At 35.8% G+C, this 142,531-nt stretch overlaps 15 protein-coding genes, 1 long non-coding RNA gene and 3 pseudogenes across 20 annotated transcripts in view; 9 read left to right on the top strand and 10 right to left on the bottom strand.

Annotated features, from left to right (window-relative positions):
- Positions 1-8,187: 8,187 nt before the first annotated feature.
- On the bottom strand, positions 8,188-12,081 carry LOC137740011 (persulfide dioxygenase ETHE1 homolog, mitochondrial-like). The gene is made up of 9 exons (XM_068479794.1): positions 11,589-12,081; positions 11,346-11,474; positions 11,025-11,132; positions 9,907-10,041; positions 9,665-9,706; positions 9,499-9,558; positions 9,361-9,414; positions 8,826-8,850; positions 8,188-8,719 (listed from the first exon to the last, which is right to left on the bottom strand). Exons 1-9 carry the CDS (start codon positions 11,865-11,867, stop codon positions 8,613-8,615), a joined length of 939 nt encoding a protein of 312 aa, XP_068335895.1. The 5' UTR covers positions 11,868-12,081; the 3' UTR covers positions 8,188-8,612.
- Positions 12,082-12,542: 461 nt separating this feature from the next.
- Positions 12,543-14,539, top strand: LOC137740503 (rRNA (cytosine-C(5))-methyltransferase NOP2C-like). The gene is made up of 6 exons (XM_068480356.1): positions 12,543-12,819; positions 12,937-13,195; positions 13,290-13,437; positions 13,548-13,685; positions 14,071-14,133; positions 14,415-14,539. Exons 1-6 carry the CDS (start codon positions 12,632-12,634, stop codon positions 14,537-14,539), a joined length of 921 nt encoding a protein of 306 aa, XP_068336457.1. The 5' UTR covers positions 12,543-12,631.
- LOC137740971 (rRNA (cytosine-C(5))-methyltransferase NOP2C-like) lies at positions 14,502-16,961 on the top strand. 2 transcript variants are annotated; one of them, XM_068480775.1, is made up of 6 exons: positions 14,502-14,566; positions 15,145-15,357; positions 15,548-15,648; positions 16,161-16,267; positions 16,376-16,437; positions 16,521-16,961. In XM_068480775.1, the coding sequence occupies exons 1-4, from the start codon at positions 14,540-14,542 to the stop codon at positions 16,216-16,218; spliced, it is 399 nt and encodes a 132-aa protein (XP_068336876.1). In that variant the 5' UTR covers positions 14,502-14,539; the 3' UTR covers positions 16,219-16,267; positions 16,376-16,437; positions 16,521-16,961. The 2 variants fall into 2 exon arrangements, with proteins under 2 accessions (XP_068336876.1, XP_068336877.1); XM_068480776.1 differs by lacking the exon at positions 16,521-16,961 and having other exon boundaries at positions 15,548-15,626; positions 16,376-16,387.
- A 12,310-nt stretch (positions 16,962-29,271) lies between these two features.
- Positions 29,272-29,777, top strand: LOC137739002 (stigma-specific STIG1-like protein 1). Its single transcript, XM_068478476.1, has one exon. The coding sequence runs from the start codon at positions 29,272-29,274 to the stop codon at positions 29,734-29,736; it is 465 nt and encodes a 154-aa protein (XP_068334577.1). The 3' UTR covers positions 29,737-29,777.
- A 2,749-nt stretch (positions 29,778-32,526) lies between these two features.
- Positions 32,527-35,039, top strand: LOC137739919 (GDSL esterase/lipase At2g42990-like). Its single transcript, XM_068479666.1, has 3 exons — positions 32,527-33,039; positions 33,232-33,721; positions 34,772-35,039. The coding sequence occupies exons 1-3, from the start codon at positions 32,674-32,676 to the stop codon at positions 34,963-34,965; spliced, it is 1,050 nt and encodes a 349-aa protein (XP_068335767.1). The 5' UTR covers positions 32,527-32,673; the 3' UTR covers positions 34,966-35,039.
- A 9,556-nt stretch (positions 35,040-44,595) lies between these two features.
- Positions 44,596-45,122, top strand: LOC137740502 (uncharacterized). Its single transcript, XM_068480355.1, has 2 exons — positions 44,596-44,850; positions 44,895-45,122. The coding sequence occupies exons 1-2, from the start codon at positions 44,596-44,598 to the stop codon at positions 45,120-45,122; spliced, it is 483 nt and encodes a 160-aa protein (XP_068336456.1).
- A 595-nt stretch (positions 45,123-45,717) lies between these two features.
- On the bottom strand, positions 45,718-52,390 carry LOC137739997 (anaphase-promoting complex subunit 5-like). The gene is made up of 20 exons (XM_068479777.1): positions 52,037-52,390; positions 51,790-51,949; positions 51,580-51,701; positions 50,957-51,206; positions 50,411-50,585; positions 50,239-50,317; positions 50,058-50,143; positions 49,510-49,639; positions 49,384-49,416; positions 48,939-49,187; positions 48,709-48,786; positions 48,335-48,594; positions 47,764-47,823; positions 47,598-47,665; positions 47,329-47,434; positions 47,094-47,235; positions 46,895-46,993; positions 46,476-46,740; positions 46,262-46,329; positions 45,718-46,172 (listed from the first exon to the last, which is right to left on the bottom strand). The coding sequence occupies exons 1-20, from the start codon at positions 52,205-52,207 to the stop codon at positions 46,011-46,013; spliced, it is 2,763 nt and encodes a 920-aa protein (XP_068335878.1). The 5' UTR covers positions 52,208-52,390; the 3' UTR covers positions 45,718-46,010.
- Positions 52,391-53,114: 724 nt separating this feature from the next.
- LOC137739496 (uncharacterized) lies at positions 53,115-56,944 on the top strand (annotated as a pseudogene).
- Positions 56,945-67,133: 10,189 nt separating this feature from the next.
- Positions 67,134-70,739, bottom strand: LOC137741151 (transcription factor JUNGBRUNNEN 1-like). Its single transcript, XM_068480954.1, has 3 exons — positions 70,461-70,739; positions 69,106-69,419; positions 67,134-67,718 (listed from the first exon to the last, which is right to left on the bottom strand). Exons 1-3 carry the CDS (start codon positions 70,660-70,662, stop codon positions 67,305-67,307), a joined length of 930 nt encoding a protein of 309 aa, XP_068337055.1. The 5' UTR covers positions 70,663-70,739; the 3' UTR covers positions 67,134-67,304.
- A 4,443-nt stretch (positions 70,740-75,182) lies between these two features.
- On the bottom strand, positions 75,183-84,487 carry LOC137740501 (glutathione S-transferase F9-like; annotated as a pseudogene).
- LOC137740903 (uncharacterized) lies at positions 81,161-83,222 on the bottom strand. Of its 2 annotated transcripts, none has more exons than XR_011069187.1 (3): positions 83,046-83,222; positions 82,622-82,935; positions 81,161-81,645 (listed from the first exon to the last, which is right to left on the bottom strand). It is a non-coding gene; the product is annotated as an uncharacterized lncRNA (long non-coding RNA). The 2 variants fall into 2 exon arrangements; XR_011069186.1 differs by having other exon boundaries at positions 81,287-81,374; positions 83,008-83,222.
- Positions 84,488-85,641: 1,154 nt separating the features above from the next.
- Positions 85,642-91,369, bottom strand: LOC137739759 (glutathione S-transferase F9-like). Of its 2 annotated transcripts, none has more exons than XM_068479458.1 (4): positions 91,123-91,369; positions 87,081-87,351; positions 86,925-86,973; positions 85,642-86,328 (listed from the first exon to the last, which is right to left on the bottom strand). In XM_068479458.1, exons 2-4 carry the CDS (start codon positions 87,222-87,224, stop codon positions 85,844-85,846), a joined length of 678 nt encoding a protein of 225 aa, XP_068335559.1. In that variant the 5' UTR covers positions 87,225-87,351; positions 91,123-91,369; the 3' UTR covers positions 85,642-85,843. The 2 variants fall into 2 exon arrangements, with proteins under 2 accessions (XP_068335559.1, XP_068335558.1); XM_068479457.1 differs by lacking the exon at positions 91,123-91,369 and adding an exon at positions 89,602-89,616.
- Positions 91,370-92,345: 976 nt separating this feature from the next.
- On the bottom strand, positions 92,346-93,723 carry LOC137741158 (glutathione S-transferase F9-like; annotated as a pseudogene).
- Positions 93,724-97,087: 3,364 nt separating this feature from the next.
- Positions 97,088-100,656, bottom strand: LOC137741131 (protein JASON-like). The gene is made up of 7 exons (XM_068480935.1): positions 100,356-100,656; positions 99,676-99,724; positions 99,488-99,567; positions 98,739-98,989; positions 97,717-98,488; positions 97,554-97,636; positions 97,088-97,453 (listed from the first exon to the last, which is right to left on the bottom strand). The coding sequence occupies exons 1-7, from the start codon at positions 100,533-100,535 to the stop codon at positions 97,345-97,347; spliced, it is 1,524 nt and encodes a 507-aa protein (XP_068337036.1). The 5' UTR covers positions 100,536-100,656; the 3' UTR covers positions 97,088-97,344.
- A 5,209-nt stretch (positions 100,657-105,865) lies between these two features.
- Positions 105,866-106,417, top strand: LOC137740500 (uncharacterized). The gene has a single exon (XM_068480353.1). It carries the CDS (start codon positions 105,866-105,868, stop codon positions 106,415-106,417), a length of 552 nt encoding a protein of 183 aa, XP_068336454.1.
- A 595-nt stretch (positions 106,418-107,012) lies between these two features.
- LOC137740499 (uncharacterized) lies at positions 107,013-107,669 on the bottom strand. The gene is made up of 2 exons (XM_068480352.1): positions 107,345-107,669; positions 107,013-107,239 (listed from the first exon to the last, which is right to left on the bottom strand). Exons 1-2 carry the CDS (start codon positions 107,667-107,669, stop codon positions 107,013-107,015), a joined length of 552 nt encoding a protein of 183 aa, XP_068336453.1.
- A 10,886-nt stretch (positions 107,670-118,555) lies between these two features.
- Positions 118,556-121,942, top strand: LOC137739656 (phytoene synthase 2, chloroplastic-like). Its single transcript, XM_068479307.1, has 5 exons — positions 118,556-119,052; positions 119,765-119,815; positions 120,080-120,252; positions 120,356-120,591; positions 120,824-121,942. The coding sequence occupies exons 1-5, from the start codon at positions 118,692-118,694 to the stop codon at positions 121,194-121,196; spliced, it is 1,194 nt and encodes a 397-aa protein (XP_068335408.1). The 5' UTR covers positions 118,556-118,691; the 3' UTR covers positions 121,197-121,942.
- Positions 121,943-131,845: 9,903 nt separating this feature from the next.
- On the top strand, positions 131,846-135,868 carry LOC137738759 (protein PHR1-LIKE 3-like). The gene is made up of 5 exons (XM_068478234.1): positions 131,846-132,203; positions 132,341-132,417; positions 135,064-135,158; positions 135,300-135,405; positions 135,549-135,868. The coding sequence occupies exons 1-5, from the start codon at positions 132,038-132,040 to the stop codon at positions 135,777-135,779; spliced, it is 675 nt and encodes a 224-aa protein (XP_068334335.1). The 5' UTR covers positions 131,846-132,037; the 3' UTR covers positions 135,780-135,868.
- Positions 135,869-141,986: 6,118 nt separating this feature from the next.
- The window catches only part of LOC137740308 (uncharacterized), a 3,026-nt gene continuing 2,481 nt past the window's right edge, over positions 141,987-142,531 (bottom strand). Inside the window, exon 9 of one of the 2 annotated variants that reach the window (XR_011069160.1) lies at positions 141,987-142,531. This exon is cut by the window's right edge and continues 36 nt beyond it. The gene's annotated coding sequence lies outside the window, so the exon portion shown is untranslated. The other variant, XM_068480170.1, reaches the window with a different exon arrangement.

Below are 142,531 nucleotides of genomic sequence, written 5' to 3'. Positions count from 1 at the left end.
ATGACCAAACTCATAAAACTCGCACAAATGAGAAACCGGACAACTTATATTAAGTTTCTGAAGTTATTACAAACACAAGATGGCTTGAATAAACGACAAAATAAAAAATCGCACAACTTTATTCAGCAGGATCCTCTCATGGATGTCTCGGTTGTCAACTCCCAACAAAGCAAATCGGATGGTTGCCAACTTCCAACACAGCAAATCGGAAACTTTGATTCCATAATGCACAGCTCAAGCCGATAGAGTCTAGCACATTACAAGGCTTGCATAAACATAACTCATGACTCGAAGGCCTTAAACGCTTGTTGGATCAAAAATCGAAAAGTTGTCTGTCGGGAATACAAGAAATCAAGACAAACCAACCCGACGAGGAATATTAATAGAATGTCAATATGTTTGATATAAATCTTAATCCTACTTAAGCTTTCATATGTATGAAAAAATGATAAGCTTTCGTGAATATTAATTCTTCTTGGTTGATGACTCAACAGAACAATTTGTTGTTATCAAGTGATGTTTTTCGGCCAACTAAATTCTAAGAACTAACTCGATCTATCCGTAATCTTGAATCTGAATCCTCTTTATGAGGATTATGAGGATCCGTGAATCATATATGTTCATCGTGCGGTCAGAAATTATTTTTAAATATTTTTATTTAAAATTAAATACAAACAGTACCCGACAAAAACTGATCACATGATATACAATAAACAGACACGATCTACGGATCTCCAGAATTCTCCGGAGAGGATTTTGTTGGTGTAATCTTTTATGTTAACAAACGTAGTTTCTCTATAAATGATACAATAAACAAAAACAATCATCAAGTCAAGGCACTTTCGATGGTGGAGAACTATTCCTATAATTATCAGATATGCGAAGTCAAAGCTTCTTTTCTTTTACTTCCTTTTTTTTTTATCATATGCACTCGTTTAATTTTTTAAAAGAATTAAAAAAATTACAAAGAAGATTCTCTTCAGATCTATAAAGCATTCATGTCAAAGTTAATCTTAGGCATAACTTTCTTAGGAAAATTACACAACCAGATACAAGCATGATTGTATTTATGACCTAATTAAATTAGTTAAGTCATTTGTTGTCATATTGGTTTCAATTATGTTGGAATCGTATATCGGGAAGTCGTTTTGAAAGAAGTCTATATCTTGAATTCGAGTCATCATTTATCATAGTATTTAGGATCCAAGTTGCTGATTTAACGCTAAACCTACCATTAGCATTTAAGCCCCAACACAAGTAGTCATCCTTATCATAAAAAGGCAACGGTATACTACAGATCTTACAAATAACATCCTCATCCACATACTCACTTAGCAAATCTCTACTCCAATTCCCATCGATAATGAAATGATGAACCTTTGGGTCTAAATCAATCTGACTTACCTGGTCCTCCGGAATAAGGTTCTTTAATGGGAAATGAAAAACTCAATTTTGGGTCTAAAACGAAATGTCCTTGCCATTTCCCACAATCCATCGTGCACCTTTTTCAATAACAGGCCTAGCAGTTAGAATGCCTTTCCAGGCTACCGAGTAATGTTGCCTCACTTTTGCATCCATAAAATTTTCTTTACGAAGATACTTTTGTTTAACTAATTGAACCCACCAATTCTAATCATCAGTCAGGACCTTCCATCCAAGTTTAGCTAGACAAGCATTGTTAAAGCAATTACTCTTTCTAGTACCCAGGCCCCAATTACCTTTTGGCTGACAAACTTTGTCCCAAGCAACAGGATTCATCCTACCTTATTTTCCCCAAAGAAAGTTCCTGTTTTCTTTATCCAACATCCTGGTGAACTTCTCAGGACATTTGAAACAAGACATCATATGATTGGGTAAACCACAAAGATTAGCCTTAATTAAAGAAATTCTTCCCGCTCTCGAGAGTGTGTTGGCTTTCCAACCTACTAATTTGTTCTTAATTTTTAACTCAACATCCTTTTTATTTATTGAATCTCTCCAGCATATAATGTTATTTATGCCCAGATACTTACCAATAGTTGCTTAGTGTTGAATTTGGATAATATTAGCAATCTCCACACGAACACTATTAATGGTATTCCCTAAGAAATAGAGAGAAGACTTATGGAAATTTATCTTTTGTCCAGAGGTAGAGGCAAACATGTTCAAAGTATTTAAGATATTTCTAGCAGCTCCTTTAGATGCTTTGGCAAAAATAAGGCAATCATCTGCAAACATTAAATTAGAGACCTTAAAACCCAATGGAGAAGTTAAAAGCCCGACACTAGTTTTAGGAGTTAAAGCCAACTTATTAAAGTGTTTAATTAACGGCTCGATGCAAAGAATAAAAATGTACGGCGATAGGGGATCTCCTTGTCTAACTCCCCTAGAGGGTCTGAAATAACCATGAGCTTTACCATTAATCATGATTGACATAGATGTAGACGAAATACATTCCATAATTAGATTTATCTAGGGGGTATTCATCCCAAAGTTTGTTAAAACCATCTGAATATAATCCCAACTCAACATATCATAAGCCTTCTCCAAGTCTAGCTTGACTATCATAGCTCCCGTACTCCCTTTTTTCGTTTAAAGGAAGACAAAATCTCATGAGCAATAAGAATATTATCATGTATAGATCTCTTTACAGCAAAAGCTCACTGATTATTCGAAATACACTTTTCTAGAATAGGTTTAAGCATGTTCACCTTCACTTTAGAAATAATTTTATATGACATATTGCATAAACTAATAGGTCTAAAATGAGCCACTATTTCAGGATTGTTCACCTTGGGAATAAGAGCAATATTTGTATGATTAATTAAACTTAAGCTTGACCCATTTAAAAAGAAATCTTTCACAAGATTAATGACTGAAGGCCCGACGATATACCAACATTTTTGGTAGAAGATCGCATGAAAACTGTTCGGACCAAGAGCCTTTAAAGCTCCAATACCATTGACAGCCTCAAAAATTTCATCATCACAAATTGTGCTAAGCAAAGCCAAGTTTTGGCTTTCAGTTATGCAGGCCGCAATAATGCCAGTAAATGTAAACAGTGCATCATTATTTGGGGTAGACTGGGCAGTAAAACGCAGTTTGAAGTCCTGCACAAAAACCTACTCCATGCCCTCCCCTTTCATCCACCAAAAGCCCCCAGAGTCCTTGATTTTAAGAATCTCATTCCTTCTACGTGTAATATTAGTTACTGTTTGAATTTTTTTTGTGTTTTTATCTCCTAATTGAAGCCAGTTAACTCTCGCTTTTCGAGCCCACAGGAGTTCCTCATTATTGAGAGTACTATTCAGTTCATTTCGAATCCTTAATTCTTCATTTAACAATTGAACATTATTTGGGTCATCCATGCTTTGCGATTGAACATTATTCATTTCCTCAAAAAGCTCTCTTACTCTAACATGCACATTACCGAACACCTCCTTGTTCCATCCTCTGATCAAATATCTCAAGGCACCAAGGCACCAAGGCACCAAGGCACCCCCTGAGTTTATCGTTGGGGTTACCTTCCAACTCCGAGCTCCACGCTTTCTTAACAATGTTAGAAAAATTAGGGTGATTAAGCCACATAGCCATAAACTTGAATTCACTCTTGCCACTCATGCCAAAACTATTATTAGGGCAACAGTCTAAAAGTATAGGACTATGATCCAAACCAAAAATTGAAAAATTATGAAGGTTGGCATTCGGGAATAAGTTTAACCAAGTTGTATTAATCACTACTCTATCTAGTCTTTCAAAAATTAAGGTATTATCCTTATGCCCATTAGACCTTGTGAAAGGATTATTGCAAACTTTAAACTGAAAGTGATTATATAAAATTTCAGATAGTGTAATGACCAAAACATTAGCTTTGAGTCGCTGAGTGCATGTTTCCGATCGGCAAAAGAAATAGAGGATTCGAACTCTAACATTAGGTACATGGGTGAATGCTCATTGAAAACTGAAGATACAACACCCAGTTTGAAGTTAATTAGTTTTCAACTAAGGTACTAGGAATGACCTAAAATGACTTATATAATTGTTCGACTCTTTTTTTTTTGAGTAATTTTCAAGTTCAATTACGACAACGACATGATATCATATAGTTAGCTAGAAATACTAAATCGAATGATTTTCATTATTTTCACCCATACGGTGAAGTTTTAAGGTTTAAGATTCCTTGGGCAGTAAAAAAAAAGGCTGCTACATCACATTTAATTACAATATTTGTGGGAAAAGAAAACTTAATTTGGGTTTTACTGTCTTTAATTTTATGAAAATTGTCATGATGATAAAAGAAAATTCAAGCAAGCTAAGGTATAGCAAAAGGCACCAAATCGGACTGCCACATTTAATTTCGTCACGATGGACCAAATACATACGATATTCTTGACGTAATTAAATATGGGAATGTCTGCCATTAATCTACATGGAATGTTCAACGAGACCCTACGTACCCATGAATGGAACGCACGCCTACAAATATAAACACATAAAGTCCACAAACAAAAGGAAACGAGGGTGGCGGTGGAAATTTGAAGTAGACATGCATGAAGTTGCAGCCATTATTTTATTATATTTATTAATTTTGATATTTATAAAAAAATTGCGTGAGAGCAGGTTTTGTGTTGCATTTGGACCACTGGATTTTGAAATATTATTATTGATTAAGAAGAAAAAAACAATATTATCTAAATAACATATTAGTTAATTTTTTTTGTCAATTAAAAAAAGGTGAAAAAATATTTAATTTTATTATACAAAATAACATCATGAGCAATAATATCATTTTCCAATAATAAAATATTATTTTTTCTTCTTTCCTCACTCACATGTCAACATAACATATTTATAATTTTAAAAAATAAAAATAAAAATATCTCTCCAGTCTCCACCCGTACATTTTATCTCTTCCTCATCAATTCCTCTCTTTTTTCACGTTTCTCTCCAACTTTTCTCTCCACATATGTTCTAAATAAAATAATAATAAAACTACTACAAAATGTGTGGCCTTAGGCTAGTAAATGTTTAAACTAAGGCTTTGAAATTGGTGTGCTATTGTGCTCTCCAAGTTTTGAATGTATAATCGAAATTTATTTTTTATCAAAAAAAAAAAAGAAAAAATGAAATTTATTTTAGTCAAAAAGTCTTAAGTATTTATTCAAATAAGATGTTTTGCTTTTAGTTTCTTAGGTCGGTGCGTTTGGAAGAAAGAAAATGAATAAAGTATTACCAAATAAAAGACTTTGAATACGCAAAACAACTTACATAATACAAGTTTACTGTCATCACAAAGTTTTAGTTTATTATTAAATTCTAATGTTATGTGACTATGTAGCGTCGGCATATATATCTTACTCTTTAATAGAGATAGGATCATGTAATGGTTGAAAACCTTTCTTTTTTCCCATTAAATAAATAAAATGTCAAGGGAGGAAAAGACTAGCTTGTAGCTACCGCACGTTGAATTTTCATTCTTATTTGATGAACAATACAGTAAAAGCAAGCTGTTAATTAATTAGTAAGAAGAGAGATTGCAGTTCGAGTATTCAGGTCTTATAAGGTTAACTACACTTTTCATCCTTGTAGAATATTTTATCCCTGCATTATTTAACATCCTTATTATTAATTATAATTTCAATAACTTCTCCATCACAGATGTATATTTTATTACTTCTGTGTCATTACGTGATCAGATTAAGAATAAGAAAGATACAAGCAAAAATAGCACTTGTAACATGAAAGTTTTATTAGGGTAATGCTATCTATACACTTCTTTTACCTCTCACATATAATTTATTAATTTTTTCATTCGATTCAACAACCATAAATTAAGAAGGGCGTGTGAAAAGTAAAATAGAGTGTGTGGATAATACCACCCAAGTTTTACTCCAAGAAAATAGTTTTTATCTCCAAAACAAGGCTTTTATTTTTCCTTCCTTGCTTGTTAAGGTATAAAAGTTGAAGTTGTGCATTATGTTCGCAATGCCATTGGATCCTAGCCGAATCCCTTCCCTAGGGATCCTAGGGATCAACGCACTTGGACCATTGATAAAAAATCATGCGGTCACAATTTATTTCTTTTTTATATTTTTCATGCAAAACGAGGTTGCTTTACTTTTAAAAATATGAAAAATATTTAATTGTGACCGCACGATTTTTGATCAACAGTACACATGCGTTGATCCTTAGAATCCCCAAAAAGGAGATCCGACGAGGATCCAAATCCATTTTTATTCCCCTAGGAATAGAGCTAACCTTAATACAAGGACAAGCGTTTGTGGACCGAAGAGTTTTGGTTTGACACACAAAGGTAGGCGGTGTTGTGGCAGTCCCAACACGCAATCACGTTTTAGGTTTTCCTCAAGTGCGAGTTTAACGATAACCAAAGTTCAAGAGCCACTAATAACAACTAGTGCTTGTTTCTTGGAGCAAGTAATTTAAACATCTTGAAGGTTGGGAAATTTGATGAAATTTTCCACCTCGAAATATGTCATCTAGCATTTGGATGCGAATGCATGCCACCACACTCATTCTTCTCGTTAAGTGAAGAGATATGAAAAATGTTAAAAAAGGAATTCTCTCAAAAGTGAAACTTTTTATGAATCTTCTATCATCTTATATTTTTAGCACAACGTAATATTGACATTAGAATTGAGGTTAAACTGATTAGCAAAGAGTCCACAAAGTCCACAAAGAGTTCCAATTTTAAAAGAGTCCCCTTATCATTTCTCTAATTTTTATTATTCGAAACACAAGTTGGTACGCTATTATCATAATATAAGTGAAAAAAAATATAAAATCAGCATTGTTTTAGTTGTATTATAATACAATGCACCAATTTGCATTCCGAGTACACTGAAAAATTTCTCCTTCAATTGTCATGTGAAAATCTACCTCACCAACCTTTCCGAATTGCTTGACTTGGACTTTTATAATTTCATTATTCCTCCTCCTCTTTTCCTTGGAGATTAGTTTGCTTAGACTGCAGTCTGCAGTCTGCAGTATTCTTGTTCTTTGTTAATTCCCATCATTTTCTCCCCTTTTGAAAATGTTAAGTTACGTAATTGGGTTAAGTCTTTCAATCCCTCAAGAACATGTCCTAGTTAGACTTGCATCTCAGTCATTAGACCATATATCTTCAACTGAAGTCCTCTAACGTGATCTAAATTAGGTCAAAGTGATCTCTTTGACAAACCACGTGGTTAGTGATTACTCTACTCCTAATGTAAAAGACTTAATTTGCACAAATTTTCAAATTCTCAAAAATTGTAAGATATATGAATTGTGAATCCCAGAATTCCAAAATGCCATTTATTTTGAAATTAAGTTCTGAAAATTTTAATATTCCGAATAATTCCAAAAATGAAAAGAAAATGTGATTTTGAATTTTTTTGGGTTGAAATTAGAAACCCAATTTCCGATCTGATTCATTAAAAAAATCATCCATAACATCCAATTTAAAGCGTGTACGACTAAAACAGAAGTTGAAAATAACTAAAACATTTACAATGGTAGAAATGATCTCTTCGGTAAAGCTGAAAGAGAGACTTGCAAGTTGACTAGTGGTTAACTATTTGCTCCCCTGATTAGGTTTGGATAAGGAATTTTACGCCCTAAAGAGATTGAGACCTTCCAAAAAGTTGGGCGGTTCTTCTGAGTACCATCCTTAGAGAGGTCAGGAGTTCGATCATCCGCTTGTAAAAAAACCTCTTGGGGAGAGCTTTCTGTAAAAACAGCTACTCGCTTGAATTGGTGGCCCACTACTACCATTTTTTTTTTACCAAAAATAAAAAACTTGAGATTGACCAATTTATCAAGAAATAAACCAAAATGTTAAATAGTGAGGATTATGAATGCCTTCCGTGAACATTACAAAGGCGTGCGGAAAAGATTTGCAAATGACACATTCCAAGTAGGAATTTACACATTGCTCTCACACACCCTTATAGTTTGTAATGCTGATGCGGGCATTCCTAATCCCCCCTATCTAATATTTAGTTGTCGATTCTTGGTCTCAATCCTTGAATCTTGAATCCCTTATCCAAACACAGCCTAAATGAAAGCATGGATTCAATAGTTCAAACGATGCCCAAAATGGATAATGTAATTGAGGTAGATAAAAGATGTTACAAGACAAATTATGGATAGATTTTCTCTGTTTTCTGAGGTGTCAAATATTCAATTTCTGAACAAATGAGAAGGAAATTTAGATTTCAAAACTGCCGAGAGGGGCAGCGAGAACTTCTACAACAACTAAGATGTTATGCTGAGCAGCAGAAGATGTTGCATGCCAAATAGTAAATAAGAGGTTTTATGTAGTCAATCCAATACAACAGCCGCAGGTAGCTGGCTCTTTCATTCATCCAGACATTCTTCTCTCTCGTTCCGTTTTCTTATTCTTTTTCGGCACAACAAAAGAACTCACACAAGTATCTCTTGAAACGAACATGAGAGGTATCGCAGGATATAGAGCTGCCTTTCGGCACTATCAGTATATGCATTCAAAGTCTAGTGCAGTTAATTGTAGTAGTAGATACATCATGTAAAGTGGAAACCAATCGAGTGATGTGGTAACGCCAGCTCCCTTTAGATGTTCTTGTCTGAAGTACAAATCATAGCAGCAACTGTACCTATTTTGCCACAGACTCGGCAGGCCTTTCAGACAAATCTTGCAATCCACAAACCATATTTGCAGGTACAGCTATGTCAATCATTTTTGGATATGAGAGTTTTAGATCTGTCAAAAAACATCAATTTGTCTTAATTCAAACCTAAAACGGTTGGATATGTCATAAAACAATGAAATGGCACTTTATAAGTTTAGATGCGATAAGTTTACTTACTTTCCATGATACTTTTAAATCCCTCCTGCAGAAAAGAATTCAAAAATCAAATTAGTTAGATATAGACAAAAAGTGTCAAACATACCCGTATCATCGATGAAAGATAAAAAGTGAATTCATGCTGCGGTCATGGTCAAATGCATGATAAATTCTCTACAGTGGGTACTACTTTATTTAGCTAATAATCTCCAGACGACTGCAGAATCTATATCTCATTGCTTTCCCTTAAACTTCAGCAGAATTCTTTTACAACATCCGAGAAATATTAGTGTTAACCATTCGTAGTAAAATTAAGTGATTGCTTTTAGGCAGAAGCTCCTTCACATTAATATCTGCCCTTGTCAGTACACATCTAGGTTAAATGTTAGTCGAACCAGAATATGCAGACATAAAACATTGACGATTAGATTTATTTGGGTAAAAGGAAGTTATTATCTGCTTGTCAACCAGATAGCAGTAGTTACATCTTTCTGAAGAAAATAAAATTTAGTAAATGCAAGGGGTTTGGCAATTTTGACGAAAAACAATTATATACCTCATCTTTTGTGAGCCGAGGATTATAAAGCATCTCCTCCCCCACAGTACTAACCTGCATGTCAAGCAAACAAGTGGCATAAGTAGCTGCGTAGATTCAACTTGGTATGGCAGAAATAGACAGTAAATAGTTCCTTACAGTGAATCCCTTGTAATCATGAGCAGGATAGATAAATGTATCCTTTGGCAATGTGAAAATCTGGATATGTAAGCACAGAAGTATTTAGTGGTTTCTCTGTAGGATCAAACTCATTTATTTCCCATGGTATTGAAAGTCAAAGTATAATATCTCGTCATGTGCTTGCCTGTGAATGAACTGAGTTGTAGAGTTGATGTGAACTGCCACCCTGCAAGCAGATTAGAGAAATCAAAACAATGAACTACAACCGCCCTTCACAGTTCCATTTACGAAACAACCCAACTTCAACTACCAAGATGCTGCCAGTTTTTTGTTTCTCCCTTTCATTTTCCTTTTAGTTGATAAAGGGCATCATAAATTGTCACAGAGAAGTGACATCATAAAGAGTTTGAAAAGTTTAATCTGTACCTGAAAATCGGTCCTCCCACATCCACGTATGAGTAGTGCATCCCCAGTGAAAGCCATCCTCGGTTGGGGTTGATCAGGCCCATCTCCTGTAACATAGGTAAGACAACCTAATGTATGCCCAGGAGTAGCTCGAACCTGAAACAAAAATAAACATATAAATATACATGTCCAAAGGACACACACACCAAACACAAAATTAAACTTCCTAATTCCAAATCAGACAATACCAGACAAATTTTGTTTCAGCAGGTTGTTTCTACGTGTTGATCTGTTTCGTCATTACACCAAATTTGCACGCAGCAGACCACAACATATAAACATAAGATACATATCCACACACACATCACTACTAGGCTACTAACACATGCACACGCACACGCACAGATACACAGCCACACACACACACCCACCCAACACAGATTCACACGTAAAAATGACTTCAATCAGTATATAGCAGACATTTTTTTATTTTTTTTATTTTTTTACAGTAGGTTATTTCTTTTGGTCATTTTTTACATTTCACCATAGAGGGATGCAGTAGCTCACAACCTATACCAGTACATATAAGCCGAGTACAAAACTGAACTTTTAACATTTGTGAAATACCACCCTACCATACTGCATTGTTTCTCTATTTTATCAGCTACAGGCAATTAATTTGATAAAGCTGATCTCGGTTTTCAAGCCGCTACCAGGTTTGGGTTAAACACTCCAATTTAATCAACCAAGTTTTTACCTTCACGTAGCACATTATCATTCAGTCTGCTTAGTAAGTGTTCATCATTCTACTGTGAGTTGTTAGTTGTGACAAAAGTTCATCTCATCAAACTCTAGCGAAAAAGGACTGCACAAGATGGCATAGGTACTCTTATGCAATGATCACTGGGAAGCATATACCACATGTATAATTATTTACGGGGCTCGCCTAACAAGCATTACAACAACTCTCCACCTTAAATAATTCTCCAGCTCTCATTAATCTAAAAAGAGGGGAATATAATGGTAAGCTTGTTTATACATTTACTCCTCCAGAAACCATCAGAACCTTCCGATTTGCATGTTACATTGTGCAAGAAACTTAAAACATAAATGAAAATAAACCCAAGTGTTTGGCATACCTCCAAAAACAGATCTCCAAAATATATTTTATCGCCGGCTTCAATCAAAAGGTCCGCTTTTGATTTGCTCGCCTTGGAAATGACAGATTTCACACCAGGAAGCTTAGTCTGCCACAACAAAATACATGCACATCAACCAAAAGCAACAAAAAATGCCAGAGATTGGTAAATTGCCATTGAATTCCATCAAAGAACACAACTTTTACATAAACAGCATCATTCGAAAGGAATTCTTCATTTCATCATTCATGAATAACACAAATGCAGTAACACTAACAAAATAATTAAAAAAAATCGTGAAAAGAGCTCGAAAGTTGGAACCTTGATGAGGCCGGTGCCAGTCACGTGATCAGCATGAACATGAGTGTTCATGGCGTAGATCAACTTCAACCCCAGTTCTTTGACAAGGGAGATATCCCTATCCACCGTCTTGTCCACCGGGTCAATCAGCTGCAAATTCAACCAAATTAAAGACCCAAAATTTGCATCATCATCATCATCCTAATCACAATTAAGACCAAAATTACTACTTTACTAATTAAAATTTAATACAAAAGGGCTGACCAGAGCAGGTTTGTCCGGGTGAGAGACATCGGCGAGCAAGTAAGTGTAGGTGGAGGACTCCTTCTCGAAGAGCTGCCGGAAGAGGAGGTTGGAAGAAGAACCAGACGACGCCGTATAAGCCATGGTTCGGGAACGGGAAACGAGCTTGGTACGGATTACAGGAGGAGGAGGGAGGGATTTGGGAGAAATGGGATTGAACAAAAGGGAAGACGAGGAGGAGGAGGAGGAGGAGGAGGAGTGAGGGAGAGCGACGAATCTGAGGACGCCGATTCGAAGCATTTGTCTTGAATCGTAGTGGGTGTCAGGGAGTGGTGGACGCAGCGATGAAATCGATTGAGCGATTTGGTGGTTGTGTCTTGTGTGTGCGTGTTTTAAGGGGTATTGATTAGATAAGATCAGCGAGGACGGTAATTGGTTTGCGCGCCAATTCCGAGGAGGGGAAGTGAAAGCGATGGCTTAACCGAGTTGAGTTGTGTTTTGTGTCCTACTCACTAATAGTGGCCAAAGCATTCCACTTAATCATTGAATCACCGAATAATTGCGTCACCTACTTATGTTGGACGCTATTTTATGGAATGTTCTTAAAATGTTAGGCGCTAATTGGTGATGGGTAGAGATCTAGCATTTAAGCGTTTAGGCAGAGCTTAAACGATTTTTTTTTTAATTTTAATTAAATTTAAAAAGTTGTTATTAGCATTAAAAAAAATCTCATTTTTTTCACATTTTCACAAGTATTTTTCCCTTTAAATATGAAAGTTTAGAATGCAAATCGAGAATTTTGAAGTGTACGCAACAATTCCTGATTATTTGTATTAAAAGATTGCAACTTTGTGCCTACATTATCACACCTTACAACCTTCCTTTTGTGGGGCGTCAAACAGGCCAACATTACCCCAAGCCCAAAATCTCGCTTACAGAAAAGGTTTATCCCCGGCCCAGTTTCCCACCAAAAACCCCAAAAGCCCGATTGCCGGAACCCCCGAGCTTCTGCAACTCAAACAAAAATGGTGGTGGTGGTGCTGCTGCTGCTTCCGCCTCCTTGAATGAAGAAGAAAGCTAGCAACTTGCTCAGAACCATCACCACCTTCAACCCCAAGCACCGCAAAATCATGGACGATTTACCAGAGCGCTACTCTTACAACCCAACTCTCCGCTGGAACGCCGACCTCGAAAGTTACTTCTCCAACGCCTACGGACCCCACCATTTCTCCCGCATCTCCGATGCACTAACGTACCCCTCTCTCTCCCTCCCTCCCTCCCTCTATGTCTCTCTCTCTCTCTTCAATTTCAATGATGCATTTCATTTTTCTCATGATTTCTGTTGTTTTTGTTTGTTGGGTTTGATCAGGCGGCCGTCTTGCTACTCCTGCATACGCGTGAACACGCTGAAGTCGACGCCGGATGCGGCCATTGAGAAGCTGAGGACGGTTCTGAAAGAAAAAGGAGCTGACATTTCCAAGTGTGAAGTGGGAGGGATGGACTATGTTCTGTTTGTGAAGGGTTCGGGCCCGCAGGCCATTGATTATAGCTGTGCTGCAGATGGGAAGCCTCCGAAAGAGGTTCTTGTGAGCCGGAAATGTGCCGAGGCAGTTCTTCGAGGTGCCCAGGTTAGCATTTTTCAAATTTCTTTCGAGAAATTATTTGCTTTGGTTACTCAGTGGTGGATGAAGGAGGTTGTTTTGGGGGGTTTTTGACACGTAGGTGTATGTTCCTGGTGTACTGGGTTGCACTGCTCATGTCGAGAAAGGGGATATTGTGGCGGTTTCAGTTGCGGTTCAGCAGCCCGGTGCTGATGGTGGATGTGTCGTTGGGATCACCCGAGGGACTGTGCCGCAAGGTTCAGAGACAGGTGAGTAGTGTATTTGTTCATTGTGTGGGATTGAAGACTGGATCACAAAGATTGTGACTTTGTTTAAACGACTGTAGGTTGATAGATGATTCTTTTAAATGATGTTTTAGATCCTTATCATCTTGAACGAGGTGGGCTGTATATCGGCAAAGGAAGAGCAACGCTGTCAAGGGCCGGGATTTTCTGTGTTATGGAAGGGCTTGCTGTGGATATGAGTGTCAGAGTTTTTAATCTTCCTTCTTTACATGGTATGGTTCATATAAGAGTAGAATCCTAGTTCTCTGCTAATGTATATCACGCCACCTGAAGCTGTTGCATTTCTCCTCTAGTATATCAAGTTTTTCAATGAGCTTCAATTCATGCTTTTTTCTCCATTCATTGTTGCATATAATATAATATTACTTTGAAAATTTAGTGTAGATTTTTACTTTATAGAGTGGAAGATTCTCTTTAGTAGCTGACATGGGTCGTTAATGAGGGAACTTTGATTTTCTTTTATCTGATGTCTATCTTTTTGTTTGTTACCTAATTGATGAGTAGTTGCTTGTTCTTTCATGGTTTTGGTTCTATTGTAATAGTTATTTAATTTATTTTGCATTCTGCTATAACTCCATCTTTTGTCTTGGTTTCTAGATGTGCTTGAGGAGGAAATATTTCTTCAAAATCTGCCAAGCATTATTGTTGCTCATGCACTAGGTACCCATTACCGTGATCAATCTCCATATGTTGTTGTTTCCTCTTTTAGGATTGTGTCTCATTCTGTCAAAACCACAATAACTACATTAGCTTTTCAGTTTCTGCAAAGTAGTATCTGTATCATGGTTTTTCTTTATTTGTATTATTCATATGATCTTATTATAATTGTGATGGATGCTTCCTTCCATAGGAATCAGCTAGCTGTTACTTACTGCGATCATCTTAGAGCATTTAATGAACTTTTTAATAGGTGATTTTCTTATTACTCTTGTGTTTCTTAGATCCTCAAAAAGGTGAACGCATATTAGACTTGTGTGCTGCACCAGGAGGGAAAACAACTGCAATTGCACTTCTTATGAAGGATTTCAAGAATTGGAGAATCTTGAATCGGTTACTTAAAGGTTGAATGCTGAGAAGGATTTCAAGAAAAGTGGTAGGTAATCTTCCTCATGTGTGTACATGAGAACAATTTTCATGGATCTGCCCTGTCTTCTGTTTCTGATAGTTGGGAACAAGAACTTGTTGGAATCAGTATGATAGTTCATAATGCTTTTAATTTGTGAACAAGGTCATAAACTATACTTGCAATATTTTTGACCTTATGAATTCTAACTTAATGTTGTGTTTTGGAAGTTCAAACTATATTTTTAAAATTGAAATAGATTCCATATCCCTGGGCTTGTACTTAAGGTTGAGTTATAGTTTTCATTTTGTTGGAATATATAAGACCTCTGATGTCTCGATTTGTGGGTTGGGATTGTGAATCCTACATAGCCTCCCCCCCACCCCCTACCCTGCCCCCTCCTTTCAGGAGTTTCTCTCTCTGAAAACCACCTTTAGGCTTTAGCTTGTGGAATAATGTGAAAAAAATTCTTTAGAACTTGTCTTCTACATGTAGTTTTCTTTTCCACACTGATGCTACGGTTCTAGCCTGTTCAATTTTTATTATGTGAATGGCAAATGCTTTTTTCCAATATTAGAGTTGAAATTCTAATCAACTAAATGTTTTAGTTAGCAATGAAAAGGCGAATGAGACAACTTACATTAGCAAAAGCTGCTATCAGGAAGGAAATCCGAAGAAAACGGAATGGCCCAGGAAGAAATCAGAGCGTGGGTGGTAGGGTTGAGAAGTCAAAAGGCTTTGCTCCCAAAAGCTTTGATCAAGTTCTTCTGGATGCACCCTGTTCTGCCCTTGGTTTAAGACGTCAACTATTTGCTGGAGAGGTACCATAATCTGATAAAAAAATTACGTGTTTTCAGTATTTTTTTTCTTTTTCTTTTTGTTTATTGGTTGTTCTTATTACTTTTAATGCCTTCTTGTCTTGTTAATGTCTTATGTGTGGATGTATCTACAAGGTATTTCGGTTCAAGTAAGGTATCTTAAGTGTTTGATAAAGTTAGTTGCTTATTCCAGGAAACAATTGAATCCATGAGAAAGCATGCGACATACCAAAGAAGAATGCTTGATCAGGCTGTTCAGCTAGTTTGCCCAGGTGGAGTTCTCGTGTATTCAACGTTAGTAAATATGCCTCCTCTTGTTCATAGTGTTAGTGAGCATTAATTGATAAGAATTCCAGTATGAAAGGTTTCTTGACTTTGATCATAAGTTACATCATTGGTTCATTTTTGGAAGAAGAAAATATGGTTAAATCATTGGTGCTATCTTTTTAAACTGTATATCCGTGTTCATCTCCTTCACTTTTCTTTATTTTTCTGGTCTTATCTTTTTCTCGTTTGTGGATTTTACATGATTTGAAACAAAATCTCTCCAGGGTAGTCACAAAGTTTTCTTGACAATTTGAGTCTTTGATTGTATATGCAGCTTCAGTCAAGTTGGTCATTTACGAAAGATTGTTTTTGTTTTTTTTTTTAAGTTTTCAATCTAACCTTCCGTAAATAATTCAGCCAGCAATATGTCAATGGCATATAGTTTGCATTTTAGTGCGCATGGAAGAAACTAATCTTTATTCTTGCACTGGCATCGCCCTACCATTGAACTGAACTTTCTATATTGTTCTCTTCTCCAGATGCACCATAAATCCTGGAGAGAATGAAGCTGTGGTTCGATATGCTTTGGATACATAAAAATTCCTCTCCTTGGCACCACAGATTTGGTTCGAATAGTTTATTGGAGGTCTATGCAATTTAGTTTTTTGAATTTCTCAAATTTTCCATAACAATGAGGAAGGAAAAACATCACAGCCTCCTAATCTTTTCATTTTCTGTTTACTTTGAACTTCAGCACCCAAGAATTGGAGGACCTGGTCTTGTTGGTCGTTTTGAATTTCCCGATGGATATACAGAGTAAGTTCCTATCTAAGCCCTATGTAATTGTTTACACTCATTAACAAACCTTAAATAACCAGTTGATCTGCTTGGCCTCACAGGGAGTGGCTGAGACCCGGGGAGGAAGAACTCTTTCAGAGGTTTGATCCATCGTCCTCGCTTGATACAATAGGGTTTTTCATAGCCAAGTTCTCTATTGGATCAAATGAGGCTGACTTACAAAACTCTGCATCTTGACAATATCAGAAGTTCCGCATTTGCATACCACAAATAGTCTTAAAACGAATTCAGAGTTCACCTTGCATACAAATACCGCTAGTAGGCTAACTCAAATTCAGAATTCACCTGATGGATTTGTTTCCAGCCAGAATATTCAAGCGGGGGTCGTGATTAATAACTTATTTCATACACTAGAGAAGAAGACCGATGAATCACAACTATACCTTCTATACGTTTTTGTATTAGGGAAGCAGTTCTTGTTGTACATTGTAATCTTCTGTTAAATAAACTTGATTTGTGTGAAAATCTTGCTCATATTTCCATTTGGTTATCTTTCAAATCCAAGTTGGTGTTAGTTATGTACCGAATTTGCTGTTAAGAGTAAGTCCCTTTGTTTTCAAGTGTGGTCCTAGTGCCGTAAGGTGCAAGGCACAGCCCTTGGAACTTAGCTTAAGTATGCACCTCAAGCTATCATGAGAATAATGTTTTGTGCCCACAGATTGTGGTGGTTTTTTTTCTTTTATTCAATTTTTTTTGCCTAACTCTTAGGTTAAAAAACCTCCAACCATTTGATTGACTTATTTGACTAATCCACTTAATACTGTTAGGGTTTAGTTTATCATTTACAATATGTATACATTAGACAAATCTAGTTACAACTACATGCCCCTGTGCTTTAAATGTTCGTTTTTCACCACATGACGAGGTTTCACATAAATATTGACGAAAATTTACATCTCAGTATCATTGATGGTTGCCACTTAGTACTATAGTCTAGTAATATTTCTCTTCACTTGTAAGTAAGAGGTCTTAAGTTCGATACTCGCTAAAAGTGAATTTGAATCACATTATTGCTAGCCCATTGTGAGGCTTAGCCCACTTCCCCACCCCTTTAGTGTATAAAATATCGTTTGTTAATATACTTTAGAAAATAACCCGGGAATGCATATATAAGAGACAAGTAAACATCATAAAATACCACATATATCATAAGTCGGGGATGCAATGGGCATGTAATGACGAATAAACAAAATTTTAACGAGGATGAAAAACCACAGTTTTCAGAACTGAAAATAAAAAACTAAAGTAATAAATTGAAAACCACTTTATTGAATATTTAAAGTTTGAATTTGAGGTTTAAGACTGCCCATAAAGCATAACTTGATTGCTAATTTCTTCACGAGAATGCATTCCTCATTGAATTTGAGTAAATAAGACGTGCTCCTTCACCACATCAAATGTATTCTTGCACACAAAATCCATACGTATCTACTGACTCCATTTGGGTTGGTACTGTGTTCGGTTTCTAAACTGGTGTAGTCGAAACTAACAGCTATGTAATCTTCATTAGATGGATTCCCTGAATTTATACTCATAATTCGATATGATAACCAAAATTAACTTCATTAAGTTTTGAATTTTGGTGCTTGCAAGTTTACGAATCAGATGATAGCATGACAAATAAGCATAAATATCATCCCAGAAAGATCGAATCGATTCTAAAAATCTTACCAACAAAATTGAAACAAATTCTACGTGACATGACATCTAGTTGCATCAAAAGTAACCTTACGTGTCAATTATCAATGGCATCCAGACGAATTTAAACAAGTAAGAACCCATTAAGCGCTATGAAAAATCATTGGAACATCACACAAACCCTAATAGCATGGCATCTACAAATGGGAATTCATGGTATCGATGACAAGAAGCTAAAACCCAAGTTAAGTATGATATCTATTCTAATTTACATCAAATCAACTTAATTAAAGCCTAATGATGATCAAGCATCTGAATAAAAATCAAACACATTACGAATAACAAAAAATACTCAATACAAGTGAAAAACTTGATAATAACAATGCCTTGAAGTATTCATCATTAAGCAATATTGTAGCTCTAGAAAGAAGGAAAAAAAAAAAAAGAATAAACTCTAAAGTAGCCCTTAGCCTAGCCTTCTTTTCCAATATGATGTGTTTGATGGTTAAATAATCCAATAAGGAGCAATAATCTCCTTGTATAACTGACACACTACGGTTGAAAAGGCCAAGTAAATGACCACTAATACCCTAACTGACTTTTAAGTCCTTATTAAAGAAAAGAAAAGTAAACAGAAATGATAAAATCTATTAATTATCTCATAAAATCAGTTGACAATATGAACGGTTTGACGTTCAAAAGTTGTAGTGTCATCTTCCTATTGAAATGCATATGCCTGAGCATAATTAATCAGGGCTTAGCATAACTAATTAGAATTTTGCACCATTAAAATTACTCTATAGACACTCGAAAAGCTCTTTTTTCACTTTTTTTTTTCTTTTCTTTTTTCGGCATAGTTCCGTTACTGAGTACCTAGAAATTATTATGAGGTAATGGATTTGTAAGGAATTTTTATTATTCTCATTCTTGTGTCACTAACAATCAAGGATTTGAAAGAAAAAGTATGATTCTCATTCACGCATTTACCAGCTAACAACCAAAGAATAGAAAAGAAAAAAAAAAATGCTGATGAGTAACTCATGCCTGAAAAGTGAAGGTATGAGACCATGGGGGAGGGGTTGTCCATCCCTATACAGAATCCTTCATATCTCTATTCTTTTATATTTCCATTCTTTTTTATGAAAGTAAACATACCCTAAAGGGATGGAAAAAAAAAAATACCCTAAATGGAAACAATACACTGGGTCTATACTTAATTATTCGTTTTAAAGATGGCAGTAAGTTAATATTCTAATAACTGGTGACATGCATGCATATATAGCCAGGAATGGCATACATGGGCGGTTAATTTGGTCCATAAATCAATTCTTTTACATTTCTAGCTAATTATCCCCCCTACATATTCATATATACTTGTATATAATTATTCAATTATCTTCCCACAAGCAATTGTAAGTTATTTCCTTGTAGGAGCCTCCAAAACCACTGTGCTGCAATTGTGCATAATCTCCAATACTAGAACCAAAATCAACCATCCACACCATGTCATCATCTCTGAACCAAGCTCCCATTTCATATAATAGGTCAGTCTCCACCATATCTATATCTTCCCACTTTGAGTCAGGGAAGCAGATTTCAATTCCATCATGCTCCAATGAAACCTGCCCACCATCTGTCGTCATATTATTGGCCTCATCGGCACCCACTGATGACTGCACTACAAACCCTAGTTTCTCGTTATTCTCCTCCTCCTCCTCCTCCTCCTCCTCAAGCAAATCCCGGAGAAGGGCCCCATCAACTTCTGTGACTTCAAAATCTTCGAACTCATCTGTCCCAAGAACAAACTGCATGCTTTCTGAAATATTATCGGAGGCCATATATATGTATAATATAAAAACGGAGCTGAAAAGGTGCACAAAGTGAAGAACAATAAAAAAAAGCAAGAGCAGATGAGCTTTAAAAACTTGGTGCAACTTAGAATACAATATAATTGATATATATAGTGATACGGGTAGGCTCCCAGTCGGCACATAGTTTTGCCATATCACAGGGCATAGATCTTTGGTATATCATGGGCCATGATCTTGAAAATAACATGTACCTAATATTGCTAGAATTGGTGCAAACACATATGAGGACCTATAAAGGCTAAAGGCTGAAAAAGGCTAAATAATAACTAGGGTTTTGAAAAAAATTCTACAAGACGACATATGGCTCCTAATTGGACATATAGATTGCACAAGAAACCGTATCTTTAGATGAAAACCAATCGTGTAAGCCTAAAAGGAGAATAAAGCTACAACTTTATTGGTGTTATTGGTGTGGAACCCATGCACTTTTACCAAATTCAGATTAAGCAAAGAGTTTGCTTTTTTGGTCTCACTGAAATCTTTGCTCATTTGCAGATGGAAAAGCGCATTTGGACAGAAGGGGGCCGGGAGGGGATAAGCAGCATGTTCAATGCAGTGTACGTATATCGGTCGTTTTCTATGTGTTTAGTGCATGTGAATTTTGCACATGTTTACACAGTGTTTTTAGGTCTCCTTTTGGTTACATTTTAGGCTTTTGATTAATTATCACAAAAGTGCTTGTACCTGCTGCCTGTTAGTCCATTTGTATAATCTTTCAATTTATTTGTAGGAAAAATTAGTATCTGATCTCTAGTTACTAATGTTCATTGACTGAAATTTTATTAGTTTTCAAATTTTAATTGAAGTCCCTAGCATTAATGTGATAATGAATTTATATGTTTATTACATTTTTTTTAAATAAAAAATTAATAATTGATTTAGGGTTTTAATACTCATTAAAGTCCTAATTATTTTTCAATTCAAACATTTCAAAGAAATAAATAAATTAATATAAGTTTGTACCCCTTAGTTTTTTATAAAAAGATTCTCAATTTTTTAATCTTAAATGTACCCATTCATATAATTTTCAAATTTTTTAATCTTAAATGTACCAATTCTAAAATAGACCAATTTGTTATATGTAAAATGTACCATTTTTAAAATATAAAATGTACAAATTTTTTATATAAAATGTACCCAATTTTTTAATATAAAATCAATTAAAATTTTTTTAATCCATTTTTAAACTTATATGCGTACATTCTGTTTTCGTTGATTTGAGAATGTATCTGTGTGACAACCCGTTCCAAATTTTACGTTTTTATTTTATTTTAAAAGCGTGAATTTACGAAATTGCCCTAGAGGCAAGGACTTTGACTTCCGTTGACCATCGTCTAGAGAGACGTATGATTTATTCTTTTAACATATTCTCGTAATACTTGTGGATGTGAACGCATAGGCGAAAGCCGTTTGCGAGTCCGGATTATAACGATACAGTTACGGACGTTCGAAATTGGTTATTTAAGGTGAAGCCCAATCAGAAATGGGGAAAGAGAAAGAAGAAAAAAAAAAAAAAAAAAAAAAAGAAGTTTTCCCGTGGGTTTTTCTAACCCGCGACCACACATCTTCCAAGGCCGATTCCAGCCAACTCCGGTGGAGTTTTTCGATGCCACCACCACCATCTTGAAGCTCTCATTCCCCTCTACAAAACCCACCCAAGAATCACCTTGATTGACCATGGTATGAGGCGGTTTGAGGCCACGAAAGTTGACGAAAATCAATGGTGCTCCGGCCACCCTTTTCGATTTTCCGGCAAATCGGCAAAGCAATGGCCGATTCCACCACTTGGGCTTTGTAGCCCATCATCCCAGGAGCAAAACCCAACCAACCTTGACCCCGTTGGACCACCGTAGACGACGAATCGACGTCGGGAAGTTTTAGGCATCCGCCGGCTTCGTGGGCAAAATTGACCATCTTCCGTCCACTTTTGGACTTCGTGGCAGGTATGAAAGTTGCTCCACTCACTGAGATCTTCATTTCTGTGAAGTTTGAGAATTTTTGGAAATAGTTGAATTTTCCGGCGAGTCGGGGCGGCCGACCGCCACCCGCGGCGGCGCGTGCGGCGGCGCGTGGCCAGTGGGCCGCCAATGCTATTTTTAGGCTATGTCAAATGTCTTGAATTCAGTTTTGTCATTTGAATGACGTAGGTTGATAGTTGGAACCTAAATTCGTTACGATACGTTACTTGATAGAAATGTGAATCGATGATCCGACCGTTGGATCGTCACCAAAATGGGATATATTATAATACGTAATATTTTAAAATTATAGGAATTTACAGATCGGGAATCCGACTTACGGATCTTCCTGAATTGGATTTGTAAGTTAGTAAAATAAATGTCCATGGCCACTTGTTTTAGGCAATTGGCGGAGATCTGACCGTTGGATCATAATGAAATTTTAGTATGTTATTCTTGAAACATATTGTGGATCGTTGGGAGTTGCGGATTGGAAATCTGATATGCGGATCTTCCGGGTTAAGTTATACAGGGTTGTAAACCCTACCGACGATCTTTGATCGACGGTTGACTTGTGGTCAATGTGTATCAAAACTATTTTAGAATGTCATTGAGGTTGTGTTTATGTGAATTACGTACTCTTCGGATAAGATTTCTGAGATGTGATTTGATAATTGGTCACAGGGACCGATCATTCAAGACGCCTCGATGTGTGCGCTAGAGAATCATAGCGTGGACTCCAAGTAAGTGGATCTTTTCCTTTTTATCGTACATATTATTGAGAGTTCTATCGACACTTTTAAATTGATTAGGTATATTACTTTCATATATAATTATTGTGAATGCTTGAAGTACGATATGAACTACGAATGGCTTGATCCCTATTTAGGGTACGTAGGCAGTCTAACGAGACGTTAGATGCAGCCATAAAATATTTGAGACAAAAGCCTTGCTTGGGAAATTGAGTAAGGCGAAGGAAATTGGTAAAGGCAAGTTTTAGTTTTATGAATTAGTTAGCTAAATTAGTGTTAATTGGGTCGTCATGGATAATTATCCCTGAAAATAAGTAGTTTGGGAGTAAGGCGTTATTGATTGTACACTTCTCACTGTATTGTTTATAATTGAACATGCTACGACATGGTTGAGTATTAGATTGCATCATAGTATATCAATATGTATATTACTTGGGAATGCTTTCAAGTGCAAAGGTGAACTCAGGACACCCAGGTAAGTTCAGGTGAGTTTATGGTGCTAGTTGAATCGATTGCGTTATAGCACGACTACAGTTATGTGTTAGGCAACTTCGATATTGTCGTACTGGTTGCCATGAGTTGCACATGTTATATTGAGATGCATTGAGAGCTCATAAACCTGCACCCCGGTGTTAGTGCTCCCGCCCGTGGCCAGGGCACAGTCCTTCACGTGATGTTCACCTCCCGCACCTTATGCTCACCTTGGATTCAAGGTAGGTGCACAGTCCTGTCGTACAGACCACTTTAGGTGGTTCCGACTCGTAGGTGACCCGCGATTATTCACCCAGTCTTCACGTGATCGTAGCACTTGAGCTTAATTATTTACACCCAGTCCTGTCGTACAGACCACTTTAGGTGGTTCCGACTCGTGTGCAGGTATACTTATTGAGCTATATGCTAGCCAGGATTGATGAGATATGGATAAGTCGTACAGGTCACTATAGGTGACTCCGACTTATATGCTAGCCAGGATTGATGAGATATGGATAAGTCGTACAGGTCACTATAGGTGACTCCGACTTATATGCTAGCCAGGATTGATGAGATCTGGATAAGTCGTACAGGTCACTATAGGTGACTCCGACTTATATGCTAGCCAGGATTGATGAGATCTGGATAAGTCGTACAGGTCACTATAGGTGACTCCGACTTATATGCTAGTCAGGATTGATGAGATCTGGATAAGTCGTACAGGTCACTATAGGTGACTCCGACTTATATGCTAGCCATGATTGATGAGATATGGATAAGTCGTACAGGTCACTATAGGTGACTCCGACTTATATGCTAGCCAGGATTGATGAGATCTGAATAAGTCGTACAGGTCACTATAGGTGACTCCGACTTATATGCTAGCCAGGATTGATAAGATATGGATAAGTCGTACATGTCACTAGAGGTGACTCCGACTTATATGCTAGCCATGATTGATGAGATACGGATAAGTTGTACAAGTCATTTTAGATGACTCTGACTGATATATCACTTTGTATTGATTTAGTTCATTTGGCCTACTTATTAATGTATGGTGGAGTTAATGGCAAACCGTGGTTTTGGTCATTTCTGAGTATGGTTTGGATATATGTATATATGTTGTACTGTCTTATGGAAAACGATACGGGTTTTACATTAGGGCATTACTTTTTGAGAGGTAATAACTTTGGGAAGCTTGGTTTTATTGCTTACTCACACCTTCTGTTTGGTGCCCTCCAGGTTTTAGCTGCTGAGTTCGTATTGACAACAATCTGTGGTGAATCTTAGTATTAATGGATATTTTTGAGGGTATGATTCTTACCCATACTATTGTACCTTACTTATGCTCTGACATCGCGTGTGAAATGGGTTCGCTCCCGCTCGTAGCGCACTCCGGTACTTAGACACTTTTAGATTCAAATTTATTCACTTTTTGCACACTATCACATTTTATGGCTTCGTCACCTTCCAGGTGTCGACCAGCACAGCTCGATTCAGGGTCCAAGTGGACTTTCTGGGTCGGGGTGTGTCAATCTGTGTCAAGTTTAAGAAATTTACTAATGTTATTAAGCTTTATATCTTCTAATGTTATTAAGCTTTATATCTTTTTTTCTATGTTTTGAAGAATGTTTACATGTTTTGGTACAATAATTTTTTTCGTTTGTTAATTTTGATGAATGTACCTATATATATATATATACAAACACATGCGCGCGCGCGAGCACATACACAATATAATAGAGATTATAATTTTTAATTTATTATTTTTAATCCCACAAATTATGGGTTATATTTAAAATCTCATTAATATAAACAAATACAAATTTCAATTTTTAATTTTTAATTTAAAAACTATTACATTAATGTCAGGGACTTCGATCAAAAACTAAAAACAGACAAGGTTTCAGTCAAAGAATATTGATAGCTAAGGATCTCATCCAAAGTGTCCCTTATTTGTATTTTTACTTTTTGATTAACTTGTTTGTTTAAAAAAAAAAAAAAAAAAAAAGCATAGCACACTAATTATAAGTGAATTACAAGGTAAAACCAAGGGATTTTTTTTGAAATGTCCTATGAACTTGTACGCAATTTTCAATTTGTCATATAAACTAAATTTTAAGGAATTTGCCATATCAATTTTTTGAAATCATTAATTTGTCATCTCTCCCTATCTCCATTAAGTTTTACATCAAATGTTTAGGGTTATTTCAATCATTCTAATACCTTACTTCCCTTTTATTAAGTTGCATTCGACCAAAAACTCTAGGGTTTCTAAAGCAACAAAACGGGCTATTGATACGAATATATGTTCTTAGAGTTTTAGTCCAAAAAGGGGACCGACAACTATTGAGTGTTTTGAATTGAAGATGGCTCAAGAAAGGTAAAAATTTAAGTCTTTGTACTAAAGAAAAGTAAAAAAACTTGTGAAAAGATGTTAAAATGACCTAAATAACCCTGAACACAAGTCTCACACATAACTTATATTGGATGAAAAACTTAATTAATGATTTTGTAAAGTTGGTATGACAAATTGCTTAAAATTTTAGTTTATATGACAAATTGAAAAATATAAACAAGTTCATATGATATTTCAAAATATTTCCGTAAAAACAATGATTCAAATTCAATAATATTACCCTTTATTCTAAGATTGATGTTATTAGCACTCCAAAAATCTCATTGTGCACTCTAAGTTTTTATATTTAGAAAGAAAAATACACTTACGAAGAATATACAATCAGATTTTTGAACGGCTAATAAGAGCACCCTATTCTAAAACTTTTTTTTTCTTTCCATTTTATTATGCAATGAATTTTTGTATCAATAGGTTTATGTCTTTCCTGGTTCGGTGTAGCTTCTTTCTTTTTTTTTTTTTTTTTAAATTTAATAAAAATTCTCCTCGTGGCGTGATTTTTCAAAAAAAATGAAAAAAAACCTTAATATTAATTAAAAATACATACTCTTTTTATTAGGGATGGCAACGGTTCGGTTTGGAGACGGAAATGCTATATCCATCCCTATAACCACGAAAATTAACCATATCCATATTTGCCAATTAACCATCGGGGATTATCCATAACCATATCCACCGAGTAACGGATTTTCAATTGGTTATCGGTTATATCCATTTTCGTCAAAATATATATATATATATATATATATATATATTTATCCAATTGATGCACTATAAATTTTAGTAGATACTAATTCCATCATTAAATAGCAACATCCAATTACAAAAAACATAACAATATATTTGAAGCTGTTCATGATAAGCCAATATGATAATTTGGTCCAATGAAATGGAAAAAGAGGACAAAAAGCAAATGTGAAAGGAAGACAAAACAAATTGATTCAACGAATTAATTTCTTGATAGTGAGATTCTTGAAGAGAGATGAATCTAATAAACTTGGAACATGTGATAATTGATATATAAATGATTCAATGAATTAATTTGGTTGGGTATAACAATAACAGTGTTGAATTGATGAGGTTGTTGGTATGCCCCATGCATGATGTTTGGTGCATAATAAAGATAGTATAGGGTTTGATGCATCCATAATGAATTAGTATAGGGAGGGTTCGGTAAATTGAATAAAATATGTATATATGTATACACACACACACACACACACAATATATTGAGGTCGGATTCGGGGACGGATATGGATTGGGGACCCCTATAACCATATCCAAAATCATAATTGAATAAAGTTCATGGTTTTTCTCCATATCCATACCATACCCGAATTTTCATATCCAAATCCAATCCATTCGGACAGTTATCCATGGTTATCGGGTTTAACAATTAGAAATGCCATCCCTACCTTTTACAGAAGATTTATTTTATAATTTTTTTTTTAACAAGCAATAATATATATCCATACTAAGGTGGTAAGGGAGTGGTCTAAGCCTTACAATAAGCTTGTCATAATGATGTGGTTCAAATTTAGCTTTGGCAAGAATCGAATATGAGACATCTTACTTACAAGTGAAGAAGAATGTCATTAGACCGTAGTATTAAGTGACTTATTTTATTAATTTGGATGTAAAGTTTAATTACGAGTATAAACACGAATGACTAACATAAGAAATATGACCAATATGTACATTTTTTCCAAGGAAAAAAAGTTAATGAAAACATTTATCTCTTTCAAGGATATTATATATTTTGTCTAATCAAAATGTCTCAATACATACACATCCTTATTTGGATATATATTGTACTACTAATACTATACTATAAAGTATTACCTACTGATTTTTTTACAGCAAAGGTTGGGAATCATACTTTGATGTGGAGGTTGCATAAGTTTAAGAGAACATTTGCTTTTCTCAAGCATGGCAAACAAATAGGCATCTACCACATTCAGTAATATTTCCACCAAAAGATAGGTATGGCATTTGATTGATTGCCAAACTAATGAGATCTGGAACCCTACCGTACATCTGTCTTGTTTTTTTAAAAATGAATTTGTTACCTCTTATAGAAAGATCACATTTTATAAACTACCATGCCAGAATATGTTTCCCTTTCATGTGAAAGATCACGTTTCACAAAATACCATTCCCGAATATGTTCCTTTTCGCAGAAAGACCACAGTTTATAAAACACTAAGCTAGAGGATACCAGATAGGAATAGAAACCGAGACCATGTCCAATTATGCTCTATATTTTATAGTAAAGTAATTAAAATTATCAAAATATTTTGGGAGAATTTTTGCTCACCACCATTTAGTGTGGTGTATGCTCACCAACATATTTATCACCGTTAAATGAGTTTGAATTTCAAGATTCGTGTAGTATTCCCAAAGAGTACGATGTGTTATTTTTTTCTTTGTTGTTTTGAAGAATGTTCAAAGCAAACATACGTTGTATCCAACTGTCAACTTTGTACCCCATCCTATAATATTTAGAATACCACATACCTGTAATTTCAGCATTAGCTGAATTGCACATACTAATCAGTATCTTAATTAAGCGAACCCTTTAGCCAAACGTTACATTTCCTGTGACGTTCTTAGATTTTACTTCAGTTCAGTTGTGCAGGGCTCTGCAATCTGCATTGAGTAAATTTCCAGAATATGAAGTTGTATCTCGAAGTCAACCAGCTGAGTACTCCCCTGTTCATTGCATGATGAAGTTTGGGCATTGACAGGAGAGAGAAGAAAAAATAAACTGAGGATAATCAGGCTTTGACTACTGAGGTTTAATGGAAGTAGGACAAAGTTATTGCTCTCAATATAATTAATTAACTTGCATTTGAGGTTTCCTAACCATGAAGTTGTGTCCAAGTCAATCAGCTGAGGCTAATCAGGCTTTGATTACTGATTATGCATGGTTTCTCTCCGAAGCAACGTTTTTTTTAAGGATAATCAGGCTTTGATTAAGGGAACTTTAACGAAAAACTCTTGGTATTGTTCATTTTAACAAAAAAAATCATATTTTTACATCAAAAAGTCAATCCTGGTACGATTCATTTTACCATTTATTTTGTTTTTATCGTTAAAATTCAAAGTTTTCAAACCATTTTTATTAATTTTTCTTTTGATGGGAACTTTAACGAAAAGCAGCCGGTACTGTTCACTTTAACAAAAAACCACATTTTTACGCAAAAAAATCAATTCTGGTACTCTTCACTTTATCCTTTATTGCTGGCATGGTTTTTCCGAAGTAATAACAATTTCAATGAGAAAAGTCAATTTTTTGTCACAGAAGCAGAATTTTACTGGGTTAATTAGGATATATATATCATTGTACCAAGTTCCAACCTGTAATTTTACTGTAGCCTAATCACATTTCATCAACAAGAGGCTTTAAGTTTACTACTTTTTTTTTTTTCACTTTTTTTTTTTGTCTTTGACTTTCTGATTTCTTCGTACACAATATTCAGCAAGGGAGTAATTTGCAAGTAGCTAGCCCAATGAATTTAGACTGCCATTGAATAATGCATGACTACATTCAGTTTCCTGTTTTTAACTCTCCCCTCAGTCTTTCTATAAAACCCTACATGCTATTGATGCCTAGTAAGTACCTCATAAGCTCCTACCTTTCCCTACAATAAAAATACATCATTTGATTTCCTCATTATTCAGTTATGGCCATGAAGTTGATGAACATTTTCTTTACTCTCCTAGCAGCAATGGCCGTTGCTGCAGCTGCAAATATAGACACTGATTATATCGAAGACGTGGAAATGCAAAGGAGTACTACTGAAGCAGCATTGCCTGAAATACCAGATGAAGCAAAAGCAACTACTTCTTTAAGAGGAGTGAGCCGTTTTCTTGCTCAAAAGAATCTACTCGTGAATGCGAGTTGCGACAGGTATCCCCTGGTTTGTCATCTGAGGAACAGTCTGGGGCATGACTGCTGCAACGACATATGTGTTGAGGTGAAGACTGATCGATTCAACTGCGGGACGTGCGGCCACAAATGCAAGTACACTGAGATTTGTTGCAAGGGCAAGTGCATCAACGCGTCATTTGACAAGATGCATTGTGGTGGGTGCAACAAGAGGTGCAACAAGGGGGAGTGTGTTTATGGGATGTGCAATTATGCATGATTTAACTCTGCTGCTATACTTATACTCTGATTACACTACATTATGACAACTTATACATAAATAAAAGAAATACAAATTATACATAAATTTATTGTTTTTGTGAAATGCTTGCCCATGCTTCTGTATCCTGTATCCTTTTTACTGTTGGAGTTACCATACCTATTACGCGCGTGAGAAAGTGACCATTAAGAGCCTAGGAATGTTCATCTTAGCTACATATAAATACCTAGACTGATAAACTCTGTCATACCTTTAAACATATGAACATATCGTGTTTAATCTTTAAGCAACCCACGTTGCTAAACCCAAATTCATGGGCTGAACTTCTAAGCAGTGAAACAATGCTTGGATGGCTGATCAGCTTGATAGGTATCCACAGTTTCTCCATGTCCCCTTCTTTCCCTACAAGCATTGGTACATAGCCTTTTCGAACTCTCTCTCTCTCTCCTCCATTGTTTCACTGCAGCTTATCCTCCCATAACCTTCGCAGCTAGCCTCTCATCTTAATAATAATAACAATAATCTCCAAGTGCTCTCAGGTCTTGAGCTTATTGTGTGTTTGTTTTTTTGGTCATGATTTGATTGTGTTGTCTTGGATATACATGTTGCACATAAGCAAGTGCCATGTTAGCAATTGCTCATGTCATAAGATAACTTTGGAATGTTGTATATGTAAACATGAAAATTCTGTGACAAATGACAAGAGAACACGTGTACAAAATAATATTTGTATGAATGTAATTGTAGGGTTACAATCTCTTTACAACTTGACCTCGGTTTTGATCTCCGAAATTTAAGGTGTGTAGTGTTGTTGATCAAAGGGTCACGACGACTTGATCTTCGATGAACGGATGCTACAAGGTTTTGGTTCTTGTCAATGGAGGAATCGGCACGTGTAGGTGTGCTTGGTGGTTCTTCACGGGTTTGACGAAGAACGCGGAGGGTTTTCCGAGTCTTGTTGAATGTTTGTGAGGTTTGAGTGCTTAAGAGCTTCAGAGTTTCAAAGCTTCAACGTCTGGGCGTAAATGATTTTTCTCTGGATCCTTTCTTTATCTTGGAGCCTCGTATTTATAGACTTTCTAAGTCTTGCCTACGAATGGATTTGGCCTTGATTGTGGGCTTGATTAATTGATGAAAGAACCAGGACTCGATTTGTGTGCCGGTTCGTGATTTGACTCCATTAATTAACATTTGATTTAATTAATTAAAATCAAATAATTCATTTTTGCCAGGTGTTGACACATGCCCTTTTTTATGACTCGTCCGATTTTGATGAGTCACATCTATGTGTACGATTTGTCAGACACATGGTGCATGCCACGTATGTCAAAACTTTAATGTGTGGTGAACATTTATTTCATCGAAATTTTGATGTTTACAGTATATAAAGACTTTCCCTCTCTTACTTTAGTGAGTCGGTTAACATTTTGTAACAAACTGAATATTGAGAAATACAATTGTGCTCTCTTTTCTTCCTCCATAAGATTCATCCTTTCTTCTTGAATGTCTAATTTCAGCAATTCATACAAGCATGTCAAGATTGTTAAGATGTTACACATATGGTTTTTATTGCATGAAGGGTTTTTATCACAAATGGTCTCTGAAATTGACTCATCCCATCAAGATGGTCCCTGAAATTGAAAATCAATCAATGTAGTCCCTAAAATTGAATTCTGAAAATCAATGTGATCATTCCGTCATAATTTTGTCAAAAATTATGTTAAATGCTAATGTGTCAAGTAATTGGGTCCCAACCATAGCACTATAAATGGGCCAACTGTGCTCTTCCGAGAGCAAGATCGATCATTCTACATGAAGGGATGACAGCATTCCTCATAAATGGGCACCGACCATAGCACTTATCCTTTAGGGAAGCTTTTAATGTCTTTAATACCTCTTAATTATGGACCACACAATATGCAAAGCCGTTGAAATTTGGTGGTCCTTGAAAATTACTGTTGTTTCTCAAATTAGGCAGATTTTTAGGTGTCTTCTCAATATATCCTCATTTTTTATATTTCACTTAACTTTATCACGTTATATGATAAAAAATAGAAAAAAGTGGCGATATATCCCCGATTGTATGCTAGAATCTCCAATCGGATTGTGCATGAAAATTCAAATACAGGATATATACATCAGTTTTATCCCTAAAATTTGGAAATCATGAGTGTTATTGTTGATTGACACAGTAGGGTTCTAAAATTTTAAATCCTCCTTGGTGCACAGCTCGGTCATTTTGTCTTCAACTTACCAGCTGCATCATTATGTTTTTTTTCCTTTTTATTTTTTGGTAACAAGGAGTGCTGGAAGATTTTTCTATCTTTTCCTCAGGAACAGGAATGGAGAATTGAATTCACATAGAAGCATTCCAATACCTGACAACCTCCATCCACTACATTTATGGCATTACCAATACCAACAATCACACAAGCAACTCATCTCATTTTTTGGTGCCATGAACTTTCCATTTGTTGGTTTTTAATGGGGTTTTCAACTTTTTACTCCTTACTTTTCATCAAAATTTCATGATTTCAGAAATCTAGGCATACTGAATTGCAGCATCATCTTTAACCCATTTTGGTTAATCCTGACCCCATAATGCAGGTACATGCCAAGCTTTCTATTGCCATAATAATAAGTAGAACCCCTCACCAAACTTTCTCAATTATCGATTTCTCTTAAGTACTTACAGACTCAACGTCAACACTTATTTGATCACTGAATTTGATTCAACATCTTAAGTTGATTCAATGGTCAAATATGTGTCGTCATTGAATGAGAAGTGGCTCAATTATATCCACATTCTCTATTATTCCATGAAATAAATGAGCAATAAAATAAACTAATATCTCCCACCAATATAGTTATTCTCATTTCACATATTTCCATCCAATTGGGAGCTTGCCAAAAGAAACCACATAGTTACAAAGCAACATGGCAAACTTGTATATTCCCTGGCTTTTCTTAGTTCAAATCCTAACCCTTGTTGCCAAATGTAGAGCTAAAGTTCCAGCAGTCATAGTATTTGGAGATTCTTCTGTTGATTCAGGTAACAACAACTTCATTCCTACAATTGCCAGGAGCAACTTCCAGCCTTATGGTCAAGATTTTCCGGGAGGCCAGCCCACCGGGCGGTTCTGCAATGGCCGGATTCCTCCTGACTTCATCTCCGAAGGTCTAGGCTGCAAGCCAATTATACCTGCCTACTTAGATCCAACTCACAACATATCAGATTTTGCCACTGGTGTTTGCTTCGCTTCTGCAGGAACTGGCTATGATAATTCCACTTCTGATGTTGTAGTAAGTAATCAACCAACTCATATTTTATTTATACGAGTGATACTGGGGGAGAGAAAGTCGAACGCAGAACCTCAAATGCAGTGTTGTATGCTTTTAACCGAGTTGCATGCCCCTTGCATTAACTAATTTATGTTGATGAATTAAACATGTTAGGCTAAATATGATCTCATCATTTTTTTGTGTTTAATGCAGCAAGTGATTCCACTGTGGAAAGAAGTGGAGTACTACAAGGAATACCAGAAGAAACTAAAAGCCTATCTTGGAATTAAGAAGGCAGAGAAGCTACTAAGTGAGGCATTATATTTGATCAGCATAGGAACAAATGACTTCCTTGAAAACTACTTTACACTCCCGAACCGGCAGTCCCAGTTCACCGTGAAACAGTACGAAGATTTCCTGATCGATCTTGCCGCAGATTTTCTGAAGAAACTATACGTTCTAGGAGCTCGGAAGATATCGCTTGCAGGGCTTCCTCCAATGGGGTGTTTGCCATTGGAGAGGACCACAAACATTATGGGGCAAAATTCATGTGTGGAGGAACGCAACAACTTAGCTTTGGAGTTTAATGGCAAGTTGCAGGGTTTGGTGGCCAAGCTGAATGAGGAGCTTCCAGGGCTTGATTTGACGTTTTCAGATATTTATTACATTTTCTTGCAAATCATAAAAAGGCCTTCTGTATTTGGTAAGTCTTTAACTTGCATTAATTCTCTAATTCTTAATTCTACGGCCTCTACATTTTAACTCTGAACTCCGTTCAAAAAGATGGTCGATTTTGACTTCTACACGTTGGCATATCAAACAAGTGTTACCTTAATAGTAAACTAGAATATGAGCACACACAAAGCGTCTGAGTTTTTTATTTTTGTTTTTGAGATAGAAGGAGAGAGGAAGAGAGTGATAGAAAATGTGAGAGTGAGAATTTTTTTTTTAATTAGAGATATGTTAGGATTACATGTAGGTAAGTCTTTGAAAAAAAACATAGCAAATTTGGTTGTGTGAAATTACATTTCTACCCTATATTTCTTATTCATGTTCTGTTTTAATTAAATGGTTAAACTGGTAATTTCATATGATTTTGATTGACAATGAGTGTTTTATTAATCAGTAGAGTTTAGAAAAATACTCTAGCAGTTATAAGCTTTATGCAAAAATACGTGAAGAACTCAATTCGAGAAAAACAAAACCTCTCATCTATCCACTTATTATGTTTCAATTGATTTTCAGTTGAGAAATTACTCTTGTGCACTTTACGATGTCAATTAGGTTTTTCTTTAAAGTAATTAGTTTGAAGTATTTTTCTACTTACTGTAATGTTATCAAAGGACTAATATGTGAAAAACCACTAATTTATATCATGATTTAATAGACCGGTTACAAACGTTTAATAAAAAATAATGCTAAAAGGATAGCACAGAAACAATTAAACCTATTTAGTGTTTGTTTTATTAAAAGTTCGTAACTAACTCTATTTGCGCATATTTCCTATTAAAGCAACTCAGAACTACAAAATTGGAAAAATATACTCAAAAAGAATCCGTTTGTACGACGTTAAAGCAAGAAATTTATCCGTTTCATTTCTCTCCGCAATTTTAAAATTAATAAATTACAATATGTTTTCTTTGTCCAACCCTTATCTGGAGAAAAGAAAACTTGCAAGTGTATAGCTTCCTTTTTCTCTAATTTTGTCCAGTAAATCTTCTGGGTTTAAAGTGTGTTCTCTTCTGGATGACAGGATTGGAGGAAGCAAGAGTGGGATGCTGCGGCTCAGGAACTTTTGAGATGAGTTTCCTCTGCGATCAGTTCAATCCATTTACCTGTGAGGATGCAAATAAATACGTGTTTTGGGATGCCTTCCATCCTTCTGAGAAAACCAATCGAATAATCTCAGAATATGCACTCAAAACTTCTCTAGCAAAGTTCCTTTAATTTGATGTTTGTTCTAAGTGTAATTTATATAAATAAGGCAAGCACATTGCTGACTTGAAGCTAAATGTTTCCAACGTTTTCATCCTTCCGTGCTGGAGACTCGTCTCACACAGGTAACCCGATTCAACTCCGATCTCGTTTCCACGAGTCAAAGACCGTAAAAACAGACTACAATGCTCATCCCCTGTAATACCAAGTTTTGGGTTTCAACCGGGGTCAGTGAGCTGGTGTTTTGAATGACCAGTTAAAGTTGTGCCTGAAAATCCACACCAATGGCATATAGTTTGAAACTTCAACAGCATGCTACATCCTGCTAGTCACCGTAACTCGAACATCCACACTGCATTTTCGTCAGCTGAAACGAACTGCAATCTCAAGTCTCTAACAAGAATGACCTAAATTAGTCACCAAACGTGTATCTAGATTAAGCTATTGAAATTTCCGCTACACTTATCACGATCAGTTTGTTTCAAGTTCGCGATCTATGATAATCTATCAAACAATTTCATGAATGACGGGAAACAACTGCTCTCACCACCCACGTCCATCTGGAAGCCTAGTATAGAAAATGTACAAGTGAAGATTCAATTATTTCTAGCTCCAAACAACTGATCTGGTTGATAATAAAAGAACAGAATTGCCGAAGTTGTACAAGGTCCAATAAAATTAAGAAAAACAAGAACACAAGATTACAGTTAATATTTCAATCTTAATTCCTCGCTGAAGTTGGTTATTACAAGCATGTCAAGGGTGCAACAAGTCGGTGATTGATGATTACACTCGACAAATATAAATTAGCACTAAAATTTGTGTCATTGTGCATAAATCAATAGGCTCCAACAGCCAGTGACAGGCATACAGCTTGTTATGCACAGTAAGACACTACGTATATAACAGCCTTAAAAGTAGAGTACAACGAACCTGGGTTCAGCAACTACCTTATTTTACAGTATCAGGTGAATCATGCAGCTGCTGGCTCAACGATCTGTTTGGCTTCAAGCGTCTTCTCATATTCCTCGATGGACTTGACGAGCTCGGAGAAGTTACCCTTCCCGAACCCACCACATCCACCCTTCTGCTGTACCTTTCCTTCTTCATCCTTAAGCATGCACCCTACTCTCTGAATGATCTCTACGAATATGGTTGGCCTGCCCGTTTTATACAAGAACCAATTAATCCAACGATGGATACAGCAGGGGTAATGTGATTTGCATTATTAATGTATTCGTGATCAATTTTTCCTTATCACACACAAAGGCATAAACTTTAAAACATGACTCCGAATGACCAATTTTCGATATTTCTCTCAAAGGACAACATAAGACTCGAATTGAAAGGACTAAAATCGAAGCTAAACACTAAAAAGCCAACTCGACAGGCATATAGTTTGACAGAATCATGATAAACCATATTCCCCCACCAAGAATTGAATCATGAAATACACAGAGAAGCATAAAGTTATCAACTTTTCGAAAAATATATTCACTTTTTGTCCAATGCCGGCTTCTTGTAAGTTAGAGTAGTTTAGAATATCGAAAAACACCAAGAAAAAAGAGCACAGAAAGTTGTGACAACGGCGTGGTCGAGGCGGCGGATTCCGAAGTCGATCGGGAACGACGACGTTAGGGATTCGAATCCAGGGAGGAACCAGAGGTTGGGGTCCGGGTCCGTGAGGTGGATGTGGTCTGTGATAGGAGCATATTTATGCGACTTAAATGGCTTGTTCTCGTACATTTACGTTATGTTTCTTTAGTTATTTTAGTACTTTAAGCTATTTTCGTGTGTTTGTAGGTCCAAAGGGCTAAAGGAGCAAAAAGATGCATTTTGGAGACTTTTGGAGCACTTTTGGGCTAAGGACGGATAGCTTATGCTTGAAGCCAAAGTGTTGGACGAAATTGAAGACCTAATTGGAGCCAAAGTGTTGGAACCTTGTTCTCTTTAGTTTTAGGACATTTAAACCTTTCCTAATCCCAATCATGCCATGCATAACACACATCCATTCTAACACATTGTCATTGCACATGCATTTCCTTCATTAGTTAACCCACATGCACTTATCACTTATCATCACCACATATCATATCACTTAATCACTTATCACTTATCATCACCACTTAACCACTTATCATATCATAACCACATATCATATCACTTATCACTTATCACTTAACATATCATCCACCTACTTCACCTACAACATCCACTTCACCTACAACATCCACCTACTTCACCTACAACATCCACCTACTTCACCTACAACATCCACTTCACCTACAACATCCACCTACTTCACCTACAACATCCACCTACTTCACCTACAAATGACATAGCCATATGTTCCCTCCACTACTCCTATAAATACCCTTGCATTCATCCATAAATTTCATATTTACATTCTGTCTAGTTTATTAACTTGTTTCGTTATTTCAATTTTCGTAAAAACCTCAATCCCCCTTTTGCTTTAATGTCAATTTAGTTAGAAATCATTTTAGTTTGTGTTTTTAAAAGCATTTTGAGTTTTTGGTTTGTTTTAGAGTTTTAAAGTTTAGTTTTACATTCTTTGAGTCTAATTTAGTGTTTTATATTGCGTTTTTACGTTTTTGAGTCAGTTTCCAAGAGATTAACAATCCCTCTTTTTTTTAATTAAAATCAAATCCAAGTGATTAACAATCCCTCCTAATCCCCGGTCCAGAACGATCCCTACTTGCACATATACTACAATTTGACAAAAAGAGGGTTTAATTTGTGTGCGTATAAATCACGCATCAAATTTTGGCGCCGTTGCCGGGGATTAGAAAATTTGCTAATCCCTTGGATTGTTTGTTTCTGTTTTGTCTTTTAGATTTAGTTTTTATTTGTGTTTTGTTTGTTAAGAACAACATGGCACTTGATAACGCTTCTCTTTTGTCACAGCTCATGGAAAGGTCCCAAATGCAAAGAGTTGATATATCTAATCTTCAATCAAGGAATAACGTGTTTTCCAATACTTACAATTCGGATTGGAGTGATCATTCAAACTCTATGTGGTGGGAACCTCAAAATGCTCAACAAGGAGGATATTGGCAGCCACCACAACCTCATATTCAATATGCCCAACCAAATTTATGTTCGTCAATAAATTATAACCAAAAGCTTGATGAATTGATTTGTTTGGTGCAGGGCTTACAAAATCAAGACAATGAGGCTCAACAAGAAGGATATTGGCAGCCGTATGAGGAGTTCTATTCAACGCCTATGCAGCCACCACAACCTGCCCAAAGTAATGTAGGTAATTCAAATGATAATGATACGATTTTTCAATTACTTACTACTCTGGAAAAGCAAATTGGGCAGATAGCGGAGTTCGAAGGACAATTTTGCGACCAAGGCGAACTCCCTAGTTCAACCATTGCAAATCAGAAGGGAGAATTTGAAACTGCCAAGGAAATCATGTTGAGAAGTGACAAGGAGGTTGGAACGGACCCTCAACCATCAAAATCAAATCACAAGGAAGAGGAATACACCCAACCCACGGAAAGGGTGGAAACACCTTTACCGGAGGCTCCTATTGCTCCTATGCCATCTAATACAGGTATGGTTGTTCCAAATTTCATTATTTTTAACCCTATTCCTTGCAGATTCATGACTTCCAAGGAAGAAGAAGGTGAAAAAGACATCTTGGAAGCCCTTCCAAAGGTGACAAGTAGGGAATGTCATGAATCCATCAAAGAGGACGTTCTTGAAACCACAAAATCCAAAGAAGTTAAATTTGATGACATTGGACAAGTAATAACCATCACTTGCAATCTGGCCAAGTCCAATATCCCTGAAACTTTCAAAGGAGTGGTATTTGTCATTGAGTTCTTGTCGGACAAACCAAGTAAGTATTTTTTTCCAAATTCCATTAGATTTTATACTAACTTCCTATTTTTTTTGAATCAGGCACCTACACTAGAATTCAAACCAATGCCGGTTCACTTCAAGTATCACCTTCCATTCAAGGACCAATTCCATGCCGTTTGATTTTATTTATGTTAATAAAAAAAATAAAAAAAAAAAAGAAAGAAAGCTACTAAACATGGAGAAAGGTGGAGCTTCACAAAGGTTGTTTGCGTGAAGTCCCACTACGAGGCGCAGAAGCGGAAGGCGCAGAAGCGGAAGGCGCAGAAGCGGGAGGCATAGAAGCGGGAGGCATCGAAGCGGAAGGCATCGGAGCTAGAGCATTCCAGGCCTCAATACTTGGCCAAGCGCTGGATGACCCAGGAAAAAGGTGCCTCTGGAGATAAGACGCAAGCCTTTGACGGTCACTGTGAATTCGACCCTCAGATTCTTGCAGCTCATCAAGCTTCCTCTTCATCCCCGACGAATAGTTATTTGCAAGCACATGCAAACTTCTATTCTCGTACTTAAGCTGCTGGATCTCTTGCTTAAGTCTTTCCACCTCTGCCATCAACGATTCCACCTGACGGGAGCGGGCAAGCAGGCGTAGGCCCATGTTGGACACAGAGCTCGCACACTGAACACTAAGTGCGAGGGACTCTTGAACGGCCAACTCATCGGACCGTCCTGACAGCAGCCTACTATCTTTTGGAGTGAGGAGGTTTTTAGCTACTATTGTAGCTGTTGTGGCGTCCTGCATCACAGAGTCTTCACCTGAAAGAGGACCGTTAGAAGATAAAAAAGAAGGGCGCCATACATTACCTTGACGGGGCGCAACCGGATCGCTGCTGAGACTCAAATCTAAGCTAAGGTTCGATGAGTTTGCCATTTTTTTCAAAAGTGTTCAAAGAGAAGGGGTGGATGAAGTTAAATTTCAAAGGGCCGGAGTCGGTTTTCAAGAATGGGAAATCTTCAGAGTGTGTTTGTTGTGGTGATCGATAGCTCAATAAAAAAGCCAAGGCGACGCGTCCACCGATTCAAAGAGCCGGATTTTCCGGCGTAAGTTAGGCGACGCTCCCTCGGCTTTTCAGAGAACGCGTTCAACTTTGTCAAAAGATTTCTGACAAAGCTGAAAACACGTGGAGGCCATCATCGCAACTACACGTCTTTAGCCGACAAGCGCAAAGTTCGGCGATGCTTTCTCTGCTTTTCAGAAAACGCGTGCAGCTTTGTCAAAAGGAGCCGCATCTGCACTACCACGTGTCTTTCAGAAAGAGAAGGGGCGTCGTTCAGAAATCGAAGGGGCGCCTGCTCAGAAATCGAAGAGGCGTATTCAAAGATCGAAGAGGCGCCACTATTTCAAAAAGCCGGAATTGCGGGATCAAAACGTTTGTCGACAAGGGTAAAAAGTACCACCACTTGATATTATCTCTATATATGTCGACCTTCGTCTTTTATGGCAGGGCAAACCTGAAGAAAATGCCCAACTCTCCCTCACCTCTGAGGGCGCACTCCCAGCAAAGCCTTTCAAAATACTCAATTCTTTCTTCTTCCCCAAAGATGATACCAGATGCCTGGAGTACATATGACCCAGGAGGAAACGGCGGATTGAAGCATGTGCTGATTCATTCACCGCTTCTTCAAAGCAAAGGTATCTCATATCATCAAGGTAAAAAGCAAAAGTATCTCATATCATGCTCTTTCCCTGTCTTTTTCTTTGTCCTTGTTCTTACTCGCATGGCAAAGTAAAAGAAGCAATCAGCCGGCACTTGGAGTCAATCTTCCGATCTGGAGCCAACTGCCTGGAATCTATTCCTGATTGCTTACCTAGCGTTGCTCTCGAGTAGTCATCTTCAACGGTTGATACACTTCCGGAGAAGGGACCACTTCTGCAAAGGGGAGCGAGTAAGGCAAGTGAAAATGATACATTGAAGCATGTGGAGACAAACATAGGCTGAGTTATCCTCCAACCCTTTTCAATACGAATTGGAAAGATTGAACAAAGAAACAGACCAAAAGGGTAAGCTCAGACCTTCGGGGGAGACCAAAAGAACCATCCTGCTGCCCAGTTCAAGAAGTAGCACAAAGGAAAATCAATGATGGGCAGAAACCAGTTCGAGAGTAAGCCTGTGGAATCATCAAGATCAAGCCTCAATGCAATCAACAAAGAGAAGAGGGAATTTACACTCCATAACCAGATTTGCGTCCCTAAACTCTTCTCTTTGTTAATTACATTCTGCCATGTTTAGTATGTTTAGTTGTTGTTTGTGTGTTTACTTATGTTTTGTGTGAATCTATGCTTAAAACATTGAGGACAATGTTTGATTTAAGTGTGGGGGGGGGGGGGGGGGGGTAACTAAGTATGTTGATGCAAATTCGTTGAATTTTATCACCCATAACTTCTAATGTTGTTCCTTGCTGTTTTAAGGTGTTTTTAAGTTGTTTTAGAGTGTTTTAGTGTGTTTTGTTTTATAATTCGAAAATCCCATAAAAATTTGAAAAATTGTTTTGAAAAACCCAAAAAGAGTTGTTTTAAGAGTCGTTTTTGTGTGTTTGTGTCTTAGGGTACCTTCCAACACAATGATAAGGATTTGGTTTATAATTGCATGACGGTTAGAAAGAGTTATAAACATAGAGAAAAGTTTGATTTACTCTTGGTATATGCTTGGTTATGGTTATAATGTATGACTTCACATGCAATCATAAAAGAAAAAAAAATTCGTTTTTGTAACATGCTTGAAGGAAGGAACTCAAACAAACGCTACAACCCTGAGAGACTTGAGCCTATAACGTTCTTTGGAGAGTATAATCTGTGATTTCTTGTTTTCTAAAGTCGTTGCATGATCTCATTATTCTTTGCTTGGTTACTACTTAGAAGGCGTTTCATCATATAGTTCCAAATGCTAGAACTCATGCCCATTTCATTCAAAGCATGTTATTGATTTGCATAACACATATTCAAGAAGAAGTTGTGTAGTGACCACCACCATAGCCAAATAGCCTTACTTCCCATACTTCGTATATGTTGTAAGTTTTAACCCCGTTGAGCCTCGTTTTGCCTTTATTCCTTGTTTACCCACATCACCCCTTACCTAGCTTAGAGTAGGACTTTCCTATACCCTTGTTCTTAAAGTTTAGTGAGCATGACTTAAATGAATTCCTTTTGAGTTACATTATGCAAGAAAATGAGTGTGGGGGAGTAAAAGATTGTTCTTACGTTTATATGTATGTTTTGAGATTTAAAAGAAAAAGAAGAAAAGAAAAAAAAAAAAAAAAAAAAAAAAAAAAGGAGTGAAAATAAGTAAGAATGAACTCACGAGCGTTGATGGTTGAAGAAAGGGTCCAAAAAGTTGAATATGGCCCTAAGTTTTGTGTGATTTTCCCTTGGGTGTTCAAAGTTGACTTCTGCGTTCTTAAGGGAATTCTAAGTGCCTAATTCAATACTTTGCTCACTATTGCTTTAAGAATGTTTGTTTATCCTTCACCCTTCATTGTTAGCCAATACCCTAGCCCCGTTACTAACCTTTGACTTCTATATTGAGTGTTATGTATTTCAATTGTGGAGTTTGAACTTGGTATGAGCTTATGGTGTCACTGGTTCTCGCGTCTAAGTAGTAGCATTCCATTCATGAGATCATATCTAAACATGCTTATTAACTCCAGAAAATGCTTTCCTTATTATAACATATGTGAGTGTTCGTCTACATGTTTACATCAATCTTCTCACATATACCTAGTGTAGGGTGTGTAGTCAGAAAATCTGTGTGAAAAACGAGAGTACATCTAGTAAGAAATTGAGGGAATTCTCTAAAGGCATGTTACTACATTTGAAATGTGTTTTAATTGCTTAATTGTGAACTAGTATGTGGTGACTATGATTAAGAATGTACTTAAGTGTAAAGATGGCTCAAATCTGTGAGAATAATGATTTTTAACTTGTCATGTGCATTGGAAGTCCCTGATACGATTGTTGGAAGGTGTAGGTTGTGTTTTGTTCTTTTTGTTTTGTTTTTCTATTTTGCTCGAGGACTAGCAAAAGCTAAGTGTGGGGGTATTTGATAGGAGCATATTTATGCGACTTAAATGGCTTGTTCTCGTACATTTACGTTATGTTTCTTTAGTTATTTTAGTACTTTAAGCTATTTTCGTGTGTTTGTAGGTCCAAAGGGCTAAAGGAGCAAAAAGATGCATTTTGGAGACTTTTGGAGCACTTTTGGGCTAAGGACGGATAGCTTATGCTTGAAGCCAAAGTGTTGGACGAAATTGAAGACCTAATTGGAGCCAAAGTGTTGGAACCTTGTTCTCTTTAGTTTTAGGACATTTAAACCTTTCCTAATCCCAATCATGCCATGCATAACACACATCCATTCTAACACATTGTCATTGCACATGCATTTCCTTCATTAGTTAACCCACATGCACTTATCACTTATCATCACCACATATCATATCACTTAATCACTTATCACTTATCATCACCACTTAACCACTTATCATATCATAACCACATATCATATCACTTATCACTTATCACTTAACATATCATCCACCTACTTCACCTACAACATCCACTTCACCTACAACATCCACCTACTTCACCTACAACATCCACCTACTTCACCTACAACATCCACTTCACCTACAACATCCACCTACTTCACCTACAACATCCACCTACTTCACCTACAAATGACATAGCCATATGTTCCCTCCACTACTCCTATAAATACCCTTGCATTCATTCATTCATGGACATCTCATTTCATACACAACACACCACAAACACATCCCTTTCTCTCTTAGCCGTGAGTCTCCCTTAGAATCCAAACACCATTTTTCCATTTCCCTATTAATCCAAACACCACTCCCCAAACCATTCACACCATCAAACTATCCTTAGACCTTGTGCTACAACAACGAGGAAGAGAAGAGTGCCTAAACGTTCATACAATTCAAGTTTGAGTTGTTGGAATGTTTAGGTGTTTCTTTGATTTCAATGTTTAAATTCAATTCTCTTTGTTTGTACGTATGAGGAATGGAAGAGAAGAGTGCCTAAACGTTCATACAATTCAAGTTTGAGTTGTTGGAATGTTTAGGTATTTCTTTGATTTCAAAGTTATAATAAACTAAACCCCCTTTAGCTAGGGGGTGATTCGAAATATATGTTTATGCTTGCATTTTGATTTGATTAATTCTAATTGCGTTTCATAAGTTGTGGTTCAATTTGTTTAACCGTTTGATTGATAACTTATTTATGAATGTTTATTAAGAATGCGCGCTTAATTTTCATGCATCAATATGACGCTAGAATATAAGTGAGTTTCACCTAATAGTTACGAACTTATATTCACAAGTAGTGGAGGTTGCTTATAAACAATCGCGTTAAATAAATTCTTGGCATAAGTTTCATGCGTAGTCCATAGTAACGAATGCCTCGTCAACACTTAAAGTTTTCATGATGCTTAATGATCTTTGATTGTATCTTTATTGTGCTTTTCACGTAAAGGACTTTTGGAGAATGTTGTGAATTGCGTTGCGCTAACCCATCCAATTCATTAACTTAAGGAAAACTTGACGGTTAATTGCATCTTTTTGCTCCTTTAGCCCTTTGGACCTACAAACACACGAAAATAGCTTAAAGTACTAAAATAACTAAAGAAACATAACGTAAATGTACGAGAACAAGCCATTTAAGTCGCATAAATATGCTCCTATCAGTCTGTGTAGCTGACGTATCGCAAAACCACATCACCGTACAGTTGGACTTCGGCGATGGTGACGCGGTTGTCCAGGAGGATGGGGGCCGCCGTGGGCGACACTGGCTGTGAAGGCGGATACGGCGTCCTCGACTTGGATCTCGACGGCGCGGACGCCAAGGCAGTGGGTGGCGGAGAAGGCGCGGGAGGCGGAGTGGTCGAAGGTAGGGATCGAGGCCGTGGTTCTGGGCCTGGCCTGGTCGGCGGTTCCGGGCAGGGTGGGGGAGTACGGGGCGGTGAAGAGGAAAACGAGGTCGCCGGAGCGGAGGAGGTAGGAAGCGTGGGTTTGATTGCCGGTGGATAGGTCCGACTTAGCTACCATGGGCATGCCCAGTCCCCAGGAGAATCGGAGGGCGGCTTGGTGGCGTCGGCGCACCAGAACTCGACGTGGTGGAACCGGTGGACTTTGAAGCGGTCGGACCGGGGGTTGGTCCGTACGAAGTTGGAGAAGCCAACGAGGTTGAACTGGGTGTCGTTTTCCTGGCCCATGGTGCTGCTGGTTGCGGTGGCTGTCGTAGTGGTGGTGGTGGCGGCGGGGGGTGAGTGAGATATCGTCATATAGCAGTGACTGACAGTGGACTTGGAGGTGAAGATGATCTGACACGTGGCAGAGGTGGAATTATCTAATTGTCGTGACACGTTTCAAGATGTAGATCCTTTATATAACTTTTGTATCTCAGGAGATCTTCTAATCACGTCCGTTCATCGTACATTATACGATAAAAAATTATTATAAATTCTTTTATTTAAAATTAAATATAAACACTATCTGATAAAAACTGATCATACGATAAACGAATATAATTGAAGGATCCTGAATCCTACAAATAGGATCCGGCATCCTCTCTCAATATGGGCCTTGTACTAAAGTGTAAGACTCGACTCATCCAGTCAGAAGGCTGTTTTGCAGTGAAAACTAAGATTGTTAGAATGGTGAAAAGCCAGAATAGCCCTTAAGGAACCTTTTTTTTTTTTTTGAACAAATAATATTATCTGCAAAAATATAATGAGGTAGTCGACTAAGCCTAATAATAATATGATTCAAATTTTCCTTTGACAAGAATCAAACCTAAAACATCTCACTTACAAATGAATAGCTAGACCTAAATCCTGGCGGGAAAAATCTGTTTAGCAGGTGTGGATAAATTAATTTTTTTTATTAGTAACGGTAAGAGATCGTCTTACATGTAAAGAGCCAAATAACGTTCCTCTAGATCACAAGAATATTTTTCGTTAATCCACATATCTCAAAGTGATATGAAAAATATGACCAAACCTAAATGTAAGGATGTGATTAAGAGCGTTTACTCAGCACACAAACTAATCAGATACCCTCAGTTCCTCATGCCTATACAAGCTTACAGTATAGCCTACACGAATCATAATCCATCTTAAAATGGCTGGTTTACACGATGACATATAAATCTACCTTCAAAACATGTTGATAAGAGGATCTTCCTCATGTTGCGGATTCTCAAGAGCCAAAATGTGTTGCTTAAACGAAGCCGCAGCATCTTCTCTGTCCTCTAATCTTCCCAGTTTGTCGAACACCATAGCCATTAAATAGAAAGCTTCGGCCGCCAATTCGTGATACTGTCCACCAGAACCATTTTTTCATAGCCATTAAACACAATCAATAAAAGCATATGTTTCAGAAAACTCAAACTCAAAAGCATATTTACCTCTAGCAATTGAAGCTCGTCCGAGGCTTGTCTCAGCGGATCCAGCACATCATCGGAGCTTTCAGAAACTGGCGAGTCAAATTTGCAACAGCAATGCGAAATTAGTTAGGACTTCAAATAAAATATGTTTGATGAAGCCATAAAGCCGAGGATAACTCTTCATGAATCGAAGACAATGAAACATGTTATCAGGAAATGCATTGTATATGCTTACTGGAAAAGCTTGGATCGGATAGATAGCATTTTGCTTCTACAATAAAGGCCCGAGCACGGAGCTCCAAACCTCCTTGACCAAGAATCATAGGAAAAGCCCCATGTACAAGGCTCAGGGCCCTTTTTGCATGACTTGATCCAAGTGAGAGCCACAACTCAGCTAGTGTGAGTGTGGCCGACGCTTTAAGCAGATCCAGATTAAACGACTGGCAAAACGAGAGGCTTGCCAATGCATACGGAAGACCTAAAACAGCATTACCTGATTTCTGGAAAACAGAAACAAAAGAAATTTTACCTTCGTGGAAATATAGAACAGGAACTATTTTAATAGACAAACAGATAGATAAGAAGACAGGAGTCATGAAAACTTTAGTCTGCCTGAACCTCCGACCACATCGTGTACCAAATGTACAATTGTACCTTGTGGATTTCAGCTAGCAAAAGAAGCACACTGGCATTTTCAACTTGCATATTGAATTTGTAACACATGCAAAAGAGGGAGTGTGCTACAGCTGCCGCCTATAATGAAATGCCAAAATAATAAGAAAAGCATGCCACACATTTGTAGGACGAAATCTACTTACAAGGAAACAAGTTCAAAATATTGAAAATATCAAACCTCACTGAACTGATTTGCGGCAAGCAATGTACGAGCTTTTCTGAGACTTGCTTCTGTCTTCAGTTCCATATCCACGCCATTAACAGATGATGCCAGGACTCCAAGCTCATCACATACTTGTTGGGCAAACTTCAAATGTCCTCTAAATGATATTTGGCAAGGTCATGACCAACATAGACACAAAAATTACTGTATGATCAAGATATTCATGAAATAGTGCACATGGTAAACTTACCTATGTAAAGCACGCTCATGGAGCAGCTGAAGTTTCAGTAACAAAATTCTTGATTTTGAGATGGATAAAAACTTCTCTGCAGCTATTTTAAGAGCAGCAAAAGCCTCTAAACAAGGAGAGAAAAAAAAAATACAAGTCATCAAGGATGAACAGCATTTGTTTATGTGATGAACATGAGAGGGAGATAGAGTACTCGAACCAGAAATTAATATGGCAGCATCTATGAAAAAAAATATATTCTTTTTAGGTACTCAAGCATTTTATCTAACCTTTGTATCCTTTATAAACGGCTAGATGTTGGATGAGCTTCAGATATGCTAATGCTGTGTCAGATGAACTGAGGACATCCACGAAATAGTCAGGTTGAAGTTATAAAAATGGAAAGGAATATAAACACAATATGTAAATCTTGTGATACTTTCAGTTAAAAATTACCTTGAGACATCAGGAAAACAAGTTGCATGAACAAGTGCATTAAATCTGGCAAGAGAAGAGCTGATGACATATAAAAAGAAAAATGTATCAAAACAAGCAAGATATAATAGCCCCAGAAATAGTTTGGATTAAAGTAAATAAATTTACTGTTTACAATGAATTGAGAATCTTAAAATTCTGAAAAAGTGAATCGATGTGAAATTCCACATAAAATGTGAGGCTGTAGAGTAGATGCAAGTATTCACATTCAGAATCTCCAGCTCTGGTATCATGTTAATTTTTGTTTGTTTATAACTATTTCTAAAACCTTAAGTTTTAGTAAATGTAATAACTGTTGGTTTATATTGTTACGATATTTACAATATTATTTTTTATTAAGAAATGAATGAAAATAAAAACTGCAAGGGGCATCTCACTCAATCAACTACACAATTTCAGATGACAAGGTAACTCGAAATCTAGGCACAATCATTCTATTTTTCCAACAGGAAACACTGATCCGGTCAACCGTAGAAGTTAAATTAGCATAAAAGAAAAAGTAACACTAACACAGGACTTTACTAAAGATCACCTGCCATATATTTCCCATGCAGTGGCACGAAGTAAGTATGAAGAGCCTATTAACTGCAACACAGATGCAGGGACTGAACTTGGTTGTGCACAGAACTGGAAAGCATTATTGCTTCCTGTTCCACTTTCTTGAGACAAGACTTGTGAATCCATTGGCTTCTGTAAATTCTTAAGCCATGAAGTACTAAAAGTACCATCAGTTGTCATTGAAGAAGTTTCGGATCCAAACTCATTAATCAATTGAGAACTCAATCTAAGTTCCTGCAAGAATTACATGTAACATAGGGGGAAGGGGGAGCATTGTTAGGAAATTGAACAATCTAACATGTCAGGAAATCAAAGAACATTGAAACATCTTCAAAGGGTCATCGTTACCTTGCAAACAGTAACTGGGTTTGTTCTAAGCTTCATTGAAGCCTTGGGTCCAAATGAAACTAGAGGCCTTTGCACATGCTGCAAATGAAGTTATGCAATGAGAAACAGATTTATCATCATTACGGGCAGCATGATACTCACAATATACCCTTCAGTCTTTACTGAGGTGGGAAGTACACAGATAGTCCACATTAGGAATCAGTAAAAATAAACTGCAATTTCGTGCTGACCGTTAAATCAAATTTAGCCATTGCAAGATGATTGGATGCCACTAAACGCTTCAACTTCAAATTTTCTGCTCTCTTCAGAGACCCTCTCAAGAGAACAAATAGTTGTTGCTGGACAGACAGTGAAATGCCTATTCTGGCCAAAGGTGAATATGATGAGCCCAGTATTCCAGTTGTACTAGATATGCCAGTTTCGGACAACAAATTGCAGATAGCCGCTAAGGTGTAAGCAAGACATGTATCGTTACTTTGCTGCACAAGTTGAAAATCATGAGGTTCTTGTAGACAACATATATGTAAGGGAAGGATAATACTAGGATGCCCTTTTAATTCAGAGGCATACATGTCATCCGAAAGGTTATAGAAAACCATCGGATACAGTATAACTACAGACATAATGTATATGTTAGATTTAGGATAAAAGTGAATACGTAAACCAAGGAATTACCTGTTGAGAAATATGTACTGCCTCAGTCAAAACCTGAACATTTTAACAAGAAAAAGGAATATTCAAACCAAAGGAAATTATAAATGACAGAAAGATTCATAATTAGAGTAGGGAACATGGGTTCACCTCCAAAGCTTGCTTCGGGTGCCCAAAATGGAAATGCATCATTCCTAAACAAAGCAAGGCAATTTCATATCTTCCTAAGCTATTGCAACCGGATGCAGGAGGAACGAAATCAAATCCTTCAATCCCTGAACTATTGTGCCAATATTTATTGGATTAGTTTGTTTGTTATAAACAGTTAAACATATAGAAGAGATAAAATAATGGACATAAATGTAAACACAACTAACATAAAATTACAGTTTGAAAGCTTTCATTTAATGGCTTAACCTAAGCCCACCAAAATACAAACTTATATTCATAAAGGTAGCCAAGACTAGGAGCATGCCATTGGACATGCATGAAAAGCCATGAAGAGTAGTAATGCATCCTGTTATAACAAGTATCTCCTTTCATAGGAGTACACGAAGCACAGTCATAGCTCATCATTTCAAATTTTTGTTCAATATTTCAAAATTGGGTCACTAAATTGATAAAGAAAATTTCACAACAGTATTTGATCAAGAAATTACCTAACTAAATAGTAAATACAGAGTTGAGTTCTGATATACCTGTAATCAAAATAGCGGTGAACATTCTCCAAGGCAGCAAAAAAATCATCATGATACAGACCATTCAAATAACGCAAGAAGTGAACCTGGACCAAAATCCAAAATGTTAAGACAAACAATTTTTAAGTGCAAGTACAACACAAATTACCAAATAAGAAAAATATTTGTGCAAGTTACTAACACGATGTAGCTCAGGTGCCAGTTTTTGAAGCTGCCTAAGCATGAGCTCAAAAGCATTTAAAGAGAAAGAGCTCCCCTGCCTACCAAACGAATATAAATTAAGATTCAGTACAGCCTAAAGTACATAAACAAATAGGAAAACCAAAAGATTGACAGATGCATATGCCACTTACTTTTCAAGGGCATCAGCTTGCTCCTGTAGAAATCCCTGTATCTGCCAGTTTGTCCGTAGGAATATCCCACCGTTGGGATCAAGATCACTGAATGTACTGCTTGTAGGATGTGCATAATGACAATCTTCTCTATTGCCACCATGTTTGAATTCTGGATCACCAGGGACTTCAATATCTGCATGTTTAGTTCATATTATGCAAAATTATGATTGTCATCAGAACAGAATTTGTAAACATCACATTTTAAGAAAATCCATAAGTAAAGGAACCCAAAAGTAGTGAGCTAGGCTGTTTGTTGGCAGGGAATGTTCAGCCCAACAAGCATGCCGGGTTTGCTCTCAAAACTAAAGGATTATTGGACATTCCAAACAGATAGAGTAACATAAATTATTGATATAAGTAAAAATTGTAGGTCGTCCTACTTGATTTGGAAATAATTTTATACAATAGGATTTCAAGATTATTGTTGTCAATCAAAAAGACCTATATGATGTTGTAGCATTTCTATGTGCTTCAAGAGAAGGACGCTTAGTATACTATTTATACCTTCAACCAATCCAACAAGTGCTTTGGGTGCATGAAGATGAAAAGAAACTCTTCCACCAGCTCTTTCTCTTGCTTCGATTTCTTCGGTGACTTTTTCAAAAACAAGATTCTCCAGTTCCATGTTTTCATATTCCGGAGGTGTTTCTAAATCATTACTCGAATCATCTAAGTGAGGTGACTCATATGGAGGACAACTTGCGATGGCTTCTTTACAGTACATTCCTATACTTGTTAAAAGATGACACGCACCCTGCATCAATAGTAAAATCATATGAAATGGGTAGCTAACCGTAAAAGCTGTGTTTGCTATAAAATCTAAAACAACGAACACAACACAAAACAACACTCATTTCCACCGATGCGCGTATTCATTGGGTTGCTAAAAATACACACAGGATAAAAGACATTCATTTGAAAGTTTAGTATCTAATCTACAAAGCCGTTCCCTTTTGCCTCTCATGAACCCACATACAAGACATTACAACTGCATAGTACATGTTTCCCTGATTTTCAAATAATTGGGTGGGGATGCATTTTTGATGCGCAACGACATGGAATACAAAATGAACTCAAAACAAATAGTAAGCATTAAGAAAGTGAAATAAAATAAAAACTCACATTACCTCAAAGGATAAAAGATTAAACGCAAGTATGCAACGTCGGAGAAACATCCCCAAGTTGCTATTTGGATCCAGAATAACTTGGTCATCTTCCAAAACACCTGCTTCGGGGCCCCCAAGGATCCCTAAAAAGAAATATCGAAACCAAACAAGCATCGGGAAGCAAGTAAAATTAAAAGTTAGCAAAAACAAGGGCAATTACGATTAACTAACCTCGCATATCACTAAAGAAGTTAAACAAATCATCCGGCGAGGACAGAGCCGACAACCTACTGGTCAGATGATCGGTTAACCAATAGTTCAATAATCCCCCAATTCCCCTCAATTGGTGTATAAGTTCATCCAATTTCGGCTCGAACATATCATCATAAGACTGCAAAACGTAAAGAAGAACTTAATTGCAAGTAATTTCCGAAAATTGAAGCTAAATTTGGGGGAAAGGGCGAAACTTTAAGAGCACCTTAGTGAGGGAGAGCAAGAACAGGCCGAGGCGGTTGTGCTGGCTGACGGTGGAGAAAGGGAACGGGACTGAGATTTGAGAGGGCGGCGCGTAGATCTGGAGCAGTATGCAGACGGAGACTTTGTGCGGCGTCACCGCGAAAGCCCCCGGCGGTTTGACAATACCCGCCATTCTCACCGTCGCAGGTTTAGCTCGGAGCGGAGGGGAGTGAGGTCTCACTTGATATCTGGGGGTTTGGGAGGGTTTTTGGAGCAGAAAATGGGATTTTAAAAAAGAACCGGGAAATTATTACGGTTTTTATTTTCCTTTCTGCTCTCATTGTCTCTTGGGAGGAAGATAACCATTTCATACAATTTGTTTGTTTTGTTTTCTTTTTTCGATTAGGATGCAGTATAGTTCATGTAAACAATTAAATGGTAAAGAAACTTAATAATGTATTCCAAACTATAGTGAAATCAAATGATCAATAGTCCTCGACTAAAAATTTTTGATCATTGGTTTCTTAACTCATTAATACATATAGTTATGGTCATTTTTATCAAATCCGTCATAATATTGTCAGAATGAGTCATATTAGAAAAATCATTGCTACAATTTTGTTAAATTGAGAGACCTTTACTTCAACTGAATTAAAGTTGAGAGGCTATTGTTACTTGTTCTCATTTGGTTTTCCATATTGCCCCCTTGATTCAGCTTCACGTAAGTGGCGCATGACTTATATTGACTGAAATTTTAACATAGTTGACGAAAAAGATTATGGTTGCATGTTTTGATAAGTTAAAGGGTCAATAGTTTCGAATTTTTAGTAATTTAATTAAAATTGAGATACCATTGTTACAATTTACTCTATAATATGAGTACACATAACGCCAAATTTTTAAACCAAATAATGTGTCACCAATAGGAAATAAGTACGTTTATTAATACTTAAATAATAATTCAATCATTCACTACCATATCATTTAATTTACAAATTTAATTTAAAAATTTTGATCTCCTTAACATTACCGTTAAAAGAAATCTTGTATTTAATTTACAAATAATAATTCAATCATTCCCCACCGCATCATTTAATTCGTCATCACCTCCACCTGCTAGTCCGGGAAACAAACCTAATAGCCTTCTGAACGACTGCAGAAACCTCACCCATACCAAAAGCCCTTCAAAAAATCCCCAAAATTCTCAGGCTTTCGATCGTCTCGATCTACCCAATTCCATGGCCACCACCAATGGCGCCTTTCCGGTCAGCCCCTCTCTCTCTCTATTTACTTTTTCTTCCATTTATATATGTATGTATTTATCGATCTTTTATTTTTATTTTCGCGGGTTAGCTGAATTGTGAATTTTGCGATCGAGCAGAGAGCTGCGGACGCTGAGAACAGCTTGGAGAAGATCAAGCGCCAGCTCGCATCGGGTTCGGGTCGGAACTTGTTGCAGGGTCCACTTCTCAAGCGATCCGAGACTGTACGATCCTCCCCGGACCTCCCATTTTTTGTCACTTTCTTTTAATTGTATTTCTGTGATTCCTAAGTTTATTTTTAGGCGAAAGTTCAAGTTTTTTTAAATTCCGAATTGCGATTCAGTTGAGTTTTCATTGCACAAATTATAATGCGGATTACAGAATGTTTGATCAGTTTAAGGTTTTATAAGCTCCGGTTGAATCTTTCGAAGTTCGGTAATTTCGAAATTTGGATGAATCATGCTTGAAAGAGTTCTAAATGGAAACTGGATACTGGGATGATTTTTGTTGGTTGGTCTGTGTGGTGCTCCTTGTTCTGGAATCTGGAAATTAGCTTATTTTTTGTGTTACAGCTGAGAAAATGGAACGAGCGGTGGGTGATCTTAGACCCGACAACAGGGAGAATGGAATACAAGTTAGTTCTGCACTGACTTTCGCTTCAATTCAAGTCTTATAAATGCATTGACCAACCTTATACCTTGTTATGGTTTAGGATTAGGAGAAATGAGCCGACTGTCAAGGGAACCATTCCATTTGATGCGAATAGCACAATTACCCTATCTCCCGTGAACTTCCAGTAAGATTGATGCATTTCATTATAGTCCGTTTTGTACATTAGTCATCTCAGCAGGCTTCAATTTGATTGATTATGAACTGTTATTTTTTTGGTTTGTGGTTTCAGTGGGTTGCAAAAGTATGACGGTTGCTGTTTCTGTATCCTCATTTATTTTTGCTTCTACTTTTGCTTTATGTTGAAACAAAATGAGGTTGTATCTTATAACTGCTATAGAAACAGGTACTCTCGTAAAGCTGGATGTTTGTGCTTCTTAACTATATTCTTTAGATATTGGGACCCCGCAGAAAAAGGACTACTTCCTTTGTGCACAGACTCCTGGGGCAGCTAGAGCTTGGGTAGCAACACTACAGTAAGTTATTTCCCTTTACAATATGCTGTAGCTATTGTGTAGATGTTATACAGCGTACAGTTTCGTTTTTCTGTGCCTCTCTTATATAGACTTTATGAGCTTTAGGATATACCTTTTGAGGACATAATTATATGCTGCTGGTCCAAATGAGGAATTAGGTGACGTAGGTATGTAGATTATCAATGTGGGGTTGGGGCAGTAACAAGGGGTTTAGAATTTGAACTTTTCTATGGTTAGGGTCTAATTTCACTATGAAGACTTATTGTTTATGTTCCAGTTAATGTTGTATTTCTCTTTCAAGATCGTCCATTACATGCGGTTGGCCATTGTGAAGTTGGATTTTTTTACAGGCTCAAATTTATTGCTTTTCCATGTTTCCTCATTTTCAAGGTGTATATTAGCAAGTTATTTATCTTAAATGTGACATCAGGAGGGAAAAAAAAAAAAGTATGTGTGTTGCTTCACTCAGAGATATTATTCAAGCATCATATGGACATGGTTGTTGGAATTTTTTGTATAATGTCTTTTAAACTAGAAAGCTTCTTGTCCATTATATATGATGAGGATAGGGGCTTCACTCAGAGATATTAACCATAAAGTTTCCGATATTAAATGTTTCATCCAATATTGTCTTCTTCTGCTCTTTTTCATTTTTTTCCTCTGGCGACCAGAGCAACACAATTGGTTCTAAAGGCCCATAAAGAAGCTGTGAATTCCTTGAGTGGCAATGGCTCTGCAAAACTAGGAACGGTTGCAGCAGTAGTTGCTGCTGCCAATTCAACTGCTTCGGAGAGTTCTAAGGAAATCGAAGCAGCAATGCACATTTCTTTGAGAAATGCTTTGGGAGTGATAACCAATAAGCCAACTGATGGTCCAATGGATGATTTTGCAATTATGAAGGTACTGTACTTGTGATCTAATTCTGTTCTCAGAAATGAATTGAAAAATACAGTGCCCTATATTCATTTGAAATGCACTTTACAGTATAGTTTGTTAAAGAATGATATTCTATTTCTAAATGAAAAGCTCTTATAGTCGTTTAAATGTAATTGCGCTTTGTGATTATTATGTTCACAGTTCACCTAGCATCTATGTGACTGTCTCTGTGTCCTGTAGGAGACACTTCGGGTCAAAGATGACGAACTACATAATTTGGCTAGAGACCTTCGTTCACGCGATTCAACAATTAAAGAAATAGCAGATAAATTAACTGAGACTGCTGAAGCTGCTGAGGCTGCAGCCTCTGCAGCTCATACAATTGATGAACAAAGGAAAATTGTTTGTGCAGAAATTGATCGCTTAAAAAAGGATTCAGCGAAGCAGCTGGAATCTTCCTTGTCAAAGGTATGATGAGCTTTGCTACGTCATGTCTTAAATGTGTAGTATATTTGAATAATTAGGGATCTGTTTTCTTTTCCCCTTCCATTACAATATATTCTTAGTGTGGAAAAAGAAAAGCTGAATTTTGTTTGAGAGAACTTTTTGATTGTTCTACTTTATTTATGGCTTTTGTTTGTGTTTGTAGCTAAAAGATTATGAAGAAAAGGTTGCGACCTTGAGCAAAGAAAGAGACCAATTGACTAGGCAGAGAGATTCTGCTCTCCAAGAGGCACACATGTGGCGTTCTGAGCTCGCAAAAGCTAGAGAGCGTGTTGTGATATTAGAAGCAGCTGTTGTGAGAGCAGAAGAGAAGGTCAGGGTTGCTGAGGCAGATGCTCAAGCTAGAATAAAGGAGGCTGTGCAGAAAGAATCAGCCGCACTGAAAGACAAGCAAGAGCTTCTGGAATATGTGAATACGTTGCAAGCACAACTTCAGAGGTTTAGTATCTTCTGCCTTTTACCTTATAATATAAGTTGCTCGGGATTATTATGCATTGAATCCTTTTTGTCCCGTATCAACCTTTCGTCAATGTTGATTAATCAACCTTTTTCCTGTTATCAGGCATCACATAGATACAAAGCAAGTGTTCGAGGAGAAGTCTGAGTCTTGCTCAGATATTGGAAATACACCCCTGACTAAACATGTAGACTTGTCTGAAGAAAATGTTGATAAAGCATGCCTCAGTGTTTCTAGAGCAGTTCCAGTGCCAGGGGAGAGTGTAGTCCACATGGCTGACGGTCAAGTCAACCTACGGCCAGTTGGTGACCGTGAATGGAGTGACATTCAGGCTCAAGAGGCAAGGATAGCCGATGTAAGAGAAGTCGCCCCCACAATGAGAAGCAAGTAGCTTGGATATTCCGGTTGTCACCCAACCGACGGGTAACCATCATGAGCAAGGAGTGGACTCTTTTCAACAGCCTTGAAAATGAACTGATACGTTTGTAGAGCAGAAAACAGGAGAGATGTGAACTTCGTCGGTGTATTCTTTATTTACCCTGTTTCGTTCAACAAATTACGCTGTTGGCAATTTAGCAGGCTGATTCCGCATGGAGCATTGCATGCGCCCGGCGCGTTGTGTAGAGTGGACTCTGTTTATGGTACTTTAGCGAAAAACTTTCGGTACTGTTTACTTTAATGAAAAATCACATTTTTACGTTAAAAAGTCAATCATGATACTATTTACCTTACCCTTTATTTTGTCCTTATAATTAAAATTCAAAGTTTTCAATTATTTTTCATTAGTTTTCTTTATTTTTGTTGGTAGAAAAACCAGGCTAAGTGCTAATAGCCTAAACAATACTATTCAATCATAAATCTAACTGGGAAGGAGGATTGTCAAAGTAAAAGTTGTCGAAACCTAAATTAAGACTATTGGTTGCTAAACTATCCACTACAAAAAAAAAAAGGATAAATTACCTAAAATTACCTCAATTATTAAGTCAATCACAGTTTCATACATCATCTTTAAAACATTTTAATGTCATACCTCATCTTCAAATTTGTTACAATGTCATACATTTTGTCAGTTTATCTGTCAATTCCTCTGCTAAATGCATGGCTTAAGGCAGAACCTACTTCCTATTAAAAAATAATTAAATATCTAAAAACTAAAAAATAAATCATTTAATTATTTTTTAAAATGAGGGATCCATCCCTACAAACCCATCACCCATCCACCCATGTCTCCCCCTCCTCATCCTCCTCCGAAAAACTACCTCACCCTTCTTCCCCAGTTCACTGGCGTCCCACTGCCGACGTCTTCCTCCTCAAACCCCTGTTGGAAATTATATATTATAATATAAAATATTGTAATATATAATTTTAATAATTGCATGAAAAATAGTGTTAACCAATTTCTTAGAAAGGTTATGTTGTTTAGGTGTATTCCCTTGATAAGTGATGTATATTTATAGATGAAAAGTTACATCTTTTTAATAAGTAGAAATTGGATTTTATATAAACCCATGAAATCATTGGTATTAAATATAGAAAGTTAGAGTTAATTTTTACTCGTGAGAAATAGGGTTTCTCCACTTTGTTTCTCTTATGCTTCATGTCTCAAATTATGAGTCGTGTCTTGAGAGTACAGAATATATAAAGTTCGTAAGAGTCTGAAAATTGAAGTGCTTTGACTTCGGATTATAGATTGTTGAATCCTGGGATACCGAACTACAAGCACAAGAGTAGGGGCGAAATTCTGTCTTTAGGACAGTGCATTTATGCAAGCTTCAATCTCCAAGTTTGTCAATTTTTCTAACTTTCTCTTTTGTTGTTTATATTAATCTCATACATAATTGATGTTGTGAATTTCTTTATGATTATTATTATTGTAATTCTTGCGTTATTTTCATATTTTCTAATATTGCTCCAACAATTTAAAGATAGAAATTTTTTATCTCTATGGAACAATCGGAAATATGAATGTTCACGATTCTCATATTAAGAGTTTAAAGTTGTGGCTTTAAAAGTCTTGGACAACATATGGTGTTGTATTTGATGTGAAGCCTAGAAATGATGCAATCAAGACTTTAATATCCGATTTAGTCTTGATGATTAGGTTGGATGATGTTGTGGTACTATCCATGTGGAGCGGTGTCAATCAACCGCTTGTTTCTTTTTGAAAAGATAAAATTTAAAATTATAACTTTCTGGGCAATGCATCACTTGATAAAAAGACGTGAGCAGTTTGCTTGGGTAATTTGGATCTGGTATGTATATGCATGCTTACGTCTATATGTGTCTGCAAGTTATCTTGAAAGCATGAATTGCATGACTTGTGTGATATGTCTTATGGATAAATTTCTTAATTTCAAAGATTAATATTAATTTTCTACATGCCTAGGCATTCATTCCCATTCGACCAAATGTGTGAGTTATATATGTGGATTGATTTATTTATACGACCATGATGCATCTCAATAACTGGGCATATATTTCTGTGATTAAAGTATTCTTCTTGAGTATTTATAAGGATTGCAACCCTTAAAGTCGTGTACGTAAGAATGAGTTCACTATTTGGGCAGAATCAATAACTATTTGTGAGATATCCATTCAAAACCACGTTAGGTGTTGACTCTTTCTTTCAAAGAGAGGTGTCGGTTAAGGCAAAGGCAAAGCCTATAAAAAATTTGCTTTATATCCCTATGCAAAGTTCTTTCTTCGGGAAAGAAAATAATTTCCTTATGTCAGTATATAATGCCAAAAGAACTTGTGGATGTAAGAAGGATTGAAGGCAATGATAGAGAAACTTAAACGGTCAGTTTTGTTTCTCAATTAATTACCCGAGCATGATGCAATCTTTAATGTTGTGGCTTGGCATCTGCAAACATAAGAACCTGGAAGTCTGATATGACGTTAAGGTTGTATGCTCCACAAACTCATTTAATTGAGTTAACATCTATAGAATGATGAGTATTCCTGAAAAAGGAGTAACATGTGAAGGCAACTACAAAAATGAGTTTTGCTCATAAGCCATGTTAGTCATGGATAAAACCAAAGCCAATTCCTTTGCAAAGAATGATGGGGCACTGAAATTGATTCTTATTAAGTAAGCATACACAATTAAATTAGAGATGATGATGCTTATTAAGCAAGGAATATGCATGGACATGTTATGAATTCAATGATGTTGGCTAATTTGAATTTTGATAATTTAAAGGCAAAGTACATATAGGTGGATATACAAAGGCATAATCTATAATGGAATTGATTATAGCCTTAAGGCTAGAGAAATGTACTTTGTGATAATTTAGCCGAGTAAGGGCTAAACACGATGTCCAAATTGTAAAGAGTATTTTGTTTATTAAAAGAGAGAGAATAAAAGCAATTATCTCTTATAATAAGTAACTTTAAGGTATAAAGAGTTAGAGACCTTCTTACAAGTATCTTAAATGTGGGGAGTATGCCCAAGTGTTAGCAAATTACTAACTAAAGTTCTAACATGTACGGTTGAGGACTTGACATTGTAAATCAACTACTCTTGTATAAAATATAATTTCATAAGACGGATTGTATACACCATTAAAGATAGTCAACCTAAATGGTACCAATTATTAAAGGTTTGACTAGAGAGTAAGTTGATCATCGAGTGGAATGAGGCTAAAGCCAACATAACTAATGAATCAGTCAGGCGGAAACCGAACTTAGTTGATTGAAGATCCCATGGTCTAAGTTCAATAGGCAAACTGGTTGGGCATGATTCAAAGAAGTTAAACACACTACATATCTCATTCATATGGTGGAAGAAGTGTGTTGTCTACAGAAGTTTTAGGATGTATATTTATACTTAATAACAGTGATATCTTATAAATAAGAGGAATAGAGCAGACTATTCTTAATCAATGGTCACTTATGTGAGAATAGAAGTGGGTCGCTTCTATGAGAATGAGATGACTAAATTCTCTAAGCTCTCATGAATTCGAGATTTGTTCAAGACCAAAATGAACACAATCATATGAACTGTAATATATTAGGATAAGTGATGTGTGTTACTTATTGTCTCGGTTTACTGTTGCGGTGAACAGTTCAAGATCTTCCACATCCACAGCGCCACCAAGTAAATCCGATAAGTATTCACTAAGGTAGGTTCAAGTCCAAAAGACACCTCTCCCGATGCATCTTTTGTCTGCATGTACTCTCAAATTCTTCCTAATTTTTCATTCATCTGGAGGATTGTTGGAAATTATATATTATAATATGAAATATTGTAATATATAATTTTAATAACTGCATAAAAAATAGTGTTAACCAATTTCTTAGAAAGGTTATGTTGTTTAGGTGTATTCCTTTGATAAATGATGTATAATTATAGATGAAAAGTTACATCTCTTTAATAAGTAGAAATTGAATTTTATATAAACCCAAAACTATTGGTATTAAATATAGAAAGTTAGAGTTCATTTTTACTCTTAAGAAATAGGTTTCCCCACTTTGTTGCTCTCATGCTTCGTGTGTCAAATTTCGAGTTGTGTCTTGAGAGTACGGAATATATAAAGTTCGCCAGAGTCCGAAGATTGAAGTGCTTTGACTTCGGATTATAGATTGTTGAATCCTGGGAGACGGACACTTACCGAACTACAAGCACAAGAGTAGGAGCGAAATTCTGTCTTTGGGACATTGCATTTATGCAAGTCTCAATCTCCAAGTTTGTCAGTTTTACTAACTTTCTCTTTTGTTGTTTATATTAATCTCATACATAATTGATGTTATGAATTTCTTTATGGTTATTATTATTGTAATTCTTACGTTATTTTCATATTTTCTAATATTGCTCCAACAATCCCCAGCAGCAACCACCACCTCTACTACCCAACGACGTCGTCATACTCCTCCTCCTCCTCCTCATCTCAACATAATGAAGCAACAAAAACAAAAATCCCACACAAAGCAATTTATTAGAATATGCAGGCAATTTGTTTTGTTTATCCAAATCCATCAAACAAAGTAAAAGCAACACCAATTTCACATCCTTACAAAAAATTCAGAAATCCCAACAAGCTGAAATCCCTAATTTATCAAATTTCACCATTATTGATCGCTACCCCAACCACAAAACCCGCATGTGGGTTTGCTCCGACTTCGATGATGAGAGTGACGAAGAGGGTGTCCAGTCCCATACGAGATTCTTCAAGAATCTCTAAATCTTATCGATCTCACCGGAAAATAGTGAGATAGTGGTTCAAGCGCAACTGAGGGAGGCAGAGTAATCAAGGAAGACGACGCCTCAGAATGTCGTCGTTGCGATCTGAAGTGGTGGGTCGTAGGCCGTGACCGGATCGAGAGGAGCAAGGTTCCAGAGATGCAGCCTTGGGTTCGCCGGTTCAGAGTTTTCAAACTGTGGCAACAATGGTAGCCATTTGCATGGGCGAGCTTCCAGTGCACGAGGTCGGAGAGCTTGGCTTGAGTTCATGGTGGTGGATTTAGGGTGGGAAGAGGATAGTATTTTTATTTTTTTTCCCATTATGTTTGAGCTGAGGAGGAGGAGGAGTATGATGACGTCGTTGGATAATAGTGGTGGTGGTTGCTGAGGAGGGTTTGAGAAGGAAGATAGCGGCGGCGAGACGCGGGTGAACTAGAGAAGAAAGTGAGGTAGTTTTGTGGAGGAGGAGGAGGAGACACGGGTGAATGGGTGATGGGTTTGTAGGGATGGGTCCTCATTTAAAAAATAATAATTAAATGATTTTATTTTTTAGTTTTTAAATATTTAATTACTTTTTAATAGCAGCATTTAAGGGGGTAATTGACAGACAAACTGATGGAAGATATAATATTGCAACAAATTCGAATATAAGATATGACATTGAAATGTTTTAAAGATAAGGTATGAAACTGTGATTGACTCAATAGTTGAAGTAGTTTTATGTAATTTAACAAAAAAAAAAAAAGCAATGTTGACATGGCAAAGGTTGCATTGGCAAGATTGGTGCAACCCAGAAACTCTCTTTTAAAGCACTGCTCCAATAAATTTATTATTTCCCTTCTTAAAAACCTGAAGAAGGAGCTTCCTAATGCAGCAAAGATTCAATCATACGAGGGTTTATCAACCGGCACGTTGTGTCGAGAATCTTTGTGTGTAATGAGTTCCATGTGATCTGGCTGAGCACATAAAAGAATCCTCCAGATTGTCTCCATATAATCTTGTACTCCAATCCTTTTTATCAGAGATCTTATACTGAGATGGAAATTTTATGTGTGGAGCTTGTCCCGTTCTCCCTCAACTATCTTTTCTGTCTTATTTCTGTAAAGAACCTAAAGTGAAAATTTATGCATGACATCTGAATTTTGTTCCAACTTGCTAGCTTCATTTAATCTATTACCTTTCTTTGTCTTCTCTTTTCTGAGAATCGTTCCATGATACACACACACACATACGATATTGAGGGAGGAAAATGAAACTGGGGACCTTGGGACATAGTGTGAATGTTTTTAACCAGTTGAGCTAGAAGCCATTTGCATGATTTTTTTTTTCTTTTCGCATTACATGGTACAATTAGGACATGCATTTTCTGAACTAAATACCAAAATTGAACCGAACTTAAAATTTACAGAAACTAAAAATTATTGAACTTTTCGGTCCAGTTTTAATAAGCAAACTTGGTAGGTTCAGTTTTATCAAAACAGAACCAAAATTATCATCATCATTATCATCATCATCATCATCATCATCATCATTCTTCTTCTTATTATGAGTATATAATATATTAGTGTTATTTTTTTGTTTGTAACTTATTATTTTATTTGGGTTATAATTTGTAACTTGTTATTTTGGTTTTTGGATGTAACTTTTTAATTTCACTAGTTGCTTTCTACTTCAAGTTTTAACTTGAACTTAACTTATTTATTATTCCATTTAATTCGAAGTTACATAAAAATTTGGCACTTAAATTCAAATCCTCAAACTCACATAAAAATTACACCAAAATTGCCACAAACAGTCACTTAAATATGGGCTAAAATTGAGTGAGCCGAAGCACTGGCCTAACAAACAAAAGCCCAATCCAATCACGGCATGCATGCTCCTTGGTCCTCCTGAGTCCTCCACCAAGTAAACGAATTGGAAATTTTCACGGATTGTAATTTAGTTTTGAGCTGAAAACTGCGGGACTCTGAAAAACCGGGGCTACGTACACTGCCAAAGGTGCTGCAGAAAACTTGAAATTCAACATGGTTTCTATTCCCTCCCTTGTTTATCGAAGTATAATCACGTGACTTCACATGAATCGTACGAACTACAGATCCTTTCTTGCAGCTGTTCATTCCTTTCATGAGCCCCCTATCTGAAAAGGGTGATCGTGAGGCATCCAGTTCGATCAACTCGATCCTTCCATTCAAGTAATGGGGACCATCATGCTCTTAAATATTAGCCAAAACGGAGGGTGGCAACATGGATATATTGCTATGATAGTACTAATGAATATAGATCTTGTGCTCAAGTTTGAATCTATCTCGAAAGTAACTATTGATCAGAACATTGGCTTGTAAACTTAAACTAACTTGTATGGAAAACTTCATTCAGTTTTATTGAACAATCAAGTATTTGATTTGACAAATTATATAAGGTGGAAAAGTATATATACATTCTTATTTATTTATGAAAAATATTATTCTTATTATCTACTTGTACTATCTCTTTAATAGAGATGAAACTCCAAATGTGTTGTGTGCCCCTTTATTAGAGAGATTGTACAAATAGAGGGTAAGTGTAGGATTACTCTTTATTTATAGGATTAATTCGAATCCCTTACATTTTTTCCAACTTGTTTAGACTAAACATATGTTGGTTTACAAAATGAGAAATTAGGTTCACATCCTTTGTTTTGATACTCCATTAATTAAAACCTTATTCTTTTTCAATTTTTGATCAAGGTCCTTGGGTATTAATAACATCATTAATTATTTCAATAATAAAATATTTTTTATTTCTAAATATATTCATTTAGTGTTAAAAATGTTACAATTAGTATATTTATACTTATGGCTAAATTTTTTATCACATATTTTCATTTTTAGTTTGTAGCAATTTTTAATTTGCAAATCTTTTTTAATTGGTACCAGTTTTCCTTTCAGTTTTAATTTGTACCCATATATTAATTTCTTTTTGTGCCCATATTTTTTTAAGTCATTTTATAATTAATCAATGATAGAAAAATTACATATGGTATATTTATGTTTTATGGCTAAACTTTGTATCATATATTTATATTTTTCGTTTGTACCCATTTTTAATTTGAGACTTTTTTTTTTTAATTTGTAGTATTTTCTTTTTAGTTTTAACTTGTACCCATGTATTAATTTCTTAGGGAAACTTGATATATGTCCAATTTTTTGAGCCATAGGAATAGTCCAATTTATTAGAATAAGTCCAATTCCTTAAATCTTATTATTTTATTATCAATAATTATCTCTTAAATGATAAGATTTATTATAAAAATCAAATTTCTTCCCAATTATCTCTTTGATTATTTATTTATTTTTTGTTCTTTCTTGTTCTTTATCCCGTTTTAAACCCCATTTATAGATTTTCTTTTTTATTTTTATAATCAACCTATATCACAGGTTAATTATATTTATCTACCTATATGACAGATTCTTTTTTATAATCAAGTAAGATTCATGTGTCTTGCTTGTAGATATATTATGTTTTTTCTACCTTTTAGTTAAGTTTCATATCTTACTTATAGGTATGATATACATTCAGATATTTGTTACTTGAGTTAGGGTAGAATGATTTCCAGATAGATTTATGTTAATATATTAATTTTTTGTTATAAGATATTAATTATATTTTTTTGGGGTTGAAAATTCATAATATTAGAAGATTTTAATTGATTTTTAATATTTTTAGAAAATATAAAATGAGTATTTATATACATATAATTGGGTAATTGGACTCACTCCTAAAAACCATCTATGTTTTTGGACCTGGATCTAAAAGCCCCTAATTTCTTTGTGCGCCCATATTTTTTAAAATTTCATTTGTACTCATAATTTTTTATCTTTTATTTGTACCCTAATTTATTAATGTACCCATTCTTCTTTATTAATGTACCATTTGTTATATGTGAAATGTACCGATTTTTTTTTTTTTTTTTGTAAAATGTATCAATTTTTTTAACACTATAGAAACATTCTTTTGCCATTTATTATTTCTTATTGTTACATAGTTTTATCCATTTATTCAATCAAAATGTTTGAAATTTTTTTGTTGTAGCCGTTTCTAATAGTATTATAATGAGGGATTTTAAATTTATAGGATTATAAATCTCATAAAATATCAAACAATTAATGTCAAAACTATAAAAATATAAGGGAACTGTTATTAGCACTCCAAAAATCTCATTTGGCACTCCAAACTTTCTATAATTAGAAAGAAAAATACACTTGTGAGGAGTGTAGAATGAGATTTTTGGAGTGCTAATAACAATTCTCAAATATAAATACTAATAGTAAAATAATGAGGTGTACAAAGTCAATGGACTTTGATCAAACTTTCATTACAATTAAGGTTTTAGTCAAAGAATGTTAGGAATTAGGGACCGCATCCAAACTATCCATTTACAAAATTTGATTAAGATGTTTTGATCAATTGTCAACTCAGCATTTTTCTATTTATTTTATATATCTCTACTAATTAATAAAAAACTCATTGTCAACTAAAATCCTATGAAATTACCAATTTAGCCCTCTAATTAAAACAAAACATAAATAAGAAATATGGTGCAGAAATGTAATTTCACACAACCAAATTTTGCTGTTTTTTTTTTTCAAAGTCTCACCTACATGTAATCCTAACATATCTCTAATTAAAAAAAATTTAAAAAAAAATCCTACCCACTCCCACATTCTCTATCACTCTCTTCCTCTCTCCTTCTATGTCATATCCTGGCCCGAGACGGATCACTTCCCGGGCCCACTCCACCATCGTAGCACGATATTGTCCGCTTTGGGCCCCGACCACGCCCTCACGGTTGTGTTTCTGGGAACTCACACGAGAACTTCCCTCCACCATAGCACGATATTGTCCGCTTTGGGCTTACCATTCCCTCATTGTTTTGTTTTTGGGAACTCACGAGCAACTTCCCAATGGGTCACCCTTCATGGGATTACTCTAGCCTCCTTCTCGCTTAACTTCGAAGTTCCCATGGAACCCGAAGCCAGTGAGCTCCCAAAAGGCCTCGTGCTATGTAGGGATGAGAATATACATTTAAGGATCACTCCCCTGGGCGATGTGGGATGTCACAATCTATTTCAAAAACAAAAATAAAAAATTTTCTCACACACTTTGTGTGTGCCCATATATATGCTAGTATCCACTTAAGTTAGCTAACAACTAATTTTCTACAATCTAGAAATTTTTAATTTGTGGTTTTATTAAATTAATTTAATTAATTCTTCATTATAACTAAAAAAGTAACTTTTATTTCTGTTATTATATTTAATTATTCTCTACCTTCATTAAAAAAGGTTATTAATAAGTCATTAATACTTTCATAAAAATGTATTTAAAACCTACGTTTAGACTCTCAATGTACTAAGAAACAAAATGTACCAGAAATCCAAATATACCATAAAACCAAATGTACCTATATTATAGGTAATCAAACGTACCTCTAAATAAAATTGTAAAAAAAAAAAAAAAAAAAAAAAAAAAGTGTTATTAGCACTCCAAAAATCTCATTCTACACTCCTCATAAGTGTATTTTTCTTTCCAAATATAGAAAAGTTTGGAGTATAGAATGAGATTTTTAGAATGCCAATAACAATTTTCAAAAGAAAAAATGTAAAAAAATGTTTAATCAAATTTGAGGTGCTTATATCAAAACGCCCCTTATTCATATATGACAGTCGGTACAATGTTATTACAGTATATAACCAAGTTCATGTACCTACTGGGTACCATGAGACCAAAAAAAAAGGCCCACAGGAAAGAAAGGAAAGGAACAGCAGAAAGAAATTAACGAAGCTTCCAAGTGCACACTAGCCCTCCAAGTATACCTAGCCTATCTACATTCTACAGTCATAAACTTGGGACGATGGATCAACAGCCAGCTGAACCACTGGTCTCAGCTCATCCCAGTTTCCATTAGTAAAGAAATCGCCGTCGCTCGGGTTCCTAAAGCTTGAATAAGTTGTTGCAAAATGAGTTGGGTCATAGATAGGGTCCAACTCCCCTCCAAGCCAGTGATTTGTTTCGTCAACTTGTTCATCCACATGAATTGGTTTTGATCTTTCAATGCGTTGAAAGACCGAATCTTCGAGACCGACGTGTAGCTCACTGCAGTAGATCCCAGATTCGAAGCTGCATGTTTTAGAACTTGAATCGGTAGGGTTTTGTCTGGTCGTGGATTCTTTGAAGTCTGGTGTGTACTTTTTATAAGATGGGATTCGTTTGAAAATTCGGCAGAGTGTCCAGACCTCCTGCAAATCATATTCACGTAATTGTACGTTGTAATTAGTTTTGGACCACTTTCTATGCATGAGAAGACAGTACTAATTAAAGAAAAAGGCAACTTAAGGATACGCAACTCCAAGTATGATGCAAAATTGCATAATAGAACATCAAAACCAAAGGACAGTATACTTCTAGGGGAGCGCAGCAACTGATATTCCAATTTTTTTTTCAATCTCAGCTGAAGTGGGAATTTCATATATTTACAATCAGTAAGCAACTATCTTATCATGGGTCATGATATATAATTGATGTTTGTATTTGGACTTCCACTTCACAAAGGTACATATAATTTGTGTTTATATAGAAAATATATTGATAAGTTAATTTATATAGCATGAACGCGTATATATGTGGTGTATGACATACTAAACAATGTCCAAATTCGAATGATTGGATGCTCATCAAATAAGGATTAAGAGATTGAACAATATTCAATTAGAATGATTTTATTACAGGGATGATCTTCAAAAAAAAACTAAGAGATTGAACGATTCCGATTATGAACTTTTTACGATGAAGATGCATTATTTGCAAGTGGGGGATTTCCCCCAAGGGTAATGCAAATACTATGCTTTCCCTACATTTATAGGATAATAATTCTAACTACACTAGCCATCAACATGTAGTGGCGAATGTACATTCAGACTGGAAGTGGCCATCTCCCCCCAACCTACATACATGTGGCTCTATGTACGTAATTGGCTTACAAAATACTAAACTTTCACATAAGAGTAAATTGTAGAAATGATTCCTCAACTTTAATCAAATTGAAGCAATAGTCCCTCAACTAAAAATTCATTACCATTCGTTTCTCAACTCATCAAAACATCTAGCTGTGACCATTTTCTTCAATTTCGTCAAAATGAGTTATTTTGGAAGGACTATTGCTACAATTGGGTTAGAGTTCAGAGACCAATGCTCCAATTGTGTTAAAGTTGGGGGGATCATTTCTCTAGTTGGGTTAAAATTGAGAGACTATTGATACAATTTTTCTTATTTAATTTTCCATATTTGCCGCTTGATTTAGCCTAATGTGCATGAAAGGTGACTCATTTTGACGGAAGTTCTAACGGAGTTGATGAAAAGGACCATAGTTGCACGTTTTGATGAGTTGAGGGACCAATGGTAATGAATTTTTAGTTGAGGAACCATTGCTCCAATTGGGTTAAAGTTGAGGGACATTGTTACAATTTACTCTTCACGTAATTATACTAAAAATGGTTAAATAAAAGTGTTATTAGACTCCCCAAATTCTTTAATCCAACTCGACTATTGTCAACATGGCATGAAAATTAACACATAGATTGGGTTCTCAAATAATTATAAAAAGCATAAGAATTATAAGAAACTTACAGCTTCTTCTTGTGTAACGTCGACTTTGGCCTTTAGGAACTTGGCATTTTTGCCATGGCCATTAGGAGGAAGGCGAAACTCATTCATCATCCAATCAGTTTTGGTGCCTTTGCCAGCACTCCCACGGTAGTAGACTAATGATTTCTTGAGGCCAATGCACTCGAGGGGATCTTTAACTGAATTTATAGGCTTGTCAATCCCAGTGGCTTTCCAAAATCCAGAACCTGTGACTCTGTTAGGTCTTACACTGTTCCTATATTTTCTTCCTCTTCTGCAAAAGAAGTAGCACTCATTGTCCCCCACGCTGCTAGCTTCTTCATTGTTACCGGAAAAGGAGATTCATTAAGTCAATGGACGAAATGCATGTTTACGCTTGACGCTTGAGTACTAGTGTTGTGTGTGTGTGTGTGTGTGTTGGTATATAAAGGCAGAGGTGAATGATTTTTCATTTTGACATGATTAAAAGAGGACTGTACATGAAATAAATTTATTCCTTTTAATTAATCCTAACATTCTAAGAAGAATTAGAATTGATAAGTTTTCTTAATGAATAGTGGGACACAACTTTTTATAACTTTGAGCATATGATAAAAGAGTAATGTTATTCTCATCATATTTTTATATCATATTTCTATACCATCTTAGATGACATCTGATGTGAACAACCACATCATTTGAAAAATTTGCAAAACCCAAGGAAAGGAAGGAGAAAGACTCCTCGCATATCATAATCATCATTTAATTAACTAATTTTTCTTAATTATTAGTTTATTAAATAATGAACTAAATTTAAAAATATAATTAATTCAAATGATGTCGTTGTCCACATCAAATGTCACTTAAGATGGTATGAATAACATTACTCATGATAGAGGCACAAAACTTTTTAGATTGAGAAGTTTCCTTAATCATAACCAAGATTTTTCATATAGCCTTGAGCATTTTATTGCGATCTCCAAGTGTTTGTATTAATTAGTATCTGACGTCATGCTTTATAGGCGACTCACACAACATAAATATTTCTCCGCATAAGAATGATAACCAGTTTTAAAAATCCTACTCTCCTAATTACTATAAGCTAATTAAGCTAGTTCAATCTCATACTAACCTTGAAAGAACGCATCACTAGTTTACTTTGGAATTTAACCTGAACCCTAGACCTATAATTTTAAATATTCCGTACGTAGTTCTTATATTAATTTCTGTATCGCTTATATATACTAGTTGTATATAGGTATTAGTTTTCAAAATATTTTAGTATAGTAAGATGCCAAGATATATATACCATCAGTAAACATGTGAACTAATTAACTCAAATTAATTAACTAAACATCTGGAGCCTTGAGGGGTCTTACTTGGGAGATCCCAAGGATCATATTTGTAGATATCAATCTGTTTGATGAGTTCCATACGAATGGCTCTCTTCTCCACCTTCCTCTTTAGATAAAACCCAACAAGCTCCTCATCTGTTGGATAAAATCTAAACCCTGGAAGCATCACTTCCTCTTCATCCTCAACCTTTTCTGATGAATATCTCACCGCCTTTGTCACCTCCATATCTCTCTCTCTCTCTCTCTCTCTCTCTCTCTCTCTCTCTCTCACAATTCTATTATTTTTCTCTGCGCTTAGCTCTCTCTCTCTCTCACAATTCTATTATTTTTCTCTGCGCTTAGCTAGTTATATATAGAACAATAATTGTTTTTTTTTTTTCAGCCCACACAAATTTTAAATAATGAAATCCAAGAATATTATAATTATAATGTCTCAAGCGGTCATTGCCATGGTCAAGTCATCATATGCTGATTCGTAAAAGAGGTCTTGGAAGGAAGTAGCTTTGCTGGCCCGTATGTAACTCTGTCCACACATGCATATAGGGTTTCGATTGAGCTCCACCTTTCCAGCCTTTGACCCTAAGTACAACTTTATCTTTGTTCCTTTTAGTCAAGTCTTACGTACTGATTATGTGTGACTAATTGTGTGTTTGCGGAACAAAGTGAAGACGGGATTCATTACTAGTAACTCATGAATAAAAGAAAGGACTTTCATGAAATCGATTCACTGCACTACAAGCTATTGGAACGTCTTATTAATGTATCTTAAAATATAAGATTGTTTTCACCGATTCACTAAACTGCACTTTATCGTAATTTCTTAAACTATTAATGTATCTTAAAGTATAACATTCTCTTCTTATAATCTTATATTAATTATTAATGACGTCACGATGCAAAGAACACGCTACATCTACATCCTCCTCCATCAGTAAGCTTGAAAAGGTTAATACATCATGATAAGTAAAGAAACATGTGATGTACGATATTTTGAAATTTGGTAGTATGGATGATAGAGCAATAGTATAAAGTCCACCTGCGTGGGCATCACCTTTGACTAAATAGGCCACGTACCTTTCCTCTTGCATTGGGACCATTAATTAGATCTAACCAGAAGCTTGGTGAAAGACTAATTATTGATGAGAGGAGACATGTAAAAATCTACCATATATATCTATTTCTTCTAGAATTTATATTGACCCATTTTAATGCATCAAACAGAATTATTTATAGAGTAATTTTAGGAAGATTAAATTTATAGATAAAATTTTATAAACTAAATAACATAGAAGTTGAGATTGAATTGTTATTTAAGTATTGATTAAAGTGTTTATTTCTTATTGGTGATATGTTATTTAGTTTGTAAATTTTATCTACAAATTTGATATCCTTAGCATTACCTTTATTTATGTGCCCTCCTATACAGCTCAGGCCGTTGTCAAGTTAGACACATTTGGACGATATAATTATGTTTCTTTCATCTTAATGTTAATTTTCTAAATACATATAATAAATTTTTTAAACCAACAAGTCACGACATTCGTTTTGAGCTCATAATACGCTGTTCTCTTTTTATGACGACAGGGTTTGAGGTTGTATGTGAAAGTAACTACGGAGTTGTTATTATTCATACTTTTTATCACTAAATAAACTTCGCGATTTCCCCATCTTAGGGAATAATACTTGGCTACTCAAAGAAGAATAGGAATTCTTACTCAAAATTCTTAGTGTTTTAAACACAAAGCTATGTGCTTATGATCAGAACCATTCATATTATGAATCACAACTGTAAAGATCATCTCTGCAAAAAATAAATTAAAACTAAGGTCGTTTAGTCAACCTATTGTAGCAAATACATACACGGTTCGTAATGCTTTTACCAATACCGTTCATTTGTTTTTAAATAGTTTGATGATCAAACGACCTTAGTTTTGATTGATTTTTTGTAGAGGCGATCTTTATAGGTTGATTTATAATATAAACGGTACTGATTATAAACACGAAATTCTATAAATTGACAACGAACAATTTTGAAAATTTTTGAGTAGCCAAGTATTGTTCCTTGTTAGGAAAGAATAAATTAAGTTACTAAATTGTGTTTTATTTTCTGAGTTAATATTAGCATGATTTTACTTAATAGAGAATTATGTGTTAGTATTAATTTGACGACAAAATGGATAAAATTTCATCAAATCAGACGGTAAGAGGTTAATTGATTAATTTCAAATAATTCAAAAAGTTAATGTACCAAAAAATTAGTTCAAAGATCAATTTCAATTAAGAATAACAATTAAAGAAGTCAAACGTCAATTTACGTATTTTTTTATTTACAACGTTTGAATTTCACTTTTATTCTTTATTTGTTTTGAGGCATTAATATATGCAATGTATATACAAACTTTTTATTGATTTTGCTGTTGCAATTCTCATATTTACATCAGGTCACATCATCAACTAACCCTGGAGACCCACCATCCCCTTCACTTATAGGTACTTAACATTAGGACCCACATGAAGAGGTTGATTCACATAACAAACTTATACTAAAGGTCCACCGCCCTTCAACGCAGATTCATTAACATTATAATGCACATGAATAAGTTTTTTAAATCATCTTGCCTCTATATCAGAAAGGTTATCTGCATATTAGGTTCATTGAAACATATAGAAATTGGATAACAAGTTTTCACTCAACTAGACAAACAACTTGTATCCAAAAATCTACACGACCTTAACGATTTTTGCAAATTCACCTCAAATAGCCAAAAAAAGTCTCATTTTATCACTACGGACATTGTTAGGTTTTCTTGTTCTGTCATTGACAATGAGGAACGGAGGCTATTTTTTGAGGGCTAATGGTATGAAGGTAAAATTGAGACGATATGAAAACCTATTATATATCTATATGGCATACGTTTTAAATGGTTGGACCGCAACTCCCTATTAGGTGTTACTGCATTTATAACAAAGCTAAAGGAATTGGACCCTTTTTTAAAAAAGCTCGGAAAATCAACTATCTATATTTCGATTATATGATATGGTCATAGTCTTACTAGTACAAATGTACAGTCCAAAATTCCATATCTGTAATTGTGCAAGATCTTGACACGAAGATAAGCACAAAAGGGAGAAAAACGAAAATTTGTGCTAGTGTGTTCACACACATACACACATAAAATATATCTTATTTTAGTTGGTTAAAATGTGTTATGTATTTCATAAATCTCATTTTATTCTTAATATATTTCAGTATATCCTTTCTTTACATTGATCCTGCGCGTTTTCTTTGTATCTCGAGCAAGGGCGAAGTTAGAGATCTGCATGGATGGGATATCCTCAAATAACAGAGTCACAAATTAAAAAGTTCAAGAATGTACTCAACAAAACACTTATATATTAATCCATAAGGTTTTTTATACAACTTATTACAATATCCCTTGACGCGTTTCATATTTTCAGACGTTGAATGACAACTTCATTACTAATACCATCAAATCTCTCTCTATAAAAAATAATCATGTTATGATTTATCCATTGATCTCCCATCCAATTTCTCAACAGAAATTTTATGGCTGAATATGCTCTTCCAACGATGGCAATAGTGCATCAAAGAGTTAATAATTATGTCACAAGCAACTAAAAGAGTATATAAGTAATTATGTCACAAGCAACTAAAAGAGTATATAAGCCAACTCCATCCATGGTCTCAAATTGTCTTATTCTGTCACCACCTACCAATAGAATCGCCGAATTGCGATGTTGCATTTGCATTTTAGAAATTTTAGCAACATAGAAATTTCTTCTCCATATATACTTTCAAGAAAGCTTGAGCATCAGACCATAAGTAGTAACTCAGAAAATCAAATGTGGTCCGCACACCAGCACCAGCACACCACAGACGGGAAAGAAGAAAGTATGGTGCATATAATGTGACAGGGACACAAAACAGACGGTTGAAGTAGAAGCCCCTATAGTTTTTAAATGGATTTGGATTCTAGCCGGATCCCTCCCTGGGGATTTAGGGATCAACGCACATGGATCATTGATGAAAAATCGTACGGCCACAATTAAATATTTTTATATTTTTAAAAGTAAAGTTACCTCGTTTTGCATGAAAAATATAAAAATGAAAAAAATTGTGACCACGCGATCTTTGATCAATGGTCCACGTGCATTGATCTTTAAGATCTCAAGGGAAGGGATCCGCCGAGGATCCAAATCCTTTTTAAATGGCCAAAACTGATTTCAAATTCTCCAGTCAACCATGCATGCAACGTCAACAATTTAATTCATTTTTAAATAAAATAATTGAAGAATGTTACCGTGAAAATAATAATTGAAGAAAAGTCCCTGTAAAAATAGATACGGGTGTGTGTGTTTATCGAGAATTGATGCCTGATGCAATAAAAAGTCAGGTCTGTTTAGAAGCTTCTTCGAGACAACGTCCATCACCGTAGCTAGCTAGTCGTTAGAAGATTTTTCTTTTTTTCTTTTAGTCAATAGAAGTTTCTTTACATTAAAAGAACTTTCATTACATTAAAAAAACTAGTACAAGGTCTAAAGGGAACCTGATAAACAAATAACAGATAACATAAAAGGTTCAAGCAAAATGAGAGCTGCAACTCAAGATACATGGGAGATCCTCACAAACTTAGGCCTGAAGGCTACAACAACAACAACAACAAAACAAAAAACAAAAAAAAAAAACCTTAATCTCAATCTACATAAACCAAACCGCCGCCGCCGTCACATCATTGGAGGAAGCCAAACTCTGAACCAAGTAAGTAGACACCAGATCCAAGTCTCATTTACGAACCCCTACAAATATATACAAACAAATGATCATATGGGCAGAGAGTGAGGCGAAGGGGTATGTAAATCACCTAACATTTGGCCTTGATAGGGATTTGGCATGCCAGTTGGGAAAGGGAAAGTGAAGGGTGTAGTAGATTTGGTATCTAATTTCTAATCAAAGCCCGTTGATCTGAGTAGACATGGGATGGGGATGGAGTATCACAACTAAGGAGGAAGGAGGAAGAAAAAGTAAAAGACAGAAAGCAATAAACGTAGGCAAAAGACGCCAGATAATGGGCATGAAGCCCAAATCTGAGACAAGCTCAGGGGATAGTTAAGACCCGATTCAGAGAAAACTGAGATAAACTCAGGGTAAACTGTGAATAAAACGAAAGGAGATTGGAAAGGAGAGAGGAAGAAGAGGTGGATGCAGGGAAGGGGATGGGGTAGAGGAAGTGAGAGGAGAGGAAAAAGAGGGAAAAGGCTAACAAGGGAAAGAGGAAGTAGCAAACCGCCACCTACCCTGAGTAAGAGCAATGGGCGGCGATTGAAACTTGAAGCTGAAGACAAGGCTTTGCATTTGGGCTTCTAGAGAGAGAGAGAGAGAGAGAGAGAGAGAGAGAGAGAGAGAGAGAGAGAGAGAGAGAGAGAGAGAGAGAGAGAGAGAGAGAGAGAGAGAGAGAGAGAGAGAGAGAGAGAGAGAGAGAGAACAATCTTTTTGTTAAGGAAGTTAGAACAGTCTCACCTTTGCGTATATATGGTGAAAAATCAACCAATCGAAAAAGGGAAGGAATATTTCCATAAACAAGACTAGGGCCTCTTGAAAATTGCATTCTCAAATCTCCGAAAGTATTTGTGACCTAAACTAAGGGCTAGTTTGGAAACTCTTTTAAAATGATTGAAAACGTTTTTGATGAAAATGTTTTTGGAACTGATCCTTAGTAAAAATATATGTGAATCTTGGAAAAGCACTTTAAGTGCTTCTTGGAAAAAAAAGCAGTTGAAGTGCTTCTTTGAAAAAAACATTAGTGCTTAGCGGAAGAAGCACATAACTGATGCTTCTTCCAGGAAGCACTTCAAATTTCTTCAAAAATGCTTTCATTCAATTAAAAACGCTTCCAAACGAGCTTTAAGTTTTCTTTTAATTATGCTTTGACTCGAAAATGATTGCACAGTGCTTTTACAAGAACAACATGATGGTATAATGACTTCATTGCATACGTCCAATGTTTAAGTAATGAGTTTTTTTTTTTTTAATAAGAACAAGATAATTGTAAGAATTCATACATAAAAATAATATATATATATATATATATATGTTGTTCAAATTCCTACTTCACCATTGTATAAAACTTAAAAACAAAAAACAAAACAAAATGTCTTTCCACACCCACCGTCATCTTCTACCTCGAACCCCACCAGAGATTTATCAGTTGAAGGAGTGAGCAATAAAGAGGAGGAGAATAGAGGATGAGAACAGAGAGAACGGAAAAGGAGCCTGAAAAAGAGAAGACGCTGACCCAAAAGATTCATCCGCGTCAGTGAAGAAGACGCCGGAAAGCTATGGGCATTGGTGGGGCTAATATAGGTTCATTTCAATATATTTTTCTTATCTCACATTAATTTAGGGGTAAAATGGAGAGTTCAATGATAAAAATATTTAAGTTGAGTGTGGAAAGAAGTTTTTAGGGTTCAAATAAAATTTACCTAAACAAAATTTGGCCAAACGAAGAATTGGCAAGTCAAGAGGCCTCTTCTTCTTCTTGTGTAGAAATGTAATTCCAACATCTAATACCGTATAGAAATGTAATTCCATGATTGAATCATTAAGTGCAAAGCGCTTATATAATACAATAGATACATGTACCTATGCTACAAATAATTACATTCATAGAACTTAATAATTGATATGTTCAATTCAAGTTCATCGTACGTGATTATAGCTTACTGAAAAGCTAAACGTTTGATTATGTAGAGCTAAGTAAGAGTTGTTTGATATATATATATATATATATATATTATTTTTTTATTTTTTTGTTTGGAGCTTTTATTTTTTGTTAGAAATAGAGAGGAATTACAGGGGAAAAAAATGAAAGATACAGAAGAGTCGAGGAAGAATGGTAAAAGATATGTACGGAAAAGACATTTACAAATAAAGATACAGCCCGAAAAAATAAACAAATAAATAAATAAAGATACCCAAAATAAAACCTGAAAACCAAAACTATCTCAAGTTGGTTTTACTTTCAAATTGTTCTCATTACTCTGTATTCTTTAATTCCTTATATCACAAGTACAAAAGGTAAACCTAAACTAAAGACTAAAGTAAAATGATTACCATGACCTTAATTGCATAAATATTTCTTGCTCATACATATGCATTATTTTGCAGCCAAATAATACAAAAACATCTACGCTATACATTGACTTTAACAAAAGAATTTTCTATTTAAACCCCACCACGTATCTAAGTTCACCACAATTTTATTAACACCCCACTAAAAAAATTAGAATTTAAATCTTTTCTTAGTGCACCACATTTGTTCCTAAACTACCCTTAAACACTCACACACCACACATCCACATGTGAGAATGTAAAGGGAAAAAGGTCTCATATTGGTGAAAAGATAAACTTTGCGGGTTATATGATGTTGGGTTACTTCTCATATTGTCAATTTTTTTGGAAACAATATTATCTACACTAAAGGGGGGGAGGTGAGCTAAGCCTCACAATAGGCTAGCAATATGTTGGGAAATATATTTTTTTTTAGTAGGTCTAGTGATATTTCTCTTCACTTAATTGTAAGTGAGAGGTTAAGTTCGATTCTTACCGAAGGTGAATTGTAACCACATTATTATGGGTAATCCCAATGTGAGGCTTAGCCCACTCCCCCACTTTCTTAGCGTAGATAATATCGTTTGTTAATTAAAAAAAATAAAAAAATAAAGTTAATAATAAAGTGAACTTAGATGAGTGGGATTTAATAAAACAAAGGATAAATTAAATTTTACCCCCTTAGGTTTGGGTATAATCGCAACCTCATACAACATCTTTAAAATATTTCAATTTCATACATTTACTTATTATTTTTTGTAATTTTATATATCCGTTAATCAAACTGTCAATTTAACCATTAAGTAATAACATGACAAATATAATATCTACTTGTTTTAATGACGTGACAAATAAAAATAACTAAGTATTAAAAAAATCAATTTAAAAATAAGGGGTACCCTCACTTATGATTTTTGTTTAGGTTATCGAGATTATCAATCTTTTCAGTAGGGAGGAATAGCGGTTAATGACTATTGATTCCTTGTAATGACAAAAACAAACATGTATTTGATCAGTATATATTCGAATAAATATGGGCTCTTCACAAATTAGTTCCTCAAAGCTCCACTTCATAGTTAAAAAAACACGTGATTGGCGTTTGATTTGCAAGTTAAGAGTTCTGGGAGTATGATCGAGACGCCATTACCGTGTTTTGGTAAACATATTGTTAGGATCAATCTAAATGATTCTGATTTGCCATCTTTTGCTGGAAAGTCTTCGTATGATTCTGATTTGCCATCTTTTGCGGTGCTACGTCGTAGAAAATGCTTGTTCCTGACAGCCAAAGTGATGGCTCTTCGTCTTTGACTGAGCAGTTGGGAGCTACAAGTACAGTTTCAGAGGATTCTCAGGTTTATGATACCCATCTGCATGCATACCAGTTATGTTCTGTGGTATCAATTAAAATATTATGCTTTCAATTCGAGGGAAGAGTGGATTTCTACTTGGAGCTCCAAGAGACAAACGGCAGCAAATCAGAACGGAGAAGATTGCGGTGAACTGGGTTAAGACGAGAATTTTAATTTTTTTATTATGTTTTAATACTACTTAACAGTGCCAGTGCTTTGTTAAATGTAAAGACACGTGTGAAAATTTAACACTTAAAAACCATAAAGTGGGAATTTAACATCCATATGTCGGGCATAACACACAAAGTCGTAGATATCTCATTCATTGGTGAACCAAATGGTCCATAGCCCCCAAAGGTAAACTTCATGAGAAGGCAGAAGGCATTTCTTGTATTGTGGGCAACATAGAACTGCTGGTTCATTATTTTTTTTAACAATAATTAAACAAGACTTCTGATGTTGCTGCTGCTTGATCAGTTTGACCATTATCATTTTTTTAGTTGCGTTTCAAGTTGATAGATGCACAACAAAGATATTTGTTCCTCGTAGAACTACTACAAGAATTCTCGAGTGCGTAATGTTGACTTGCATATACATGGTTAAGGTTTAACAGAGCAAGATATTTTACTTTTACATGTGTGAAATTTATTTTTTAGACAAATTACAGTTTAACAAGTGTGTAAGACTTTTTTTTTTTTATTCTTTTTGTTGAGTTTATTAAGTTACTTTTATATGTGTCAAAATACTTTTTATATTTGCGAGGAGGCGAACATTATTCTTTAACGTATATGTAAAGTTCATAATCCAAATGTAATAGATGTACAAGTTGTAATTTGATTTTGATTAATATCATGCACTCTTGAATACATTTGCTTTTCATATTTAGATTGAATAAATAAATAATTTCATTTAGCTTTGTTCGTAATGATCTGATATCAAACATTCACGAAACTAAAGAGGCTTTCAAAAGTAATTAAAATAAACTAGGAAAGCTGCAAAAACAAAACCAGCCTGAAAAAAGGCCCATAAACCTACAATGAACAAGCTCCTAAGTTTTCAAACTAAAGATTTTTTTGGGGTTAGGGTGACGATGCCACATAATGTTAGAATCATACATATTATACACGTGTTTTTATTCATTACTTGATTTTTCAGTAAGACTGCTACTCTATTATGTAGTGTTGTAATTTCACATATTATATGCGTGTATTTATTTACTTAATCTCTCAGTGCACCTGTCACACTATCAAGTGGTTTTATAATCACGCATTTGCAATACGTGTATTTATTTACTATTACTACGCCCTAAGCTGGGAAAGTATAAACCCTATAGTTCACAAGTTTGAGCATCATAGATGAGCTTGACCTTGCATTGTAGGTGGTCTTGTGTGAGGTCACCGTTGATGGTGGGTCATGAATGTTATGTGAGAGGAGGGTAAGACCTAAATGAGGTTGGGTGAACATGAAAAATAGGGAAGGGGGGGAGTAGGGAAATTTTGTGTGTGAGGGCCAGACAAACCAACTGGTTGGGGTCCGTACGTTAGAATTTCTTCTTGCACTGACCATCAAGTCAAAATAGACGAAGGATGAAACAGAAACTTGATCAAAGATCAGAAAATCAGCAAATGGAAGGTGAAATGTGTGTCTTACAGAGAAATAAAAAATAAAGAAAAATCTCACAAGCCTTAACATAAAGCAAAGAATAAAGAAGATGAACATAGCACATTATTCCAAGAAACAGTTCTGCTTATTTATTTTGCTCAACCCTAAGGTACAAAAGTATTAATAACCCACAAGCGAATATAACGTTCCTATGACTTTCCACACACAACACATCATTACCATGAGAAAACACATTGTATACACCCGTTGTACGCCAAAACTCCTTCCATAGGTACATCAACGTTAAAATGAGCGGTTCAAAATAAAAGGGCCTTTTGGGACGGTCAAAACACGTCACAAAAACATCAAAAAGCGTCGCAATAGCCCCTTTTACAACAGGCTTGCGACGGTCAATAACACGTCGCAACAAAGTGATATCGTAAATGTTTGGTCGATTATATGCGACGCTTTGAGCACGTCACTATTTACTACAAGCTTGTGATGGCTACCTACACGTCGCAAATAAGTGGCCCCGGGTTTTTTAAAAAAGAAAAAAATTGGGCATCAAATGGGACACCACAATGACATTATTTTAACAACTTCACTAAAATTATTTTATGTGAAATTTACTACAAGTTCCAAACTAAAATAAATGATGTAAATATCTATAAACTACATATGAATTGTTATTAATAATGAACTATAAATTAGGTAAATTATAATACAATGTATTATTATCATATGGAAGTACCAACAAAAGTACGAAAGCAACACTGCACTTGTACTTAAAGTTAGTTGAATGGTCGTATCGATTATAGTATTATACACCAACGACATCATGTAGTCCTTATCTACAACCTGCAACAAGTAACATTTTTTAAACAGATTGCGAAGCTCTCAACACATATGAACACACAGCACTAGAAACAGATTGCAAAGCTCCTAACACATATGAACACAGCACTAGAAACAGATCACAAAGCTCCTGAAACATATGAACACATAGCATAAGTAAAATTATACATGACCAACTTGTAAGGGAGACAAAGTTGACACTCATATCACCTTTGAATATTTCAGCTTTCCATGGAATTCATTGTAATCTCCCACTTTAAGTGCCCTCAAACAACTGAATTTTTGCAAGAGGAACACACAACATTTTCTAAGATACTTAAACACTAACATATATTACGATTTCTTCACTTATATGGGACATTCCTATTGCAAATAGTATATCAGATATATCAGGAAAATTGTACTTGTAGAATTAAACTAGCAAGAAAAATGGCTAACCAGAATGTCAAACATGTCCATTGCATACAAATCCTTGGCAATACAAATCTAGAACATGCATACAACCAGTTTGCTACAATGACCCAATCAATCCTTTATATGGTTTCCTCTGTCTCATTGCATTTTCCAATGTGTTTGTGGATAAACGCGATATTGATCAAGTCTCTTCCACTGAACAACTTCTGGAACCAAAGTCCACAGTACTCAAGGGCCTTACTCCAGTTTCCCTCATGCTCGAAGGTAACGATTTGAGAGCTCAACTTTCAATACCATCACCACAACACAAGAAAAAAAACATATCCAAATATAAGAATATTCATATGTTTTGAATATAATTTATCTTTGGGACCTTGGACGGTACTATACACAGAGACATCCTCGAAGCAGTGTGATTAACCAAACTCTCCACCATACCCTGAATGAATTGGAAACCTAGTTGAAATTACACATTTCATCCAACTCTGACCAAAAATTGATCATATTTTCACAATGAAGAAAAGAGCATTCTACCCAAGCACTAACTAAATGAATTCAATTTCCCCCAAACTTCTTTCTGGTCCAAATGTCCTAACAGTTCAAAATCAATTTTCCTAATCCCAACAGCAGTACACTAACATTTACCCAATTTTGCCGTCCTACCCAACTTAAGGACAACTAGTTTTCTCAATATCATCAAACTAATGCACTGATTGAAAGAAGTACAATCGCAAACAGATTTATACTAGCAAATTTCAGTTCCATAATAATCAAATTCTATCACATATCTTCATAATTTAAATACTAAAATAGAAGATAATTGGTAAATTTAATACCTTGCAAATAGAAAATTCTCAAATTCCACTGCCCAGCATGATCTCCCAATTTCGCAGCTTTCTGATACAAAGCAATGACCTTCTCCTTGACACCCCTCCCCAGTATATGAGCCTGGTGTCCACCATAGCCATGGGGGACCTAGAAGCCGCACCCCTCAGAAACGCGTCGAGCGCCTTGTTCATATTCGGACTGACTCATCCGCGACTGTGCTTGAACCGCTTCCTCCACCGCATGCACATCATCACCTGCGTCAGCTGCTGCAGCGCCTAGCACCAAGCCTTGCACACCAACAACGGCGCTCAGGCTCGGATGGCTGAGCGTCGGCCCGATTCAGCAAGCATAAAAATCAATTCAAAAAGAAAACCCTAAAAATTACTTAACTTACTGAATCAGAAAAGAGGGAAGATGGTTGTAGTGTCTTACAAAATCTCCGATTGTGCTCCGGGATCTCCAATTTTGCTAAAAAGTTTCCGATGATTCCCCCAAAATCTCTGATTGGATTGATTAGGCCTCTTATTTTTCAGTCGAATAGGAAAGTGGAAAAGGGGCAGAGAGAGAAGGATGATTCTAGAGAATGAAAATGAAGGCGCGTTGGATTGTTTTCATCTGAAAATAAAGCGCCAAATTGAAAAATTTTTAAAAATTTCTTTTGTTTGCGACGGCCTTGTTATCTGTCGCACAAAAAGTGCCGTAGAAGGGCCATTTTCTTGTAGCACCAAACTGGAGAACCCTCTTCCAAGATGGTCTGTTGCTAATGTCATCCCACCAAGCAGAGACATGCTTTCTGTCCCTAATCATATACTCCTTCCCCATATGAGCCACCAAGTAGTAAGTGAATGGAAGGTGGCTAATATCAGCAAGGCTGAAGAAATCACCAGCCAAGTAGTTGCTCTTCGACAGCCGCTCCTCGTAAATATCCAGCACTTTTCCCTGCTTTTCCTCACTTTCTTGAATGATCTTGGCGTCTGAAGGAAAACCCAAAACTGAGGCAAACAGAATATGAAGGACCAAGTTGTAGATTAGTGGGTGGAAGTTGTGTGCTTCAACTTCCAGCCATTGCTTCCCAGCAAATTAGTCCCTTGTGACTTGTATTTTTCTGCGTAGTATCTTATGATTGCACGTGATTCTGCAAATCAATGCGATTTAATCAAAAAACTAAAAATTTTCATAAAGACGGACCAGCGGGTTTCTATCTCAAAAGACGTAGTGGAGTCACTAATATGTGTTGTATTTTATTTTGTCAGGTTTCCGATGTCCGACTTTACATTCTTAAACAAGAACTTGTTAAATAATTGATGTAAAGAAGCCAATGAACAAGTGTATTGTAAAGCAAAATTTTATAACTAACTTGCTTCACAAACGTTCCAATGGCAATCTGATGCCCGATACAGTTTCAAATGAAGAACTAAAGTAAACCACAAAAGGGAAATCTCAAAAGATGACAAATCTTTGCGGCTCAGATGGTTAAGAGCGTTCACCTTTGCAAATGAGATCCCGAGTTTCATTTCCCTACCACTGTCGCTTGTATCACGGATATAAAACAATAAAAAAAAAAATCATGAGCTAGCAAGAAAGCAGAGTATACCATATAAAGTATAATGCCCATCTTGAATGAGAGGAACTGATCCAAATGGCTGCATTTAAAGAAAATATAATTTTCAGAGTGTTTAAGAGTAAAACAATCACAAACATTTGGATTAAGAGGTGATTAATTTGCTAACCTGTAATTTAAGGAAATCAGGGTGTCTGTGCTCTCCCATGAGGAGATCAATGGGGACTGTCTCAAAGTCCACCTCTTTCTCTACAAGGCATACCAGCACACGCTTTGGGGAGGCGTGCAGAAGGCCATACACCTTCACCACCGTTGTTGTGATATTTCAATGTAAAAACCAAAGAATTTGGATCAAAGTCTGCAAACTCCAGTTTCTGGTTCTTTACTTCCTGTGTAGATATAAGTAGAATTCTCTCACCTCTTAGTTTTTCTTCCCTTCTATTTGAATAATTATAGTTAAGTCACGTCAATATTTTGTGTTAATTTTTTAATAACCAAAAGAAGACAAAAAAACAATTTATAAAGGAATGAGAAAGAAATTGACGGAATAGAAGGAGTGAGAATCCTACTTCATAAATATAAAGCGTGATGTGATGCTAATGTCACGCCAACAATTGGAGTGGAAGGTAGGTGGGGGTGTTCACATCACATGCATACATCCATCCATTTGTGGGTTCCCAAAGGTGGAAAAGGATCCGGAAGACGGGGGTGCTCACATGCATACATCAATCCATTTGTAGGTTCCCAAAGGTAGCAGGAAATCAAGAGAAATTTTTTATTGTGATCAAAATACGAGTGGTGTGCCACATATTTTTATATAAATGATGAAAAATTTTATTTTTTAAGTTATTAACATTTTAATACACATATCACAATATTTGTATAGTAACACGTAATGTATCATCTATATTTCAATCACACTAAAAAATTTGTTGGGAATGAAAATTATGTACAACGTATATGGCATATAAATTATAAAGTGGAGGCCATGATAAAAACGAATGAAAAGGTGTCAAATGTGTTGAGAAAGGATGTGAAATGCATTGAAGTGGTCGAAATCTTTTTTTTTTTAGGTCAAAAGTGGTGGAAATCTATATGCTCGGTTTTGTATTCATATGAACCAACTAAACAACTGTCCTCTTAATAGCCAGTCTTGGGAGATACACGCACGGTATATTTTCGTTTACACAACAGAATCTGTAAAATCCCTTTACTCACACGTCGGACCAAAAGGGGGGCTATAAATTTGACTTAGTAAATAAGATACGCCTTGTTACAAATATAAAATATGCAAATTTCTTTTCTTTTGTTTTAACGACTGCTATTTATGAAATTTGATCTAAGAATCTCCTCCAACAAAGTAGACAGTGAATGCCAATAGCTCAAATGATCATAGACGGAAATTCTGAGTTCAAATCACCCCTAGAAATCCATGGTGGGTTTGCTCGATTTATTAGAAAGAAGGTCTTGTGAAACAATTGCTGGTTCGAGCATAGGCTATCTCAAAGACAAACCAACAAAAATTCTTTTTTATGTGCCGACAGAGAAAACAAATTACAAGGGGCAGATCACATTATTCGCACAAGTACTTTCAATTATTTATTTTGACCAAGCCCCATAACTGGTGAATCCAACGCTCCTCTTACAATGACTTCTGGCATCATATTTTTTACGTGACAATATTGCGAGGCAGACATATACACTCGTTGCATTCACCAAACTGGAGAACCTTCTTCCAAGATGGTCTGCTGCTAATATCATCCCACCAAGCAGAGACATGCTTTCTGTCCCTTATCATATACTCCTTCCCCATACTATTTGCCAAGTAGTGGGTGAACGGAAGGTGGCTAAGATCAGCAAGGCTGAAAAAATCACCGGCCAAGTACTTGCTCTTCGACAGCCTCTCCTCGTAAATGTCCAACACCTTGCCGACCTTCTCTTCACTCTCCTGGATTATCTTCGGGTCTGAAGAAATTCCCATCGCCGATGCAAACAAAATGTGCGTGACTATGTTGTCGAGTGGCTGGTGATAGTTGCTTGCTTCAACCTCTAGCCACTGTTCCACAAGACCTCTTTCCTCCATCGTCTTTCCTAATAACTCAGTCCCTTGGGACTTATATTTTTCTGCATAGTACCTTATGATTGCACGTGATTCTGCAAATCAAATTTGAACGGTTATATCAAAGAACTTGTTAGATCATTACATTTATGCAGGAAATAAAAAGGAGAACAAGATTTTCATAAAACAATTTGCACAAAAGAGTACAAGTAGCATATATTCAAGCAATAAATGAGAAGATAGAGCAAGGACTGCAATAAGAACTTATGAAGGACAAACTTAAAATACAATTATGAGACAAAGAGTCAGGACAAAAGGAGTAGAGGATGACGTACAAAGACTTGGAAAGAAAATTTGAGAAAATATATGGGATACTTAGAGCTAACGAAAGACTTAACACAAAACTGAGTGCAGTGGCGTTTTAGTATTCAATAAAATTGACCCCACTTAATGAGATAAGACTTTGTTGTTGTATGTTGTGATTAGTAATCAAGCTTTTTAGATTAAACAAAAGTAAATTTATAAAACATAATTACTGGGGTGAATACTACATAACCCTGGCAATGCAGTTATCTGGTCTAAAACACAATCACCTTCAACTTACATCTCAAACAAAGAAAACCCAATCCACAAATTAATATTTATCATCTGCAAGTCAAAAAGGAAAAAATTAAAATTAAAACCGGCATACCAAATAATGTATAATCTCCATCTTGTATGACAGGAACTTGTCCAAAGGGCTACAATAATCAAAGGCAAAGCAATGCAGACAAGATCAATATATACTCCGAAAAAGATTATGGTAGGCAAATAACAACTAACAATTGATTGAATAGCTAACGCTAACCTGTAATTTGAGAAACTCAGGATTTCTTTGTTCACCCTTGAATATATCCATGGGGATGGTCTCAAAATCAATCTCCTTCTCAACAAGGCACACTAGCACACGCTTCGGCGAAGGGTATACAGGGCCATACACCTTTACCACCATTGCAAATGTTGTTGAAAATTGCTAAACCGAGAATTTCTTCTGTGCAGAACGGACTTTGGTGTCCAGTTCTTATATAGACTCTCCAGTTCTTTAGTGGAAGATACTGTATCCCATTTGCTTTGATAAACTATCAGCTCATCACAAAGGGAAGTACAAAACAATAATCATGGAGAAAAGACAGAGAAATTAGTCAATTACCAAAGGTAGGTGGCTACTAAGGTAGTGGCTACTATGATAGGTGGCTACTAGTAGATTTTTCAATGTGTCAGAAACAATATCTGATACATTAAGTATTATAATACAAGTAGTTTAAATTTTTTTAAAGTATCCAACCACTTATATTGTATTATGACATTTGCGGTACCTAATCGCTTTTTCAGCGTACTGAAAAATCTCTCCCCTTAAAAGTGCTCTTATTTGAAATTATGCTTGACTAGGAAATGCCAATCGTTAAAGTCTAATATCATATTATAGGAACACCGAAATATGCCTTCAACTAGGATTATAATAAAAACCGAATGATGCCCCTAAGACAGCCTTGCTTAAAAAAAAGAGGTGTAGTATAGGGCCCCCACAGGACCAATGTGTCCAAAATCTCCAGAAAATATGCCTTCAACTAGAATTATAATAAAAACCCAATTATGCTCCTAAGACAACTTTATTTATTTATTTTTTTTAACAAACAATATTATTTAAACTAAAATGTGAGAAAGTTGACTAAGCTTCTCTAAGCAGCTTTAGTAAAAAAAAATTAAAATTACAAAATAAATTGAAAAAAAGTTTGAAATTAGGTGCATAAACTAGTATTAGGGGTGATTAACCTTAGTCCCGATTCCCAAACCAAAATTTTCGGGATTCCCAATTTCAAGACCGATCCCAAACCAAATTTTCAGGAATCCCGATATAGTTTCGGTATTTTCGGGACAATGGGAATCCCGAAATATTTTTGAGCTTTTCGGCTTTTCAGCTATAATAACTTGGTTGTGGCTGTGCAGTGTGCAGAATAGCAAATCTGCACTGCATATCTTGGCAGTGCAGTGATCAAAATTTGGCTGGGCTATAACTTGGCTGTGCCTGTGCAGTGTGCAGAATAGCAAATCTGCACTGCATATCTTGGATGTGCACTGCATATCATATCTTGGCTGTGCAGTGAAGTGATCATCAAAATAAATTAACAATCTGCTGCCTATTCTACACTGCCAATCTGCCTATTCTACTACAAATACATGCAACAAAAATAAATTAACAAATCCAAAAACAGAGTTTACTAGGTTCCTTCATAATTTCTTCTACGACTGACACAATTTGAGTCAAAGAAGCGGGATATGAACTTATAGTTTACATGTGTGCAAGTGTTCCCATGAGTGAGGATCTATGCATGTGTAAACAGTTTAAAAGCACAGATAATGTCATGCTTTGATGACCATTCCAGCAGCATTACGTTATGAGCAAAATTTCTTTTACCTTGTAAACATAACGAACTGTTCAAATCAAGGTTTCTTTTCTTGTTCTAAATAGTAAAAGAAATCATGACTTCAATCATGATTTCACACTAGGAAGGATAAATCTTACACAATTCATATTGGAGATGCATTCGCATAGCCTATAAGAATATATACATAACCATTATTGGTTGAAAAGAATGAATGGGGTACCTCGCTAAAATCCATATAAATGAATTCAAGTAGACAATCAAGATAATTGGTTTCTATAAAGAGAAACCATCAAAGCTCACAACTAACTGGTAGAAGACAAGGATCCTAAACACGATAAAAAGAAGGAAAACGTTTTACAAGGAACAAAGAAACAAAAGTAAAAAAGCTCTGATTGCAGAAGGCATTTTAGAAAACACTAGTCATAGTGTCCGCACGTTGCTGCGGGTGTTATAAGTGTATAAAACATGTAAAAAGTTGGACATTAAACTACAAAATAAGGAGCAAAATTAGTGTCTTCAATATCTAAGTCTCTGCCAAAATGATCTTGGATCTTCAGCTCATGCTGTAAACCTGGGTACTAAAAGAATGTAAATTATTGAAACAATGACAATAAATAATGTCACCTGAATTTCATCTAGGTTTGATCTAGATTTGAACTACATGCTGAGGATCTGAACTACATGTTGATGATCTAAATGAAAGAAGGTAATGGTAACAGTAGAAATTGGTTTGAATTTCTGATGTCATGTGTCAGTGGGTTTTAATTTTTTAGACCACTATGCCTATTATATTTGTAGTAAGGAATGAACATTCACATATAACAGAAGGTTCAGGTTTTATCAAGACATTTCAACACAATTAACTATCTATGCAGAGCTTTTAAATTAGTTTCCAAAAAGAAAAGTAACGCCTCATTTTGAATTTTATTATCTAAATCTTACCCTCAAGCAATTTTATAGTGATCCCCTGCAAAAGAAACCGGCAAACAAAGAAAAAAGAACAAACGATGAGCAATAAAACTCACAGACCACAATACACAAAATTCCCTATAACGTAAATTGATAAAGCATTTTACCCAATCCAATTGAATTCCTGATCACAACACATAAGATAAACAAATAAACCATTTTATCAAAATAACCATTTAATTTTAAACATTTAAAACCAAAGAGAACCAAACACGCATATTTGGAAAAAAAAAAAAATGGAGTGTTTTGAGTATCTAAACCTCACCCTCATCACTTATAAAATGTAGTGGTCCCAATGGAAAGAGAACTTGCAAAACGGCGTCCCAGCACAAACACAACATATTAAACAAACTTATGAAGACAAAAAAAATTTTAAAAACCGACAATGAACGATAAAATTCAGAAATCCCAGGACACAAAATCGCAAATGACATAAAAATTAGTAATAAAAGTTATGAAAAAACAGACACCACTTGAGACCAAAGGGCTTGACGCCAACGACGACCCCAAAGGCAAGCAAAATCCCAAACCAGAAAAAATTAAGAGTCCATTCCTCTGTCATATTCTTTTCCCCTGTTTTGCTACCCCTAATCCCAAATGTGTCTTCGATGCTCTTTGTCCAGTTTTTCTATCACCCTAATATCTCACCTGCAAAATCTTAACGCTACTACTTTCCCCCGCCAGCAAACCCTCAACACCCTGTAATGCTATGCTATGTTCTTCCAAATCTATAACAAAAAAAATGCACGCATAAACACAATAGAAATTTGCGAAAACCCACAACACAACCTAACTAAAAATCGGACGGATCAAAAGTTTCACCCAAAAGAACCCCCCCCCCCCCCCCATCTCTCTTATCAAATGAATACTCCAAAAGCAATTCAATGGTTGATAACAACCCATTTAAAATTGAACCCCAAAAAAAATTAAAAGCTTCTGAGATTTAAAATTGAACAAAACACAATCCATACATTATAACAAAAACTGCACATTTAAACATGCTAGAAATTCACCAATACCCACAGTACTGACCAAGATCCACAAAATCAGCCAAAAGATACAAAATAGGGAAAAAAGCTAAATCTGGAAAAGGGAAAAAAACCCATTTTGATATTCATATTTAATTATAAACTCACATCATGTGGCATTTTTCAGATGCAGAAAAAAGAAGAACAAATGAATTCCCACGAATGTAACTCTTAAAAAATAAAAAGAAGCAAGGGCAAAAAGGGAAGCACCCTGCCTTAGAACAGTGCCACCCGAGTTTGGGTTTTAGTATGTATAAAATTTAAGTCAGGCTTCCTCCTCCTTTAACCTCTCATTCCCTCTATAACCTCTTCATCGATTCAAAATCCCTAATTCCAAAAGCCCTAATTTAGAAACCCTAATTTCAAAAATTCCTAATTCAAAAACCCAAATTCAAAATGCCTACTTGAATTTGTAATCAAACAATTTGTATGAACTTTGGTTGAGTTCATTGCAAGAATTTCTTACCTTTTGCAATGAAAAGGAGGGCGGACTGAGACCGAGAGCTCGATTCAGGAGCCGAATTTGGGTGGTATGGACAGTGGGTGAAGGCGTGATTCAGGTGAGGAGTGAGGACTGAGAGGAATGAGGACTGGTGTGGGTAGATTCGAGATTCAGGTAACAGATGTGGGATGAGAGACAAATTGGCGAGGAGAGTGGTAAGGTTCCGTTCAAAAGATACCAAGGTGAGGTGAGGTTTGAGTCTAAGGTGAGGTGAATGTCGAGAGACCGAGAGAAAGAGTTAGACACTGGGTTTGATAACTTTGATTTATATGCAACGGTTGAGATTAAATCTCAACATAATCCAATGCCTATTAAAATTCTAAATATATATTTAAAAATTAAATAATATATATATATTTTTTTTGTTTGGTTTGGGATTACCAAAATCCCAAAAACTTGAGACCGATTCTCGTACCGAAATTTCGGGATCAGTTCAGTATTGGGTACCAAAATTTTCGAGAATTTCGGTTTGAGATTTTTTCAATTTGATTTCGGAAATTTTTCGGTTTGGTTTGGGATTTTTTGGATTTTTTTCCAACCCTAAGTGTTATCACTACCAAAGTGATCATCCACCCACCTTTCAATATATTTTTTTCCCTTGTACAACTATGAACAAAATGTTATTGTCTGCACAAACGTTATTGTTTACTTCGGCCGATGGTCACATGTTATTACATCCACTTATGCTAACATTTGTATCTTTTTATTGATTCCAATGACATATTAATCACATTATCTATCAACATTATAGCACATGAATTAATAATATTATATGACTCTCAATGAGGCGAATAATCTTGTGTGGTGATGTGGTGATATGTTCTGCTGACTTTTGAACCGAGCAACTTAAGCCAAAGAAGGAACCCTCTCGGCCTTGGGTTATGCAAATCCTATGAAGTTCTAGATCTTCTGTACTAAGTTCGGCAATATCAACTATATTTATGAGAATATAGGTCTGCCTAATTGAAATCGGCATAGATACTCAAAAGAGATGAGTGTCTTAACTGTGAAATGGTTCGGCCGTCTACGTGCCAAACTCTAAATGAAACTTGGGAGTAGTTAATCATAGAGCGCCTCACTTCACCAAAAAAGCTGATGAAGTGATCTCTTTCAATGAAAGAATCAAAGACTCTTTGTCTGCTAAGACTTAATAAAGCAAAGGATAAAGAAGATAGCACGTTATTCCAACAAGCACTATTATTTATTTTACCCAACCCCAAGGTACAAAGGTTATTATAAACTGCAAAAGCGAATACAACGCTCCTCTCACAATAACATCTCACACAACACATCATTGCTACTTCAAAACACATTGTGCACACCCGTTGTACGCCAAAACTTCTTACATAGGTACATCAACGTTAAAATGGGGCACCAAACTGGAGGACTCTTTTCCAAGATGGCCTGTTGCTAATGTCATCCCACCAAGCAAGGACATACTTTCTATCCCTTATCATATACTCCTTCCCCATATTAGCCACCAAGTAGTGAGCGAATGGAAGGTGTCTAAGATCAGCAAGGCTGAAGAAATCACCGGCCAAGTACTTGCTCTTCAACAGCCGCTCCTCGTAAATGTCCAGCACTTTTCTAGCTTTTCCTCGCTCTCTTGAATGATCTTGGGGTCTGAAGGAAAACCCAAAACTGAGGCAAATAGAATGTGAAGCACCAAGTTGTTGATTGGTGGGTGGAAGTTTTGTGCTTCAACTTCCAGCCATTGTTCCACAAGCCCTCTTTCCTCAATTGTAGTTCCTAGCAAATTAGTCCCTTGTGACTTGTATTTTTCTGCGCAATATCTTATGATTGTGCAGGATTCTGCGATCAAAGACGATTTTATCAAACTGGAAAGATTTCATAGAGACGGACCAATAGGGTTCTATCTCAAAAGACCTTAGTGCTATTAGTAGTGGAATTACTAACCATGTGTTGTATTTTATTTTTTCAGGTTACCGATGTACAACTTTACATTCTGAAACAAGAACTTGTTAAATCATTGGTGTTAAGAAACCAGTGAGGAAGTGTATTGTCAAACAAAATTTAATAACTAGCTTCACAAACATTCCTATGGCAATCTGATGCTCCATACAGTTTCAAATGAAGAATTGAATAAACCCACAAAAGGGAAATCTTAAAAGATGATAAATTTGTCCCGCTTAGTTGGTTAAAAGCATTCACCTCTGCAACTAAGATCCCAGAGTTTGATTTCTGATTTCCCTACCATTATCGCTTGTAACACAAATATAAAACAATAAAAAAAAATCATGAGCTAGCAAGAAAGCAGAGCATACCATATAAAGTATAATCCCCATCTTGAATGAGAGGAATTCATCCAAATGGCTGCATTTAAAGAAAATATAATTTTCAGAGTGTTTAAGAGTAAGACAATCACAAACAACTGGATTAAGAGGTGATTAATTAGCTAACCTGTAATTTGAGGAAGTCGGGGTGTTTGTGCTCTCCCTTGAGGAGATTAATGGGGACTGTCTCAAAGTCCACCTCTTTCTCAACGAGGCATACCAGCACACGCTTTGGGGAGGCGTACAGAGGGCCATACACCTTCACCACCATTCCTGTGATATTCTGCAAACTCCAGCTTCTGGTTCTTTACTCATTATCATATAGACTATTAGATGAGCACACACTGTGTGTGTGAACAATCGTCCACCTCCTCTCACGTTCACTTCAAGCGCAACCGCTTCAGTTCATTCAAATTATCCAAAAAACATCATAATTTCACTTATATGTATGAAAAAATGATGGTGGGACAATTCCTCTTAATAAGTGCATATTTTTTATCTTATGTAAATATTTCGATATAAAATTACTATTTTGCTTTCTTTATGTAAATATTGTGTATCAAAAGTAAGAACAAAATAGGAAAAGAAAAAAGAAAAAGTTCAAAATATTCAAAATATACCAAATTACTATTTTAACCTCCTCATGTCATCATTGTGTATTAAAAAATAAGGGCAAAATTGAAAGAAAATGGGACAAAAATTTGACAAGCCTTTTCTCTTAGCATAATAGAATAGATAAGGCGTGACGTGGTACTAATGACACGCCAACGATTGGAGTGGAGACTTGAGGGTAGGTGGGACTGCTCACATCACATGCATACATCCATCCATTTGTAGCTTCCTAAAGGTAGCAGGGGAATGACAATTATGTACAATATATGTGGCGTATAATGAAATGGAGGCCATGACAAAAACGAGAAAAAAGGAGACAAATGTGATGAGAAAGCATGTGAAATGCATTCAAGTTGTGGAAATCCATCTGCCCTCTTTCGTATTCATATGATCCAACCAAACAGCTTCCTTCTTCATAGGCAGGCAGGCATGAGAGATAATTACATGCACGGTATATCTTCGATTACACAACGGAATCTTCAGACCCCCTCTCGTCATACGTCAGACCACAAGGGAGGCTACAAGTTTGGCTTAGTAAATAAGATGTGCCTTGTTGCAGAAACGTAGAAGATATGTCAATTGGTGGAAAATATTAATATTTAGGTTTACTTTAATGTTTGGTTTTTTGGGCTTAGTCCTTTAACATTAAGGTTTCGGTTTCGGTTTCTTAACCTTTAAGGTTAGGGCTAGTTTGTTATAAAAAAACATACTTGTTATTCAATCGAAATAAGTTTGTTATGATGTAATATCTTTTGATTTTGTAGCCGTTTCAGCATTCTTGTTTATTAATTATATTCTTATTATTTTGTAATATTGTTAGTGGTGCACTCTGATATTCAACTTAATTTCTTTTCTTTTGATTCAACAACTGTTATTCATAAAATTTGATCTAGAATCACCTCCGCCAAAGTAGACATTAAATACCGATGGGTCAAATGATCATAGACGGAAATTCCAAGTTCAAATCACTCCTAGAAATCCATTCTACGTTTGCTCGATTTATTAGAAAGAAGTTCGTGAAACAATTGCCAGTTCGGGAATAGGATATCCCTAAAGACAAACCATCCTATACCCAAATTGGCAGAGTCCTCAATAAGCCACCAACTTTATAAAACGCTCCCAAATTCAGCTTAAGTGATAGGCATTCATGATCCATAAATCGATTGAAATCATTAGTTACGCATCCAGCAAAAATGCTTTATTATGTGTTGAAGCAATTTACAAGGGAACCGGATCCCCTCCTGAGCTTAGGAGGATGAGCCTCCTGAGCAGAGGATCCGAGCTCTTGAAATTTCATCCAATGACTGTAATTATTAGAACTTTTAGAAGAGCCCCCTAACTTTTAGAGACCCTTTATTTGTAGCCGTTGAATCAAATTTTAACGGCCCGTGTAATTTGCCCAGAAAGCTTAGCCTCCTAAGCTCGGGATCCAATTCCATTTACAAGGGGCAGATTACACTATTCCTACCAGTACTTTCAATTATTTATTTTGGCCAGGCCCCATAATCGGTGAATTCAACGTTCATCTTACAATAACTCCTCAAATCATATTCTTAACATGACAATATTACGTGATAGACATTGTACACACTCGCTACATGCAACAAGTTCTTCGAATACCTTAAAACGGAGCACCAAACTGGAGAACCTTCTTCCAAGATGGTCGGCTGCTAATATCATCCCACCAAGCAAAGACATGCTTTCTGTCCCTTATCATATACTCCTTCCCCACACTATTTGCCAAGTAGTGGGTGAACGGAAGGTGGCTAAGATCAGCAAGGCTGAAAAAATCACCGGCCAAGTACTTGCTCTTCGACAGCCTCTCCTCTCCTCGTAAATGCCCAGCACCTTCCCAAGCTTCTCTTCACTGTCCTGAATTATCTTCGGGTCTGAAGGAAATCCTAATACCGAGGCAAACAAAATGTCGATCACTAATTTGTCGTGTGGCGGGTGATAGTTGCTTGCTTCAACCTCTAGCCACTGTTCCACAATGCCTCTTTCCTCAATCGTCTTTCCAAGTAAATCCCTTGTGAGCTGTATTTTTCTGCGTAGTACCTTATGATTGCGTGTGATTCTGCAGACCAAATTTGACCGGTTTTATCACAAATGTTAGATCATTATATTTATGCAGAAAAGAAAAAGGAGAACAAGGCTTTCATCAAACAATTTGCACAAAATTTCTTGCTGCACAAACATTCAAATGTTTATTTGATGCTTCACACATAATTAAAATCACGTCCAAATTTTATATATCAGGATGCAAATTTTTTCTTTATAATGTCAATTGCTAATTCTTTAGTTTCTAATTGGGTTGCTATCTCCGTTCGGAGACACGTTTTTTTTTTTATGCAGCGTACCAAATTTAACTTTGCTACCCAAATGATAGCTGCTTTGGAGATACTCTTATTTGAACTTATGCTTGACTGGCGAAAGCCAATCGTAAAGGTCTAGCATCATATTATAGGAACATCCCCACCCACCCCCAAGGACCAAGGTGCCCTAAATCTCCATAAAATATGTCTTCAACTAGGATTATAATAAAAACCGAATGATGCTCCTAAGACAGCCTTATTATAAAAGAATGAGTTGAAAAATGTTTGAAATTAGTTGCGTAAACTTGAAAATTACATCAAATTTCTTGAAATTGTGGCATCTTTGTACATATAAAGAACTATTATGTTGACAAATATCTTAAAGCATGTCGTAATGCTTAATTATCTTTTGATACTGTCAGACTGGCATTCGAATGTAAGAAAAGAAACTTCTCTCTTTCAATAGAGATTCTCTCTTACAATCATGTTTTTTAATTTTAATGGCATTCCTGGACCAATTAATAATTGTTACGTGTTTACAAAATGAAACCGTCCAATAAATCTTTAATATGTGATGAAATGGTTGCAAGAGAGAATCGCTCTTTCCATTGATATGGTCTGTAAACACCCAAACCATATTAACGAGCAATTAGTTTTGTCATGTGCCAAGAAGTTAAAGTCCCACATCGGAAAATTAAGAACCTCACAGAATTTTGAGAGAAAATTTCCAATACCTCTGTACACATTATAAGCAGCTCGGTATGCTGCCATAGCATGACTATATTGACACAGTAATAAAACTTTCCAGAATCCACTTCATTGGCTTTTTGATGCAAAAGCCAATTACCAATTTCACCATATATCCAACAAACTTCAAATCTAGGGTTTTTGTAAAGAGCTCATTTTTCTCACCAACAACAAGTATCTTGTGGAGCAAGCAACAAAATGGGATAACACCACCACTGTCATCAGAACGAAACCACTGATTTCGGCTGCGATGAAGATTGCAACTGAGAAAGGGCTGTATCGCTCTCATCATTCTCGTCAAAAACAATCGGCTTCCCCTCAATATTTTTTCTGCAAAACCAAATAGAGTTCATTGTCAGATTTTCTGCCAAGCAAAATCAATGCATCTTTAGCACTGAAGAACATTGTGAAAACAGAATGCAATGCCTACCTCTGAGAGATGAAACTCTCTTCGGACAATGCCTTTTCCAATCTTTCTTCAAATGGAGTTGCGTGCCAACTCACTTTCTGATCCTGCAAATTCAAAATCTACCTTCACACACTGCTTTAAAGATCGAAGGCTGAAAAAAGAAGTAGAAGGCAGTCAAACAAACCTCCTTGTATTTATTTGTTGAGTTTGGGATTCCGTTCCCATCCCACCACTTGGGTGAGACACGAGTAGGCTTATCTTCGTTCCAGTGAGTAGCAACAAGCCCAATGATAGGCCTGTCCCCAGGAGTTCTTCCAAAATGACGAGTTTGGCTGGGAACATAACCAAACTGATTGTTGTTATCTTGAGTTACTGGCTTCAACCAGGTGGACAAACTTGATTCCACATTGACCTCTTGTCCAGATGAAATTTGTTTCACCCCCTCTTTTGATATAGGAGTTGCATTTCCCCAGTGGTTAAGAGATTCTCTTTGCTCAACAGAAATTCCATGTGAGTTAGGATCTTCGTCTTTCAGTACATTCTGTTGAGAGATGCCGTCTCCAGGGTTTTGCACTGAATACACGTACTGGGACCTGATTCGAGCCTTTCCATTTGGAAAGTTTTCCAGGTTTGCAGGGAAAACGGTTCCTGGTGTCTGCATCTCATCAGAAAGGGTTAGTGGGGTTGGATAAACTGAAGGCTTTGATATGCTCTGTTTTCCTGGAGTTTCACATACTTTTGAACTCTGGTTATAATTTTCGGATGAAGAACCTCTGGAGGAATTTGTATCATTATTGCAATCAAAGCGAACAGCCTTGCTCCTGAACTGGACATCTGGAGTTGTAATATTCTCAGTCCGATTAGTATGACTCTTGACTGTTGAATCAGTACCTATTCCGCTGCCTCCAGAACAGCTGATTGTGGTCCTACCATTATTCTGTTGGTTCGATACAAAACTATAGATACAAAATGAAATTGGGAAAATGTCAGTTATATTTCCTTGTATTAAATAGTTCCTCAAAGTCCAGGCAGCAGACCAACAAAAAAAAGACCAATTTTTCTCTCCTAAAAAAGAATGAGATGGCCAAAAAAACTTCATTGCTAATACTAGTACAGAGTGAAATTCTGGTTTAGCAAACCTCCCATCCCATCTATAAGCTGCAAATGTACTAATGCTCAAGCATTCAAAACAGTTATAAGTAGAACCTGCTAGGCGTATGCTGAGAAGGACCTGAACCCTTTCCCCACTCTTCATTGAACTTCAAAGGCGTAGGGGGCTGATCTGGTTGATCCAACTCTTGCTGAAAATTTTTAATGGATGTCTTTGGAAGCTGTGAGTTGAATTTTGGAGGCTCTGAATCTCTATCACGATGGGGTGAGCCATTCAACCTTGAAGACACTTTACGAATTTCAGCTGGTGTTTCGGCTATGGTGCCACAAGCTTTAAGAAACTTGGCCTGCAGAATAAGGTGCAGTGCATAGGTAAAAGCATTATCTTTTTAGCAGTACGCAAAATTCATATAACTAAAGACTTAATCTAGAAATGTATCCAAAACAGTGTAACCTAGAAACAATGACATTACTTAAACATACTGCACAAGACGGGAGTCAAAGCTCCACTGACTTACACAAGTTCTAACTTCTGAAGCAACACTTTGGAACTGAAGCGTGTCGCTCCAATTAAACACCATGTACTGGAAAACAAAGTCTTTGTTTCAGAGTATAAATTGGAGTACATGACAACAATGTAGCCTTATTTCACTTCAAGCGATTGAGATAAGGACGGTAAGGTTATAACATTTGAAACCACCTAGAAAATTGATTGGCAAAAATGGGCATTTGAATTATGTAATTTCTGAGCGTTACGCATAGAAAATAATTTAATCTGAACTGTTGAACTTAATATATTACCTACGTTGAACTTTGAATCCGCTAGCTCACAAGGGAAAACGTACCTCATTCCTGAGCTCCTTGTCAATTTGTGGAGACACATAAGAAGCACTTTCCCTATCTTTGATTGGAGAACCTTCTTTCTCTTTGAGAGTTATATACAAATCAGACCAGAAAAAGTAAGATCAGCAACGAGATATATAGATTCAGATCGAATAAATTAGTTTATGTGCATGGACTAAAGATAATCTACCTTCAGCTGAAAATAGAGAAGACAAACGGTTTCGAGATATCACAACTTCCTGATAAAATAAAGGAAACAGAAAAACAAGAAATCAGTGTAAAATTATACATAACCCACTAATCTACTGTTTGGCAGCTGAGAAAATGAAATTGAAATAGCGATAAGCAACATTTCATTGTTGGGTTATTGATTTGGGGAAAATAGAGGGCGCAAAAGCTGAATCAGGAGGTGGGAAATGGAAAGATGGAGGAAGAGATGAGAGGAGGAAGTGATTGAAGTGGGAGGATAAATTTACACAGGGATGAAGGAAAAAGAGAACCACCATATAGGGTGGAAAATCCATCACCACTATGGATGGAAGAACCATAAAAGTTGGAAAAAGAAGAGGTGCCGCTGCATAGGGCAGCGGAAAGACCAGAACGAGTTCAGGGCTTTTTAGAAGAGAGCTTTTTTTTTGGATTCCAATTTCAATGATACCGGCAGCACCCAGATCAAAATTGAAACTACCAGAAATCTAAAATCTTTAATCTTAGGCTAAATTCAAGATCAAGATTAGTACTTTAACACTCAATTGACTCTAATTTCTCAAATTTTCACAGAAACACTGGTAATTCGCAGCAGTGTAAAAATGGCCCCTGAAAAGAAAAACATTTTCCCGGACTTTCTCGGGAACCAAACGGAAACCTTACCGTCTGGGGGTTACGAGAGGACTGAGAAACAAGGTGAGGCCGAGAGCGAAGGTGGCGATCGTCCTTGACCCGAAAGCAACCGAAGAAGCAGCCCATTACTCGCGAAATCGACCTGTCAAGAAACCTCAACGCGTATCTGCACAGATGCCCTATTCCGCGCTTCAACAGCGAGCAGAACATCGATTTCGTAAAATAAATGGGGAAAAAAAAGGGAGAATCCAAAACCCTAGCTTGTTCTTGGTTTTTCTTTTTTAGGTGAATTATTGATTCAGGAGAGAGAGAGAGAGAGAGAGAGATATAGAGAGAGAGAGGGAGAGAAGGAGACGAATTGGAGTTGCTGGGTCGTTTTTGAATTTTGAACAAACAAAACGAGGGAAACGGATACGCCTCGCCAGACGGGGTGCGTTTTGGGTGTGAAGGTACTCGATCGAGTGCGAGGTACAATGTACTCGCTCTGTGGACGTGAAACGTGGAGCGAGTTGTGATGATTTTATAATAATGTTAAAGTATTGGGGCTTAAATGGAAATAAGCTTATGGGGGAAGCGCGAGTATTTGTTGGATATGGAAGTGAAGGGTGTAGGGAATTAAGGATGCTTAAGTAAGAATGTCTGTGATTAGAGGTTTAATTGTTTGGACAAATAACGTCTATCTATGTATCTCTGTACAAATTGTCGTTATTATTTTCCTTCTTCTGTTTTAATAACTGGATACATAGCACTTACTACGGTTTACTGATATTCTTCTTCATTTGTAAGTGTGAAATCTTAGACTTGATTCTCATCAAATGCGAATTTGAACTACATTATTGTTAGCTCATTCTGATACTAAGTCCACTCTCTCTCTTTTAGTGTAGATAATCATTTATAATAACAATAATAATAGGGAATTGTTATTGACATTCTAAAATTCTCATTCTATACTCCAAACTTTCTATATTTAGAAAGAAAAATACACTTATGAGAAGTGTAGAATGACAATTTTGGAATGTCAATAACACTTCCCATATAATTAGATTCATCAAATATAGAGTAATAAGTGGATCTGGATCGTCCAATATGTACAAATAAAATATGAAAATATTCACAAATAAAACTAATTACAAATAGGTTGAAAAAATTGAGCTGTTATTGAATTTAGTCGAAGTTTCTTTAATTTTTAACTTTAGTTTAATTTCTCAATTTTTTTTTTCATTTTTACTCAAAATTTTAATTTGAATATTTAAATATAAAAATCAAACCACTTTCATGGAAAATATTTAAAAGAAAATTTATATGTTATTATGTATAATTCCTATGTCACAGATTGATAAAATACAATTAACATGTGATAAATGTATTTACAAAATTAAATAAAAATTATCTAGCTATCAGGGCAATTCACCATTTGTGATTACAAATTTTTCATTAAAAAGAGAATATGAGGGAGACCGAATTGACAATAAATATATAAAGTGGATTGTATCTTGGTTAGTATGTTATTCATTTTTTATTTGTTTGCTTATGTTGAGAGTGTGAATCTCACATCAAGAAAAGAAAGATTGTGCATGGACTTATAAGTAGTTGGACTACTTCTCATATTGCCAATTAGTTTTATGATAGAATCTCAACTTTCTTCAGTTTATAATGTGATACTCTCTATATCTAATACGAGAATTTGAACTTAAATTTAAGGAAGGAACACAACACACCATCCTGACTAATTGGCCTAATTAAACCACACTTGTAGTATGCTACCAATTGTTGATTGTTTCAACAAAAGTAAAGCTGATTGTTTCAACAAAAGTAAAGCTAGCCCCATGGTTTTCTTACCCCTTTTCATGATGTGTAATATGGTGCACTATGCAAGTGCGACGTAGCTGTGTAGGGTGGCATGTCATACAAACAAAGGACATGAAAAGCAAAGGTTACCACAATACATACTAAAAGTTACTTTCTTTCAAGTCATTGGGTCTGAGATCACGAGGGAGACCTAATTATCCAAAGTTCTAAACTATGATATGTTGAAGCCAAGTTGTCCATTGCACCATAAGCTTAGTGAAGACGAGGTTTTCTCTTCTGGACACATGTGTGCATCAAGTGCGCATGCACCAAACACAATCAAAAATCATCCTTCCATTTTCATAGCTTAAAAACGAGCGGATGTGATGAGTCTGGTCCGCTTATGCAGTGGCTAAGCGAAGATTTCATGTGTGAGAAGGTTTCTCATATACAGATGTAATTTGAATTCAGAACGTGAGAGATTTGAATAATTTGCATAAAAATTGATAGACCCTAAATTCAACAAAGAGAACTAAAAAAATTACACAAACCCATAAACTCAAATATGAGGTAAAGAGTAAGCAAGAAATTTTAAAAATATAAGTTAAAGCCAAAGAAAAGTTGATAGAATGACGAATGGAAGGGAAGATTGCACCGCTTTAAGAGGGATTGAGAGAAAAATGAGGCATGGCTTGGAACAAAAAATAATTTAGATTGAGAACACACTTGAATTTTAAGAAAATTAATTAGACTGATACGTAGTAGTAAAATCTGTGTAATAAGAAGAATAAAAAAAGAATAAATATGAACCATTCTGACCCCTTAGTGGCTCCGCTCCTGTGCTCATGCGCAAACCATGCACATGGCGCTATGCTTGGGGGGAGAAAATCTATAAGGAGGACAATACAATTAATTGAGTAATTAGGTCCACAAAGGTGTTTTAGCTCATTCTTGAAGAATGGTCCTAGGCCGAACTATACTATGAAACTTGGGCCTAATGAAGTCTTGTTTTTCGTTTTCATTTTTTCCAGACTGTTTTTAATGTAATCCAATTTAGGGAGAGGATTGAATTAGGACGTAACAAAGCGAGCACATTACCTGCCCTTTTGACCTTTTTATATCAGATCTTCTAGGTTCTAGTTGTCAAATTTTCGAAACTAGTGAGCTATGTATACGGATGTGACTTTTCAAATACAAGTTTGTTAACCCACGTGATAATTTGAAGACTAAAAGTTGTTGATTCAAAACTTTGTTCCAACATACTGCACAAAATTTGGTATTATTTTAACTATATATCTCATCATGTGACCTTCTTTTTTTATTATTTCATTTTAATATACCTTCACAAAGACATGTTTGAATAATCTGAAAAGAAAAAAAACATTTGAAGAGTGGGATAGAGACTTTTCAAGATTTCATGTGTAAGAATGTTTTTCACATATAGAGGTAATTTAAATTCAGAATCTAAGAAATTTGAGTAATTTGCATAAAAATTGATAGACTCTAAATTCAACAAAGAGAACGAAACACAATACACAAACCTAGAAACTCAAATATGAGGTAAAGAGTAAGCAAGAAAATTTTAAAATATAAATTAAAGCCAAGGAAAAGTTGATAGAACAACGAGTGGAAGGGAAGATTGCATCGCATTAAGAGGGATGGAGAGAAAAATGCGGTCTCACTTGGAACAAAAAAAAATTTAGATTGAGAACACACTTGAATTTTAAGGATATTAGACTAATATGCATCAATAAAATCTGTATAGTAAAAAGAAGAAAGAAGAAGAAGAATAAAACAGTGACCATTTTGGTCCTTTAATAGCTCTGCCACTGCGCTAATGTGCAAACCATGCATATGGCGCTATGCTTGGGGGAGAAAAACTATAGTGAGGACAATACATGATAACTGAGTTATTAGGTACACAAAGGTGTTTTAGCTCCGTCTTGAAGAATGGTCCTAGGCTGAACTATACTATGAAACTTGGGCTAATAAAGTCTTGTTTTTCGTTTTCACTTTTTCCAGACTATATTTTCAATGTAGTCCAATTTGGGGAGAGCATTGACTGAGGAGTAAACAAAGCGAGGAAATTGCCTGACCTTTTGACCTTTTTTATATCAGGTATTCTAGGTTCTTGTTGTCAAATTTTCAAAACTAATGAGCTATATTTACGGCCTATATAGTTATGTTGTCGTCAGTATAGTGTAAATTTCATCATTTTTATTGAAAGAAATTAGTAACATCCAAATTTGAATACGTGCAAGTGTGGAGCCAAAAATAATCATAAGGCGACACGTGAATTTTTGGATAGAAGATGACAAAATTACCCTTGAGACATACTAGGATTCCTACGCGCGAGCAGCAGACAATCATCCATCAACCAAGTCAAAAGTGCCCAAAATAGGTAATAGTTCAAAATCCATCTCATCAGAGCAACTCCACCGTTGGAGTTTGCTCGGGGGACAGTGGACCAAACAAGGCTTCATAGCCCAGCAGCAATCCTCCAGCGTTGGGAGCCCGAGGTGGACCTGACACAGGGCTGACGTCAGCTTGGCCTCAGTCACAATTTTAAATTTTTTTTCTGTCAGGCGCGTGCGCCTAACCCGCGCGTGGGGGCGCATCAGCAGACAAGTTTCAGACCCTAGGAGCCCATGGTGCAATTGGCCTCAGTTATCGTTGAGAAGCCACGTGGTTTCCCACAGTCCGTTCGATCTCAATGACTCTTTAAAATGGGCCGTCAGATATGCAACGGTAATAAAAAAAAAATTCTGATTTAATATCAACCGTTCAATCTGAGATCAACGGTTGATATTAATCTGCTTTATAAATAAAAAATAAAAGAAAAATAGTTTTAAAATTAAGAAAAGTTACCGTTGTGACACGTGGCACAATCTAGAATGTTGGAATTCAAATTTTTTTAATGTCCAACTGCAGAAATTAATTAGTTGAATAAAAATTAAAAAAAAATTGTAAAAAATTCGAAAAAAAATTGTTTTTACTTTTCTATAAATACCTTCTCATTATCATCTACCTTACACCACAATTTCATATTTTCTCAACTACTTTCAATCACATTCCTATCTTTATCTCAAAGTTTCAATTCATTTTTTTTCAACAAAATGACTACTGATGCAGGTACGAATTGGTTGCTTCTTGAAGATGTTGCGTTGTGTACTAGCTGGGTTGAAGTTACTCATAGTTCGCTTACAGGTAATGAGATGCAGTTGCGAGAAATGTGGAGTCTTATTCATACCAATTATCTTGAGAAAATTGGTGGGAAAAGAACCAAATAATCGATGTCCAGTCGTTGGAAATTACTTAGCCAATCGTTTAGTACGTGGAGAGACGTCTTGGCACAAGCTAGTATTAATATTCGAAGTGGGGAAAATTACTTGGATCAGGTAACAATATATTATTTATTTGTTTGTACTATACCCAAATTTACATTATAATTATTTGTTACCTACTTACATTATAATTATTTGTTTGTCTTATTTATTTGTTACCTACTTACATTATAATTATTTGTTTGTATTATTTATTCATTACCTATTCTCATTATAATTATTTTTTCTCCCGTATTGTGTAGGAACTTCAAGCACAAACTTGGTATGGTGCCAAAACTAAAAGCAAAAAGAAATCATTCAACCGGTGGGAATGTTGAAATATTGTCAAAGATTGTCCTAAATTTAGAGTTGTGCCTGTCGGTCCAGAAGTTTTCATGAACAACACCCCTCTACATTCTACACCTGATCATGGCTCGCATGTTCATGAAGATGATGCAGAAGAAGTGCCCGAAACGCCCCTCCCTGAACAAGCGTCGAGTTCGACCCGTTATCCAATTAGGCCTCAACGTAAGAAGGCTTAAAAAAGAAAAGGGAGTGCTTCCAAGAATGATTATGCAAAAGTACATGGAAGAACTTACTCGCCAAGGTGAATTGACTTTGGTGCGGGTGGCAAAATATGAGGCTGATAAGGCTAGAGAGGAGGCAATAGCTACGGCTATTGAGAGAGAATTTCAAGCTAATGAGAGAGAAAGAGAGCTACTTAGGCAAGAAAGGGAACATGTTAGAGAAGAAAGAATGGTTCAACGAGATCGTGAGATATTGAACATGCCTTTACAAGGGAAGTCTCCAAATTCTAAATTTTTTTGGAAGTCAGAGAAAGCGAATGTGGTGCGAATGAGACGTGCAAGAGAAGCGAGAGCAAGACAAGATGGTCCTAGCACCACAAGAGAAGATCATCCTAGCACCACAAATTGGTTAAATGATGATGAATATAGTAGTTTTTGTAATCGAAGCCCATAATTTTCCAATCACTTTGGGTTGTAATCTATTATTTATTAAAAATAGTACTTTATGTTGTTTCCAATTTATTGAATTTAGTACTTTACTTAAAGTGAGAGTAAATTTATTGAATTTGGTAATTTATTTATACTAAGAGAATATTATTCAAATGACAAAAACACACCAAATAAAATTACATAAACATACCGAATAATAAAAAACTCACTAAAGCTGAACTAAAAGAACACCAACTAAAATTAAATAAACACACAAAATAAAAACAAACACACTAAAAATGCCCGTTGGTACTCTATCAAGTCATTTTGCCAGACATTGTGCATACATGGCCTTTGAAGTGCAGTATATCGTTGAATGACCAATTCATTGTAACATCCATCCCTTTCTAATGGCTCATGTTGCACGAGTTCTTCGGTGGTGTCATGAGCGTAATATATACGTGTTCTTAAATTGTTCATCGTGTCTGGCTCATATTCATCAACGGCATCATAATCGTACTCTCATCTTCCACAATCATGTTGTGAAGAATGATGCACGTTATCATGATGGATCGAAGCGACTCTACATCAAACAATCTGGCAGCACCCTTAACGATCGCTCAACGAGCTTTGAGGATACGAAAACAACGCTCCACATCTTTCCTGCACCCGTCTTGACAACTTGCAAAGTGTTTTTCCTTTGCATTTCGCGGACATGGCACTGTTTTGACAAATGTTGACCACCTTGGGTAAATGCCGTCTGCTAAGTAGTATGACCCGTCGTACATATATCCATTGACGCAATACGTGACTTTTGGTGCCTTTCCTTGGCGGACATCGTTGAACACTGGGGATTGGGCAAGGATGTTGAGGTCATTTTGAGCTCCCGAAACCCCGAAAAAGGCGTGCCAAGTCCATGTATCAAAATATGTCACCGCCTCCAAAATGATACTTTTTGCTCTTTTTCTATTCCCATAAGCGCCTTGCCATGCACTTGGACATTTTTTCCACGTCCAGTGCATACAATCAATGCTTCCAATCATCCCAGGAAAACCACGCATCTCGGCTTTCTTCAGAAGCCTTTGCAAGTCCATGTTTGTAGGTTTCCAGAGGTACTCTGCGGTGTAGATAGATTCGCTTGCTCCGCAAAACCTCATCAAGGACTTAAGAATGGTTGATTTCCCCATCCTCATTATCTCATCCACTTGGTCTGCAAATGCTCCACATGCAAGCATCCGCAAGGCAGATGTAATTTTTTGCTGAGGAAGGAGACCCATAACACCAAAAGCATCTTTCTTTTGCACTAAGTAAGAATCATGGTTGCAAACAGCAATCATGATTTTGTTGAACAAATGTCGTTCCATTCTAAAATGATGTCTAAAGTACATATCAGGGAATGCACTATTACGGACAAAATAATCATCCAAGAGTTCCGTACCTCGTCATTGCCTGTTTCTATCAAGGTTTCCGGAACAGTTGGCCCTACAGATCTGAGCCATAGCTTGGATGACTCAACGGGAATGTGAGACTCTGCCTATTTATGCTTCGTCATCTCTCCTTCTACGCTTCTCATCCTCGTCCCTCTCATTTTTTTGCCACCTGGAGATTGAACATTCCTTCTGATTGGTTAAACAATTCTTCCTCTTCCTGATCGAGTTCCCACATCATCCTTGAGGAAGAATAAGACATTGTAAGAAAGAAGCAGAAACTATGAATAATGATAGAGATTTTTGTGAATAAGGAAGCAGAAACTATGAATAATGATAGAGATCTTGAGAAAATTGGTGTGAGATTTATGAAGATGGATGGTGGATTATATGGAGGATTCAGAAAGGATTAGGTTGTAGATAATGCCACGTGACATGCAGTCATTCGTTAAAAATCTGATGGAAATCTATCATAAAAGATTGTAAACAGATTATGACACGTGGCGCGACGTGATTGGTTAATAATCTTATCAGAAATCCATCACCAATAATTGTATTTTCGGATAATGACACGTGGCGCAACGAGTACGATTAAAAATCTTATCGGAAATCCATCCCCAATAATTGTCTTTTCGGATTTTATGACAAGTGGCGCAACGAGAACGATTAAAAATCTTATCCGAAATTACAAATAAAATTATTTTGTATTATTTAATAATACTTCGGATAATGACATGTGGCGCAACGAGAACGATTAAAAATCTTATCCGAAATTACAATTAAAATTATTTTCTATTATTTTATAAATAAATAAAAAATACTAATATTTTATTGCCTATTGCCAGGGCTATTGAAGTGCAACGGTGGAGATGCAAAAGACGATTACTGTTCATTAATGGTAGTTATTGTTCACTAGGTGGATAGCATAGTGTATTGCTTGGGGGGAGGTTTCACACAGTAGAGTTGCTCTCAAATCCCTTTTGCAAGGTAACTCCCAAAACCTATTTCATTCCATATATTTTTACCTCTTTTTCCCTCTTTTAGCTAATCAGTTAGCTATCATTTCATAACTTACAAAATATTCCACATAAATTACATAACCTCTGGAATATTCATTCCAAAAATGTGTTAATTGGCTAATTAATGGATTAATTACCTAATTAATCCATTAATTACCAAATAACTCACACATTAAACCACAAAATGCACACAAAAAGCATCCCAAAGGCCGGCCACTTTTTCCCCAAAGGGGACCGGCCATGCCCTATAAATACTACCCATTTTCTCTAAAAACTAGTTCCCCACTCTTGCAAAACTCCCAAAAACTCTCCAAACACTTTTCTCTCTAAATTCTAACTTTGGCATCAGAGGTTCTTCGGCCAAAGCGCCCCCCCCCCCCAATTCATCGTGGATACGTGAGGCTCTTGGCATTGACCAAAGGTATTGATTGTTTTATAGGTGCAATTTTGTCAAAGAAGGAGAAGGCAAAAATTTGCATCCATAACAAGCATTTTGTTAAGAGATAATCTTCCATGCATGTTTGGCTGACAGATAAGTCGTTGATGAATATGTATTTCATTGTTATACTTATTTTATTTACACTTAAGTACAGGTAAGAGTTTGATTTTCGTCAAAACGAATTTGAACTAAATTATTATGGCTAAATTATTGTGAGGCTTAGCTAACTCTCTCATTTTTTAATGTAGATACTATCGTATATATTCCAAACAAAAAAAAAAAAGTATGAGTAACGGTTACCTAAGAGCATCTTCAACAGTATCTTTAAATGTGACTCTTCAAATACAAGTTTGTTAACCCACGTGATAATTTGACGACTAAAAGTTGTTGATTCAAAACTTTGTTCTAGCATACGTCACAAATTTAGTATTATTTTTACTATATATTTTCATCACGTGACTTTTTTTTATTATTTCATTTAATATACCTTGACAAAGACATGTTTGAATAATCAGAAAGGAAAAAAAAATAAACATTTGAAGAGTAGGATAGAGACTCTTCTAGAGAGTGTAGGACATTTTTAAAAATTTGCAGATTTATTTGACGATTCTGTTGGAGCATAAAAAAATGGAAGTTTTAACAAAAAATCTGTGGTACTGTTCACTTTAACGAAAAATCACATTTTTACACTAAAAAGTTAATACTGATACTATTCACTTTACCATTTATTTTGTCCTTATCGTTAAAACTCAAAGTTTTCAAACTTTTTTCATTAGTTTTCTTTAAAAAAAAAATCTTTTGTAACACTTCAAATTCAGTTTTGTGAACTCTCTTAAAAATGCTCTAAACCAAGCACGCGTGAGCCACTGTCTTATAGCTTTCTTCTACGTGCAATGGCCTCTTTTATTTGTTAATCCTGGGAACCGTGGTAGGCAATGCAAAGTCCTGGAGAGATAAAAGCTAAGAGTGCATAGAAACTTGCATGAAAATTTGAAATTTTAGAGAACAGATTGCATGGACTTAGTTGGATCGGCATGATCATAATTCATGCCTGTAATGTGTGTCTACACAGAAATTCGGCGGCGTTTCAGAGTATCTTATGTTCTAAAACTTTAATTATTAGATTATGATCAGGGGCGGATCCAAGTGGAGGTTTCCGAATCCGGATCCTCGCTGGATCCTCTTTGTGAGGATTCCGGAGATCCGTAAATCATATCCATTCATCGTATATCATGCGATCAGAAATTATTTTAATATTTTTATTTAAAATTAAATATAAACAGTACCTAATAAAAACTGATCGTACGTTGTACGATGAACGAATAAGATTTAAGAATTCTCAATATTCTCACCAAAAAGATGCGAGAGAGGATCCTGTTGGGAGGTTCCCTACGTCTCGGACCCTATTGAAGTCGGGATTGGGAGATATGGGGGAAAGATTACCAGAGGACTCTATGGCCATTTGACATAGAACTGAAAATGTACACAAACTGTTCAACGAAAAGCCTCTACCATTGAATTTGGCAGGCCTTGATAGGTGATGCTTGACAGGCCTCGGGAACAGGCCTTGGAAGCTATTGACTAATCTAGGCACAGCGACATGCACACCAAGTGCTAAAATGCCTCAATGAAAAAATTGAAAAATAAATTTTGTATTGCGTGTGCATAGATCTTTTATACATCCGTACAAGGTTAGACCGTTAGAATCCTGAATCGGTCATTGATAATGATCACGGTATGTTTAACCAAAAAATTAACGTTAGAACTCAATAATATAGAATAACCAAAATGTACCAGAAAGTCCCCGAACATTTTGCTGAAACCCAAAATTACGAGTGATCCGGGAGTGTACATGTCACAGACTCACAAGGCAAGGGAGTCCACAAAAAAAACGACGTTTGGCTCCAAGTAAACACTTGGTAATCGCAGCCTCCAATTGTTCTCATGCTTACACTTGAATTCTCTTCCAAGTTCCACCACCCAAGTGGTTCATTGTCTTTTACCCAAAATCACAAATGGTGGAGTCTCCCCTGTCACATATATATGGTTGTGGTGAAGTTGCAGTGGTCCATGCACGTACAAGTCTCCACGGCAGCAAAAAGAACACCAAAAGTGTGTGAAAAGATTGGCATTTCGGAGATTCATGGCCACACGCCATTACTCCACATTCGACAATGTATATGATCTGAATGTGAGTGACTTTGCCACTCAATTTTTTATGATCCGAACACCTCTTCATATTTAGTTGCATGTGTAATGCATGTTGACAAATATAAAGAAATATAAAATTTGTGAATGTAACACCTTATGAGAGATAGGATTATCGTCGGATCATCATTATGAGGATCCTGGAGATCTTTTAATCATGTTCGCTCATCGTATATCGTGTAGTCAATTTTTGTCAGGTACTGTTTGTGTTAAATTTTAAATAATATAATTTAAAATAATTTCTGACCGCACAATATACGATAAAAAGACAAGATTAAAGGATCTCTGAGATCCTCACAAAGAGAATTCGATGAGAATCATATCTCATCTTATGATATGTTGACCTTATGTTACGCGTTCATTGAAATAATTGATTGTAGAATCTTAAACATTGAACGGACTTGTAAAATGATGTTAGTATAACATGTAAGGATTATAATTATGGTTTAATTTGCGTTTTTAACTGTTTTTTGGGTTTGCGTGATCTCAAGGCCAATCTTGAGATTCAGGGGCTCGAGGCGAGCCACATTGCCATTGCACAAGAAAACAATGTTTTACCAACATGATACATATTAGTTAGTAGCAAATAACTCTACTTTTTTTTTTTTTTTTTGTGTACTTATACATGCTCGGTCATATAAAAACGCAACTATCAACTCATTGGTGGAGCCGACAAAGAGAGAGATCAAAGGATAGGAGAGAGAATGTTTAGATTGTGAAAAGCCCTAGATTCAAGCCTCACTCTTTCGATACCACACGACGATAGCTCTCTGATTTCGAACGTGCAATTCTGGAAATGTTCAGCATATGAAAAGGTGACCAGATCCAAGCTTCAGTTTTTCAATACTATGCAACAATAGCTCCCTGACTTCGAGAGCTTGAATTCTGTTTGTTGTAATTGTTGTTTGTTAGCCTGCATGTGAGTTGGACGGTTCATTCTGTGATCACTTTTTTGTTCTTGTCTAGGCCTCACACTTTCAACACTACGCGGCAATAACTTCTTGATTTCAAACGCGCAAGTTCTGCCCGTAGTAGTTGTTGTTTGTTAGCTTGCACGTGGTTGAGCTATTCACTCCCTCGTCACTTATTTTTTTTCCTGTCCAGACTCACTCTTTCAACGTTACGCAACAATAGCTCACTGATTTTTTTATTTTTTTGTTTTTTTTGAGAGAAAATAGCTCACTGATTTCGTTTTTTGAGAGAGAAAATAGCTCATTGATTTCGAAAGTGCGAGTTTCGCCGGTTATAGTTGTTGTTTGTTAGCCTGCACATGAAGCATTTTTTAATCCAAAAGGTAAAACTATCCATTCAAAGTGTCTTTCACTGTAGCTAAAAGTTGTCCAATGAATACTTTCTTTGCCTAATTTAATTTGCCAAAAACTTGATATACAATTCAATTTACTAAATATCTTCTTATCTTGGATCCTATTTATTTGTATTTAGCTTGGAGTTTTGTCAATGTCAAGTTTAACTCTTGTTTACTTTTCATCACAAAATTCTTATTCTTTTTTATAATTGGTAAAAAGAAAGGGCTTACGTATGGAACACTTCTTTTTATCCTTGCCTTGTTGGTAGCAATATTTATGACGATAACACTTACTAACCCTATATAAAAGGGGAAAGGTCAAAATGATGAAGCAAAAATGACCGTGGCATGTAACAAAACCAAATGGATCGTCGAGGATCTGCCCCAAGACCTCCACCCAATCAACGGATTCACATCATTTTCAATCATATCAGATGATGTGATGGTACTTAATTTAATACCTAATATTAATGTAATATTTTCTTTCTTTGGACCTTGATACCAGCTACATTCTTCTTTGGACACATTCCTTTCTACTATAGTTTTCTGATTGAGTTGGAACCGCCAATTTTCTTGGTCACTTGTACCGACAAATTCAATACCGTGATTAAATACTAAAATTTTAATTATGGTAATTGTATAGTCAAAAATTTAAAAATTAGTTCATTTTTTATACTAAACATGATTCTTAAAGAAGACTTCAAAATGCACAACTCTGATCACAATATCGTATTGCAGAATGATGAGTATGACGAATAAATAAATAAAATTTCCAATAAAACATCATTATACAGCAACCGAATATCCAAAATTTTAGAATTTGTTCTAATACTAGGGTATTATAGTAATGAAGAATGAGTATACCAACTAGCTAGCTACCTCTTAATGGTACAAAGGAGTGAAGTTAGCCAGGTAGACCATCACATTTTATGTCTTCCTAATTCCTACAATACAGAAGGGGGACTAAGTTGTAACTCACAAGGGTTTGAGTTACTAACTAGCCTCAACTGCTTATAATTGTTGAAACTGTGGGGAGGGGGACAAATCGACACCACAAGACAATTACTATGTACACATAAATACAATGATACAACACTTCACACAAGTAGTATTTGTGCATGGAAATGCGAATGCCTTCAGAAAGTGTGAAGGCCCCTTTCCCTACTTTGGAGAGAGAGAGAGAGAGAGAGAGAGAGAGAGAGAGAGAGAGAGAGAGAGAGAGAGGGAGGCTCATTTATGTCCGTTATGTTACTGTGATTGGTATATTTTAAATTAAATAGGCATTATTAATGAGAAATTTAAAATTTAAAATATTATGTTTTTGCTCACACAGTGCGGTACTCTATGTAAATAAGTGTGGGGCTTTTGGGCATATTATTGAAATAAATTTAATTCCAACAATTAAATATGTAATGAGAAATAATAAATAATATACAATACGGTATTTCAATTATATATTTGGTAGCTTGTAATCGATTAAGCAAGAAATATGGCGAAGAGAATTACTTACAACTTACAAGATTCCTTAGTCATATTGTTTATGTCACTTTATAGGTTATCGTTGTGCATGTGATTTTCTTTTTTATGGTCGATCACGTTAAACTCTCCAAGTGTTGAACTTCCAAAAGTATCCACACTGATACACCAACGGTAGAAGATAGAGTGAGAGATTTGATTGTGCTAGCAAAATCTCTCTCTTGGAATAATTTGTGTGGCACACTAGGGTGTTTTTGGCTAGGTTTCTTTATTTCTCTGAGCGGCAAAAATGACCGCAGGAACATAAGAGACACACATGGGTATTTATAATTACCCAGCTGTACCTTTTGGTCGGCTTAATGCCAAGGAATCCTACTCCTTGTGCCAAGTCCATCACTTAAGTCCACTTGGGCTTGTGACTCGGATTCTTTTTCGTGCAGCAGGTGGGATCGGAAAATACCCTTGCGCATCAAGTTTGATGGATGAAGTGGATGCTGTCAGGGCGGCCCTTGTAGCTTCTGTGGAGAAAGGACTTTTTGATGTAAAGGTTGAATCTGACTCAAAGACTCTTATGAGGATGATTAGTGGTACTTTGCAACCGGAGGTAATGATTAAAGGTATCCTATTTGATATTAGACAATTACAACAACTTAGGTCAGTAGAATTTCGTTTTGCTCCCTGTGTTTGTAATATGGCAGCGAATCTAGTGACATCTTTTGTGTTTAAGGGAGGTGGCTTCATAGTTGGAATAAGTTTGAATCAGAATGATTGTTCAGCACTCTAGCATCCAATGTAAATGTTTTGATTCGAGTTTAATCAAAATTTCTATCTTTTGGAAAGAAAAAAAAAAGCTCCAAACTCATTTTAATTAAAACCTTGTTCAATAGGCCGAAATAATTAAATCCAATATAATTCTTAATGATATCATATCATTATCCATGTAATGTCGTTAGTACTATCATAAGTGTTGACCTCTTAGGTTTTAACTAAAGCCGATAGTGAGATTAATAAATTAATAAATTTAATTTCACAAGCCACGAGTAATACCTATAAGCATTCCATGGCTACTCGGATTAGATAGTTTTAGACATGAACTAATCACGGTAGTCTTTCAAGCCTCGATTGTAGTTACAATGCAATTAGATTCTTCTATCATCAATATCCCAATCAAAGATTTTGTGATATGAATAATGTCAAATCACATATTATTGTTAATGATCACCATGATGCATTGCACGATGAATCAATTCTTACAAACATAGTTTGATCAACAAGCACTTTGGCTGAAATTTCTGAGATGGATCTTCAAGTGGCTTCAAAGGATATCTCCTCCTATTGAACAATTACCAGAAGGTGATATATTCCTTACTGCGTATTCATCTATCTGCATACTTATACACATGAACCCAAGCAACACACTAATGGGCCCTGCAAAGCATTGATGGCTTTCAGTTGAAATCAAAGTTCATATTTATAAGCATATTGTATCCGATGATACCTTAGGTCTAAAACTATTTGTATGTTACAACTTCTAGCCTTGTAACCCTTATGTGATATACATCCATACGTTTACGCTTCTTCGGTAGTCAGTGTTCAGTGAACTTATTCAACAAACAAGCACTTGTATATCCACCACTTGTACATAAAGTCAAACTCATGAATGAATAAAACTTGTCCTTTTATTACGCATAATGTTATCCACACACTCATTTTTATCTCCCACATACCCTTATTAATTTCTGGCTGGTGATTTCCTTCAATTCATTCGATCAGATGATCGTAAATTAAGAGGGGTGTATGAGAAGTAAAAATGAGTATGTGGATAGTACTACCCTTTATTAATTATTTGAAATGGAATTGTTATATAGCATCCAATCACTAAATTAGCTTTTATGATACAACTCCAACCGTAAGTTCTTCTTCCAATTTAGGCTAGTTGAAAGCGAGGGCATCTTACTCACCAGTCACGAGATTGCAAAATACTTGAAGGAATCAGTTTTTTTTTTTTTTCCTTCAAAGGAATCAAAGTTTGGCACATAAAATTTCCAGCGACATTCACTTCCTTTCTTTAGCTAGATTGCAATCTTGTTGGTAGTTGTCACTTACCAAAGAGAAAGACTTAAGTATAAACTGAGAAGTCTCTGAATATAAAAATGAGAAAGATCTGTGTTCACCAAAACAAGAGAGAAGGACTCGATTATATTGTTTATATAAAATGTAAAATCTTATCTTTTATTCAGATCGAACCCCACATATCTTTTATTTATATTGTGAAAACAATATTTATATAGCAAGTAGGACGGATAATCTTTCTCGAAATGCAAAGATCATTGACAATTAGTTAATTGTTTGGTTTTACATTCAAGTGGAACTAAATAAGTTTTGTAGTTTTGTCCGGTGAGTAACGGTTTAAGTATTTTTTTCAAGTTCAAAATATTTAAGTAGTTTGTTTGTAATTAATAAAAGTGATCTCTCATTTTCCAATAAAAGTGACAATGACCCTCTAGCTAATGTAATGAGGAGACATTCTTGCAAAAGAAATCAACAATAATCCTTGCACAATTTTATAAGGGGCCTGATTCGTGACATTATTTATTTTATATAATTTTTATACATATTTTTGTAAGAATTCATTTTGTAATGTATTTCAACGAACTAAATTGTTTAGTTTTTAGGTCTTCCCTTAAATATCATGTGTACAAAAAATCACCTAAATCCGAAACCATATGACGGTTGGATTAATTTTAGTGTTTCTTTACAAAACCGCGTATGTCCTTTTCCTTCGTTGCAAATTAAAGTAGTAATAGTTTTGGATTTGTCTAATTTTTTGCAAGGATGATCAATAGATAATGTTCTAAAATATAGATAGTTCGGATGTTGAAATATATTACAAAGTGGACCCTACAAAATGCATGTAAAAAATTGTGTCACTGATCTGCCCTTTTTAATATTATGTATAATTAAATGTTGAGGAAATTATAGTAATAGTCTCTCAACTTTAACTCAATTTGAACAATGATCCCTCAACTAAAAAATCCATGACTATTGGTCCTTTAATTCATCAAAACATGTATGTATGGTCATTTTCGTTAATTCTGTTAAAACTTCCATCAAAATGAGTCGCCTGCCACGCACTTGAGGCTGAACCAATGGCAAATATGAAAAACCAAATGAGAAAAATTGTAGCAATGGTCCCTCAACTTTAACCCAATTAGAGAAATGATCCCTTAACTTTAGCACATTTGGAGCAATGGTCCATCAACTTTAACTCAATTGTAGCAACGGTCCTTTCAACATGAGTTATTTTGACAGAATTATGATAGAGTTGATAAAAAAGATCATAGCTGCACGTTTTGAAGAGTTAAGGGACCAATGGTCATGAGTTTTTAGTTGAGGGACCATTGTTTCAATTAGGTTAAAGTTAAAAAACCATTACTACAATTTTCCCTTAAATGTATTTTTTTGGTTGATTATTTGAATAGAATTGTATGAGGAGCAGTTTTGTTTTTGTGTTACGACTTACAATTGAACAATTATTCCTTAACTTCGCTAAAATGTTCATGTAATAACCCCATTCATAGTCATTTTTCTCAACATGTATAGTAGGTACTAGACTTACAATGACCCTTAAAATTGTCGTGTTGTGAACAACTATCTCAAAATTGTCACTCAGGTGAATAGTTCTTAGAAAATTGTCATTTGAGCGAACAATTTTCTCTACATAATTTACAAAAGGAATTACTATTGGTATTCTAAATTTCTTATTCTACACTCCAAATTTTCTATATTTAGAAAGAAAAATACACTTGTAAGAAGTGTAGAATAAGATTTTTGAAGTGCCAATAACACTTTCCTTTACAAAAATGAATATTCTAAAGGTCAATTACAAAATAGGACATTAAACATTTCGATACTCTCCGAACATCTCGTGCTCAAATAAATTATTCTGAACCGTCAATTGTTGTACGTCTCATACCAACAAGGCAACAACCGACTCTTCTTCATCCACCCTGGCAAACAACTAACGTATTCTCAACCAAAAAAAACAAGAAGGAAAAATAAAAATATTTACACACACAAGTCATTTATACAAACGCTGTCCACATATTTCCATGTTACCAGCTATGCAAATGGCAAAGCATATTCCTTGAACTTGGCTAGTTTGACAAAGACCATAACTTTTCTTCTCTCAGTACATGCACTAACGTCGTCATTAACCTTTGAACCTATAATTATATGTATATATATCGCAGTCGTTACGCAAAAACTACTAGACACACATTTGCCAACTACCACTGCCTTTAAAACTTTTGCCTTACCTCCAATCTCCATAAGAGAAGCCACAACCTCACAGCTCACATACTCACACCCTCACACCCTCACACTCAAAACCTAAAACCCAACAGATTAATTGTTCTTTTGATATGTCAGGTGTTCTTCTTTGGGTGGTGAGCCCCAAAGAGAATGCCAGCTCCCTGCTGGGTCTGATGCCCAGAATTTGCACCCCAAGGAGGTCTAAATTCTGCCCAAAGCTGGGATTTTCAAGTAGGGTTTTGGCCTACTCGGGTGCAGTTGTAAACCCAGCAAGATCTTCAGAAGAGAAGGTGTATGAAGTGGTGCTGAGGCAGGCTGCGCTAGTGAAAGAACAGAGCACGGTAAAAAGGAAATCTTTGGATTTGGATGAACGGATTGTAACTGAAGGTTTGGACAACTGGGATTTACTGGATAAGGCTTATGATCGGTGTGGTGAAGTCTGTGCTGAGTATGCCAAGACTTTTTACCTGGGTAAGAAACTTATCTGAATTTCTGCTGCTCCTCCTTCATCGATCTGTTTCTGTGGTGTGTTTTTGCTGTCTGTTTATCTGTTTATCTTTTTTTCTTTTTTTTTTTTTTTTGAATGGGATCCAGTCATTTTCGTGGATATAGAATATACTAATTAAGTACACTATTTTGATAAAGTGGACAGAGCCCTTGATTTTGTTTCCATTTTTTATTGTTCAAGCAGTTAAGTGCACATCTTGGATCACTTTTTACTTCTAAAACGTTCACACGTGAGTCTTAAGTAGTTTATATTATCATTCACTCAATACTTAATTGGAAGTCATGGGAAGAGAGAAGGAACTATAGTTAATCTAATTGATCCGTTCTGATTTTTCAAGTATTGAATTACGGATTTTAATATGGAATCTACATTTTTTGTGATTACATATGTTAGTAAACACAAAAAAAGTCGGTAATTGGATTAATACCAGCACTCATGTTTTAGTAAGCACACGGACGCTAAGACTAATTCTAATTTTCATTACATGCATGTAAGTAAAGGGAAATGGAGAAATGGATTGGAAATTTGGGGGCAATTAGATTAATTCTAGTTTTCTAACTATTATTGCAGGCAAGAAAACTTGGAATCGTTTTTCTTTCCGTTTTTTACTTGAATTGGATGTTCCATTAATTGGCAAGAAACTGTACTTATCAACTTCTTTCTACGTGTTTTCAGGCACATTGCTCATGACACCGGAGCGGCGACGAGCTGTTTGGGCAATCTATGGTTAGTATAGTCACATAATCTGTGCCTAACGTTGCAAATTTAGTCTACTTAAAACTGATTTCTGCATGCTCTTTACAACTGAGGCAACAAATCCCTTTTGGAAAAAGCATTTTTTTCCTGCATTAACATCTACTTGGCTCAATTTTTCATTGTAAAGATTGCAAATGAGGGAACAAATTGTGGATAATCTTTGGGCTCAGAGATTATTTAATGATTTGGAATGGTAAATACTAAATGAAGAGCGCTTCTTTATTTTTATTGCAGTGTGGTGCAGAAGGACAGATGAACTAGTGGATGGACCTAATGCTTCATACATTACACCCAAAGCTCTTGACAGATGGGAGAAAAGACTGACTGATCTCTTTGAAGGCCGACCTTACGATATGTATGATGCTGCTCTATCTGATACTGTCACCAAGTACCCTGTTGACATTCAGGTACAAATACCGCATGCTCACAATCAGATATTAACTCTCTTTTATCTATCGAAATTTGAAAGTACGGAATGATTCACCATACAAATTTTGTTTTTTTTGACAGCCCTTCAGAGACATGGTAGAAGGAATGAGATTAGACTTGAGGAAGTCAAGATACCAGAACTTTGATGAACTTTACCTTTACTGCTACTATGTTGCTGGAACTGTTGGATTGATGAGTGTTCCGGTAATGGGGATATGCCCAGAATCAAAGGCCTCAACAGAAAGCGTTTACAATGCTGCATTGGCCCTTGGAATTGCTAATCAGCTCACTAACATTCTCAGAGATGTTGGAGAAGAGTAAGTTTCTTCTTATAATAAACGAGTCTTTTTAAGCATTCCATGTTTAGAAACTCGTGTTACACGACTATGAGTATGAACCATTGATTAGTTTAGCCTTTTCTTGAATGTGGTCGAGATTCACAATTTGATAACATAAGTATTTATTTGGCAAGACAATGTTGCACATCCAAAATAATATGGTTATTGTTCATGTCTAACTAAAATTTGCTCTTTGAATTGATCATTTTAGTGCTAGGAGAGGAAGAGTATATCTCCCCCAAGATGAGCTTGCCCAAGCGGGCCTATCAGACGATGACATCTTTCTCGGGAAGGTGACTGACAAGTGGCAAAGTTTCATGAAGGGACAAATAAAGAGAGCTAGGATGTTCTTTGATGAGGCTGAGAAGGGTGTCTCAGAGCTCAACTCAGCTAGTAGATGGCCAGTATGGGCATCTTTGTTGCTGTATAGGCAGATTCTAGATGCAATTGAAGCAAATGGTTATGACAATTTCACAAAAAGGGCTTATGTGGGAAAAGCAAAGAAGTTTGTATCATTGCCTGTGGCATATGGAAGAGCCATTATAGGACCCTCTAACTTAACTAAGCAGTTGGTGCCTAGATGAATTAGATGTTTAATTAGATGATATTTGAAGTTTCAATCTCTAAATTTTTTGACAAAGTCCAACTTGAAGTTGGGTCTCAGGTCGAAATATGTAAATTTTTTATACTAAATTTTTTTTGTTTAGTCAATCTTTTAATTACCTGTGTTTGGATGATGGATATAAAAGTAGGAATTAGTGGTAGAGGTTAATAGATGTGTGGTGAGAGTGGTCGCCATGGAGTGGTTGATAGATGTGTCAGTGGCGGTAGAGTGTCTACTAGTGATAAGGTGGTAGCAATTGTGGTTGTGGCATTGGCGGTGGTGATGGTTGTGGGAGGTGGTGGTGACGTTGATGGTGGATATGATCGGAATGATGGTGGCAATAGCAATGTCATTGGGGGTTCATGGTAGTACTTATGGTCATGAGAATATGGATGTTATGGCATAGAAAACGACGATAGTGGTGAGGATGGTTGCACTGATGGTTGTGGGGATGGTGATGGCGACTACGGTGACAATAACATCTGATCTCATTAGCCAACATCAATCAAACTCACCACAGCGCTCGCCAACAACATCACTCGTTCGTTGCCGACCAAAATTTTTCTCTTTGCTTCTTCTTCTCTCTTCCTCTCTCTTTTCATACCACATCCAACTAGATATGTTGCATGCTTGTTTCTTATGTGGTGTAAAGTTTTACATGTAAATATAAATTTCTTTAATATGTTGATTAAGTAAAAGAGTTCATGGACAATGAAATTTCTTTTTCTGCTACTTCTCTCTTTTGCGCTTATATTTTAGCTCCTACATTTACGATTAGATATACACAAAAATGTGCATATTGTTGTAGAATAGTGGATGTCCACTCAAAGAATAAAATAATGGGTCATTCCACTGTTTGCCGAAGCTTGCCTCATATGACTTCTATTTTCTATAAAATACAAACTCCACACAATATCAAAGTAATAAGTTCACGAAGAGGAAGAGAGAAAAAGAGAGGAAGATGATAGGAGATAATAGAGAGAGTTATTTTGTACTCCTATTATTCTAAATTATAATGAAAGCACCACTGCTTCTCCAAGGATGTACTCCAGTCACATTGACTGTAGAGGAACCTCGTAAATTTTGTGTGTTGTTTTATTTACTCTACTGCACACATCGTCGATTTTACAACACGTTATCAGCACGAGAAGCTCTCATGTCAATGGAAAGCACAACGCCATAAATCCGGTGAAGCACTTTCTACCTCTCACCTCCGTTAGCTAAAATCTCACTGAAAAAAAAGGTATGTCCATTTTCTGTCTCTTTAACTGCGCTAGAAGCGCCCCACCAAATTCCGGTGAGAATTGAAATTTACAACGACCTGCAGTCGTCACGAGATGAGAAAACTCATACTTGACAACTGGTTTCCAGAGATCTAGAAGAATCTCATCAAACTTAGAAACCCAGATCGCGTTGTTTTCAATGGATCTCAAGGACTCCCATGAATCCTCAATTGTCTGAGATGATGATGGCTGGACTGACTCCACATAGACCTCCATCTCTTGTGCCTCCATCAACCTCGTTGTCATCTATGTCTCTGTATGGAGGTTCTTGCTTTGCGATGCCATGTTCCCTGGGTTATGCAAGAACAACGCTAGTCTCTGGTAACCTTTTGGATTGAATTGAATTTGGGCAACCTCCACAACAACCCAACTGGCCCTGCGTTTTGAGACTGATAGAGAAGGAAGAAAAATAATAGAAAATGGGGATTGATGGAATGGTAAGGCACATGTGAAAAAAAGAAAAAAGAAAAAAAGGTTTGGAAATGTGTGGTGTTGACTGCACCCTAAGAAAAATAATAATAATAAAATATAAAGGGATTTGAATGGTCCACGGCACCATTTGGTCAAAATAATAAATAAATAAATAAAACAAATATAAAGGTTTCTATTGGTGCATGGCACCATGCTACAGAAATAAGAAAAGTAATAATAACAAGGTTTGAATAAGTGCTGATAAAAAAAAGAAAAATAATAACTAAAAGTAGCTCTGATACTTCTTGTTATTTATGTGAATTGGTGTTGGTTTAAAACCCTTTCACAAATTCTATTTACTTTAAAGTAATTTATTTATCATGGACAGTATTACTGCCTACTACTTTAAGTTTTGATTTATGTGCATGTTGCTGAATTAAGGCCCTTGTCATAAACTTTATTTACTTAAATGCAATTTATTCACTATGGCTGGAATTACCGCCTATTGCTTTAATTTATTTATTTTACTTATATTTTGTTATGATGAGTATAACAAGGACCCAAAGTTCATTGATTAGATAAGAACCTGCAGTTTCTTGATCCTCATCATATAAAAATAATTGGACTCGAAGTTTCATCATACAAAAAGATTGAGCATGAAGTCCCTTGATCCTCAGATCAAGACATGAAGTTCCTTAATAAGTACAGTAAGTTTGAAGTGCTGCAGTGCCTTAACTTAACTGTAACAAAGGCCAGAAGAGTTTTAGTCCACACCAAAAGTTCCTTATATCCATACTCAAAATGGTTTAACAGAAGCATTTATTAAGCGGATGAAATTGATTACCTGCGCTCTACTCATGAAAAAAAATTGATAGTTTTTACATGAGTACATGTTTGCATGATGCAGTATTAGTTCGGTTAAGACCTGTTACCAACCATCAATACTTCTCAGTGCAACTTGTGTTTGGGCACCAGCCAAACATTATACATTTACAAGTTTTTGGTGGTGTTATCTATGTGCCTATTGCAGTGTCACAACGTACTAAAATGAGGCATCATCGCGGATTGGGCATTGATGTTGAACACCATTTATCATTCAATATTTAAAACCCTTGACTAGGGATATGTTTACCGCGTGGTTTGCGAACTATCATTTTGATAAGACAATTTTCTAGCCGTTAGGGGGAGAAAATAACATCGTTCCAGAAAAACAATGAGAAAATATCATTCCAGAAGAATGATGAGAAAAGACCGTTTCAGAAGAACGAAGAGAATTTGTCTTATTTTGATTCATGAAACAATCAATGAGAAAAATGAAGTGAGAATGATTAATGATGCAACGAAAGTGATGAAATCACATATACTTGCTGCAAATGTGCCTACAAGAATTGATGTCCCTGTTGAAAAAAAAAATAATGATGCAGTAAATGATTTATTTGTTGCATGCCTGAAGCGTGGCAGACTCTTAGACTCAAAAGGTTCAGTCATTCAAAAGAAGAAGAGTATGACACTACTAAACTATTGCATTCCCGTAGCATAATTGTTACATGTCGGAAGCATGATAGTTGCCGCATGGATACACATCTCAGGAAGGATAATCCGCAGACATGTGAATGTTGATGTCTCATGCATAAAGCATGATAGACGTATAGGTTCCAATGACTCAACTCCCGAAGTGGAGATTAAAATTCAAGCTCTATAACACTCAAGAGGAGATTATGATCTACATTCTCTAAATTATGACTATCCTAGAAAAGATAATGTAATGCCCTTGAAGAGGCAATGAATATCCAAAGAAATAAAAAGCTTTTATACATGCGCATGCACATGAGAATATGGGATCACAGATTGATGATAACCAATGGTAATGTTGGTTTTTACAAGTAGCTACTAAATTCATCAATGAGCTGTGTTGATATTGAGTCCTGTTCTTTTTTCATCAACAAAATTATTGGCCAAAATGAAGAAAGGCAATTCCATTACAATTTTGTAAAAACGTGGAAAAATAGACCTATATACTTGAATACAATACAAATAGCCAAAAGATGTTGAATCTAGAAGGTTACATATGAGCATTTGTAATACCGTGAAATACACTCACATGTTATGACACAAGGCTGTAAAGGAGTTCATATGAATGGAGAATTATATACGAAGGGTTGTACGCCACCCACATCATATCTCCATAAGTAAATCCCTTAAGAATACATGGGAGCAAATTGCTCTGCATAAATTCCAAAGGAAAATGTATCATAAAGTGTAGAAAATCCCTAAATGATTCAAATTGCTTGAAGAAAGCCCTGAAAAGGTAAAACATAAATTATGTACTCAATGTCATTGGATGGTATAAATTGCCTTAGTGAGTACTATCATTATGATATTGTTGCAACATACTAAAATCTCTTGCGAGAGTCGATGACATTAGATTGGGACTCCTGAAAAGTTTAGAAAGATTATAAAGTGTTGAGAGAAATATTATCTTGAACTGCAGATTGAACAATCTACCAACACGAATTTTATCCATGATGTTTACGATATTAAAGAATCATATGGATTGAAGATTATGAGTTGAATACTCAACTGATTTAAACACTAAGAATGATCATTTATCTTTACGAGGGTAAAGATAAATTGATATTTGGTCCAGAAGTACCACATCTTGGTGAAGTATATGCTTTATTGTATTTAGCATAATACATTGAATGAAATAAAGCTTATCTATTGATATCTCAGAGAAATTATAGACATGTACATGCACATGAGTTAAAACAAATAGGATGGAGCCTTCACAAAGATTGCTTATGTGACGCCTCAGTGCTCGGAAGTACCCTAGAAAGGGGAGGCACCGGAGATTGATTATTTGGAGCCTCCATAATTAGTAAAACTCTAGATGACGAAGGCAATATGTGCCATTAGAATAAAGCCTCGAACCTCTGATTGTCACTTTGAGTCTGACTTTCGAATTCCAGCAGCTGGTCATGCTTTCTTTTCATGCTTGTTAAGTAATTATTTGTAAGCATGTGTAACACTTTATTCTCGTGCTTGAGCCCTCTGATCTCTTGTTTAAGACTTGCCACCTCAGCTATCAATGATTCAACTTGGCGAGTTCGAGCAAGTAGGCGTTGTCCCATATTGGAAACAAAGGTAACACACTGAACGCTAAGAGCCAAGGAGTCTTGAACGGCCGACTTATCAGATCATTTTGAAAGGATTCTGTTATCCTTTTGAGTGAGAAGATTCCTAGCTACCACTGTAGCGTTTTTGTTATTCTTCTTCACAGAGTCCTCAACCGTAAGAGGACCATTAGAAGATAAGAATGACAAGTGCCATATATTATCCTAACGCTGCTCGTCTGTGTCACTCTTAAGACTCTAATCTAAGCAAATGTTAGATGGGCAAGCTATTTTTAGAAATGATGAAGGAAAAATGAGGTCAGATAAAATCTCAAAAATGCAAGAAGGGGAAAATTCTACATGCAACAGTTTTCCGAACATACATTTTGAGCACAATTGATGCCTCTATAAAAAGAAGAGGCAACAGAGCCACTTGTTCGGAGATCGAAAAGGCACCGCTCTCCGAATTTCAAAAGCCGGATTTCCTGGATCAAATAGACGCAATCTCAGCTTTTCAGATATCACGTGCAACTTTGTCAAAGATTTCTGACAAAGTTGAAAACGCATAAATCTTATTGTTCTAATTACACCACAGTTGCTGACAAGAGTAAAGGCACAACACCACTACTTGCTATTGGGAAATCTCTAGATATGTTGACCTCCGTTCTCTATAACAAGGCAGACCTGTAAGAATACCTAACTTTTCCTCATCTCTGAGAATGCATCTTCAACAAAGCATCTCGAAATACTCATTTTTCTTCCTCTTCGAGAATACCTCTTCAAACACATCACACCATAGCAAGAGTATCTCATATCATCAAGGACGAGAGCAAGAGTATCTCATATTATACAATCTCCATGTCCTTTCCTTTGTCCTTGTTCTCACATACAGGATAAGGAGAAAGAGAGCAATCAGTCACCACATGGAATCAAGCTCCCAATCTGGAACTAATTGCCCGAAACCATTACCTAGTTGCTGACCTTGCATTGCTCTAGAGTACTCATTTTCAACTGTTGATATGATGTTGGTTATTTACACTGAAGTTGCCAAGCATGATAAGTTGCTGAGAAGTGATGTTCTGAAGGATAATTCAAATGTAAAGGTTACATTCCACTCCTGCATTAGGGGACAAATACTGCAAGAGAAGATGTCACACCTGCATAGGAAAAATACCACTTCTGCAAGGGGAACAGATAATGCAAGTCAATATGATACATTGAAGCATGTGGAGACAAGCACAACAAAACACATGTCGATTCATCCTCAACAGAGCCGAAGATCACTTGTTACGTAGAGCTGCTCATGGTCCCATTTCATTTTAGAATAAGTCCCAATACCCTTAAAGAAATCACAAGTCCGATTCAAGATTAAGCGTCCGCCACACTTGAATCGAATTTAGCTCCAAATAAATGAAGTAAATTCAGACATTTGGAAGAAGTCTAACAGAAGACCCTCCATCCTAGTTCAAGAACAAGCATGTGGAAAGTTAACAAACACAACATATATGGTACTACTCATCAGGGGAAGCATCCAAAAACAGATCAAGATTTTAATGAGTAAATCGAAGACTTGTGGCCATCCAAGGGGGAGTTTTGTAGAATAGTGGACGTCCACTCAAAGAATAAAATAATGGGCCCTTCCACTTTTTGCTGAAGCTTGCCTCATACGACTCATATTTTCTATAAAATACAAACTCCAGTCACACTGACTGTAGAGAAACCTCGTAAATTTTGTGACTGTAGAGGAAACTCGCTTAACTTCAGAGTTCTGATGGAACCCGAAGCCAGTGAGCTCCCAAAAGGTCTCGTACTAGGTAAAGATGAGAATATACATATAAGGCTTACATGATCCTCACCCCTGGGCGATGTAGGATCTTACAATCTATCCCCCTTATGGCCCAACGTCCTCGTCGGCACACTTTCAGCCAGGGATTGGCTCTGATACCAAATTGTCACATCCTGGACTCGACTCTACTGTAGCACGATATTGTCCGTTTTGGGCCCCGACCACGCCCTCACGATTTTGTTTCTGAGAACTCACACGAGAACTTCCCAGTGGGTTACCCATCATGAGATTGCTCTTGCACGAACTCGCTTAACTTTGGAGTTCCAATGGAACCCAAGCCATGAGCTCCCAAAAGACCTCGTGCTAGGTAGAGATGAGAATATACATATAAGGCTTATAGGATCCACTCCCTTGGGCAATATGAGATGTAACATCTATTATGCTTTAATAACTATTTTGTCTCTTTATCTCAACATAGAATTAGAGCCAAGTTACGGACCTGTGCAAGCCAAAGGCTTGTCACCAAAAAGTGTGGGCTTGGAAACAAGTCTAAACTCTTAATATAGAGCTAGCCTTTAAGTTCTTAACAAGCACCTCTTGGAAGGATTGAAAACAAGTGTGGACTCCATTAGAGCCAACCTCCGAGTTTCAATTGTTGATGTGTGGATCTCCACATGTGAACCACTAAAAGGGGTTCCACATGAAGGGGCGTCAGGATGCAGAATCTTAATTGATTTCAGTGGGTTTATAACCGTGTATCCAAGTGACATTTCCGGTTCTTAACTCGGACAACAAAAAGGAAATTAGTGTTCTTGCTCAAACGGTTGCACATGAGTTCAGAGGATTTTATGTATTTTGGTTATGCAATGGTGGAAGTATATTTGATATTCAGTTAGGCTATCATATGAGAATTTGTGATAAAGGTGGGAGCACCAGGTCTATGTTGATTTAGGTACTATGGAACACACGATATAGTTGTAAAATACAAGCTCCAAATGCTAGGAAGATTTTCTTATTGCAGAGTCTTTTATGCAACCGTAATCTGATACTCCACTGTCCAATTGCAAGGACTACTTCCCAAAAAGATTTTAGATTTCAAATTTTGATATAACTAGCAAGAAAATGTGTTTCTTCTTATGAGTAGTGTGTAGACATCCTTACAAAAGGACTCAACTCTCCACGCTTTCGTAATCATTGTTGCAATCTCATGCTTGGACCTTCCAATCATGAGTTTGAGGGCATGTTAGGGAATAGAGTGCATGGATGGTGTGGATTGATACACTTATCACTTGATAAGCATAAGACTTAGTATTGTTAGAATCTATTAAGTTATTAAGTTGTAGAGATTAGCTGTACAAATCACCTTTATATTGGTAAATCATTGTTGTATCTTTTCAATCAAGAAATATAGAATTCTCTTCTTCTCTCTGTGCTCTCTTTCTAAAACCTTTAATTATGTTTCAATGGTTGTTGTGTTTCTTTATCTTAACAAACCGTGCTACAAAGCTTAAGAAATTGGTTATACCTTGAAGCCGAAAAATATTCGAACCCAATATATATCTCCTATACACGAAAGTCTTTTGTGTGTTTGGTCAATTGTACACAAAAGTCAAGCAAAATTTTGCATTGCAGTCGATATTAAATGGAGAGGATTACAAGAAAAGAAGTTGAAGGAGGTAAATGAATGGGAGAGAATTGTTAAAGAGACTTTCTTAAGGTGAGAATATTTATGTACTCTATATTACATTACCTTTTAATGTTAGTTTTTGTGCAAACATTATAAAACATGTGTTAAAAACATAAGGCGGTATAGAGAGTTCCTTTTTTTTAGACTCTTTAGCATTTCTCGTAAATGGTAACTTGTAGAATAAAACCAATTGTAGTGTGAAATAGAAGATTAGTTAGCTAGCTGTAGAGACAGAAATAGCAACTTTTAAAGATTCCATTTTGACTACAAAAAGAAGCAGAGTTAGAAAAGTTGATAAACCTAGTAGTGAAAAGTTGATAAATCTAGTGGTGATATCTGCATCATATGATCACCATTTAGCATAACATTGAAGCTTATCTTTGTCGCTTTCAAAAGCAGAAGAGGAGTTAAGGATAATTCGTGCCCCTTAATCAACACTTTGATGATTAATTTCATCATTCGTAATCAATCACCTTTGGGAAAAATGAAAACATGCGTTTTGCCAAAATCGAATAGTCCGAATCACACTAATTAAAATTGATTTCTGATCAAAACTGAAAATATATTTTTGATGGAAATTGATCGTTTTCATTGATAAAAACAACTTACAACATGAAGGTATCAACAGTCACGAAACTACAACAATCATCCGATAATAAATTTGATATAAAAATTAAATGACTCTCAATTACGTGCAATAATTATCACAACTACAACCATAACGAGTTAGACAATGAGCAATTCTGTTAGTTTCACAATGAATATGAGTAGAATAACCAAAATTATGTTCTAACATAATAATCGGAGTACTTTCTTTTGTGCAAAAAAACACTATGTATCTTTGTGTTCATTAGTTTCACGTTTTTGTTAAATTAAGGCGCATATAGCAACGGAAAACATATATACCCTTCATAATCAAATGGTGAATTCATAATCTAAATGATTCGGCCTATAATTTTATGGGTGTCAATACAGCGGAATGTCTAGATTTCTAGCTCCAATCAACTACCATGCATGCATGCAACTTTCAACAAATTCTAGGGTTAAATTCTTCTTTTTCTTGCACACTGAATTCTTAGGGATTGTAGTATGGGACACGGCAGCACAAAGATGCACAGATGGGTCCAAAAGTAGGCACCGTCATTTTTTGACATGATGTATAAAATAATATATTATATTGATTGGAGAAATTAAGAGGTGGCCTGTGCTTCTTTTTAATTCACAACCTTGACTTTCTTGGCTTTGCTTTGCCATACTGTAACTGTGGCTCGTTGTCCGAAAATCATAAAGTTTAAGCAAGAAGATATGCATGTCCTAGGTTTTTTTTTCTCACATATGGGTTAAACTATATATATGCATCAATTATATGGAACAACAACTCCTTTCCGTTGGAAACTTTTTGCAATCGTGAGTTTAGTCTTTTAATTAATAAGAATTAGGTTTTTCAACAATGCATTGACATAATTGAGTTAGGCCGTTTGTTGATGTATTCGAAATCTATATTGCATCGATATATATGTATTATCAATGTGAATATCATTCACATGCATGTGACGACTATTTTTAATGCTTGGTTATCTTCTATATATAAAGGGAGAAGGTAAAAAGGGTGAAACTTTCATAATACCCAAATTGCTCCTCTTAAATAAAAATAAAATAAAATAAAGATTCACTAAAAAAACCATGTAGCATTGTTAGTAATTTCATATTTTTCCATATGTTGAGTTACATATATTTTTGTAAACAAAGAAACTGATACCAAATGATATGTCCAATGATGCTGAACATCACTTAATTGGTCTAATATAACTAATTAATCGGTGCTTAAAGGTATACTACATTATATACCTACCTAAGTACTACATAGTTGCACTATTACATCATGTTCTTGACTTTCGTTGCTTCAGTCAGTTCAATATACAATGGTCTATCAAGGCACTTAATTTCCATCTTATACTTGTTCTGTAAACAATTCTCATCGATCACATGTATATCTGCTTCAATTCTTAAATAATTGTTTGATTTGACTAAAAATTTCAAGACAATATAATAAATTGAAACCTTAATTAATTATATGGGGATATATCAGTCATTGCTTAATCGGAGGTTGATTTTATAAAATAACATATTAGTAATTTGCAAAGAGCAAGGAAATGGTCCGAGACAAATATTCCCCAGCATTTTCTAAAAGTAGAGCCTTGTTTTTTACTTATTTATAAGTTAAGTAGCAGAATATTTCAATATGAATACATGACCAAACACTCCATCAAAAAGAAAAAATAGAATAGAAACATATATATGACCAAAACAAAGCAATTATAAACGAAAAGTAGTTGTAACAGGCCCCTTATAAGTCATCGGTCGTAGACTGATCAACATTTTTATGGTTGCTGCTAGCTGCTGCCTGCGTTCATATTAATTCTAGGTAGCTTGCCATACTACTACCCATTCGTATATTAGCTCATTCCTCACAAAGCTTGTACTACATGTGAAGAGATCTGAAGAGCTCCGAGGAGGATCCTCAAGCATTATTCCGAATATATGCATACGAATACGATTACGATGTCGAAGAAAGAAATTATGAAAGGTAGTTCTCATAGAATTGGAGTGAGGAAATACCACAAATCTGAGCTTCCACGCTTGCGGTGGACATCTCACCTGCATGAACTCTTTGTTGAAGCCGTTCAAAGCCTTGGCGGAAAATACAGTAAGTGCAATTCATATACATAATTGGTCGCTTGAGTTGGCTTAGATTATATATATAAATATGTATTCTGTATATATAATCTAAGCTATCTTGAATTCATAGAAATTCAATATTTAAGTATGTCTTGATTTCGGCAGAGGCCACTCCCAAGCGGATTTTGCAGATGATGAGTGTGAAGGGACTGGAAATTTCTCATGTCAAAAGCCATCTGCAGGTATAAATTTTCATATTACTACATGAAAAGAAATTGTATAAAATTAATTCGATACTTGTAAGGCCGATCAAAACCCTACAATTAACTTACCATTATTGACAGATCCAAAAAGAGAAGGAAAAAAAAAACCCAATGGATGGCTAGCAAAACAGAATCAGATATATGCAGTACTTTTAACCTAAGTTAGTGTGATTAGGGTTTTGTTCTAATATAAATCATTCCTTCGCTCCATTAATGATGAGATTATCTCTATTGAATTGAAAAGGATCATCAAGTTAATTTTTATAATTCTATATATGGTAAGGAATTAAAAATTTCATCAGTTGGAAATTGGAATACGATATATAAAATATATCATTCTTAGGTTAATTTTAAAAAGGATCAAGAAGTGAAATTTGTAAGAGAAAAAGGGAGATTCTGGAAAATTGAAACCGAAGAAATTAAGGGGTGGAGGTATTGTGGTTTGGAAGAAGATGGAGGATCATGAATATTATGGAGAAATGGAAGGATGATGGATGAGAGTATTTTTCGGCTAATTTTAACCTACACTTTGGTTACCTCCTGTGTACTCCTTTCTCGTTTTCTTTAATTTCTACCTTAGAACTTTGTCTTGTTCCCAAAAACAGTAGACATAACAAGAAATAGCTAGCTGCATAAGGCTCACAGGGATGATTCTATCTTTATCTAGCTAGCTGCATATCTCCTTCGTATATTGGCTTATAAGGCCGTTGCCATTATTGAAAAAGTAGAAATGTGGGCAGTGTCCTAATTCGTATATTATTAATTGCCCTATGTCTAGGTTTCAATCTATTATTAAAAGAGTACGTGTATACACACATTCGATGGTAGCTTTGTTCTTTTCCATTTAGACTTTCTTTGATTCTGTTAATTTTAGATTAGTAATATTATGTTATTAGACTGTCAAACATATTATGTTGTCAAATTGCCTTAGATAATGAATTAAGTAAAATCACGTTTAAATGTTGTTCGGCCTTAACAACATAACTATATATCTAGCAACATGTCAAAGAAAACTAATATAGAGCTCAGGGAGGCCCTAGAGAGGTATTTAAATAGTTCTGATGCAACAAACGGGTTAAGTAGTCGTATAGGAAACAGTTCGGAAGATTAGTTGAGCCGCAAAAATTAAGGCCTAAAAGCTGATAGTTCTTTTTCTTTTACGATCATTACCATAATTATAATGATTAATAAAATATATTCTGGCACAAAAGAAAAAAACTTAGGCATACTTCCACTTCTGCTGTTAGTATACATATAATATATAGTTTCCGCTGGTGCTAACTCAGATTGATTACTTTTTATCGAAAAATAACTCAGGTTAATTAATTAGCTGATGATGATTTAACCAGTCCTTCAAATGCAATTGACTTCGTCATAAACTATATAAGACAGATTAATTATATATGTTCCTAATTACCTTATCCTCTCTCTGTCTCTCTGTCTCTCTGTCTCTCTCTCTCTCTATGTATATATAGGAGAATGACCAAATCGTCTCAAGCTAGCTAGTTAAATAAAAAAGGGGTCATATTGGTATTAGATTATGGCTAGGTTAAGCAGATTAAGAGAGAGTGAAATAAAACACAAGGGGCAGTTGACTAGTCTCGACTAAAATTGTTGGAAGAGGTCTTGAGATTTGATGGGTTGTTGGTCAGTAAAACAAATTAAAACACAAGAGGCTTAGTAAGGAATGGAACCAAACTGCAAATGCTTGAAGCCACTCCTGATCAAATGCTTGAATAAAGAAGTGAATCATATGATTAATATGACCATCAAGGAGTTTCTTGTACACCTCTCTTTTCTGGCAGTGCCAAACCCCTTCTTCCATTGTTTATTTCGATTAATTTCAGATTTTTTTTTTTAGTTTAGAATATAACAACAATAACAACCAAATCTTAACTCACTAAATGTGGTCAGCTGTATGAATCCTAACACACCACTGCGCTCAATTTTACGTCATGTCTTCCGTTAGCTTCAAGTACTCTGTATCATTTATTAAAGTCTCTTTCCAAGTCTTCATAGGTCTTCCTCTACATTTTTTGCTTTGAGCTTCCATCTCATAGTCGCATCTCCTAACCAGAGTATCTGTAGGTCTTCGGGTCACGTGTCCAAATCACCTTAATCAATTTTCTCTCATTTTATCATCAATTGTGGTCACTCCTACTTTACTTCGGATATCCTCATTCTTAATCCTATCTTTTCTCGTGTGCCCACACATCCAACAAAACATTTTTATCTTCCCCACACTTATTTTTTGCACATATTGATTTTTTGACCGCCCAACATTCTGAGCCATAAAGTATTGCTGATCTTATTGTCATTCTATAAAACTTTTCCTTGAACTTCAGTGACATAGACGGTCACACAACTCAATTATTAAAAAACCAAAGATATTGCTTATTACAACATGGACGTTTTGTTACACCACAAGAGTAATAAGATATTATAAGTGGACGTTATGAAATTACCAAAAACATGATTTGAAAACATTAATTTTGATGGATCTAATACATATATACTATTTTTTTTTTTTAAATATGTATATACTAGTCAGTAGTAGATCGATTCTTCTACGTGCATGTAAGTACTGCGTACTGAATTGGTAGATTCTGGGGGTTTTATTGATAGATGTACAGGAGCTTCAAGGATAACAACATCCATGTTTTTTCTGAAGATCACAGCAGTAGTGTCTTCTCCGCTTTCCCAAGTCAAACTCATCAAAGGTATATACACAAAATATTTCCCAACTATACGATTTCATGTAACTAAGCATATAATCTCCATGCATTATCTAGCTTTGTATTTCAAGTTAATCAAACATTGGAAAACCTTTTTTCTTTTGGTCTGTTTTTTATCTTCTGCAGGTCATCAGAGAATTATGTAAGATACGATGAGCTAAAAGACATGGAACATGTACTGCATTCTGAATCTGACGAGGAAGCTGCTGGCAAGCAACATGCTATACACCAGGTACTTCATGTGTTTGTGTGTGTGTGAGAGAGAGAGAGAGAGAGAGAGAGAGAGAGAGAGAGAGAGAGCTTTTCTGGGTTCAATGTTAAATTTTAACACTTGTTTTTTCACAAGTTTAATTGGTTTTCACATTGTCTTTACAGAATACTCATACATCAGAACTCAGCAGATTGTCTATGGATGATCGAACTTGTCAACTGTACGGACTTTGTGAGCTCTCATTGTCGTTTGATCCGGTGACGAACCGAAACCAAAGAGAGAGACAATTTCGGCCTTCAGCTGATGAGCACTCTAGTTCGGAATCAACCTCAACTGGCAATTTCAGTAACATTCAAGTTGCAGGCAATCACATAAACTTAGACTTAACCATTTGAACACTGTTTCTTCCGCTATAGCTAGAAATATCTATAAATCCTTGCTTTATCAATAAGAATTGGTCTACTGTAAAAAAAAACACGATCAATTAGTACTACGACGAACATTATAGATGTTCAATTTTGCCGTCAATCTTGCAAATGCGTTATCGGCCTTTTCAATTTTGCCATCAATCTTGCAAATGCGTTATCAGCCTTTTCGATTTACAGACAGTGAAGCATAAACATAAGCTGGAAGAAACATTATTTATACAAATCTTACGATGTTGTAAAGTCGACGATACGTGTGTAGTAGAATAAAGTAAATAAAACACAATATTTACGAGGTTCGGCAAGTGTGCCTATGTCCTCGGGGCAGTAGTAGTACTTTATTTCATTATCTGAAATAATAGAAGTGCAAAATAACTCTCACTATTTTCTCTTTTCTCTCTAACCTGGCTCACTGATAATTTCTTCCGCATCTCTCTTCTTTCCTCTTCTCTTTCTTTCCTCCATAACTCATTTTTCTTTCCTCTATATGTTTTTCTCTCATCTCTTTCTTCTTCTTTTCTCATTTTTCTTCTTCCGTATGCTCTCATCTTATAGGCAAAAGATTACTATAACAACAATATTCACTTTACAAACTTTCCTCAAATGAATAGTAAAATAATATGCATGAATAGTAACCCATCCGTTTTTCTTCATATGAATAATAATCCATCTAATTTTTCTATGGATGAATACTAATGAACTATTCATGTGGCCCATCCATATATTATATTAGAACATTCCCTTTTGGATGGTCATACGTCAATTTCGGTTGACTTGTTAAAACCTTGATATGTTTTGAATGCTTCCCCTGATGAGTACCTCTCCTGATTTCGAATTCTTTAATTTGACTGATTACTATATTGATGTAATCTGACACTATTCATGATAGCTGGCGTGTTTGCTTCTGAAGGTGGTTCACTTGCGCTCCAAATTTTAATGGCCACAAGTTTTAGCCAAACTCTTGTATTTTTGTGAGATATGAAGATGTGGCAATAAATGTTGCTTTCTTGATCGTTGTAGGATCAATTTATTTCCATATGTAAATACAAATCATTTATGAAAGCGATTTGTATTCATGCTAGAGAGGTATTCAAATTTTGCTTGCCCAATAAGACCATAACTATTAATTAGTTCTTTGGAATAGAACAAGCACATGTCTATATTTTCCTGGAGACATCAATAAATAAACTTTATTTTATTGCAATACCCATTTGTTGATATTATGCTCCAAAGAAAGTGTAACATCTGATTCAATGTATTGCGCGAAATACAATAAGACACATACTTCATTAAGATATGGTACTCCTGGACCAAATATCAATTTATCATTTCCCTCACGAGGATGAATGATCTTTTTTAGTGTCTAAATATTGGTTAATCATTTTAAGTATTCAACTCATAATCTTCAATCTACTTGATTCTTTAATACCATAAACATCATGGGTAAGATTCGTGTTGGCATATTGTTCGATCTGCAGCTCGAGACAATATTCCTTTCAACACTTTATAATCTTTCTAGATTCTTCAGGAGTTTCAATCTAATATCAACTCTTGCAAGAGATTTAATGTGTTGCAACAATATCATAATGAAAGTACTCATTAAGGCAATTTATACCATTCATTGGTATTGAGTACATAATTTATGTTTTACCCTTCCTTCTTCAAGCTATTTGAATCCTTCATGGATTTTCTACACTTTATGACACATTCTCCTTTGGAATTTATACAGAGCAACTTGTTTCCATATACTTGAGGGATTTACTTGTGGAGATATGCTTCGAGCATGTATAATTCTCCACTGAAATGAACAAGCTTTACAATGAGAAATCATGTTTCCAGGAGTGTATTACAATATCAGGTTTCAATTGGAAACCTTGTGTCATATCATGTGAGTGTATTTCATTGTATTACAAATGCTAATAGGTAACCTTCTGGGTTTAACATCATTTGGCGATTTGTATTATAGGTCCATTTTTCCAAGTTCTTAATAAATTGTAATGGAATTGCCTTTACCTATTTTGGCCAATAATTTTTCTTTTTAGTCAACAAACAAAAGAATGTGGCTCAATATCAATACAGCTCATTGATGAATTTAGTAGTTGCTGTAAAACCAAAATTAACATTGGTAATCATCAATTCTTGATTCCATAATTCTCATGTGCATACGCATGCATATTTATAAGCATTTCATTACTTTGGATATCTTTGCCTTTTCAGGGGCTTTACATTGTCTCTTCCAGGACAGTCATCTCTTATTAGATGAATTGTTTGAGAATTTGGGTCATAACCTCCTCTAGAGTGTTATAGAGCTTGGATTTTTAATCTCCACTTCTACGGAGTTGAATCATTGGAACATACACATCAATTATGCTTCAGGCATGAGATATATTAAAATTGCCGTGTCCATGGATTATCCTTTTGGAACTTAAATCCATGCGGCGACTGTCATGCTTTGGGCATGCAATAGTTTAGTAGTGTCAAGACTATGGATAATCTGACTGAGACTTCAATCCGTGCGGCAACTCTGTAACTTGTAATCAATTAGTAATTTTCATTACCTTTTTGTACATCATGTGAATTATATAAACTGATAATGTTTGTTGGGGCTATGAGTAGGATTCTCATCATTGAACTTTAGTGTTCCATTTACTCAGTCAGCCACCAATTTTCTCGCTTTGGACTTCTATGGGCTCATTGTTGATCTTTCTGCTTCAGTCTCTTGCACAGTAGAAGTGGTGCGCAACCTTTGCCCTTGGATGGTCCATCACTTTTTGGTGACTCATCCATACTTGGCAGCTTTAGTGTAAAGAGCCAACAACGTACCAATTATTCTGCGATGTTGATGACTTGAGACCCAGCTTCAATAATAGTTGAAGATGACTATTTGAGAGCAATGCAAGGTAAGCAATCAGGCAATCAGTTCTAGACGGGAAGTTTGATTTCAGGTTTCGACTGATTGCTTTCTTTCTCCTTGTCTTGCAAGGAAGAGCAAGGGCAAAGGAAAAGACCAGGAAAGAGCATGATATGAGGTACTTTTACTCTCAACCCTGATAATACGGGATACTTTTGCTCTTAAAGGAAAAAGTATAAGATTTTGATGTTGGTGTAAACCTTTTTTTATTGAAAGGGGTTTCTTGCTGAGAAAATGAGTTTGACATTTTGAAGGACTTGGTTGAAGAGGTATTCGAGAGAAAGAAGAATGAATATGTTGAGAGGTTTTGTTGCAGATGCATTCTCGGCAAGGAAGATAAGTTAGGCGTTTTGGAGGTGTGCTTTGCCATGGAGGACGAAAGTCGACATATATAAGGATTTCCCGGTAGTAGGTAGTGGTGCCGTTGTGACCTTGTCACCCATGCTTGTCGGCAACAGTGGTGTAGTTAGAATAGTGAACTTTAAGCATTTTAACTTTGCCAAAAATATTTTGACAAAGTTGTCCTTGATATCTAGAAAGTTGAGATTGCGTCTGAGAAATGTTGACAAACTTTATTCAGAAAAATCCGGCTTTTAAAATTCGAAGAGCGGTGTCTCTTCAATTTTTGAACAGGTGGCTGTGTTGTCTCTCATTTTGTAGAGGTATCAATTATATTCAAAATGCATGCTTTAAAGGTTGCCCACCTGTAAAAATTGTCTCTGTTGTATTTTTGAGATTTCATTCTATCAAACCTTTTTCTTTCATTATTTCTGAAAATGGCTTGCCCATCCAACCTTTATTTAGATTTGAGTCTCGGAGGAGATACACACAAGTCGCGTCAGGATAATATATGGCGCTTGTCCTTTTTATCTTCTAATTGCCCTTTTACGGTTGGAGACTCTGTGATGAGGGATGATATAACGGTTACAGCAGTAGCTAGGAACTTTCTCACTCCCAAAGATAAAATAATACTTTCAAAGACGTCTGATGAACTGGTTGTTCAAGACTCTTTGACTTTTAGTGTTCAGTGTGCGGGTTCTGTATCCAACATAGGCCAACGCCTACTTGCTTGAATTCGCTAATTCAAAACATTAATGGCTGACGTGGCAAGTCTTAGACAAAAAATTAGAGGGCTTAAGAACGAGAACAAAGAGTTGCACAAACTTACAAATATTTACTCGACGAGCATGAAAAGAAAGCTCGACCAGCTGCAGGAATCCAAAAATCGGATTCAAAGTGATCACTAGAGATTCGTGGCTAGATTCCGAAGACAACTGGTGTCTTCCCCTTCTAGTGTTTTGCCAAGTACTGGAGTGTCACATGAGCAACCTTTGTGAAGGCACCCCCATTTGTTTGTTTTTGTAGTTGTAACTCATGTGTATGTATAAATTTTTTTTTTTCCCATTTGATTTTATACATGTCAGAAAGCTTCTACTTTAGCTTGTATATATGGGAACCCATGGAAACTTCTAGTTCCATAATTAATGAATTAATGGGGAAACGATGGAAACACCTAGTTCCATGAATATAATTCAATGAGCCTTTAAGTATAAATGTTTCTAATATCATATGCTTCCACATGAATTCTTGAACATTATGAATTCATGAAAGTATCTCTTGTGTAAGATGTCAATGGTCACAAAATCGGATTTTGCTAAGTTTACCATTTTCTTATTCCCCAAAGGAAGAAATTCAGGTATGATGGAAATTGCGATAATTAACCCATAACACATATATCATATGTCTACACAAAATGCTAGAACTTCAACTTCTTAACATTATTCATATTTTGAACTTCAGATCAAAACATTATTCATAAGTACTCAAAATTTATTCTCAAAATTGACATTATTAGGTTCATATTTTTAGAATTCATACCCATACTTAATATGTACATGAATTAAAAAAAAAAACTTATAGTCTAACTTCTGGCCCTCATTTAATAGTTTATAGACTGAGGCATTTATGGCCGTCATTTTGATTTAATTGAGGAACTGCTACTCTCTCAGTTGATTCAAAAACTTCAGGTTTTGATTTGATCGAGGCACTTTGGATCCGATTTTTTTATATATAATGATGATCAAGGAACTTCAGGTCTAATCATTTTTTATGGTGGAACTTCAGGTCAAATCATTTTATATGATGAGGATCAAGAAATTTTAGGTTCTAATATGATCAAGGAACTTCGGGTCCTTTTATATACGCATCATAAAATGTAGTACACTAAATAAATTAAAGCAATAGACGGTAATTCCAACCATGGTAAATAAATTGCTTTTAAGTAAATAAAGTTTGTGACAAGGGTTTTGATTCAGCACCATTCACATAAATATCAAAGTTTTAAAGCAAAGGGTAATAATTTCACACTGTAAATAAATACAACTTGTGATAGGGCTTTAAACCAATACTATTCACATAAATATGCCAAAACAGAAAAGGCAATGATTAAGTCTCTATTTTTTTTTTCTTTTTCTTTGTCTGCCACTTTCTATTGTTTCATCATTTTTATTTTATTTTCATTTCATAGTTCTAAGTTCTTTTAGTTACCCAAGTAGTAATAGTAACAATAAGTCCCAATTGGTGTTCCTCCTCCGGTGAATTTCAAAAAAGTCGAAACGGTTTCCATAAGTTTTGGAGTCAAGAGTAGTGTTTGCAACTTATGAGAAGATCAAACCGTTATTTAGCTCAAATTTTAGTATGATATGGATAGGAGGATACCGATCAACTTTCATGAAGAAACAATTTCGATTTGAGCTACTGAAAAAGGAGGTACTCATAAGATGGTTGTCCAATTTTCCACAAAATTGGAAACTAGGTTAGTGTTTCAAACATTTGCAATGATCACACCATTAGAATTTTCTAAAAATTTGATATGTTATAGGTACCCGGTGGATGAACAACTTTCAAGAAGGAAGTATCTCAATCCAAGGTCAGCAAGTTGGAGTTCATAGGCTATTTACATGGCTGTCAGATTTTCTGCCAATAATAATGATAATAGTTTATAACCAAATACATATTTACGTTAAGAAAATTAGTCATACAGAGATGTGAAGATGAAATGAAAAGATTTTCTTATTTGTGAGATTCCAACTGACTGAGGTGAGAGGTAGGTAGTACTTCATCAGATTTATGGCATGTGCTTTCCATTGACATGAGAACTTCTCGTGCTGATAATGTATTGTAAAGTCGACGATATGGGTGCAGTAGAATAAAGTAAATAAGACACAATATTAACGAGGTTCGACAAGTGTGCTTACATCCTCAGGACAACAGTAGTATTTTCTTTCATTATCCGAAATAATAAAAGTACAAAATAACTCTTACTATTTTCTCTTTTCTCTCTAGCCTAGCTATTGGTGATTTCTTCCGCATCTCTCCTCTTTCCTCTTCTCTTCCCTTCCTCCATAACTCCTCTTTCTTTCTTCTGTATGTTATTCTCACATCTTTCTTCGTCTTCTCTCCTCTTCCTTCCTCTGTATGTTCTCATCTTATAAGCAAGATATTACATTAGCAACACTATTTACTTCACAAACTTTCCTCAAATAAATAATGAAATACTGTGCACGAATAGTAATCCATCCGTTTTTCTTCATATAAATAATAATTCATCTAATTTTTCTTTGGATGAATAGTAATGAACCATTCATGTGGGCCATCCACATAGTATATTATAACATATGAAACTAAATTATCTCCAGGGTACTGAAACAGGAACCATATATACATATTCTGTTCCAGACATAATACCGCCACTTCTTTACCAGCACGTTACATAAAGGCGCTGCTGTTCATGACTGACAAGGTGGTGCGA

This window comes from Pyrus communis, chromosome 7 (genome assembly GCF_963583255.1).
Source record: "Pyrus communis chromosome 7, drPyrComm1.1, whole genome shotgun sequence".
NCBI classification, from domain to species: domain Eukaryota; kingdom Viridiplantae; phylum Streptophyta; class Magnoliopsida; order Rosales; family Rosaceae; genus Pyrus; species Pyrus communis.
The sequence above is the reverse complement of the archived record's forward strand: the minus strand, read 5'-3'. Positions and strand labels throughout refer to the sequence as shown.

Coding starts and splice junctions, on each gene's coding strand:
- LOC137740011 (XM_068479794.1), bottom strand. CDS start 11,867: ATGCTTCGAATCGGCGTCCTCAGATTCGTCGCTCTCCCTCACTCCTCC. Junction 9,707..9,906: donor GTGGGAGGACCGATTTTCAG/GTACAGATTAAA, acceptor ATCTGCTTGCAG/GGTGGCAGTTCACATCAACT. Junction 8,851..9,360: donor CTCGGCTCACAAAAGATGAG/GTATATAATTGT, acceptor TCTTTTCTGCAG/GAGGGATTTAAAAGTATCAT.
- LOC137740503 (XM_068480356.1), top strand. CDS start 12,632: ATGAAGAAGAAAGCTAGCAACTTGCTCAGAACCATCACCACCTTCAAC. Junction 13,196..13,289: donor CAGTTCTTCGAGGTGCCCAG/GTTAGCATTTTT, acceptor TTTGACACGTAG/GTGTATGTTCCTGGTGTACT. Junction 14,134..14,414: donor TATTGTTGCTCATGCACTAG/GTACCCATTACC, acceptor TGTGTTTCTTAG/ATCCTCAAAAAGGTGAACGC.
- LOC137740971 (XM_068480775.1), top strand. CDS start 14,540: ATGCTGAGAAGGATTTCAAGAAAAGTG. Junction 15,358..15,547: donor GTCAACTATTTGCTGGAGAG/GTACCATAATCT, acceptor TGCTTATTCCAG/GAAACAATTGAATCCATGAG. Junction 15,649..16,160: donor GGAGTTCTCGTGTATTCAAC/GTTAGTAAATAT, acceptor TCTCTTCTCCAG/ATGCACCATAAATCCTGGAG.
- LOC137739002 (XM_068478476.1), top strand. CDS start 29,272: ATGGCCATGAAGTTGATGAACATTTTCTTTACTCTCCTAGCAGCAATG.
- LOC137739919 (XM_068479666.1), top strand. CDS start 32,674: ATGGCAAACTTGTATATTCCCTGGCTTTTCTTAGTTCAAATCCTAACC. Junction 33,040..33,231: donor ATTCCACTTCTGATGTTGTA/GTAAGTAATCAA, acceptor TGTTTAATGCAG/CAAGTGATTCCACTGTGGAA. Junction 33,722..34,771: donor AAAAAGGCCTTCTGTATTTG/GTAAGTCTTTAA, acceptor TCTGGATGACAG/GATTGGAGGAAGCAAGAGTG.
- LOC137740502 (XM_068480355.1), top strand. CDS start 44,596: ATGGTGACGCGGTTGTCCAGGAGGATGGGGGCCGCCGTGGGCGACACT. Junction 44,851..44,894: donor AGGTCGCCGGAGCGGAGGAG/GTAGGAAGCGTG, acceptor GGTCCGACTTAG/CTACCATGGGCATGCCCAGT.
- LOC137739997 (XM_068479777.1), bottom strand. CDS start 52,207: ATGGCGGGTATTGTCAAACCGCCGGGGGCTTTCGCGGTGACGCCGCAC. Junction 51,702..51,789: donor CTTCTTTAGTGATATGCGAG/GTTAGTTAATCG, acceptor ATTTCTTTTTAG/GGATCCTTGGGGGCCCCGAA. Junction 48,787..48,938: donor TGGCTAAATTTGATTTAACG/GTCAGCACGAAA, acceptor CTTCATTTGCAG/CATGTGCAAAGGCCTCTAGT.
- LOC137741151 (XM_068480954.1), bottom strand. CDS start 70,662: ATGGAGGTGACAAAGGCGGTGAGATATTCATCAGAAAAGGTTGAGGAT. Junction 69,420..70,460: donor TGATCCTTGGGATCTCCCAA/GTAAGACCCCTC, acceptor GTAACAATGAAG/AAGCTAGCAGCGTGGGGGAC. Junction 67,719..69,105: donor ACGTTACACAAGAAGAAGCT/GTAAGTTTCTTA, acceptor TATGATTTGCAG/GAGGTCTGGACACTCTGCCG.
- LOC137739759 (XM_068479458.1), bottom strand. CDS start 87,224: ATGGTGGTAAAGGTGTATGGCCCTGTATACCCTTCGCCGAAGCGTGTG. Junction 86,974..87,080: donor CTGAGTTTCTCAAATTACAG/GTTAGCGTTAGC, acceptor TGATTATTGTAG/CCCTTTGGACAAGTTCCTGT. Junction 86,329..86,924: donor TGGAGATTATACATTATTTG/GTATGCCGGTTT, acceptor TTTGATTTGCAG/AATCACGTGCAATCATAAGG.
- LOC137741131 (XM_068480935.1), bottom strand. CDS start 100,535: ATGTTCTGCTCGCTGTTGAAGCGCGGAATAGGGCATCTGTGCAGATAC. Junction 99,725..100,355: donor CCTCTCGTAACCCCCAGACG/GTAAGGTTTCCG, acceptor TTATTTTATCAG/GAAGTTGTGATATCTCGAAA. Junction 98,990..99,487: donor ACAAGGAGCTCAGGAATGAG/GTACGTTTTCCC, acceptor CTTATTCTGCAG/GCCAAGTTTCTTAAAGCTTG.
- LOC137740500 (XM_068480353.1), top strand. CDS start 105,866: ATGGCTCGCATGTTCATGAAGATGATGCAGAAGAAGTGCCCGAAACGC.
- LOC137740499 (XM_068480352.1), bottom strand. CDS start 107,669: ATGGGTCTCCTTCCTCAGCAAAAAATTACATCTGCCTTGCGGATGCTT. Junction 107,240..107,344: donor GAATAGAAAAAGAGCAAAAA/GTATCATTTTGG, acceptor CCCAATCCCCAG/TGTTCAACGATGTCCGCCAA.
- LOC137739656 (XM_068479307.1), top strand. CDS start 118,692: ATGTCAGGTGTTCTTCTTTGGGTGGTGAGCCCCAAAGAGAATGCCAGC. Junction 119,053..119,764: donor TGCCAAGACTTTTTACCTGG/GTAAGAAACTTA, acceptor ACGTGTTTTCAG/GCACATTGCTCATGACACCG. Junction 119,816..120,079: donor AGCTGTTTGGGCAATCTATG/GTTAGTATAGTC, acceptor TTTTTATTGCAG/TGTGGTGCAGAAGGACAGAT.
- LOC137738759 (XM_068478234.1), top strand. CDS start 132,038: ATGCATACGAATACGATTACGATGTCGAAGAAAGAAATTATGAAAGGT. Junction 132,418..135,063: donor ATGTCAAAAGCCATCTGCAG/GTATAAATTTTC, acceptor TTTTATTGATAG/ATGTACAGGAGCTTCAAGGA. Junction 135,406..135,548: donor AGCAACATGCTATACACCAG/GTACTTCATGTG, acceptor TTGTCTTTACAG/AATACTCATACATCAGAACT.